Consider the following 144,179-nt stretch of genomic DNA (forward strand, 5'->3'; position numbering starts at 1 on the left):
CTCCCTTCCTCCGTTAACACACGAGAACACTTATCCGCTCCCTTCCTCCGTTAACACACGAGAACACTTATCTGCTCCCTTCCTCCGTTAACACACGAGAACACTTATCTGCTCCCTTCCTCCGTTAACACACGAGAACACTTATCTGCTCCCTTCCTCCGTTAACACACGAGAACACTTATCTGCTCCCTTCCTCCGTTAACACACGAGAACACTTATCCGCTCCCTTCCTCCGTTAACACACGAGAACACTTATCTGCTCCCTTCCTCCGTTAACACACGAGAACACTTATCTGCTCCCTTCCTCCGTTAACACACGAGAACACTTATCCGCTCCCGGTATCACAAGACTAGGTTTGGATCACACATCTATTTTAAGCATAACGCCCACAGCGCCCGATCCAAGACTTCATCTTAGACCAGACTGGATTTTATCCATACACCTGGTTCTCAGAGTGTGACATGCTCGTTGTACTCATATGTATGTGAGTATAATGTTTGAAGATTAAAAGAACGATCTACTTATTTGGTATTAGCAATACTACTCTATATTTTTCTTTTTACTGTTTTTTTTACAACTATCTACAAGAAAAAAAGAAGATGCTTTTCTATTGAAGGTTGAGTGGGAACGCTTTGTTTTATTACAGATATTTTATCACTTGTATGACTGATTGTCTGATATCTAGGTGTATTGTACGTTACTGTTTTAGTGTACTTCCATTATTAACCACTTGGGGTCACTTTAAACCTATTTTCTATTCTTCTTATATGATGTGTGATTGCTGTTACTTTGTACTGCTGTAAGCGCCAGTCCTGTTGCTTCTTTATGTGTTTCATTCTAGCCAAAGACTGAATCTTTCCAGCGGCCATTTTCATTGTGAGGAACCTGGCTTGGGCCCTGGGGCCACAGTAGCCTGACTGTATTTGTATTGCGCTTCTCAGTTGTAATCCTGACTTGCGTGGAAAGCCGATCGTAGCACCGAGATGGCGTTCCGGGTGCACGTACAGAAACGCACAGCTTGCTTGGTTGTGATGTAGGACCTATATCTGGATTGAATCCCACCAGCAGCTTCCTTCATTTTTTGTAACATCTTTACTGCAGACACTTCCTAACATGTGACTGTAGTAAAATGACACTTTGCTTCAAATGTTCATAGTTCTCTCTTTGTCGTCGCATTCTCCATATGGATTGGAGAAGGTGGGCTGCTTTATTCTTGTGATTTAGCTGACGAGTTTTCGTTCCTCTGTAGGCGGCCTGTATGGTGAGCGCTACAGAGCGTTTGCGCAGATACCTTTTTCTCTCCAACCTTGCTTGGACAAGAGCTTTGTGGTATTTCTGAATTACTCTACAGCTTTTCTCCCTTTTCAGCAAGCTTAGTTCTTGCTTCAATTTCTGGACCTTCTTGTGCTTCCTCTCATACTGAGTCACCTGGCCTCTAAGCTTGGCCTCCAGCGATACTCTGGTGATGCTCAGGGTAGCCTTCAGTTCATTATACTGCTCTGTAAGGACACACTGGATACTCAGACGTTCCCGCAGCACTTGTACTTCATTAGCAACCTGAAGATTTTCTTCCTGCAGAGATCGCTGCTTCCCTTCGGCATTCTGGAGGTGCGTACGCAGACCTTGCAGTTGGTTCTGCAGTAGGTGCTCTGCTTGTGTGCATTGCTCCAATGCTTCTAACTTTTCATGTTCAAATAGTTTCATCATCGGTCAAATCAGAATTTTATTATTTCAGCCTTGTATTTTCTCTTTTTACAGTCTCTGTAATATTGAGGGCCTCTTCATAGTCCTCCTTCCATTTACGCACTTCTATCTCTTGGTCGAAGGTGTGAAACTCCTTCTGAGAGACTTTAAAATCCATACTAAGACTGTAGACAGCTTTTTGAGAGATGTCCAGCTCCTTGGCGAGACTGTGAAATTCCTTTTTAGAGACTTCCCATTCTGTGCGGCAACTACTGATCTCTTGGTGTGAGGCATCCAGCTGTGTGCAGAGAGTATGAACCTGATTCTGTGATATGTCCACCTCTGTCCGGATACTATTGACCTCTATGTGAAGAGTATGGACCTCATTCTGAGAGACATCCAACTTTTTATGGCAATTGCGATCCTCTTGCTGAAAGTCTCTAATCTTTTTCAGATGCCTCCTCATTCTTTTGTTTCAGGTAGCAATCATTTTGTCAGATTTGCTCCGCTTTTTATCCATGACGGTAATAATAGTGTTTGCCAGTTGTCAGGTCTTCTAAGTCACTATGTAAGCAACGCACAGTGTTCATCAAAGTCCCACAGTCAAAGGAGAGTGTGAGCAGAACCCGCAGTAGCTTGGCATTAGCAAACATCTCCTGTTTCAATCGTTTAATACAGAGGAAATCACAGTCCTGCCTGGCAGTTTGTAGGGTTGGTCAAGAGATCATCACTCGTTGGTTCCAGCTCCGCTTCCCTGGTATAGTTTGAGGGTTTCTCACTGTCAGCACCAGACAGACACTTCTTTCAGGTACACGACTTCTGCCTTGGGCCCTCTGAATATTCTGTCATCCGCGGGAAGAATTCTCCATTTCCTCTAGGCTGCAGGGCATCTCGGCCCCCCCCTTCCTCCGTGGGATCTGCGGACATGTCTGATCCTTCCATGGTAAGTGGAGAACCTCTTTTCTTTTTCCGCCTTGTTGCTTTGGACAACTCCGTTCCATCAGGGATACTGGGGTCTCCTTCTTTGTTTGAAACTTCAGTAGTTTCACAGCATCCACCATGCTTTTCTTGCAGTTGCAGTAGCTGGCGGGAATATTCAGGGTCATTGAGACCTGTGTTTTCGGTGCGTACCTTGTTTAGGCACCTCGACCATCCTGGGGGTGTTTTGTGGGTGTGACTCATTTCAGGCCCCACATAAGAGATATCTTCATCCTCATCTGTAACTTCATCCGACCGAAAGGGACACTCTTTCGTGTGGCCGAGTTCAGAACAGGAACACCACATTTTGCCCTCCATTTTTGCAGTATCAGGTGTATTCTTCCCCCTTACCTCGGGAGGCGCTATTGCAGCGATTTTTCTCTGTATATGCTAGAACCCCAGCTGGTAGTCCTACAGGTGGGCAGACTTTACTTGCAGAGTTCGTAGCTCTCACAGCGGTATATACTGTATAAGCATTAACATACAACACACGCATGAATATTACACCCACACACACATACATATACTGTACTATACACACTAATAGGTATATACTGTATAAGCATTAACATATAACACCCCCACACACACATACATACCCTGTACTATACACACTAATAGGTATATACTGTATAAGCATTAACATACAACACACGCATGAATATTACACCCACACACACACATACATATACTGTACTATACACACTAATAGGTATATACTGTATAAGCATTAACATATAACACCCCCACACACACATACATACCCTGTACTATACACACTAATAGGTATATACTGTATAAGCATTAACATACAACACACGCATGAATATTACACCCACACACACATACATATACTGTACTATACACACTAATAGGCATATACTGTATAAGCATTAACATACAGCACACGCATGAATATTATACCCACACACACACATACATACATACACTGTACTATACACACTAATTGGTATATACTGTATAAGCATTAACATACAGCACACGCATGAATATTACACCCACACACACACACATACACTGTACTATACACACTAATAGGTATATACTGTATAAGCATTAACATACAGCACACGCATGAATATAACACCCCCACACACACATACATACACTGTACTATACACACTAATAGGTATATACTGTATAAGCATTAACATACAACACACGCATGAATATAACACCCCCACACACACATACATATACTGTACTATACACACTAATAGGTATATACTGTATAAGCATTAACATACAGCACACGCATGAATATAACACCCCCACACACACATACATACACTGTACTATACACACTAATAGGTATATACTGTATAAGCATTAACATACAACACACGCATGAATATAACACCCCCACACACACATACATATACTGTACTATACACACTAATAGGTATATACTGTATAAGCATTAACATACAGCACACGCATGAATATAACACCCCCACACACACATACATACACTGTACTATACACACTAATACTTATATACTGTATAAGCATTAACATACAGCACACGCATGAATATTACACCCACACACACATACATATACTGTACTATACACACTAATAGGTATATACTGTATAAGCATTAACATACAGCACACGCATGAATATAACACCCCCACACACACATACATACACTGTACTATACACACTAATAGGTATATACTGTATAAGCATTAACATACAACACACGCATGAATATAACACCCCCACACACATACATATACTGTACTATACACACTAATAGGTATATACTGTATAAGCATTAACATACAGCACACGCATGAATATAACACCCCCACACACACATACATACACTGTACTATACACACTAATACTTATATACTGTATAAGCATTAACATACAGCACACGCATGAATATTACACCCACACACACATACATATACTGTACTATACACACTAATAGGTATATACTGTATAAGCATTAACATACAACACACGCATGAATATAACACCCCCACACACATACATATACTGTACTATACACACTAATAGGTATATACTGTATAAGCATTAACATACAGCACACGCATGAATATAACACCCCCACACACATATATACACACTAATAGGTATATACTGTATAAGCATTAACATACAGCACACGCATGAATATAACACCCCCACACACATATATACACACTAATAGGTATATACTGTATAAGCATTAACATACAACACACGCATGAATATAACACCCCCACACACACATACATACACTGTACTATACACACTAATAGGTATATACTGTATAAGCATTAACATACAACACATGCATGAATATAACACCCCCACACACATACATATACTGTACTATACACACTAATAGGTATATACTGTATAAGCATTAACATACAGCACACGCATGAATATAACACCCCCACACACACATACATACACTGTACTATACACACTAATAGGTATATACTGTATAAGCATTAACATACAACACATGCATGAATATAACACCCCCACACACATACATACACTGTACTATATACACTAATAGGTATATACTGTATAAGCATTAACATACAGCACACGCATGAATATAACACCCCCACACACACATACATACACTGTACTATACACACTAATAGGTATATACTGTATAAGCATTAACATACAGCACACGCATGAATATAACACCCCCACACACACATACATATACTGTACTATACACACTAATAGGTATATACTGTATAAGCATTAACATACAGCACACGCATGAATATAACACCCCCACACACATACATACACTGTACTATACACACTAATAGGTATATACTGTATAAGCATTAACATACAGCAAAACATGTGGGGGAATAAAATGCCTCTCACAATAATAAGTCCCTTTATTTAGTTTTTTTCATTACGATACAGGAGAGAGGCCGCCCAGCAGCTGGGGAGACGTTCGGCCCGGTGGCCACAAGAAGCCCGACCACCGCTGGCCGGGCTCCCCCACAGCCACCGCCAGGATAGCGACGGGGAGAGGGAGCAGCTGGGGGTCGGCAACCTGCAGAGAGCTGCAAGTAGGAGCGTAAAGATCCGGAGCCGCAGTTTGCCTCGCCCTGCCTTAGTCGTACTCCTCAGCCTGGTTGCAGCTGCTCTTGGGGGCAGGTGCTGTTCTCTCCAGGGTCTCTCCAGCTCTGCCCGCTCCTCCTGCTCCTCTCTTTAGTTCCTGGATCACTCACCCCTGAGCTCTTTATTTGTCTCTGCCTCCATTTTGTCTCACACCATTAATTTTGACAGGTAATCCTTAACTGTGCCTAAAGTGAGTACTCCCAAAAGCTGCCCATGTGTCTTTTCTCAAGGGGTTATCTTTGGCCACTATAGGTACTTCCGACCATGTCTGATGTATCACCCCGTTCAGACTCCATGAGGCCACCATCTGCTCCTCTAGCACTTTGTCTTCTGAATGTGTTTGGAACTGCTGAGGCTTAGACAGTGAAATGCGTTTGTGTAATCTATGAATCCTAAAACAGAGAGTGTAACACTGTACTCATTACTTTGGGAAATCCCTTCTTGTGCGACTTAGATGTGGCCCATTGTGTTGTGTCCACTGCGAAATGCCGCTTGTTCTCTCAGCTGGGAGAGATATAGATAGATCAACCTATCTGAAAGAGCAGGAGACCGGTCAGATGGTGATGTCTACTTTGTCACATTTAAATATAGCAATTACATTTACCATTAGGGTTGCCAGGTGTCCGATATTGAACTGGACTGTCCTGTATTTGGAGACACTGTCCAGTAAAAAATGAGAGGTGCTGTAATACTGGATATGTATGTGTCCGGTATTTTCCTCCCTGGACATAGTGATCTGACGCACCTTTCACCATTGAGTCCAGTATTTTTTGGAGAAGCCGCCTGGCAACCCTATTTACCATATATAGGCAGTTAACAATGAAACAAACATTACATATATACAGGGTATGTAGACCCCTTTTGGGCGGCTACTGGGTCCCATAAGGGTGTAACTACCTTAAAGGGGTAACTGGGTGAGCTCACTAAGGTTTTGCCCCTTCCCTTTCTACTTCAGGATGATGTGATGTATGATGTCAATGTGTTAGGTTCTAAATAACCCCACCCTATGTTCTAGAATCAGTTTCTTCAGCTTTTCATCTGGGGTCCTCACTGTAAATCCTGTATATAAGTTTCTATGTGTTAGTGGTGTGTATTTAGCTAGTTATGTCTCCGTCACTGTTTATTGTTTTCCAGTTAGTAACGTGCCCCGATTATTAAACAGCACCTGTTATAGGATCCGGAAGCCTGGGTTTGCAGGAGAAGGATGTGGCCCGTGTTCGTACTGAATCTCCCCAACTGGAAGGTTCTTAGATGCACTGTCCTGTTCTCATAGGGTTGCCTACACTGCAGCCTGTACTCCCACTGGATTGGCCCAATTAGCCAGTTTATTTCTTGCATCACGGACTGCATTCAAGCCATTCTACTATGTACTTTTGCGTAATTAAGCCTCCGCACCTTTTCTGGATCGAAGTGGAACCTACCGGAGGATGATTTTGCACAAGTTTTTATATCTTGCAACGTGTAATGGATCATGAACGTATATGTGAACTGTATTTGGACGGTTGTTCAATAGACGCCTTTTCTTTAATAAAAGTTCCTGGCGTCCATCCCTATACTGCACTTTCATCCACGCCCAGACAGCACTTACCCACGCACCATCTACATGGCTGAGAGACTGAGCAATTACTTTAGTGACTAATCTGATGGGACACCATTCATAGCTGGGGAATGGGGGTTACAGCTATATACATTCATGTTACATATACATATTACATTTGTAACCTCTCTACTTTTAGCTCTCAGACTCTCGCTGAAGCTGGGGCCTGAGTCCCATGTTACTTACTGGGCCACACGTGGCCTATGGTCAGACGGTAGGAATAATACAAACAGTGTGGGTAATTCACTTAGTTTACTGTACACTTATTAAACTCAGGCAGCTTGTGATCCTCAGCAGAGGGTCACCACACACTGTCCTCATGTACCACACAATCCCCAATAGCGCTGCGCAGGTGTCAGTAAGTGCCAGTGGTGTAGTAGCCACCCAATCCTGGGTATGTTGGCGTGTGACGGTGCCGAGACACCGTGGGAGCTCGTGTTGTACAGAACCTGTTGCAGGCCTGTTCTTCGGTACTGCTGTGTCTTTATAGCTGTTGAAGGTCCCCTCTAGCGGCGCGTGACCTCTGTTCCACTCTGGAAGTGTAGCTCTTAGCTCCTATCACCATGTGCACACTTCCCCTGTCTCTGCAGACCCCGCACGCACCTGATGTGCGCAGGTACACACAAATCTAATCTAATGGCTGCCTTTCCTTTTCTTAAAGGCTTCTCTCCCACATAGTCCCTCCTCTTCCACAGCCGTCATCATTGGCTGCTTCTCATGTCCATCACAGTCACGTTGGAGAGGAACCTGCCAGGGGGCAGTGTGACAGTGTGTGATCTCACACCCGGGGGGCAGTGTGACAGTGTGTGATCTCACACCCGGGGGGCAGTGTGACAGTGTGTGAGCTCACACACGGGGGGCAGTGTGACAGTGTTTGAGCTCACACACGGGGGGCAGTGTGACAGTGTGTGAGCTCACACACGGGGGGCAGTGTGACAGTGTGTGAGCTCACACACGGGGGGCAGTGTGACAGTGTGTGAGCTCACACACGGGGGGCAGTGTGACAGTGTGTGAGCTCACACACGGGGGGCAGTGTGACAGTGTGTGAGCTCACACACGGGGGGCAGTGTGACAGTGTGTGAGCTCACACACGGGGGGCAGTGTGACAGTGTGTGAGCTCACACACGGGGGGCAGTGTGACAGTGTGTGAGCTCACACACGGGGGGCAGTGTGACAGTGTGTGAGCTCACACACGGGGGGCAGTGTGACAGTGTGTGAGCTCACACACTGGGGGCAGTGTGACAGTGTGTGAGCTCACACACGGAGGGCAGTGTGACAGTGTGTGAGCTCACACACGGGGGGCAGTGTGACAGTGTGTGAGCTCACACACAGGGGGCAGTGTGACAGTGTGTGAGCTCACACACGGGGGGCAGTGTGACAGTGTGTGAGCTCACACACGGGGGGCAGTGTGACAGTGTGTGAGCTCACACACGGGGGGCAGTGTGACAGTGTGTGAGCTCACACACGGGGGGCAGTGTGACAGTGTGTGAGCTCACACACGGGGGGCAGTGTGACAGTGTGTGAGCTCACACACGGGGGGCAGTGTGACAGTGTGTGAGCTCACACACAGGGGATTACACATATATAAAGGATATACACATTCTTATCTTATTACATATGTACAGGGTTAACAATGAAACAAATATTACATATATAATACAAGGACTCCCGATCCGCACAAGAGAACAAATTCTGGACCTGATACCAGCTAACCCAAAACCTGGCACATTCTACATGCTCCCTAAAATTCACAAAGAGGGCAACCCTGGGCGCCCTATTATCTCTGGATCTGGCACACTTACTGAGAATATTTCTGGCTGGGTGGAGGGCATTCTAAAACCACTTGTCAGGAACGCACCCAGCTATATCCAGGATACCACCGACCTGCTAAACAAACTGAATGCAATTGGCCCCCTCCCAACAGGAACACTGCTAGCAACCATGGATGTAGAGTCACCTTATACCAACATCCCCCACGAGGATGGGATTTCAGCCTGCAGATACTTTCTGGGACCGCAGGAGCCACTCACAGAGACAGTGACTAAATGCATCGAATTTATTCTGACCCATAACTACTTCACATTTGGAAATGACACATACCTTCAGACAACCGGGACCGCTATGGGTACTCGGATGGCGCCACAGTATGCCAATCTGTTCTGCGCAAAACTGGAAAGTGACTTTCTGTCCACCTGTCACTTGAAACCCCTTACATACCTTCGCTACATCGATGACATCCTCCTGATTTGGACCTCTGGCGAACAGGACCTCCTACAGTTCTATGACAACTTCAATACTTTCCACCCGACCATCAACCTCAAACTCACCCATTCCCCGGATGAAGAACATTTCCTAGACACCACCATTACTATAAAGAACAACCAACTACAGACCTCTGTATACCGCAAACCTACAGACGGAGCCAGCTATTTGAGGGACAACAGCTTCCACCGGACACACACCAAACATGCAACCATCTACAGTCAAGCCATACGATACAACCGGATATGCTCCGACACAGCAGACAGAGACCAGCGGATTAAAGCCTTGAGATTAGACTTTATAAACCGTGGATATAACCACAGAATTGTAGACCAGCAAATTCACAAAGCCACCAGAATACCAAGAAGTGATCTCCTTGAATACAAACAGAAGGAGACAAGCGACAGGGTACCTTTGGTGGTCACATATAACCCACACCTAGGAGCCCTACGCAAGATCGCCAGGAAACTACAACCCATCCTCCAGGAAGATACAAGACTGCAACAGGTCTTCCCTGAAGCACCCTTATTATCATACAGACAACCCCATAATCTCAAGAATATTATGGTGAGGAGTAAAGTATTCAGCAGTACAACTGAATGCGGGACAAAACCATGCCAGGACCCAAGATGCAAAACCTGCGCAATGCTCTACACAGCGGACACAATACAAATACCACACAGGAATCGGGAATACAAAATCAGAGGAAGGTTCACCTGTTCCTCCAGCAATGTCGTGTACCTCATCATGTGCATGAAATGCCCAGGGGGCTGCTACTACATAGGTGAGACAGGGCAGGTGCTCACCAAGAGAATGAACCTGCATCGCCACAGCATCACACGCGGTACAAGAGACAGTCCTGTTGGCGACCATTTCTCTGACTCTGGCCATAAGATGAACGATCTGAGGGTTGCCATACTCAAAGGTAATCTTAAAACACTGAAAGAGAGACGGTTGCATGAATACAAATTTATGCAACTGTTCGGGACACTTAGCAGTGGCCTAAACAGAGATCGAAATTTTATGAGTCATTACTGACACTAGTGAACTCTTGTCCCATGAGCGCTAAAGGCCATGTCTGTACATATTGTGCTATATGTATGCACACACAGCTGTCTCTCACACATACTAATACTCCTTATTTTTCCATCCCTATTCACCAATAAGGACCACATAGTATCCACACACACTTTTAGTTGTGCTACAAACTTTCACATTTCCACACCCACCCACACCATTTATATCCACTCCCACTCCACACACACCTTGTGTAAAGCACTGTATATACTGTGGGCTCCCCATTAATTTTTATTCACACTGATACACATACACACTCTTTCATCACTTGCTTTCATTAACCTTTTGACACCTCTAGCCATAAAACACATCCACACCGGGGGAAGGAACAGCACAGATATCATTCCAAGAGACACTGTTTTTAAGTAATCCTTTTGCTTCATTCATTGTAACATCGCCGGAAGAAGAGATCAGTGTATCTCGAAAGCTCGCACAAATAAAAGCATTTCGTTAGCCACAGAACGGTATCATCTATTTATTTTTTGATTATATATATATATGTATATATATATCTATTTATTTTTTGATTATATATAAAGGCGGGGTTGCAGACCTGCCTAAGACATGCAGATGAGCATACAGCTATATTTGCATATATATATATATATATATATATATATATATATATATATATATATATATACATACACACACACACACCTTGTATTATATATATGTCACATTTTTTTACTCACCATAACTTAACTCAGTATGGTAAACCCCATCCTTTAGCTTCTTTGCATACCCAGTTTACCAACCCCACACTGATGAGACCCATAAAGGTCGAAACAGCTGTCTGTGGGTGGGTTTTCTGGGTATGCACCTTAACCCTGGCTGTGCTCAAAGCTGTGACCATGCAGCAAGCTTAAGCCTATAGGGAACCAAAACTTCAGCTGCATGGGGATTTCAGGGTTAAACGATCAGAGACCAGCAGAAGCCAAGGAGGTAGTTTGTCAAAAGAAGTGTCTCAGGTTACATGATGTTTAATGGCTGCCAGCAGCAGGAGCAGCAGCAGCAGGAGCAGCAGAGCTTCTTGTGTTAATGGACATGCTTCCTGTATCACAAAAAAAACCCCTTGTGCGTTAACCATCTAACTTTAGCCTGAAATTCCATTTTGAGGAAGACCTTTTTTCTTTTCTTTCACGGCGAGGCAGAAATGCCCTGAAACCCAGAAAGGAAGCGCCAGAGAAGTTGTGTTTTTAGAGTTTGCACGCTCTTAGCATGCAATCCGAGAGGAAACCCTAGCACTTCCTACACCTTTCTCCTTTCCGCTGTGATCTTCAAGCGAGCGCGGAAATATGCTGGAGAAGTCGGTAAGATCTGGGGCCTGTACAGCGATTTTCAAATGTACTCTGAGACAATAAGTGATTGCTGTGTAAGTAGTGGGCGTAGCACCCATATAGGGGGGGGGGGGGGTGCAGAGTTTGTGTTATATACAGTAGGAGTATATAAGCGTGTGTGTCTGTGTATCTTCGTACATGTGCACATCTGTTTATATCCATCCGTGTGTCGCCTGTTTCTATGACTTTGTGTGTTGCTGTGTGTCGCCTGTTTCTATGACTTTGTGTGTGTTGCTGTGTGTGTATCAGAATATCATTACATGTATCCATGTGTTGCGGGACCCCAGACACACTGTGTTTATAACCTACTTTTCCTGCCTCTTTCGACATTGTTTTGCTTCTGTGATACCTTGTGTACATCTTCATGCCCAGCATACGTGCTGCATGCCTGCAGCTTGGCTGTCTTAAAGCATGTCTTTAAAAAGCCTTTTCTTTGTGTGGTGTGTTACAGCAATGCCTTGGCTGCTTCATACAGTGATTCTGTACTTTCTTTATCACTTATATCACTGGGCTGCAGATTCCTGTTGAGAGATGTTTATTTCTTGGCCATTGTATGATGACAGGTTTCTCTCATTCAAAGTAATATTTTTGTTTTGGTAATTTTATTTTATTTATAAAATGTTTTACCAGGAAGTAATACATTGAGAGTTACCTCTCGTTTTCAAGTATGTCCTGGGCACAGAGTTAATATGAGAAATAATACATGGTTACAAATAGTTACATAAATGAGCAGGGTATTTATTATATACAAGACATTGCATGCACAGTTAGAGAAGATGTATATTATGGGCGTATGAAACAGTTACAGACCAGATTAAAATGTGAGACAGCCTTAGTTATGAAAGAACTTAGACTGGTGGTGGCTGTGAGAGCCTGTTCCAGTTTTGGGGTGCATAGTAAGAGAAGGAGGAACGGCCGGATACTTATGCAAGTATAAGAAAAAAATTATATACACAAACACACTAATTATGCCAGCATATTATTGATCAAATACAAAACAATCCCGCTTTAATTACATGAAGAACATTCCCTGCTATACATGCCAGCAGGGGGGAATTGCAGCCTTGTTTGGTATAGCAACGCATTACCCCGCAGTGTGGCTGAGCATTACCCCGCAGTGTGGCTGAGCATTACCCCGCAGTGTGGCTGAGCATTACCCCGCAGTGTGGCTGAGCATTACCCCGCAGTGTGGCTGAGCATTACCCAGCAGTGTGGCTGAGCATTACCCCGCAGTGTGGCTGAGCATTACCCCGCAGTGTGGCTGAGCATTACCCCGCAGTGTGGCTGAGCATTACCCCGCAGTGTGGCTGAGCATTACCCCGCAGTGTGGCTGAGCATTACCCCGCAGTGTGGCTGAGCATTACCCCGCAGTGTGGCTGAGCATTACCCCGCAGTGTGGCTGAGCATTACCCCGCAGTGTGGCTGAGCATTACCCCGCAGTGTGGCTGAGCATTACCCCGCAGTGTGGCTGAGCATTACCCCGCAGTGTGGCTGAGCATTACCCCGCAGTGTGGCTGAGCATTACCCCGCAGTGTGGCTGAGCATTACCCCGCAGTGTGGCTGAGCATTACCCCGCAGTGTGGCTGAGCATTACCCCGCAGTGTGGCTGAGCATTACCCCGCAGTGTGGCTGAGCATTACCCCGCAGTGTGGCTGAGCATTACCCCGCAGTGTGGCTGAGCATTACCCCGCAGTGTGGCTGAGCATTACCCCGCAGTGTGGCTGAGCATTACCCCGCAGTGTGGCTGAGCATTACCCCGCAGTGTGGCTGAGCATTACCCCGCAGTGTGGCTGAGCATTACCCCGCAGTGTGGCTGAGCATTACCCCGCAGTGTGGCTGAGCATTACCCCGCAGTGTGGCTGAGCATTACCCCGCAGTGTGGCTGAGCATTACCCCGCAGTGTGGCTGAGCATTACCCCGCAGTGTGGCTGAGCATTACCCCGCAGTGTGGCTGAGCATTACCCCGCAGTGTGGCTGAGCATTACCCCGCAGTGTGGCTGAGCATTACCCCGCAGTGTGGCTGAGCATTACCCCGCAGTGTGGCTGAGCATTACCCCGCAGTGTGGCTGAGCATTACCCCGCAGTGTGGCTGAGCATTACCCCGCAGTGTGGCTGAGCATTACCCCGCAGTGTGGCTGAGCATTACCCCGCAGTGTGGCTGAGCATTACCCCGCAGTGTGGCTGAGCATTACCCCGCAGTGTGGCTGAGCATTACCCCGCAGTGTGGCTGAGCATTACCCCGCAGTGTGGCTGAGCATTACCCCGCAGTGTGGCTGAGCATTACCCCGCAGTGTGGCTGAGCATTACCCCGCAGTGTGGCTGAGCATTACCCCGCAGTGTGGCTGAGCATTACCCCGCAGTGTGGCTGAGCATTACCCCGCAGTGTGGCTGAGCATTACCCCGCAGTGTGGCTGAGCATTACCCCGCAGTGTGGCTGAGCATTACCCCGCAGTGTGGCTGAGCATTACCCCGCAGTGTGGCTGAGCATTACCCCGCAGTGTGGCTGAGCATTACCCTGCAGTGTGGCTGAGCATTACCCCGCTGTGTGGCTGTGCATTGCCCCGCAGTGTGGCTGAGCATTACCCCGCAGTGTGGCTGAGCATTACCCCGCAGTGTGGCTGAGCATTGCCCCGCAGTGTGGCTGAGCATTGCCCCGCAGTGTGGCTGAGCATTACCCTGCAGTGTGGCTGAGCATTACCCCGCAGTGTGGCTGAGCATTACCCTGCAGTGTGGCTGAGCATTACCCTGCAGTGTGGCTGAGCATTGCCCCGCAGTGTGGCTGAGCATTACCCTGCAGTGTGGCTGAGCATTACCCCGCAGTGTGGCTGAGCATTACCCTGCAGTGTGGCTGAGCATTACCCCGTAGTGTGGCTGAGCATTACCCCGCAGTGTGGCTGAGCATTACCCCGCAGTGTGGCTGAGCATTACTCCGCAGTGTGGCTGAGCATTACCCCGCAGTGTGGCTGAGCATTACCCCGTAGTGTGGTTGAGCATTACCCCGCAGTGTGGCTGAGCATTACTCCGCAGTGTGGCTGAGCATTACTCCGCAGTGTGGCTGAGCATTACCCTGCAGTGTGGCTGAGCATTACCCTGCAGTGTGGCTGAGCATTACCCTGCAGTGTGGCTGAGCATTACCCTGCAGTGTGGCTGAGCATTACCCCGCAGTGTGGCTGAGCATTACCCCGCAGTGTGGCTGAGCATTACCCTGCAGTGTGGCTGAGCATTACCCTGCAGTGTGGCTGAGCATTGCCCTGCAGTGTGGCTGAGCATTACCCCGCAGTGTGGCTGAGCATTACCCCGCAGTGTGGCTGAGCATTACCCCGCAGTGTGGCTGAGCATTACCCCGCAGTGTGGCTGAACATTACCCTGCAGTGTGGCTGAGCATTACCCTGCAGTGTGGCTGAGCATTACCCCGCAGTGTGGCTGAGCATTACCCCGCAGTGTGGCTGTGCATTACCCCGCAGTGTGGCTGAGCATTACCCCGCAGTGTGGCTGAGCATTACCCTGCAGTGTGGCTGAGCATTACCCTGCAGTGTGGCTGAACATTACCCTGCAGTGTGGCTGAGCATTACCCCGCAGTGTGGCTGAGCATTACCCTGCAGTGTGGCTGAGCATTACCCTGCAGTGTGGCTGAGCCCTTTGTTAAGTAATGTTCTCTGACCTGCTTTAATCCCTTCTACATTCACAACTTCTGCTGCTGTGAGGCCCAGCCTGAGACATCCATCTTCTCTGCAGTTCAAGGTTTTCTAACCCTTTCATTGTCAGAATGACCAGTACATACCATAAAGAAACATCAACAGGGCTAAAGTTGCCCGTCCTGTTAACTCATCGAAAAATAATTTTCAGTATAAAGATCACTTTTTTTTTTTTCATCCTGATCAGACATTTCAAAGTTTAAAAAATACTATACATGCCTTTCTGGCAGAGATAAAATGGTCACCGTTTGGGATTTTCAATTAACTGCTTTATTCCTCTTTTGTTAAAGGTGCCGTTCCACAAAGAAAACAAAAATTGAAGTCTAAATCTAACCAGTGTAATAGCAAAGCATTGACTGCTTTCATTTGGGGGGCGGGGGGGAGTTACAAGGTGAATTAATTAGGGTCCTCTTTCTTTACCTTCATCTCCACCCTGTCCTCATCACAGAGCCAATAAAGATAGGTGGGGGGGGGGGGGGGCTCTGGCTGTACAGGAACTTCCAGAATACGCAGTGACATCACACAAAGGGGAGCAGCCAGGGGAAATCACACCCCTCCCAAATTCAACTTGACATTTATTTATTTTTTTAGTGCTTACAGATATCAGATCTGGGTTTGAAGAAGAAAAAAAATAAGGCACCCATCACCCAGATCAAACCCCTTAAAGATGTCACTGGAATGAATTTGTTTTGGTCCTAGGAGAGGGGATGCCCCTTTATTCACTGCAGCATTATTTATAGATCACTGGTAAGACCTCACTTAGAGTAGTGTTCAGAACATTAATAAATTAGACATTGTGTATACAGTGCATGAGCCACACCATGAAACCGACCAGGCAAGACTAAAGGATCTCATTTATTCACAGCGTGGGGGGGCGGACATATTTCAGAGAAGGAGAAGTGTTGGAGCAAGAGGTCTGGCCCGGAATCTGTGTGTTCTCCTGTCCTTGGGAGGCTCACGGGAAGGGTAAGGGAGTCTTGGTGATAGAGTGGTGGATTCACGGCTTCGCCTCCCAGCATGGGTGGTAGGGGCTAATACAGGAAGTAAATGAGTAGTTATCAGCAGTCACATTCTGTGTTTCTATGTTATTTGATCAGTTGAAAGAGCAAATACTTTTTATTTTATTTGTTTCTTTTAAACCCCGTTAGGTGGTCTGCAGGTCTGCTTAATGGTTGTTTTTGTTTAAAGCAGCAGTCCCCAAAACAAACGCCTGTTTTTTATTGTGAAACGGTGGAATCTGGGAGCTCCTCGCACCTGAACAGCGCTATATCGCCGGTTCCGCGATACTTACTGTATAAATTAAAAAAAAGTTATCGGCATTACTTCCTGGTTCTTAAAGGGGATTTAACTGGCTGTCCAATGAGAAGGCTGAATGAATGATGTGGCTTCCTATTGGCCTGAGATTTGGCAGCCATTTTGTTTTCCCAAAGGGGACATTTTAATTCTGTAAGTATCTCAGAAACCAGGGGGGAGGGAACGGCGACGTGGTTCAGCTCTGGCGGGGGGACATCCCATTCCAAATGCTGGGGGAGTGGGGGGGGAGTCGGTAATTAATTGTTAAATTATTTACAAAATTGTGCTTTTGCTCAGCTATTCAGGATTGTACCTTCAGTAGTGCTTTGTTTCTGTATAGGAGTCTGCTCAGGTGGTTCTCCTAAGAGAATACCGTAATAATGAGTGTTCATCCTGCTGAGGTTCTCAGCCCCTCGCCTCCTCACCTCTCTCATACACGGCACTGTTCACATCTCCTCGCCTCTCTCATACACGGCACTGTTCACACCTCCTCGCCTCTCTCATACACGGCACTGTTCACACCTCCTCGCCTCTCTCATACACGGCACTGTTTACATCTCCTCGCCTCTCTCATACACGGGACTGTTCACACCTCCTCCACTTTCCCATGATAATCCTCTCACTGCTGTTCTTGAAGACTTCAAGCGATGTTGTCCTACCCTCGCCCCTCCTTGCTGTATCTCTACCGGTTCTCTGATAAGGACAAGGGGCGGGATAAGGGGAAAGAAAACACTTGATTGACAACCACTTCCCCATTCAGAGGCCCCTAAGGAAGTCACCTTGTAACTTATTTATTTAAATGCAACCAGCCAACTCTTTGCTATTAGCATGGTTAGATTTGTATAGGGAAGCCAACTAGACTAACTTATTTTTTACAAAAGTATGTTTTCTGGCTGGGTATGTGGCACTGCACTTTTAAGAGACTTTTTTTATTTTATGGAATCGGTATGCATGAATGTATAATCTTTTTTTTATTTTATTTAACAGCCTAGTAAAAACGTAGGAAGTTGCCTGCGGGTGTGCGTGCCGGTTTGCGTGTCGGTTTGCGTGCCGCTGTGCGTGTCGGTTTGCGTGTCGGTTTGCGTGCCGCTGTGCGTGGCGGTTTGCGTGTCAATTTGCATGCCGCTGTGCGTGTCGGTTTGCGTGCCGCTGTGCGTGCCGCTGTGCGTGTCGGTGTGCGTGTCGGTTTGCGTGTCGGTTTGCGTGTCGGTTTGCGTGTCGGTTTGCGTGCCGGTTTGCGTGCCGGTGTGCGTGCCGGTTTGCGTGTCGCTGTGCGTGCCGGTGTGCGTGTCGGTGTGCGTGTCGGTGTGCGTGTCGGTTTGCGTGCCGCTGTGCGTGCCGCTGTGCGTGCCGGTTTGCGTGTCGGTGTGCGTGTCGCTGTGCGTGCCGCTGTGCGTGCCGGTTTGCGTGTCGGTGTGCGTGTCGCTGTGCGTGCCGGTTTGCGTGTCGGTGTGCGTGTCGGTGTGCGTGTCGGTGTGCGTGTCGGTTTGCGTGCCGCTGTGCGTGCCGGTTTGCGTGTCGGTGTGCGTGTCGCTGTGCGTGCCGGTTTGCGTGTCGCTGTGCGTGCCGGTTTGCGTGCCGGTGTGCGTGTCGGTGTGCGTGTCGGTGTGCGTGTCGGTGTGCGTGTCGGTTTGCGTGCTGGTTTGCGTGCCGGTGTGCGTGCCGGTTTGCGTGCCGGTGTGCGTGCCGGTTTGCGTGTCGGTTTGCGTGTCGGTTTGCGTGTCGGTTTGCGTGTCGGTTTGCGTGCCGGTGTGCGTGTCGGTTTGCGTGCCGGTTTGCGTGCCGGTTTGCGTGCCGGTTTGCGTGTCGGTGCGCGTGTCGGTGCGCGTGTCGGTGCGCGTGTCGGTGCGCGTGTCGGTGCGCGTGTCGGTGCGCGTGTCGGTGCGCGTGTCGCTTTTTGACTTTCCTGTTGACAGACCCATCACAATGTCAGTGTGAATCAGTGTCCCGCCACCTCTAGTCCCAGTCTGATAATACTTTCTGAGCAGGGCGACTCATTGGCCGTTATTCAATATGCTTTGATGTCTTGAACTTCCTGGGGAAAATGGGAACTCTATTTTAATGGGACTCAAATCTCCCCTAGCAAGGAGAAGAGAGCTGCCACACTGACGAGGGGCGTGCATTTTATGTGAGGTTTTTACATGAAGATCTGACGACAAAGGCGAATCAGTTGCATTTTTGTTGTTTCTTTATAATTGCTCAAAACTTACCAGATCCTCATACCCCCTCAGCATTTTGTCCAAAATCAGACTCTGTTGGATTGCCTGTGTTTTTTTGTTTTGGGTTTATTTATTTATTTTTTTTGCACAAAATTGCATTTTGTGCAATTTTGCAGATCTCTGCTCTGTCATAATTTGCTAAATCAGTTATTATTGTGACCACTAGGTGGCAATGTGAAACGAAATAGCGTAAAATTAGTTGAAAGGAAACAGTGCCAGAGACTTTCACAGAAAGACATTGTGGTGAACCCAGCTAACCTGGACCGGTTCATCCACCCAACATCCTTTGCTAAAAGACTTTGCCAAGGGATTTCTACGCCAGTGGTATCACCTCGTTATGTGGACATGAACTTTGCACTGTTATGTTATGTTATATTGCACATATGTTCCACATATATCTAGAATATAGTGGTATCTCCAGATACCAGACGGGGAGTGTCATGGAACAAGAACTACATTTCTGTTTCACCCCCCCTTTTTCTTGCAGTTCTGCCCGTCAGTTTCTCATTTCCAGCTGCATGTGTTTTGCTCTGTGCACACACACAGTGCCCGTGTGATAGACACAGTGTTATTTCCCCTGTCCCAGCAGCTTGCTGTATCAGAAATGCAACATTATTGCTACATGTTGTGGTTTCCTTAGACATTTCAGTGAGTTGCTATAGCAACCCCAGCCCTTCTCCCAAATGGGCTAGTCTGCTTTCTCCCCCTCTGCTCTGCCCACAGATGGTCTGTCCCCAGGCTATCTTGCTACCCAGCATACATTGGGACTTCCTTTTCCACCTTCACCACTGGCTGAGTGAGTACCTGCTGTAACTGCTCTAGTAGCAGGATTAACCTTTTCACCTGTCCTTTACTACAAAGCACCCACAGAGAGACATTATCTAAACACCAACATCTCTTCACAAGTGCCTGTCTTTTATGCTGCTTTCCCCAAATAAAGTGAAGAAAAGATACAGAACTTGTTGTGCTTTGAAAAGAGGGCCGAGTTGAACCTATCTGGGCTAATCATCCTACACATGACCCTGGCCTCCAGAATACGCAGTAAGAGAGAGGCTGAATCAGTCACTCTACCTGCGCGCCTCTAACAAGCGATTACCGGGGCTTGATTTGATTTTATCTTATCATTACAGTATTGTAACAGGGGGTCTCCAGAGCTGAACGCATTGATTTCAGGTCTGGGGACCCCCTACTTCAAGTTACAGGACCCGTTATGGGGTGCCGGTATACCCGTCATGTTTAAATTCTCCCGCTTCACCGCCCGCGTGATCGGGGGATTTAAACAAAGCAGAGGGATACCAGCACCCCATAACGGGGCCTGTAACTCGGGAAGTAGGGGGTCCGAGGCTGAAATCAACTTTGTTCAGCTCAGAAGACCCCCTGCTCACGCACACTAGTATCAACCCCACCCCCAAAAAAATCCGTACCTTGGCGGTTAGCTGCTAAGGTAACGAGGCTGCTTACATTGAATAAAAATAAAATGTAAGCAGCTTCACTACCTTAGCAGCTACCCGCCAAGGTAATTATTTTTTGTTTGGGGGGAGGGGGGTTGATACTAGTGTGCGGGAGCAGGGGGTCTTCTGAGCTGAACAAAGTTGATTTCAGCCTCGGGGCACCCTACGTCAATCCAGATTTACCCCCTGGATCAACATCTTTCCCATGTTTACCCATAATGATTTTTTTCTTCCTTTTGAAGATTATCGAAAGAAAAGTTCAATTAAAAAAACTGCATTTCCACTTTCAATCACTAAAAAAAAAAAAAAATGGACCCCTTTTCCCTCTCTTTCTTTGGGGGTTTGTTAATATAATTGAGGTTCTTCAGGCTCCACCATTCTATAAATTATATATACAGTATTTTATCTAGCTTTAGTTATTACATTTCGACTGCAGTTGCGGGACCTTTCGTTTCTGTCCTATGCATATTCATTTATGCATATGTATACAGTATATACTCTTAAAATATACTGTGAGATGTTTTAATACACATTATATAGAAATAAGTTTGCATCCCATTAACAAATGGTTTTATTTTCTAATCGTCCTACTGTTTTGGCGGAAAATGGAAGTAAGATATTTACACGATTTAAAAAAAATATTTATTTTGTGAATTTGAAAAATGCTTTAACATAGGATTGAACCAAGGGGTCTCTGGGGCTGAACCCCATTAATTCCAGCTCTGGGGACACCCTTGGCTTCCTGAGATTCTTACCTCCTGTAGGGGCTGCCAGTAGCCGCTCCGCTTGGCTAGCAGGGTTCACGTAATGGCGGAGTTTCAAAGCTCCCGCTCCCTGCCGGCCAATAGGAAGCCGTGATGTCATGAGGTTCGGCTTCCCATTGGCCCGCGTGACACCGGATCTTTAATTTTTGCCCTAGATACTGGCACCCCCCTCGGAGGGCTGTATCTCAGGAAGCGGGGGCAAAATTAATGGGGTTCAGATCCGGAGACCCCTAGTTTCAAACCTATGTTAAATATCGTAATAATAATTTTAAAAGCGCGTGAATTGCTCCTTTTTAAGATTATTTTTTTCCTGGCACTTAACTCTTTCTTAGCTGCAGGGCTGTTGCCATGCGTGCAGGCGCTTCTGGTAGTAAAATAAGTTTGTATCGCATATACTGTGGTATTTTGTGGTTGATCTGTTAAAGGTCCGCAGGGAGGTTGTAGAGGCCCATTATAGGGCTATGATTTACATTTTATTAGGGTTTCTGGCGCCCATGACCACATTCCCGGCACCAGGTATGCAACCGCGTGAGCATACGTACGTACACGCATACACTCATATATGTCTGCACTCATAAATCATAAATATTCTCATACACACGCACAGCTGACTCTCCCTACAGTCACACTCAGACGGTCATGGACGATTGAGCCAATCTGGATCTTAATGGTCCACCTGGTATTGGGGCTCACTGGGTCCCCCCGGATGTCCAGAAGGCTAGTCCAAGCCTGTGATCATTTTACAATCTAGGACAGTGGTTTCCAACTTTTTTTTTGGTTAAGGAATCCTAAGTGAAATTCTGAGGAACCCCCAACCCTCTCTAATAGCGCGTCTGAGATCAGATACATTGTAAGGAACTTCAACCCTCTCTAATAGCGCGTCTGAGATCAGATGCATTGTAAGGAACCCCGACCCTCTCTAATAGCGTGTCTGAGATCAGAAGCATTGTAAGGAACCCCGACCCTCTCTAATAGCGCGTCTGAGATCAGATGCATTGTAAGGAACCCCAACCCTCTCTAATAGCGCGTCTGAGATCAGATGCATTGTAAGGAACCCCAACCCTCTCTAATAGCGCGTCTGAGATCAGATGCATTGTAAGGAACCCCAACCCTCTCTAATAGCGCGTCTGAGATCAGATGCATTGCAAACTCTTCTGTATTTGATACAATTTTTAAATGACCAGAAAATTGTAGGGAACTCTTTAGAGATGCCCGGGGAACCCATGGGTTGAAAAATACTGATCTAAGGGCCTATGTTTGAACTTTTCTCAACGGTAGAAGTGGAGCAAGATTTATTTAGTCTAAGTTAAAAAAAAAATTATTTAGTTAAGTTTAAAAAAAACACACAAAAAAGTTTCTTCTAATGAGATCCTGAAAATACATTTTTTTTTTGCTTCAATCTTACGTTAATGCTGCACGTAGATCCCTAATAAGAAAAACTTTACACACACTGGCCCAGATTTATAAAAGGAGCTAAGACTTAGCACCGGTGTGCTCAACTCCTGACCTCAACCTCCCCCTCCCTCCCCCAACAGGACAGGTTTTCAGGATATCCCAGCTTCATCACAGGTGGCTCAATCGGTCCCTGCTTCAGCACCGGAGGCTCAGTCTTCAAATGAGCCTCAGAGGAACCTGTGGTGAAGCTAGGATATCCTGAAAAAGTAGCGGAGGATTGGATGAACAACGAACCCAAGGAAAAAGCACTCAGCAACTCACCGGGTAACTACAAAAATATATACTTTAAATTAATCTACATGATAAAAAAACAAAAGACATACTGGGGACAAAACAGGGGGATTCTCCTCCCACGCGTTTCACGCTAACAGCGCTTTCTCAAGGAGTATTGACTGATGAATATACCCAGACAATATAAATATATACTACATCAACATACTATTGGACTGTTGAAAGTTCAAGTACTTTTGAGCTATGAATGGCTGTTTTTTGTTCATCTATCCTGAAAACCTGACCTGTTGGTGGGGTCTTGAGTACTGGCGTTGAGCACCCGTGCCTTAGCACTCCTCCACTCTCTTTCATATGAATGGAGGTGGAGGCGTGCTAAAGCTTAGCACCCTTCTTTCTGTTGGTCTGGGCCATTCGGTGCCGCTGTCATTGATGGTAAATCCCACGAAAGAATTCACAATTGCAACCTCTGTATTCACCTCTTTGCTTTCAACAAATGCTTTACCAGCCGACACGTAACTGACTTTAATACACAATAATTGCACGTGATTGTGATTTGTTTTTAGCCAATTTACAGCTTTAAAAAATATATATTTCTGTATATATGTCCCAAGACCTACAGTCCGTATTTACTGGGCTTGGTGCTAATTTTATTAGACCTTACGGGCCATTCACATGAACGGACTGTAAACCGTGTCTTCCAGTGCTGGAGGGAGTTCTCTGGAATAGCATTGTTTAGTAAACAGGGCCCTTAATCTGTTAACTAGTCCACTACTAATTTGGTCATAGCCCATTCCATGCCAGCCATACATTGGACTAAAATCCGGACCCCTCTGTCATTGCCATATTTGCCGTCCCGTTCTTTTTCTTCTACAAATGCAATTTGCGGGGAAAGAAAAAAGTATTGCTTTTCCTAGGCAGGAAATTACAGTCCCAGCATTCGATGCCTCCAGAACGCGAGAGTAGATAAGTTACTTAACAAGGTCATCCAAGGTGACATTTACAAACACAAGGGTGTTTTGTGTAGTTTTTTTTCTCTCGGGACTGAGCAGTGGGTATCGCACCTCCTAAAACAAACAGTCCTAAAATTCTCAGGCGGCATTCGGGAAGGTGAGGGAAAGAATGGTGTGTAGTTAACCTTGTCTTTGAAACCCCTCCCTATTGAGCAAGTCATCAAGAGGGAGCTCAAGTGGGCAGGATTAGAACTCGTGTCTGTCACTGACAAATGTTTCTTTCATATTACTTTCTAGCCACAAAAGAGAAGCTGAATGAAAAGAAGAACCGAGGATCCATTCTGCGCATATATATATATTTTTTGACTGCGACACGAATAGGATTTTCCAATGTCCTCGTCGCCAAAGTCAGAGAAGAGAGACTGGAACTTTGGGCTCCTGACGACCAAGAAGAATCTTCACAACAAACAGTCGCCTCTAGAGATGAATGAAAGCACGGCTAACACGCACTACGAACCTATCGCGTTACCGCAGGAGCGAAACAGCAATGGGCAGCAAACTACGGAGCGTGACGCCAGTGCTTTTGAACTGAAACGCGACGTGCTGGTGAACACCGAATGTCCGCGGCCGGCTGTAAATCTGGATCCCAGAGTTTCCATCTACAGTGCGAGACGGCCTCTGCTCACCAGAACGCACCTGCAAGGCAGAGTTTACAACTTTTTGGAGAGACCGACGGGATGGAAGTGTTTTGTGTATCACTTTACAGTGTGAGTAGCTTTTGCGGTACATTTCGTATAGTCTAGCGATGATGATGTTTTCTTGTACAGCGATGACAATGCTGCGCTGTCTGTAGCATTTTGCCAGAAGCCGGCATTTAAATCCCTTCTCAGACCAAAGTGAACTAATGGCAGTGGCATTTAATAGGTTAAACAGAGACAGCTGTATTTTTTTTTACACTCCTTAGTAAATGCCTTTTGGTTATAAGATTGTCAATCCTCTGAGTCTAATCTACAGGTAAATAGTTTTTCCTTTTTTTGTTTGAGATTTTTGCGAAGTTATTCTGAAGCCATAATAAGCTGATATGCATAAATTCAGCAGACAGGAATGTCTTTTTCACAGGATACAACAAGTAAAATTGTTGCTGTAAAAGTGATTGCATTTATTCCGCTAAGATATTCAGTTACACTGACAAGTTTTTGAGAACATTTTTATTGAACAGCTACATAGGGTGGTGCCCCTTTAGAAGTAGACACTAATGAACTTATTCTATCATTTGAGTCGGAACGCAGCCCTTTACTGTACAATAGGACCTTTGCTATATTCCAGGCAGCCCGGACACCTGCAGAGTTTGAAGTTCTCAGTTGATTTGTCTTTGCCCCCGAGAGCTTAATATCCATTTTTATTTTTGTACTTTATTAAAATGCACATTTGGAAAGTGTAATTTCTAGATGCAGCATTAAAATACACCCTACAAAACACAGCACCCTAGAAATGTTAGTCCTTGGAGACCCTTGTGCTTTTGCCTGTGTGTAGAGGGAACAAAAAGAAAAGTTATTTAGCGCATAATACTCAGGCGGAAATGTTTTGCAGTTCAGAACAGTCCTGCTTATTGACTGACGGTTTATAAATGTGCATTATCTGCATGAAACCAGGGTCTGCTCCTGAGGTATGACTTTATACAGTAGTATGATGGTAACAGGGTGTTACTCACAGATGCTAGTAGTCCTATTCCTGGGTCCTTGGAATTCGTAACACAAGCACATTAGCAGCGTGCCGTGTTGCTATTGAAGAGCCAATACAACATAACACTACAGGACATGTTCTGGGAATGAGCGTGTTTTCATGCTTAAACGTGTCTGCTTTGGTTACTTTGAAAATGAAGCAAGTTCCCTTTCTATGAGCAGCTGTATGGTGTAAGGAATGCATGTCAAACAAGTGTGTCCTGTACTGTTAACTCACCCTCTCCCGGTCAGACAGGCGCAGAGGGGGAGCGCACACTGATTTGGCCCACAAATGAATAGTTAGAGGGCAGCGGTTCCCTCCCGTGTTTCAGCTCGTAATGTTTCCAAGCTTACTTACAAAAGTACAGGCAGTCCTCGCTTTACAACGCACGGCTTATCCAACGCTGTGCAATGCATACCTATGTTCATTTTACGACGCTTTGCAAAGTTGTTTATGTGTAACTAATATATATATTATACTATATAATATATTATTATATTATACAATATTATGTTATATTTTATATATAATACAGTATATACACTATATAATTTGTGTGTGCTGCGTATCTTATTGTCTGCGTAAAATATTTTGTGTATTTTAGCATTAAAAATGCCTTCAGGAACGAACCTTTCATTTAAACAGTGTTCCTATGGGAAAACGTGTTTCGCTTTACAACGTTTCGCTATCCAACGCCATTTTGAGTAACGCATTGTGTCGGAAAACCGAGGACTGCCTGTATCTATTTTATAACCAATATTGCGGTCTGATCTTTCTGTGAGGACCTCTTCTCTGTGCTGGGGAGGATTTTAGCCCCACTAAGAGAGCTGAACTCTTCAGCATATTGAATATTGGTCTGAGCAGGGTAATTCTGTATATAGCCAAGCGGACCCTTTTTGGGGGGGGGGGGGGTGGCAGATGATTCCCAAAGACTTTAATGGATAATTTTTGGGCTGAGAACAGCCCGAACGGCCGCGCCTCGGCATATCAAGATTAAGGCCCCAGGACTGGGATTCACTAAGCTCCCGCACCAGATATGGCAGCCAGTGAGATCTTGCGTTACCTGCTATTGGCTTTAACCCTTTGAGTGCCTGTGGGGGCCACGTAACTGGAGCGCCACGACTCTTCCTGCACACATGATCGCTCCATCACTGATGACAGAACGGGTGCGCAGAACACGATCCCCCCCCCCCTCCAAAAACCCGCAGTTAGATAATGACACATCCCCTGGAGTGCCAGACCCCCTGACGTAGGAGCCATGTCCTCGGGCACCCAAGGGGTTAAATCCCCCCCTTACACTGCACCTTGCAGAGAGCGTGTCCACTAACTGGCTGACATGACCTCCTACGTCCCTATTCTGCGGAGAAATGCATCGGATTCTGTTACTTTGGGGTCTCAGCTAATTAAAGCAGCAGTTCTCCTCACCTCCCCCCTTATTTATTACCAGTACGGGATGCAGGGGGTCCGCTTCCTTGTCAGCCCCAGCGTGTGGTGGGTTACTGCTGCTTTAGCATTATTCTGCTGATGTGAGTGCTGGGAAGTTTGACACTACATACAGCAGCAGGCGAAACCTCAGTAAGTGACCCGGCGAGCTGGGAATTACTGATACTTTGTGGCAGTGCTGTTAATGTTTTTTGTTTTTTTTTAAGTAGTAATGGAAGAACATTTGTGTTGGTTTTACTAATATGTATCATAACAAACGCTATATATATTTAATTTTTTTGCAGTGGCCTTTTAGTATTGTGATACGTTTTGAAACTTTTCTGTGTTTTAGAGCAGGGGAGCGCAAAGTTTTCCAGCTGCGCCCCCCCTGTCTTCCCTGCCTCGGTTATGGCGCCTCCCCTCCCTACCTTGGTGCTGGGTCAAATGACACTCGGGGTCACGTCACGTGACTCGCGGCGTCATTTGACGCTGCGTTGCCATGGCGACGCGTCACAGAGCTTCTGAATCCCGGTAAGTATAGCGTTGCCGAGGCCTCACGCGTTCCCCCGGCATTAAATTAAATGAAAAGGAAAAGCCCTCCAACGCACAGCCAGAAATAGAGTGGGTCCCAGGCAAGGATACTGGTAAAAGGTAATCTTTATTGGTCCGTGTTTAAAAAAACAGAGGTAAGTACCCTCCTACGCGTTTCGTACCTGGTGGTACTTTATCAATTAAATACCTGGGGGAAAAGCGCAGGGCCTCTGCAATGCCCCCCCCCCCCCCAGCAAAATCTCCCGCCCCCCAGTTTGCGCAGCGCTGTTTTAGTGTATGTATATATGTCTTGAAGAAAAGACCAGAATGGTATAATTATCTGCAAATTAGACAAAATGAATGCAAAAGAGAGGGTGTTTAGTGACCCATAACACACCGGAGTCTGGCATTTCGGTCCTCAAAGAAACCTTCACCTTCAGGGACCCGAAACGTCGGCTCCTGTGTGTTACTGGTCACTAAACACCCTCTCTTTTGCATTCATTTTGTCTGGTGCAGATAATTAGACCGTTCTGGTGTTTTCTTCAGGTTGGATACTTTTTTCTATCCAGCAAAGACACGCTCTGTAGGATACTTAATACTGTACTGAGTGTGCTGTAATTTCCTAAATGCACTGTGTGTATCTATCTATACACACACACACACACACACACACACGTACGCCTCGGTCTGCAATGGAGGTGGAGGGTTGTCTTTCCCCATTATCTCTTAGCATGCAGTGCTTCCACTGCAACCATGGATTCTGGGTAATGACATGCAAATGAGCACTCGCAGTGCGTCACTCTTCTTATCCAATATATATATATAATCAAAAAATAAATAGACGATACCGTTCTGTGGCTAACGAAATGCTTTTATTTGTGCGAGCTTTCGAGATACACTGATCTGTTCTTCCGGCGATGTTACAATGAATGAAGCAAGCAAAAGTTATACTTAAAAACAGTGTCTCTTGGAATGTTATCTGTGCTGGTCCTTCCCCCGGTGTGGATGTGTTTTATGGCTAGAGGTGTCAAAAGGTTCCTGAAAGCAAACGATGTAAGAGTGTGTGTGTATATCTGTGTGAATATAAATGAATGGAGAGCCCACAGTATATACAGTGCTTTACAAAAGGGGTGTGTGGAGTGGGAGTTAATATAAATGGTGTGGGTAGGTGTGGAAATGTAAGAGATTGAAGCACAACTGAAAGTGTGTGTGGATACTATGTGGTCCCTATTGGTGTATAGGGATGGAAAAACAAGGAGTATTAGTATGTGTAAGAGACATCTGTGTGTGCATACATATAGCACAGTATGTACAGACATGGCCTTTAGCGCTCATGGGAAGAGAGTTCACTTGTGTCAGTAATGACTCATAAAATTTCGATGTCTGTTTAGGCCACCGCTAAGTGTGTGTATGTATATATATATATATATATATATATATATATATATATATATATATATATATATATATATATATATATATATATATATATATATATATATATATATATATTGTGTATATGTGCTACATGACTAATGTTTGTCACTAGAGGAGTTCTATTAAATGTGCTGTATAAATATTGCAAATCTTTACCTGATTTGCGACTCTTCTTTAGTGAACAGGTCCAAAATGGGTAAGAATTGTGCGAGCGAATACAGAATGTCCTGGTATTCTCCCTGTGCACTTTGCAAAGACCTTTAGAGATTCCTACCCTGCATTTACTTCTTGGGAGCAGAGAGGCTGGTTCCCGATGTCTGAAGAGGCGGCTGTGTTACCTGCTTACAGTTTTCTGCTATATGTATTCGGCAGTGATAACAAACTATAAACCAATGAGATCACCAGTTGCAAACTCGTAGAGGTGTGCTGCATCTTCTAGATGCCTCTTAAGGCTTTCCTTACCCTATGAAAGTGCTCACCTCCAAATCCCTGCAGTCCCTTCCAGCCCAGAGATTGCTAAACTGGAGACTGTCACTTTGAAAACTCCCACTGCCTGGGATAGAACAACATGGCAGAATAGAATCAGATGGGTGCTACAACTTTAACCCTTTGGATGCCCAATAGCATAGCCAGGACGTCATGGGGTCTCACGCTACAGGGGTCCCCGTGACATAGTGACTACATAATGGGGACTGACACTCCAGGGGCCCCATGATATAGTGTCCAATGGACACTGACACTCCCAGGGGACCCATGATATAGTGACCAATGGACACTGACACTCCCAGGGGCCCCATGACAGTGACTACATAATGCGGTTTGACACTCCAGGGGCCTCGTGACATAGTGACTTTGTCATGGGCTCTCTGCTCATTTTCCAGGCATTCCCTCCTGTGGAGCACGGCTTGCGATTGTAGCCGGCAGAGGAACAGAATGTAAGAGGAGGACAACTCCTTTTCCGAGAACCTCATCCAAGGAACGTGGCGTGCCGGAGGGGCTGTGTCACTTCCTCTCCGGCACTCCGAGGGTAAATGCCAACCTGCTCTCTGACAGCCCGGAGGTCAACTTCTTCTTTTCTTTTTATAGTTTTACGAGACATTTAAGACGTTGTATTGATTCCCACTTTGCTATCTTTGTTACTTTTCTGACGTGTGCGAGAAGCTGAGTATTATGGAGGCATTTTTACTGACATCATTGTTTGCATTTAATACCCCAACTGCAATGTGTGGTAGATGCGAAAGAGACAGCGTTCGTAGGAAGCGAGTAGCAGTCACGTTGATTGCATTGAAAACTGTTTGATGCTATTTAGTCCCGGCATTATTATTTAATAGCTTGGTGAGTCTTCACTGTTATCTTAGTGCATTGTTTTGGAAATCAGTTTTTGTGTGTCTTCAGGTTGATTAGGAAATACTTGGCCCGGCAGTTTGCTGTACTTGCTGTTACACCATAGAAACCCTTTATCTCCGTCGGTATTTCCTCTTTTCTAAATTTATATGTTTGGCGTCCACATTTTCTGCTGCTCCGCCTGCTCCTCCGCCTCCAGTGAGAGGCAGATGCTACCCTTCCAGTGAAGATACACTTTATCACACTTCCTCCAAAGTCTCGCAGCTTTCACATTTCAGGACGTCACGTCTTGTTTTGGAACATTATCCGGAAAATCCTTCCATCCTTTACGATTGTAGTCCTTGATGTTTTAAAGGGCTCTCACAGACCCTACTCTCCCTACTTCCAGTGTGTAAACAATGGAGCCTTGAACTCTCTCTTGATGGAGCCAACCATGCAGGGTTGTAGTGCAGCTTAGCTTCTCTGGGGATGGCTAACGCCAGTACACTTGGACAACTGATTATCTTCACTATAACCGTCTACTTCTGGTACACTGATCCAACCTCGGAATTATGGAAGAGGCTGTTGGTAAAGAACACTTCCAAAACGTCTGGGGGAACAAAGAGTTCAAAATGTGATGTTTCGGTTTCTGAAAGCAGCTTCACGACTTTTTAATTTAAATTTTTTTTTAAGTTTGATCATATTTTGTAAGCCCAAGAAATGATTAGAACGTGCAATACTCATTGAATTTTAGCGTTAAGTGAAATTGTTGCAAAGTTTTCCATCGATGTGAACCTTTTCACGGAGACACAAATGCGCGAAGTCCACACCTCGTTAGTGAAGATAACGCATGATTACAATTCAGACTGTTACCAGCCCAGTAAGGCCATGTCCCCAATGGCCTGTGTGGTTTGTGCTGTGGCGCCCGCGCCATATACCACAGCACAGCTCTCTATGGGGCAGGCACAGGTGGCTGTATGTGTGTGGCGCGCAAAGCGCTGTGATGCGTACGCTGGCAGGGAAGACAAGAATTTTGTCGTGCCGTGACGCAGTCACATGCTCGGCGGGCAGCCAATGGAAGGGCAGATATGCCCTGCCATGGCTGTGCCATCCACCATGGCTCCCATTGTTCATCTACAGACTGCAGATCACGGCTGTAATCAGTGCCCGCGCTGCCAGGCGCGCGTGCAGCAGAGAGCACTGGGGCCGTTGCCCAAGGCCCGTAATATAGTGTGTGCGGCCGTGCGCGCGAATGCCTGTGCGAACACGCGTGCACGTGCCGCACACTTTTTGTGTGTAGTGAGCGACACATTGAGGTACTGTGTTTGTGTGCGTGCGTGTGCATGTATGTGTGTGTTTGTGTGTTTGCGTGTGTTAAATATGTTTATAATAAATACGTTGGTAAATAAATTATTAATATTGTACACATACACACACACACACACATATATACATACACATACACATACACACACACACATTTCAGTGGCGGTAACGGCGCGAAATCTTTCTTTTCCCCGTCTTCCCCCGTCGGCCGGCTCCACGCTCACTGCCATTCGCGCACGCGCGGTCCTAACCACAGCCAACTATAACTGCCGCGCGCAAGGCGCAGCAAGCGCGTCCTCTATAGAACCGCCCTGACATAGGATACTAGGAATGCACTGCGCTGCTCACTGCAGCACTTAAACATGAAAGCTGCTGTTTGTATAATGCTTTTCCTGCTGGTTGTTAGGAGCCCAGCGAGCGGTGATCATCAACACCTCCTTAATAATTGCAGGATTTCCTTTGCCAATCAAGCTTCAAGCAGCATGGGACAGAAACTCTTTCTTGTGGTTCTATGCCCAGTCTGATGGATATGTAACTACCCTGGCTCGTTATATTCCGTCTGCGAGCTGCCTTTGATAGCAATGTTCACAGCATTCTTCGGAAGTGTCTGTCTGTTTAGCTAATGCGCTTAATTACTTGTAACTGGGGTTTGTAGTAGTATTGTGGTCACACACTGGTTAAGTTGCCCATTTTCAAAGATATTCTATTGGTAAAACATTTGTACAAAGATGCTTGTTTCTTGCCAGTGACGGTCAGTAAGAGTGGCGTCATCTGAACTCGACTGTGCTTGGAACATATGCTTTCCATTGAAATAGCTCAATTACATTTTCCGCGCATTATGGGGAACCTCTGGGACTTAAACTTTGCTGTTTAAAGTGTTTTTTTTTTAAATCAGTTCTGTACTGTGAGAAAATACTTGTAACACTTTTTTTTAAACGACTCTGAATGACATTTCTAATGTATTATAATGTAACAAGCATTTTTTGTTTCAATAGCAACCATTTACAAAGTCGCATCCCCTTCCACTTCTGAAACTGGCTCTGGCACACCACTTTTTTTTAGCCCTGCCCTCTCTCTTTAGCCATGCATAATTGTATCTAGTGACTGCCTAGTCACATGATCTTCCCCACAGAACTTTGCATCTTTGGTCCTCTTCTGCTGCACTGACAGCCATTTAGTGAACCCCCGAGCCTAATCTTCACCGATCGATCACAGGAGAACGGATCGATGGGCAACTTAGCTAATTACTTATCATTGTGTGGATTGTGTTGATGTACATATTAAAGGGGGGGCGGGGGAGAAACGGCAGCTCGGACTACTGCTTTGACCCCTATTGCTGCCTGCTATGCAGCTAAGTATGTGTGGCAGTAACAGGACATTAGGCAGTGGTGGACGCGGTAGGATGGGTTGGTTGAATAAGTCATGTTGAAACCCGGTGAGGATCCATCTGATGCTCCGTCGCAAATAGAAAGTCACAACACGCTCTCTCGGTGATTCTGCACCTTTCTATTGGCTCCCGGAGCAAGACTGACCCAGACACCCACATTGTGTTTCCCAAAAAAGTCTTTTTTTTTTTTTACGGGGAGAAAAAAAGTCTAATTTCTCTCCTAACGGGGTGTTCCTGCAGCTCGTTGAACAGTGGTTCAGGTTTGGAGGTTCCCCTGGATCAAATGATACAAATATATATCACAATCGTACATTTGAGCAGCACTGCTTTAGTTTGTTGTTAGATTTTTATTGTATAGAGAGTTAAAAAAAAAAAAGTGCAGCATATTATCACTATATTAAAGAGCGTTTATGGAGCCGATCCAGAGCCGTTTTGAACTTGAGCCAGTCCTGCGCTCTCATATCAAGGTTATCGCTGATGCAAATACATTATGTAATTAAGCCACTGCTTGAATGGAACCTGGGAAATTAGTCAAGGAGATTTAATGTAACCCCATTTTTCTGCCGGAGAATTGAAAGTGGCACAGCCCTTTACTAAAAACAAATGCTCGTGATGGTATTTCTTTGAAATGCGTTGTGTGATGGTAAGGTATTGAAGGAGTAGCTTGAGGGTAAGAACACGAGCCTTTGAAACCAGTGAATCCCCGTGTTCTCTGCTCGTTATCTTCCATCCCATTTCTTCTCCCTGTGCCTCAGGAACAAAAACTAGGTTATAATCGCGTTGTGCCTAAAAACTTCTGTGCGTACAGGATAGCGTGATTGTGACATGAACACAATGATTTGAGCAGAAGAATGGGTTCCCTTCTCTTCTGTTCAAATCGCGTTGGTCACGCCATGGGGATAGTGAATGTGATCCTTTTTGGAACGTTGGCTAGTGTCATGATGTTCAGAGAACATCATAAGAGCATCTGCAGGTCCAACATTTTGTTGGTGATGTAGCTTTTTAACGTGACCTATTCTTGCTTACTACCGTGATTCTTTCCTTTCCCTAGGGCTACGGCCCCAGTGGTCACGGCTGGGGGGGTCGGAGGGGGGGGGGGGCTGTGCGGCCATGATGTCACACGGCTGGTTCGCCCTCATTGGCTGAACCGCCGCCAGGACATGGCAAGCACTCCGAAAATCCTTGTCTTTGCTGAATGTGGTCGTGCATCGCGCCGTGTGGTGCAGGCAGCTACTGGGGCAGGCCCCATAGAGGGCCGTACCTTGTGCGCGCCACACTCGCTGTCTCCGTCGCAGCCGCGGCCACTGGGGACCTAGGCTATTGATGTAGCACTGCAGATAAAAGGTGCAGCGTCGCTGTTCTCTGTGGTGATACTGCACCAACACTGCCTTAGAATCTTACGGAAACTCGGTGATATTCTGCGTTCTGTCGCAATGTTTTTCTGTTATCTGGTGGAACAATGTCACATACCGTGTGTGCGCCTATGCGTGTGCATGTTATAACATGGTATTAGAGATAGGCGGAACTGTAAAAATCCATTTCCCAAGCTTTCCATTCAAAATCCGTTCCGCCGTGTAAAATCTGTCGATGGATTGTTCCAGTTCCAATCCGTGCAGATTAATCAAAAGCCGCCATTGGGTACAATCCGTGGGAGGATTTTTTTAATTTTTTATAACTTTGGTTTTATTGGGTTTTACATTGCATACATGGTAACACATTCTATAGGCCAATACATATACACCCCGAAATATGTAGCGCGGACAAACAAGGACAGACAAACAGGACAACTGACATGAATGATACCAGATCACGATTTACAGGACCGACGAGACAGACAGGACCAACACGAATGGGGGAACGGGACGGGATGGAACCAGAAAGAGAGGGGGGGGGGGGAGTGGTGGCTGGGCAGATGGCTGATCTTCGCCTCTCATATTGACCTCATACTTGACTTTGGATGCCTGTTGTGCGCATACCAGCACACCTTCTAACCTTGTCTTTACACGGATACCGTCTCCCTACCTGTAACGTTGCTATGTGGTCGTGGACCCTGCCTGGTTACTGGAGAACGCATTTCCTTCTATCGCTGCAGAATTGGGGTCCGTTGGAGGATTTGTAAGAAACATACTGTGGAATCCGCGGATTGGATTTTCAATTATATATTTTTTTTTTAATTAACTCCTGAATCGCCCTTTTTGAGACTGATTCGTGGAAATCTGCGGACCAAAGGAGCTGGCTGATCCTAGGCGGATCCAAATATCCCCCCTCCCTCCCAAGAAAATCGCCCATCTCTACATGGTATGGTGCATACATTTCATTTGTGTCACCCTGTTCTAAGTGATGGTGTTTATGTGCATAAGCTATTGACAGAGGCACCGCAACGCTTCCAGTTCCAATAATACAGAGCGGAAACGGAGCGTCGCAGTGTTCCGAGCGTCACTGCAGGCCGGCTGCTGGTATCAGCGATGGAATGTCTCTGGCTCACGTTGCCCTTGGGTTTTTCTTTTGGTGTCTTTCCCAGATGATTTCCCTGTCAACAGTCTGGGCCCTGGACAAATAGCAAGCGAGAGTACACGGGTACTTATCAGCTCCGGTCCCACTGCGCTCATGAAAAACAATGTCATTAAGACCTTCTTTGATTGGCTATTACAGCTGACATGTGTGCCAGAGGAATTCGGCCGCCTTATCGCACCAAACTGCTATATGTCAGCTACCGTTTAAAGCCCCAGTCCCACTTCGCAATGGATTTGCAATAAAGTGACAGCGTTTAGGCGCACAACACCTTGTCTACCAGTATTCATGTTTATTTCACAGTTTAAGATAAGTTCAATAGGTTTTGAAATGTTGTCCCATACACCTACCTGCAGTGCTAACAAATGCAACAGAATACTCATTACATCATATTATGCCTTTTAGGTGTCTGGTAACTCAGGCGTGCGCAAACTTTTTCCCCCTGCATCCCGCTGCATACTGTCCCCCCCCCCCTCCTGCTCGCAGCCCCAGCCCCCCCTTGCCTTGACTCAGGCGTCAAATGATGTCGCAGGGTTATGTGACGTCACATCGCCATGGTAATGTGGCATCACGTGACCGTGACGTCATTAGAAACCATGTTGCCATGACGACGCATCGCTAGAAGCCACGGTAAGGGAATTTCTCCCCCGGCATTTAATTTAAAAGCCTTGGGGAAGAGCATGGGGCCTCTGCCACCGCCGCGCCCCTCAGTTTGCGCACCCCTGGTTTACGATATGTTCAAAGGGTTTTGAAATGTTGTGCCACACACCCTCCTGCAGTGCTAACAAATGCCACAGAATACTCATTACATCATATTACGCCTTATTACATCATATTACGCCTTTTTGGAGTCTGGTCTCTAATTCCTAACTCTTTATGTAACCTCACCCGCCAGGTGAAAAATAGTCATCTCCTGTATTGATGTTTTGAGGGACAGGGGGAAAATGCCTTCTAAGCCTCGAGTTTTCAGCAAAAATGCCATTTGGGTCCATGAGTAACTAGCCCCGACTGCCTTTTTTATAACGATCTACAAAGGATTCCTGAAACCTGTTTGTGATATTATTTTATAATATGTGCTAGTGTTGAAAGGGGTAAATAATAGGATTATATATATATTTTTTATCCCCACCCATTTGCGGTGAGCATCTTGAATGCTCTTTTAGCAATGTTTTGTTGAACCAATGGCCTTCTTAAATTAAAAGTAAAAAAAAATTAAAAAAAACCATTAAATTCATTTATATATATACCTTTTGGGACTTTTTATTTAATTTCCTATACTTTAAATGAACACTGCATATGTATCGCTGCCTTTGCAAAATCTGAATACAGTAATGTGTTTGAAGCCCTGCTTCAAAAGTAAAATAAATAAAATTGTTTAATTTATGCTTTGTCCATTTAAAGATAATTAAGTTCCTATCATTTCGAAGTCTATACATGTTTTTACATCGAAATCTATCTATAGATATATATTGAAAAGCTGTCTGTCCGTTCGCTATGCATTTGGACACCTCTTAAGGTATCGTAACCAAATTTTGTATGATGGTTCCTCAGATCATGGAGCAGGTTTTTGTCTGAATACAATTGGACGCCATTTTTAATCAAGAGGGCGGACAGAACCTTTCAAAACTGCACTGATTTTAACCAAATTCGCAGGATTTCGTGTATCTGTATGTTTGTATTTCGTTTTGTTTTTTCATGGTCTTGGAGCTATAGCTTTGACAGAGACACACTGGCTCTTTTATTACCATACATATATACATTTATACACGGACACACCATACACACAGATAGGTACACATCCATCCATAAATATTCAATTAAAAAAAACCTTAAAGTGTAGTTAAGGTTTATAAACAAACCCTTCAAAAGTCTTGACATTTCGAAGTTAAGGTGACACACAACCTTAACTCTCCCCACCCCCCCCCCCCCATGCTTTAATGATGTCATCATATATGACGTCACATATGACAACTGATGACATCACAAATGATCTGATCCCATCACATCAGAGAATGGAATCTCATCTACCTTGACTTGCCCCCACACCTCATGGAGATCAGAGCAATCGACTTTGCAATGCAATGATGAGACGGAAACCCCAAAAATATAGTTTACCCAACAGCATAGAATAAAAATACTTTAGTAAGAAACGACAAAATTACATTTTTCCATTTATAAATCGCGGTATGCTTTGGTTTCTTACAATTCCCGAGCTTCTTGGAGCAGAGACCCCCCCCCCCCCCCCCCCCCCCGACCTATTTGTGGAGAAGTTAATGTTAATCTGTTAGTTATGCTTGGTATGGTCTTTCACCCATTGTACTGCTCTACAGAATATGTTGCCGCATTATAAATAAATGATGGTAATAGTAATATAATATACATCATCAATATGAATTGATACATGCCTTTGTTTACACTACATTTGCATTTCACAATTGTGTTGCGAGACTGATTTGGGAAGTGGGTTAGCCAATGTGCCTCTGAACACTTGGGACATTCTAGAGTGCAACGTTACTGTGATGGCTTGCTCAGAATAGCTTCCTGCTTCTCCACCATTACAGTCTGCATTGCCAAGCAGGTTACAGAGGTTGTCTGTCTGTCGGGAGCAGACAGACGATGATTTGTTGGAGGACATATGAGCCAAGGGGCGGGACACGTGGAATGTTAGAGGGTCTCTAGACAGCCGAGTGGGGTGGGAGCGAATAATTAAACCTCCGTTAAATAAGAAATAATAGTACGTTTGCGTTGGTGAGTAGGAGTATTAATTTTAGTTACAGGGTCAGAAATTCTTAGGATGGGCGTTAACTAAGGATAGTGACAGGTTTATATTTATTTTTTTATTACGTTTAAAAACCTTTAACATTTCCACGATGGAAAAACAAGCTTGAGGGGTTTTTAAAACGTCCTCTAATGTCTCTTGGTTAGAAAACAGTGTGCCTGTCCTCAGTGCCACAGGTGAATGAATTGTTCTCTGTTCTTTGTTTGTATAGTAATTATAAAGTCCTCGTTAGTGGAACAGATACAAATATAAGTAGCTGAGCTGAACCGCCTAATTGTGAGCTCTGGGTAGGGTTGCCAGGTGGCTTGTCCAAAAATACTGGACACAATACTGGACCCACACGCCCCCCGAATACATAAAAAAAATACCCCCCACGCCCCCCCGAATACATATAAAAAATACCCCCACGCTCCCCGAATACATTTTTTTTAAAAACACGCCCCCCCAAATACATTTTAAAAATACCCCCACCTCCCCAATAAATTTAAAATATACCCTCACCTCCACAATACATATAAAATATACCCCCACCTCCCTATACATTTTAAAAATACCCCCATTATCTTATCTCACCTGGCCCCCCGTCATCATGATCTCATCTCCCCAGGCTGGCCACCATCACCATCTTACCCCCCCTCCCCCATTATCATCTTATTTCCCCTTCCATCCTCTCACCCTGCCCCCCCCCCTCATTATCCCTCCCCCCCCCATCATCTCACCCTGAGCTGAAAATAAAATGTTTCATCTCCGGCGGAAACACCAATTCCGATCCTATCATGGGGGATAATAAAAATGAAGGGGGGATGGCTGCTTTAAGAAAGTCAATTGCAGTAAGTTGTTCAATGTTTTTGGGTGGCCCACTATATTGGACTGTCCCTTTTTAATCCAACGTTTTTTACACACTGTATCCAGAACATGCATGTATATTTCCATGTATATGGTACTAGCCATGCAAACCACTCCTTTAATGAAATGGAAGCCTAGAAACACTGCCTCTCTCTCCAATGCCTTTGCTGGGAGCTTGTTCCATTCATCCACTACTCCATACAGTCGTGCTGTTCATATTTCTCTTGTGTCCGTCATCCATCCGGTGGAGTACATTTTTGTCCTCTTCACAATGTTCTTTTCTCTGAAGAAACGATCCCATTCTTACAATAGGTAATTGAAAGCCTCTGACTGGATGTAACCCCTATTCCCTGGCTATGATTAGTCCATAAAACCCCCTTGCTCAGTCTCTCAGCCACATCGATGGTGCGTGAGTAAGTGCTGGCCGGGCGTGGATGAGAAGTGTGTGATAGAAATGGGTGCCAGGAATTTTTATAAAAGATAAAGGTGTTTATTGCACCGTACAAGTTCACATTGATAGTCACAGTACAACACATGTGGCAAATAATACTTCCAGGGACCAATCCTCTGGTAGGTTCCGGTTCTATCCAGAGGAGGTACATAGGTGTAATTACCTGTTGCATAAGGACATAGTGTAATAGCTTGTAGGGGGACAATGATGTGCGAGAATGAACCAGCTGGTTGGCCGCAGCAATAGAACCAGGGGTTGTTTGTGTGAGAACAACATGGGACAGAACCACAATATATCCCTTCTCCTAGAAGCCAATGATAGTGGCATGTTACTGAATCTGGAAAACATTAAACAGTGACATGGACATACTGTACCAGCTGCAGACTAGATACCCAAATCCACTCCAGTATATGGGTGTGTGTGTGTGTATGTGTATGTGTATGTGTGTGTATATATCCAGTGACCAATTATTTAGTACATTAATATGTATTTGATCTATATTCATATTTCATACGTATGGGTCATTTAGTTCAATACTTTGGCCAACATATTTTAAGCCTACAACCCTGTCACTTAACCCCATTTCAGCAGGTCCTACATTACCAATATGCTACTCTATTATGTGTTTCTTCCACTAGAGAGACGGATGAGAAACAAAAATGCTGCAGCCAAACGCATGGGGGGGGGGGGGGGGGGGTGTGACCTATGTATGCCGTGCCTGAGGGGTTATATTTTAAGACGCACTAAATGTGCGATATATGAACCAGTGCAGTTAAAACTGGTTGAGAACACTTCAGATCCTGCTTCCAGATACAGAGGTGGGGCTCTTTACTGTATGTGCCGTCTGTGCTTCCAATCAGGACATCACTGGGCACGGGGTAGAAAGGGGGAGGGGTGAATCAACTCAGTTATTCCCTTATAGAAACAGTAACCATCCAAGAGTGGACTATATGATATATATATATATATATATAATCAGTGTATATATAATGGAAATATTACTGTATGCTCATTCGCATGTCTTAGACAGGTCTGCAGCCTCGCCTTTCACCATTATCACCCAGCACTTCCACTGCAGCAAGGGATTCTGGGAAATGACAAGCAAATGAGCACACAGTGCCACCTTTTGCTTCAAAACCAGGCTGTATCCGAGCTACGTTTGCCAGTAAATATCTCGAGAACAGGTGGGTTTCTTTGAACTAAAAATAACACGGTTAAGCTCGATGGTCCCCTGGTGGGTTCCTGCACTGGGGGGAGGGGTGGAGGTTAGGGGAAGGATACCGCCTTTAAAGTAGCATTACTGTCTCCTCCCTACTCGTCACACCGCATCCTTCTACAACACAGCCGGCTCTTCCCACTAACTTGCCAAATAAATCTAAGTAGGTTTTGGATAAACTGCAAATACAGGTAGTCCTCGCTTTTCCGACACAATGCGTCCCGCAAACCCACGTCAGATGCAGGACATTCAGAAACAGAGACCCATGTTAACCGGCGGCGGTTTCCAGCGGATGTGTGAGAACCACGGTGGGTAAGAAGGTGTTTTTTGTTTTTTTTACTGCATTATGCGCCATTGGAAAATGCATCCGACGGAAAGCGAAACGTTGGAAAAGGGAGGACTACCTGTAATTATAATTAACTGTAATTAAAGCTGTGGCACATACAATTAGTAACATGTGGTTTTTAACTGTGAGGTTGTTGGGTTTGAAATGCCTCTAATAGCAACACCTTGACTAGGAAATATTGCTGGTCGAACTTGACGTATTATATTGTTACTCTGTTGGTGTAAATCCCCCCCCCCCCCCCCCCCAATAGGTCAGGTTTTAATGATATCCCAGCTTCAGCACAGGTGGCACAATCAGTGGCTCAGTCAAGGACGGCTCTAAGGGGTTGCGCAATTCCTTTTTAGCAAAATTGGTGCACATGACATCATTGTGTTCTTGCGCCTCTGTATCGTGCGATTTGGGGAGAGTCAGAGGGATGAGTTTGGGACTCGCAGATTGTGAAAGAATTAATCACATTGTGTATCTCTGTGTGTCACTCTTTTCTCCCCTCAATGTGTTAAACCTTCCGGGTTCTAACAAACTCCGCTCAACTTAGGGAGTTATTTCTTACGTTCTGGGCATTACCACTGGGCTCCGAAAACCGTGCAACGGGACAAAGACACGTTACGTGCTTTATACTTCCTGTAATACAGAGCGGCCTAAGTATATATGCAGTTTGTTGGATCTTTAAGTATGTTTGTGATTGTGTTTAATGTACCGTTCTTAAGAATTAAAGATGGTGCTATTAAAACAAAGGTCAGTCAGAATGTGTTTATTTTGCAGAGTTGCTTTACAGTTAGGGTGACCAGATTTTGAAAATGAAAAACCGGGACACAATTAAAAATTATTTATAAAACAAATGACATCACGTGACGCACCCCGTTGCCATGACAACGAGACACTGACGTCAGGCGGTGACATGTTGCCATGACAATGTGGCATCACGTGATGCCTTGGCACCATAATGCGTCCCGTTGGTGGGGGCTGCAGTGTGTGTCTGTGTGTATAGGAGTTGGGCCCTGCAGTGTGTGTTTGTGTGTATATAAATAATGAAGACATTAATTAAAATTAAAATAATTAACAAATTAAAATTAAATAATTGACAAATTCAAATTAAATAAAAAAATGTAGGCATTAATTAAAATTAAGACTTTTAAAAATTTGACCTTCCTGACCTTACACTTTGCAAAATAGGGTCTCTTGCTCTCCTTGTGGCAGTCAGTGACATCACTGCCATGCAGGGCCGCAGACAGCTTTCCTGGGGCCCAGGAAGAACGTTTTCACCGGGGGCCCTCTACCCACATTTCGGCGGCCTTGCGAGAACCCCCCCTTATCACACACCTCCTCACTCTCACCCCACCTCACACTCCCCAGTCACCCATTCCTTCCCCCCCTCTCACCCATTCCTTCCTCCCCTCTCTCTTACACCTCCACCTCACATATTTCTCTCCCCTCCCCACACTCAACCTCCCTCCCCAATATATGTGCACACACAGTGACACACACACACACACACAGTGACAAACACACACAGCCCCCCTCCTCATACTTCCCCCTCATACTTCCCCCTCTTCTCCTCCCCTCAAACCTCCTCATATACCTCCTCTCCCTCCCCATCCTTTCCTCATACCTACCCTCTCCCCCTCAGCTCCTCATACCTTCCCCTCCCCTCCTCATACCTTCCCCTCAGCTCCTCATACCTTCCCCTCCTCATACCTTTCCCTCAGCTCCTCATACCTTCCCCTCAGCTCTTCATATCTCCCCTCCTCATACCTTCCCCTCAGCTCCTCATATCTCCCCCTCCTCATACCTTCCCCTCAGCTCCTCATATCTCCCCCTCCTCATACCTTCCCCTCAGCTCCTCATATCTCCCCCTCCTCATACCTTCCCCCAGCTCCTCATATCTCCCCCTCCTCATACCTTCCCATCAGCTCCTCATACTTTCCCCTCAGATCCTCATACCTTCCCCTCAGCTCTTCATATCTCCCCCTCCTCATACCTTCCCCTCAGCTCCTCATATCTCCCCCTCCTCATACCTTCCCCTCAGCTCCTCATATCTCCCCCTCCTCATACCTTCCCCTCAGCTCCTCATATCTCCCCGTCCTCATACCTTCCCCTCCCCTCCTCATACCTTCCCCGTCCCGCCTCATACCTTCCCCATCCCTCCTCATACCTTTCCCATCCCTCCTCATACCTTTCCCATCCCTCCTCATACCTTCCCCGTCCCTCCTCATACCTTCCCCATCCCTCCTCATACTTTTCCCATCCCTCCTCATACCCTCCCCTCCCCTCCTCATACCTTCCCCTCCCCTCCTCATACCTTCCCCTCAGCTCCTCATACCTTCCCCTCAGCTCCTCATACCTTCCCCTCCCCTCCCCTCCTCATACCTTCCCCTCCCCTCCTCATACCTTCCCCTCCCCTCCTCATACCTTCCCCTCAGCTCCTCATACCTTCCCCTCAGCTCCTCATACCTTCCCCTCAGCTCCTCATACCTTCCCCTCAGCTCCTTATATCTCCCCCTCCTCATACCTTCCCCTCAGCTCCTCATACCTTCCCCTCCCCTCCTCATACCTTCCCCTCAGCTCCTCATACCTTCCCCTCCCCTCCTCATACCTTCCCCTCCCCTCCTCATACCTTCCCCTCAGCTCCTCATACCTTCCCCTCAGCTCCTCATACCTTCCCCTCAGCTCCTTATATCTCCCCCTCCTCATACCTTCCCCTCAGCTCCTCATATCTCCCCCTCCTCATACCTCCCCCTCAGCTCATATCTCCCCCTCATACCTTCCCCTCAGCTGCTCCTATCTCCCCATCATCATACCTTCCCCTCAGCTCCTCATATTTCCCCCTCCTCATACCTTCCCCCCAGCTCCTCAGATCTCCCCCTCCTCATACCTTCCCCCCAGCTCCTCATATGTCCCCCTCCTCATACCTTCCTCCCAGCTCCTCATATCTCCCCCTCTTCATACCTCCCCCTCAGCTCATATCCCCCCCTCCTCATACCTTTCCCTCAGCTCCTCATATCTCCCCCTCCTCATACCTTCCCCCCAGCTCCTCATATCTCCCCCTCCTCATACCTCCCCCTCCTCATACCTCCCCCTCATCATAACTTCTCCTCAGCTCCTCCTATGACACACACAAAGACAGACAAGAGACACACACAAACACACCCCTTTCTCTCTCACTGAGTAGCAGCTCACTCCATCCGCCCCGGTACTAAGCCCCGCCACCGAGATCCTCTGACCTCCAACCAATCCCCTGCTTCTACTCTCTAAGCCCAGCCCCCTCCCCCCCCCCCCCCCGGCATTCTAACATGAAAAAAATACTACCCGGCTGCCGGCATCCTCCTCGGTGCCGCCGCTCGCCCCCCCGTGCATTCCCCCCCCCACGTGCATCCCCCCCCGCACACCATCGCCAACTCCCCCGCGCACCAGGGAGAAAAAACGGAACATTCCCGGGACGGACGGGCAACCAGGACAGCCTAGCAAAAACCAGGACTGTCCCGGCAAAAACGGGACGAATGGTCACCCTATTTACAGTGAGTGTGCAGCCAGCCTCCTTCTAAGTGATAGGATTTCTTGATGTTCTCCTTTTGTAAATCCATGCCTTTTTCTCAATAAAGTGAAGAAAGACAAAGAACTTGTTGTGCTTGTAAAAGGAACGAGTTGAACCTATCTGGGCTAATCATCCTACACATGACCCTGGCCTCCAGAACATGTTCATTTATTAGCAATGCTGTCTGGCTGCGTGTTGGCTGAACATGGTCCCTTATGCTACAGTATTCCTTTAGGTGCTGTATTTTTGGCAGTGTTTTGTTTAATGTGTTTTCTGGGAGCCGGCAGAGATCACAGTGACTGGGCCGGTGACTGGGTGGGTGGCTGAGTGACTGGATGGGTGACTGGGTGACTGATTGCCAGGGTGGGCGAGCTGGGTGGGTGACTGACCTTGACCAGGTGGGTGCTGCTTCCTTGCATGCCAGATGCTTCCTCCCCTGCCCCTGATGTCCCCGCGGCTGCTGCCCGGGTGGGATGTAGGCTCGGGGGTTGCGGGAGTGGGGGTGGCTGGGAGGTGGGCAGTTGGGGGGGGGCGAGACTGGTGGACTAATTTCACGACGGGAGGTGGGCGCGGTGGAAAGTGGGTTGACGGGGACACGGGGAAGGTCAATTTGTGCGCTCGCGGGCTCGCAACAGTGCTTCCCCTCCGTCCCACATTTTGAATTGAAGGGAGAGCGGGGGGGGAAGCAGGCCACAGGCAGCAGGCCGGAAACTCTGCTTGCCCCGCTCATGCGTGCCGGAACCTGCGCAAGGGGAATCGCCGCCATTTTTTTTTTTTTACATTTTTTTTTTACATTTTTTTTTTAATATAACATCCGTGCAGGGGGCCCGGGACGCCAACCCCGGCAGACCCCCCCTGTTGGCGGCCCTGTCAGCCATTATTATTGACCCATAACCTGGGAAGGATTTGACATGTGGGAACACTGTATCATTTATATAATGTAAAAAAAAAAAAATAATGGTAAAAATGATCAATTACAGGAGTTGGGGAATAGTCCCCCACCCACCACAGGAAATTCTAGTGTAAGAAAACCTATGTAAATATGTACATTACTTTTTCTAAGCCTTGAATGAGATGGATATGTTGAGTGGGTTGGCGAGAGGTGTAACATGTGAAAGAAATGAGTCCCCACTTTGAAAATTAGCCTTAAACAAACGTCATTTCAGATTTCAGATTACAGTTTGCAAACAGTGCACACGAGATTAATACATTTTTTTCATTAGATGTGACCTTGGTAATACAAGAAGAGAAGAGAAAATATGTAGCCGGCTTTAACCTTTTGCCTGCCGGATTAGAACTTGTTTTAATGTTTTAAAATGTTTCATCCATGCTTTGAAGCAGAGGTGCACAAACGTTTCAGTCTGCGCGCCCCACTCCTTACCTTGTCTTCAGCATCAAATGACGCTTTGCGGTCACGTGACCCCACAGAATCATTTGACGCAACGTTGCCGAAGACAAGAGAAGTTGCACAGGTCTCTTCTGCCAGCAGTGACGTCACTACCGGGGCTGCACTGCCGTCACCATGAAGGTGATTTACTCCAAGGCAACATTTTGATTTGGTAGGTATGCCAGCATAGAAGGGTCACTTCCAAAAGTGTTTATTGAACAGCCATCCAAATGCAGTTCACATATACGTTCACAATACACGTGGCAAATAATACCTCCAGGGAACAAACCTCCGGTATGTTCCGGTACTATCCAGAGGAGGTACATAGATGTAATTACCTGTTCTACAAGGACACAGTGTAATAGCTTGTAGGGAGACAATGATGTGCGAGAATGAACCTGCTGGTTGGGCAGTTTCAATAGAGCAAGATATATTTTGAAACCTTATAGCTAAGCCAGCCATCAGTAGAACTAGAGGTAGCTGTGGGACAACCCAATGAGACAGGACAGCAATGTATCCCTTCCCCTACAAGCTCAGTCTTCCTGGTCCTTTAACAGGCGCTGGCTAATGATCAGGGCATGTTTCTAAAGCTGGAAAACAATAAACCGTGACATGAACATAGGTAGAAACTTTATATACAGGACTTAACATTGAGGAACCCAGTCAGAACTCTGAAGTACCTGCTAAGGGTTCCTCATGTTTATATATCTATATATATATATATATATGTAACGGGTATTCCCCCCCCCCCCCCAATCGCAGATCTGATGTGGGTGCAAGGAACATACGGTGTTACCATAGGTGTGGTGCATTACCTGTTGGCTCGCAGGAGGGCTGAGCTTCCGCCACGGGGAACCTGGGGCAATTATACTAGGGGTAACCACTTACTCAATTCAGCGCCTCCACCTGCGATGGCTCCCACCAGAGGGGGAGTGGTTCCTCGCAGGACAATACAATAATCACATACACGGGAATATATATATTAACGAGTGACTTTACTAACAAGCAATATAACATATCACGCAATACCTTTATATAACCTGTGTCCCTCTCTAGAGGAGACACCTACGGCGTCGCGCAGGACGCTTCCCCAACACCAGGTGATCCCACCCAGTGTCCCGAGAATCCCACCCAATGTCCCGCACTCTTGGAGAGAACGTGGGTGACTGCGCAGTCACAGTTACACTAAGGGGCCCGTTGGTGCACTTATGACTGTATGGTACCTGCCGAGCACTCCGGTACTCGGATCAGCAACGGGCTTCGCAAAGGGTCAGACGTGTGATGAATCCGTCTGATCCTCCAACCGAACTCCTTTGTACGCAGACCGCCAGGGCGGTCTCCCTCTGGAATAGTCTCTGCGGACCCCAACGTGGGTCCGAACCGCTTTACAGGAACCGCAGCGTCCGCTGAGTCCCTAACTAACACTTGGTACTAACGTGACAGGAACCCTAACCTAGGGCCTGTCCCTGTGGTACCGCAACCTAAAGTGGCTTTGGGGAAAACTCCTAGAGGCCTACCGGGGTTAATAACCTGCCCCACTCCCCTAACTCTTCCCAGCCTTGACTGTACTTACTAAGACCTAACGAGTCCCAGCGCCTACAGCAGCAAGCTGTAGCTCACTGGATGCTGCAGCCAACGTGCTGCGCAACAAGGTGCCTGCCTGTCAGACCTCACAGCACTAACAGCCGTGACTCTGACAAGGCAGCACTACACTAAGGGCAGCGTCCCTATCTGGGGCCTCCCTAAGCACTTACCCACTAAGCTAGTGGGGAGTTGGGGCCTACCTGGGGTGTGGGTACCTATGTGGGGCAGGAGCTGCACTCGCTCCCCGCACCCTTCCTTCCCTCACAGCTCCCTGACTCCAACTCTCTTTAACCTTCCTTTCCCAGCTCCCACTAATGTAAGTGGCAGGGTCCCTAACCTGAGGGCTGCCCCTGGCAACACTCACCTTACTGGGGAGCTGAGCTTTCTCGGGCCCTGGGGTTGCTGGCCTAGTACTCCTGTACCCTACCGTGTGCTCCAACTGACAAAAACCCTGTCTGCACACAACATTGTTGCAACTCTGCAGCATGAGAATCTGCCAGCTCTATTGGCTTCAATGCTGCCTGTGACAAAGGTGAAAGTGCAGTCCCCTGAGGCTGCTGGGAATTGTAGTCCTTGGCAAAGCTCTTTTCTATGGGGATCGTGTGTGCGATCTTTACTGCGCATTGGCGAAGCTCGCGCCAAAACCAAGGGGGCGGTGCCCGCCGGGAGAAGTCGCCGTCCCCTTCCCCCACTGCCACAGGGGTAAGGCAGGGGGCAAAGGAAAATCAGGGGAACCGGGGGTGACCCCCTTACATATATATATATATATATATATATATATATATATATATATATATATATATATATATATATATATATATATATATCTCTAAAGAACAATAAGCGCAATCAAAATTGAATTATCAAACACAGTTATATTGGTGAACAGTGACACAATGTAAAATACTGGAGGAGGTGCTACCAGTGACTACCTTTCCCTGTTTACAATACAGGCATACCCCGCATTAACGTACGCAATGGGACCGGAGCATGTATGTAAAGCGAAAATGTACTTAAAGTGAAGCACTACCTTTTTCCCACTTATCGATGCATGTACTGTACTGCAATCATCATATACGTGCATAACTGATGTAAATAACGCATCTATAACAGGCTCTATAGTCTCCCCGCTTGCGCACAGCTTCGGTACAGTTAGGGAGACGGTATTGCTGTTCAGGACGTGCTGACAGGCGCATGCGTGAGCTGCCGTTTACATATTGGGCGCTATGTACTTACTCGCGAGTGTACTTAAAGTGAGTGTCCTTAAACCGGGGTATGCCTGTACTCCCATTTACGTCCACTACCCCATCACAGGCGAGATGGAGAGAATGGCGTAGATAACCTAGGCGCAAAGGAAAAACAAACGGGAAAGGGGAGGGAGGGAAAAGGGGGGAAAGGGAAAAAAAGGAAAAAATAAAAAATTGGTGTATTCCACACCGTAACGATACAGAGGGGAGAGGCACTTGCAGCTGGTGAGGATCTCCAGACAAATTGACTTGAATTGTTACTGCATTCACATCTGGATGTATATAAAAGTGACACCGCGTCCGTAAGGGCTATTGTACAGCACACTGGCATGTATTGATGAATATCAGGAATTGATAATATTGTGATTATCAGTGCAGTGCTGAGATAGATAGTATTCTTCTTGAATTATTTATTAAAAAACTTGTATACAACAAGCAATACGCAATAATAAAAATGTCTGAGATCAGATGCATTGTAAGAAATCCCAACCCTCCCTAATAGTGCGCCTGAGATCAGATGCATTGTAAGGAACCCTCTCTAATAGCGCGTCTGACATCAGATGCATTGTAAGGAACCCCAACCCACTCTAATAGCGCGTCTGAGATCAGATGCATTGTAAGGAACCCCAACCCTCTCTAATAGCGCGTCTGAGATCAGATGCCTTGTAAGGAACCCCAACCCTCTCTAATAGCGCGTCTGAGATCAGATGCATTGTAAGGAACCCCAACCCTCTTTAATAGCGCGTTTGAGATCAGATGCATTGTAAGGAACCCCAACCCTCTCTAATAGCGCGTCTGAGATCAGATGCATTGTAAGGAACCCCAACCCACTCTAATAGCGCGTCTGAGATCAGATGCATTGTAAGGAACCCCAACCCTCTCTAATAGCGTGTCTGAGATCAGATGCATTGTAAGGAACCCCAACCCTCTCTATAGCATGTCTGAGATCAGATGCATTGTAAGGAACCCCAACCCTCTCTAATAGCGCTTCTGAGATCAGATGCATTGTAAGGAACCCCAACCCTCTCTAATAGCGCGTCTGAGATCAGATGCATTGTAAGGAACCCCAACCCTCTCTAATAGCGCGTCTGAGATCAGATGCATTGTAAGGAACCCCGACCCTCTCTAATAGCGCGTCTGAGATCAGATGCATTGTAAGGAACCCCGACCCTCTCTAATAGCGCGTCTGAGATCAGATGCATTGTAAGGAACCCCAACCCTCTCTAATAGCGCGTCTAAGATCAGATACATTGTAAGGAACCCCAACCCTCTCTAATAGCGCGTCTGAGATCAGATGCATTGTAAGGAACCCCAACCCTCTCTAATAGTGCGTCTGAGATCAGATGCATTGTAAGGAACCCCAACCCTCTCTAATAGCGCGTCTGAGATCAGATACATTGTAAGGAACCCCAACCCTCTCTAATAGCGCGTCTGAGATCAGATGCATAGTAAGGAACCCCAACCCTCTCTAATAGTGCGTCTGAGATCAGATGCATTGTAAGGAACCCCAACCCTCTCTAATAGTGCGTCTGAGATCAGATGCATGGTAAGGAACCCCAACCCTCTCTAATAGCGTGTACATGCTCCTGTATTGGGTACAATTTTCAAATTAACTATAAAATTGCAGGGAAACCCTTTAAGGATGCCCATGAAACCCCACTGCTATAGACTATAAAATACATATTGCTTCTAATACGAGATTAGAAAGGATCCGTACATAACCGCGAGGAATGTTTTTATTTATTTATTTTTAATATAGTTTGCTGTGTTTTAAAAAAAATAGTAGTTGAAATGTTTTAAAACTCCTAGAAAAAATGTCTCCATCACCTTTCCTCCTAATTAGCACACCAATGAGTCTCTTCGTTTAATAGTGTATATGCAAAGAAAAGCGGAAAAAGAGAGCAGTTTCTATGCAAACATAGAACCGTGTCTTATAAAAGAATTGGAAAGTTTTATAGAGACAGGGCAGTGACACTCATGTGACAATATTAACAAATATTTCCAGAGGACTAATTATTATTATTTTTTTTAATATGCATACATCACTTTAAAGCATCAATCAAAAATGTTTAGCCTATTAAACATACAGTATTAAGTAAAAGTACTGCATAAAGTGTGGCAGGGCTCACTGGCTGTGAGTAAGTTACAAGATTAGTACAGGCATACCCCGCATTAACGTACGCAATGGGACCGGAGCATGTATGTAAAGCGAAAATGTACTTAAAGTGAAGCACTTCCTTTTCCCACTTATCGATGCATGTACTGTACTGCAATCATCATAACTGATGTAAATAAGGCATTTGTAACAGGCTCTATAGTCTCCCCGCTTGTGCGCAGCTTCAGTACAGGTAGGGAGCCGGTATTGCTGTTCAGGACGTGATGACAGGCGCATGCGTGAGCTGCCGTTTGCCTATTGGGCGATATGTACTTACTCGCGAGTGTACTTAAAGTGAGTATACTTAAAGCGGGGTATGCCTGTACTTTTTTAAAACATGATATTTTGAAATGTTTCTCTCTATGCAAAAGTATATAAAAAGTGTGTATATATATATATATATATATATATATATATATATATATATATATATATATATATATATATATATATATATATATATATATATATATATATATATGTGTAGAGGTATCAGTACCGTGTTAGCCGAGCTTCAATAATCAAAAAAAAATAATCAAAAACGAAATGCTTTTATTTGTGCGAGCTTTCGAGATACAATGATCTCTTCTTCCGGCGATGTTACAATGTCCTTGCTTCATTCATTGTAACATCGCCGGAAGAAGAGATCAGTGTATCTCGAAAGCTCGCAAAAATAAAAGCATTTCGTTAGCCACAGAACGGTATCATCTATTTATTTTTTGATTATATATATATATATATATATATATATATATGTATGTATATGTAACCTAATGGAGTTTAGAAAATGTTAACTTCGTTTTTGTTGTTGTTTTTTTTACATTACAATGCCAACAATAGAACAAGGTATTTCAAAATAGTTCTTCTGAATAATGTATGGGTGTAATTATATAGCCAGCTGCTGGTGTTTGTAGGCAAACTATAAATCTTTCAGGGATTTTTAAATCGAGTAATTGCATGTAATTACCAAAGTGTCATTCAGGTCCATCCAAGTGCACACATGCGACTTTGTCCATTGTTCTAAGTAATGGAAGGCCGTATGTTGCAGATAAGAGCCCTACAATAAACAAAAGTCGCAAAGCAGATCCGACAAATTCTTTAGTACATTACTATATATTTGTTCTATAATAATAATAATAGCATGTTCTTGTATAGTGCTGCTAGTTATACGTAGCGCTTTACAGAGACGTTTTGCAGGCACAGGTCCCTGCCCCGTGGAGCTTACAATCTATGTTTTTTGGTGCCTGAGGCACAGGGAGATAAAGTGACTTGCCCAAGGTCACAAGGAGCCGACACCAGGAATTGAACCAGGCTCCCCTGCTTCAAACTCTCAGTGCCAGTCAGTGTCTTTACTCACTGAGCCACTCCCTCTCCCTATAGGAGTCATTTAGTTCAATCCTTTGGCCAAAACATTTCAAGCCTGCAACCTCTCCCCGGTAAACCCATTTCAGCACTGCCTATTTTATACCGTCTTTCGTATTTCTGCCGCTGGAAAGCGAAAAGAGGAAGCAAAAATAGTAATATAGCCGGTATCATGGGAATGGGTGACATGCACGCAGTCGGATGACGCGTGACCCGCAGCGTCATTTGTCGCCTGTGACGTAACGTCACATAACCCCGCGGAGTCATTTGACGCCGTGTTGTCATGGAGACGCGTCACAACGTCTGAATCCCGGTAAGTTATATTGTTGCAGAGGCCTCACGCGATCCCCCGGCATTTAGTTTAAATGTCTTGAGTGAAGAGCACGGGACTTCTGCAACTGCCTGCACCCCTCCCCCCCGCCAAGACAAAATTCCCGCCCCCCCTGGGTGGTGCGCTCCCCAGTTTGCGCACCCCTGGTCTAAGGGGTAACATTGAGGAGCACTAGATGAGCTGCAGTGCAGTTAAAACTGGTAAAAAAACAGGAGTGCCCTAGTGACTAAAGTGAGACTTTGTATTTTTAAAATGTGCAACAAAAATCAGACTTCCCACGCTTATTGCTGCAGCAAAGGTCATTGGGGGGGAACGTTCTCCGCAGACTACCAGGACCTGCTGACATACGTTTACCGTGACGATAAAGTATAGAAAAATCATATAGTGATGTGCTAACTAATTTGTCATGTTGGATGTGCATTAGGGATTTTTGTGTTTATTGTATTATATCGGGTTGTTGCTTTTCCCTGTGTCACTCCAATTAACACACAGAAATATACAGTAGCGGGATTCTGGCTTTTGGGCTTGCAAATAAGAGCCCGCCACAAACGAAGCTGCGTTTTACTTCAACACGAACGTCTCTTCTGTAGAACCTCTTGGGTTTCTTGTTTAGGCGAAGGAGCGTGCAGGCATACCCCGGTTTAAGGACACTCACTTTAAGTACACTCGCAAGTAAGTACATGTCGCCCAGTAGGCAAACGGCAGCTCACGCATGCGCCAGTCAGCACGTCCTGAACAGCAATACCGGCTCCCTACCTGTACCGAAGCTGTGCGCAAGCGGGGAGACTATAGAGCCTGTTACACATGTGTTATTTACATCAGTTATGCACGTATATGACGATTGCAGGACAGTACATGCATCAATAAGTGGGGAAAAGGCAGTGCTTTAAGTACATTTTCGCTTTACATACATGCTCCGGTCCCATTGTGTACGTTAATGTGGGGTATGCCTGTGTTACATACACGCTCCGGTCCCATTGCGTACGTTAATGTGGGGTATGCCTGTATATTACACGCTCCGGTCCCATTGCGTACGTTAATGCGGGGTATGCCTGTGTTACATACACGCTCCGGTCCCATTATGTACGTTAATGTGGGGTATGCCTGTGTTACATACATGCTCTGGTCCCATTGTGTACGTTAATGTGGGGTATGCCTGTGTTACATACATGCTCCGGTCCCATTGTGTACGTTAATGTGGGGTATGCCTGTGTTACATACACGCTCCGGTCCCATTGCGTACGTTAATGTGGGGTATGCCTGTATATTACACGCTCCGGTCCCATTGCGTACGTTAATGCGGGGTATGCCTGTGTTACATACACGCTCCGGTCCCATTGTGTACGTTAATATGGGGTATGCCTGTGTTACATACATGCTCTGGTCCCATTGTGTACGTTAATGTGGGGTATGCCTGTGTTACATACACGCTCCGGTCCCATTGTGTACGTTAATGTGGGGTATGCCTGTGTTACATACACGCTCCGGTCCCATTGTGTACGTTAATGTGGGGTATGCCTGTGTTACATACACGCTCCGGTCCCATTGTGTACGTTAATGTGGGGTATGCCTGTGTTACATACATGCTCTGGTCCCATTGTGTACGTTAATGCGGGGTATGCCTGTGTTACATACATGCTCCGGTCCCATTGTGTACGTTAATGTGGGGTATGCCTGTGTTACATACATGCTCCGGTCCCATTGTGTACGTTAATGTGGGGTATGCCTGTATATTACACGCTCCGCTCCCATTGTGTACGTTAATGTGGGGTATGCCTGTGTTACATACATGCTCCGGTCCCATTGTGTACGTTAATGTGGGGGTATGCCTGTGTTACATACATGCTCCGGTCCCATTGTGTACGTTAATGTGGGGTATGCCTGTACATGCTTACACCCCAGGCTCCATAAACAGAACCGTGCGTGCAAAACGCTTTCAAAGAAAATGCAGCGGTCGCGATTCAGGGAAATGGTTTGCTGCTCGCAGCGCGTGAAACATAAGAAACTTGTCAATGAGGTTTCTCCAGGAAGGTTTGTGCCGTCTGGGATCCGGCAGCATTTTGGAAAACGAAATGGAGAATGGCACCAAACCAATAAGACGATGATGTAATAAATCCTATTAAAAGAAGTGTATGATGGAATTTATTCAGCAAAAGCAGGGTCACGTAAACTGTTTCTCTGATAGAGGGGTCCGCAACGCACTGTGTTGCTCTCCTCGGGACACCCCAAACAGACCACATTTTAGGGATAGCCACTTAATCACACATTCACCTATAACTTTAGGGGTTTTAGTGGTTAGGGTGCGGGGCTAACTTTAGGGGTTACAGGAGGGGGCTAACTTTAGGGGTTACAGGAGGAAGCTAACTTTAGGGGTTACAGGAGGGGGCTAACTTTAGGGGTTACAGGAGGAGGCTAACTTTAGGGGCTACAGTGGGGGCTAACTTTAGGGGTTACAGGAGGAGGCTAACTTTAGGGGTTACAGGAGGAGGCTAACTTTAGTGGGGGCTAACTTTAGGGGTTACAGGAGGGGGTTAATTTTAGGGGTTTTAGTGGATAACTTTAGGGTTTTAGCAGTTAGGATAAAGGCTAGCGTAAGGGGTAAAGGTTAAAATGTGAGGGTTTTAGGGTAAGGGTTAAGGTTAGGAATTTATCTTGATGGCAAAGCGGCCAGCGGCCAAGTGTCGAGGTGACTTGCAGCTAAATGCCGGTGGTCACTTGGTCATGGCAAAACGCACACGACCAAATGTCCTAAAGCGCACGTGTGCTGTGTAACATCGTTTTGTTCCTAAAATGGGATCTAGAACTTGCACCAAAGTGAATATCAAACGCATGAAAAAGCCTTCCCCCCTGGATAAATAACAGGAATCCAGGCCTGATCTTGGGGCATGCTAATAACTGCTTTGGAATTGCACTTTCCATTAAGACCGCCTGCTTCACATAACCGGCAGTTTGCTCCTTTACTTATTGAATATGTGCGATTTCTGCTCTCAGGACACTGAGCAGAGAAGCGCAGGCTTTCCACGAGTCATTTAATTGATGTTACAAACACCTTCTAAATATGTTTGATCAAGTGGCTTCTTAATCTCGGGGGATTTGAACAGTTCATGAAGAGTCAACATTTTCTAATTCCTGACGTGTTATCTCCACGTTCTGGCACGCTCTTTTACTTGGCCAAGTGAGATAAATTGAGAATATTGTATAGTTATGTGAAGAATGCGAATGAAGGTAAAGAACTGATAAGGTTTTAGATACGTTGATGGAATGTCTACAACATAATGATGATACAAATTGTGTTCACTTCACATCTGTAATTAGTTTGTAAATGAGTGTTTTTTTTTTTTATTTTACGTATCTGAGTGACTTATATGTTTGAGTTGTCAAGTTGGATTCATTATGTTGCCAATGGCCCTGTTGTTGGAGTAATCTCCCGTCGCACTAATTGATCGCATCTGGATCAGTGGTTTGCACTAGGAATCTGACTTGATTAATGATTTTAATGACCAGGAAATGTTTAGTAGGTAATAGAGTGAAATACAAATATGTGCACATGGTTTCACATGGGTGCACAGCCGTAAACAATTCACTTATTTGTTATCACGATGACAGATGTAACTAATGGAAACTGAATCTTCGGATGGTTATAATAAAAGTGGGTGATTGGGGCACGTGATGTTTAGTATCTACGAAGAAATAAAAGTAGCCATATATCTAGTGATGGGCAAATGTTCTGCCTGTAAACCCCTGGACAAACTTTGTTCTATTTCTTTGGGAAGGTTTTTTTTTTTAAAAAAAACATACAAACGCTCCCAATTCCGCCTAAGTCTCTATTTCGCTAAATATAGACTATTTTTTTAGAACTCGGCAAGGTTCGAGAGAAATCAAACTTGTGAAGAAACGCTCTTTGCAGCAGTTTCGAACTTCGACGACACGTTCAGCCATCTCTCCATATGTTAAGTAGTAGACTAGTCTATTTGTTTGCCGTTGCTATCCTTTTGCATTCAAAACAGGAAGCTAAATTACCCAATGTGTGTGTTTATCGCACTGCAATAATTAGCCATAATTCCTTTTGTTTCTTAATATGATCTAGGCCGTGAGGATTTGGCTTCAAAACTGAACCCACCGGTTTAGAAGCCGGAACATTTTAATTTCATTAAATGTTTCTGTAGCAACATTAATTTGCTACAAAACCATTTAAAACATTTATTGACAAAACATTTTAACATTCGTCATTAAATGTTTTTGTAGCAACTTAATGTCGCTTTGGGCATAAGATGAGCTGCGGAGATAACTGCTCACATTGAAGTCAAGGACAGGCAATCTTAGCCGTAGAAATCAGGCGTATTTTACAGGTGAAATCATTCATTATGATGCGCAAAGAATGTGTCCTTCACCCCACCACTGCCTGATTGCAAAAGGGTGCTTGTTAATCAAGTTAAAACATCCAACAACCATCCATCTTGGAAATAGCCATTGAAAAGTGTCAACAACTACTTTTAATATCACACCCTTGTTTGAATTGGACCAATGCCTCCTCGATGATTACACCCATGTGTATATGTTTTCAGACAATGTCCCTTTCCTCCATTCCTTACAGAGTTACATTAGTGTTGGCGCTAAACAAACAAGACGTGTGTCCTTCAGGTTTAACCCTAGCGCAGCCATTGTAAACTGATCCTGTTACATAGTGTTATCTGAATTTCAGTTTTTTGTTGGACCCAAATCATACTCTTTTTTTGTTTAATTAAAAGGAAGACATATTATGGTTACTGTTCTACCTTGGATATTCATTAATATGTTGGGGTTTTTTAATGCATAGGTCCTGTATTAGGCTTTGACACTTGTCTGGCCCATATAATTGATTATTTTGCTGTTGTGCTAGTTTCACTACTCCAATTAATGTCAGGGCAATTTACCTCCCCATGCTTCAGATGACGTTTCCTGACATGCATTTCATACTGTATGTCCCTGTTCCCATCGTGTTTACCTAAACCGGTAATAAATGAAGAGTGTAGAAATGAGAATAGCCCTGTGAGTGCTGTGGCATGTACATAAACAGAGCAGGGATTAAGAAGAAACTCAATACATATGAAACGTGTTTGTGTGAAAGAGAGATGATTCAGAGAGAACATTTCAGCTGTAAGAGGAAAAGTGACAGGAGACATCTCTTAAGGTTGTCCGTATGAATAATAATGGTATTATTTTAGTCTGTGTGCTTTAAAATTAGGCTTCTAAAATCACCTTCTACCCTACAATTAGTCTGTAAAGAATTAAAAAAAAAGTCTGTGTGTGCCGAGCATACGCATTTTAAGTTAAACTTCTTTGTCTTTTATCCCATGTGCCGCCCCAGCGAGGATAATATAGACGGCACGTTCAAATAATATACGTTTTATTACATAAAAAAGTAAACATAGACTCATATAACAGATAAAACACTTCCGCTCCTAGCAGCGGTCTGGGTCTGGTCTGACGTGGTGTTCTCCTGCGTCCAGTAGCCGGGCCGCGACAGGCAGACACGCGACAGCTACGGTGGCTTTTAGTGTATAAACCCCCTGCACACAGCCGATCAGGAGTAACGCGTTTCGGAAATGATTCCTTCTTCAGACTCCTGGTCGGCTGTGTGCGCTCACCACCTCCTCCATTCTACCAACATTTGAGGATCAAGGGATGATCCTCTCCAGGTTGAGCTGCAAAATTCACGTAGGGCCAGTATCACTACTTTCATTTATTTTTATTGTTTTGCTTGTGTAATTCTGTGATTGTACTAAATAGTCAGGACAGGGTAGTTACCCTCATAATTTGTGAAGGGAGCGCTGAAGTATTCTCCATCTTCAGGGATTTGATTCGGCCCAACAGAAAATGGAAAAAAAAATGCTGCTGGTGAAAAGATTGGCCGTACATATTTGAAAAAACAGAAAGTGAATCCCTGTGCCGGGATTCTCCCTTAGGGTGGGGAACACGGCTTACACATGCAAGTATCTTCACTGGTATATACCAGTTTCTAACTGCACATACATAAGCTTATGCTTAGTTTATTAACCCCTTCAGAGTATATTTCACAGAACATTTGTATGCATTAAGCATAGGGACCTGCTACTGAGACTTACCGGGACGTTGGTTAGCAGGCTTGTAATTGTTTAATCAAAGGATGTAACCAAAAGTCTCCTTTGTATTACAGACTTAGTTTTCACTATGTATATTAATTTCCCCATTTATTTTTAGCCCAATGGGAGAAGTGCGGGGATATATATATATATATATATATCCTCTTAGTAAATAATTTAAAAAAAGCCCCATGGTCCTTTGCAGAAGAGACCTAGTCACGTGGAGCAGTCAAACTTAATAACCCAATGTTCAATTCGTGAAGTTGGCTCCATGTGACCTTGGGCAAGTCACTTTATCTCCTTGTGCCTCAGGCACCAAAAACATAGATTGTAAGCTCACCTGGGCAGAGACTGTTAGTAAAAATTCTTGTGCTGTGTACCGGGCGCCGTACTGTAATTGCGAAGAGATGAGTCCATTGGGATAAAAGCGCTATATGAAATAGTTCTTCTTCTTCACCCTTAGAAGATTTGCAAAATTTTGCAGGGGATCAAATTTGGGGGGGAAAATGCCTTACATTTTGCAAGTGCGTTGTGCACAGTTTTGCGCATGTCCACCTGGGAGATTATAGAACTTAAAGATGGGGAAGGGAATGGTGGTCATTACTGATGAAAGAACAGACTGAGGGTAGTGGCAGGATGGTATTTAAAGCAATTGTAATACAGGGACCTCTGGCCACCCTCACTGTAACAGACAGGCTACGGCGCTAGTCATGGAGTGTGCGCGCTCGTCGGAGCGCCTGGCGGTGCATGCACCTGTTTCAGCCGCGATCTGTGGTCTAGGGGTCGCGATGGGACGCGTGTCTTGGCAAGTCAAGAAAAGAGCAGGGGGAGCAAAGACAAGGAATAGGCTACGGCCCCTGAGGAGGCGTGGTGGGGGTGTGGCCATGACATCACGTGGCTAGTTCGCCCTCATAGGCTGAACCACAGCCATGACATAGCCATCGCTCAGCCACTGCGCCAAAAGACAAAAATCTTGTCTCTTGAGAAAGGCGGTCGCGCATCGCGCTTTCTGCAGGCGCGCGCAGGTAGTGACTGGGGCCGGCCCCATAGAGGGTCGTGTCTTGTTCGCAACGCGCGCGCCGTAGCGGGACGAGGCCTTAAGCCTTACAATTGTCAGTGTCCTGTGGAAGACAATGAGATTACCCAGTGGCTGAGAAGAAAGGGAGTGTGTTGTGAAACACCAAGAGACAGATCCAAATTGAATTGATTGACTGGTTATTTTATGAGTAGATTATTTTTTAATTAAGGGACATCCTTTTTATTTTCTATAACAACGATGGTTGTGCGCAGAAATGATATGCACAGCCAAGAGAAAGCAGTGCTAAGCCAAGTGAGACAAACCCCAGCCAAAATAAACCAACCTATTATAGCTTTAACTACTTTAAGAGTGCAAGTGTAACCCTGGCATTCACCAAAACACTGTATTAAATAGCATAGCACAATTACTATCTCCTAAAACTAATAGATATGAGATGAGGTGCTATTTTTAAATGTTAACATTAATCCTAATTGAGTGGTCACTTAGATGTATTTATTGTCACTTGTAGCTTTCCATTCTTTTAAGGTCCGTGACTTTGTTGAGTGAGTGTAACACATTTGTAATAGCTCGTCTCGTATAATAATATGTGAGGTAAAGGAGGGGTCCAATGTCCATGATTCGGGGACAGGGTTATAGGACTTGTTTTCTCTGCAGCCTCCACAATTAAAACCACAATCGTGTGTTTTCTGCTGCTGTTTTTTTCATAATTAGAACCGAGATCTGTGCAGTGTATAAACTCATCACACTGGTCAATATAGCCCCCAGTTCCAAAGATATTAATGTTTAATGGATATTGTGACCGGGTGAAGTTACTGACGACTATGGCTTAGATAAAACCAGCTCATAGTTGCGATGTGGCCAAGTGACACGTGCACTGCAGGCAGGAGGAGACAGGGAGGTGTGGCCATGAGCGGTTCACCCTCATTGGCTGAACCGCTCACGTGACGCAGCCGTCGCCTGAAGAAAACGAATTCCCAGGTCTGTTCTTGTAATGATGCGCTCCCCCACAAACAAGGCGTGACCGCGAGGCCGAGGTGGGGATTTGATAAACGCCAACCCGCAGCCGCAAGGGCGCATCTGGAGTATAGATAGGTTGAGGTAGCCGGGTCAGGATAGGAGAGGTCTGGATAGTCAGTGATGCTTGCCCAGGTCTGGATTGGAGAGGTACGGATCAGCGTGGGTAAGCCGGGGTCAGGAGGGGAGAGGTGCGGATCGTCGTGGGTAAGCCGGGGTCAGGAGCGGAGAGGTGCGGATCAGCGTGGGTAAGCTGGGACAGGAGCGGAGAGGTACGGATCAGCGTGGGTAAGCTAGGACAGGAGAGGAGAGGTGCGGATCAGCGTGGGTAAGCCGGGTCAGTAGGGGAGAGGTGCGGATCAGCGTGTGTAAGCCGGGGTCAGGAGCGGAGAGGTGCGGATCAGCGTGTGTAAGCCGGGGTCAGGAGCGGAGAGGTGCGGATCATCGTGGGTAAGCCAGGGTCAGGAGCGGAGAGGTGCGGATCAGCGTGTGTAAGCCGGGGTCAGGAGCGGAGAGGTGCGGATCAGCGTGGGTAAGCTGGGACAGGAGCGGAGAGGTACGGATCAGCGTGGGTAAGCTGGGTCAGGAGCGGAGAGGTGCGGATCGTCGTGGGTAAGCCGGGTCAGGAGAGGAGAGATACGGATCATCGTGGGTAAGCCGGGGCCAGGAGCGGAGAGGTGCGGATCGTCGTGGGTAAGCCGGGGTCAGGAGCGGAGAGGTGCGGATCAGCGTGGGTAAGCCGGGGTCAGGAGCGGAGAGGTGCGGATCGTCGTGGGTAAGCCGGGCCAGGAGCGGAGAGGTGCGGATCGTCGTGGGTAAGCCGGGGTCAGGAGCGGAGAGGTGCGGATCAGCGTGGGTAAGCCGGGGCCAGGAGTGGAGAGGTGCGGATCAGCGTGGGTAAGCCGGGGCCAGGAGCGGAGAGGTGCAGATCAGCGTGGGTAAGCCGGGTCAGGAGCGGAGAGGTGCGGAGCGTCGTGGGTAAGCCGGGGTCAGGAGCGGAGAGGTACGGATCGTCGTGGGTATGCCGGGGTCAGGAGAGGAGAGGTGCGGATCATCGTGGGTAAGCCAGGTCAGGAGCGGAGAGGTGCGGATCAGCGTGGGTAAGCCGGGTCAGGAGCGGAGAGGTGCGGATCAGCGTGGGTAAGCCGGGTCAGGAGCGGAGAGGTGCGGATCAGCGTGGGTAAGCCGGGGTCAGGAGCGGAGAGGTGCGGATCAGCGTGGGTAAGCCGGGTCAGGAGCGGAGAGGTGCGGATCATCGTGGGTAAGCCAGGTCAGGAGCGGAGAGGTGCGGATCAGCGTGGGTAAGCCAGGTCAGGAGCGGAGAGGTGCGGATCAGCGTGGGTAAGCCGGGGCAGGAGCGGAGAGGTACGGATCGTCGTGGGTAAGCCGGGGTCAGGAGGGGAGATGTGCGGATCAGCGTGGGTAAGCCTGGTCAGGAGCGGAGAGGTGCGGATCAGCGTGGGTAAGCCGGGGCCAGGAGCGGAGAGGTGCGGATCATCGTGGGTAAGCCGGGTCAGGAGCGGAGAGGTACGGATTATCGTGGATAAGCCGGGGTCAGGAGCGGAGAGGTACGGATCAGCGTGGGTAAGCCGGGGCCAGGAGCGGAGAGGTGCGGATCATCGTGGGTAAGCCGGGTCAGGAGCGGAGAGGTACGGATTATCGTGGATAAGCCGGGGTCAGGAGCGGAGAGGTACGGATCAGCGTGGGTAAGCCGGGGCCAGGAGCGGAGAGGTGCGGATCAGCGTGGGTAAGCCGGGGTCAGGAGCGGAGAGGTGCGGATCATCGTGGGTAAGCCGGGTCAGGAGCGGAGAGATACGGATCGTCGTGGGTAAGCCGGGGTCAGGAGCGGAGAGATACGGATCGTTGTGGGTAAGCCGGGGTCAGGAGCGGAGAGGTACGGATCGTTGTGGGTAAGCCGGGGTCAGGAGCGGAGAGGTACGGATCGTCGTTGGTAAGCCGGGATCAGGAGTGGAGAGGTGCGGAATCCAAAAGCAAACAAGGTCAGGCAATACAGGACAAGACAGGCAAGGCTCAGAACGGAGGCAGGACTGCAGTGAACACAGTGCACATAAACAAGGTTATGCTCAGCCAATGTGCCAGAGGGCAGGCTGGTCATATATAGGGAGAACAGTCCAATGAGGAGGGAGCATACTCCCTAGTAAGCTTGGCTGTGGTTGGCTGCTGGAAAACACAGTGCAGCGGAACGAGATTGATTTTGCCCGGGTGTCGCGCATAGAGGGGGCACGCTGCGCGACTGTGACGTCACCCCGTGAGCGAAGCCTAGAGGCGGGGCCAGCGTTGGTGGCTATAGAAGCCGAGTGAGATCCGCGCGCGCCCCTAGAAGTTATTCTTGCAATGGTTGATCTGTGAGATGTGCTGCAGGAGGCAGCAGATGCAGGGCACCCGATCGTGGGTGTAGGTGAGTAGAGAGCGCGCTGAGAGCGGTGCGGATGGTGGATCCTTACAGTTCTCTTGCCTGTAGCCTTGTAGTTCTGGTCTGCACGCGCGTCACGCTAGATATGTACCCTTTAATTGTACTGCTGCAATTTGATTTTGAGCCTTGCAGCGCCGCCGGCCGCTTTGGGTATAATCACAGCATCATGCCTGGGAAACATACCTCTGAAGTTAAAACCAGCAGTCAGAAGGTTAACCCAGGCAGAATTACCTGGTCAATCAGGGTGTAAGTGGATACAGCTGGCAGGCACTGCTTGTAGTAGGTGGCCGTCTCATACTGCAGAGCTGTCCTGTTTAGGTTGCTGTATCCAAAGGGATTTCCGGGACTCTCTTGGGGACCGAATTCCCCCAACAATCACAAAAGGACATTAATATTATTCCCTAATATGGTGCGATATGTTTGGAGCTGGTAACTGGTAAAAGCCAGCCATGTAGAGAGGGCCTGGAATGTTTAGTACGGCTGGGATTATGGTCCCTGCACGGCCGCGTGCAAAAGAGCGTGCCGCCGTGCGCACTCCTGCAGTCCAAGCCATTTGTGAACTTGGCTGCCGTAGATTGTAGACGCAATGCGGGGGGCGTGGCGGACGCGTCACGAAGCTGGTTCGCCCTCATTGGCTGAACCAGCTCACGTGCACTGACGTCACACGTCAGCTGCCTGAAAATACAAACTTTGTTGTATTTTCAAAATTCAGCTGCATCAATGCGCCTCTTCGCCGGAAGGCGCGCTGGCACTGGGTTAATTTGCGTAGCCCACTACAGAAAGAGTGCTTGTCACGCACGCGCACGCAGCGACGCCGGCACCATAATCTCAGCCAAAGTCTCTCACGGTGGGGCTTTCTTTTTATGGTTTGTGTTTGCCTTAAAAGGACAGTGTGCCTAATGTTTGTTTGATTGTGGAAAATACAGTAAACCACTGAAGGTAAAAGCCTTACCCACTGTTTGGGACTCTTACTGACCCCGCGACAGTTATCCTCCTATATAGAAACAAATGTCTACAGTCATTTTAAGGGAACGTCATTAAACGTTAGGAACATATCTGTGTTTCTCTGGAGCATTACAATGACAATGGCTTTAAGGATCGGCTAATCTGTGACAACCCGTGGCCTGTTTTTCAAGCTTAGCAGGAAGGTATCAATTCCTTAACGTATTCAGAACCAAGACTGATGTGGGAGGACCAGTGCCGTTAACGATGAGTAGAACATGCAGATCTAAAACTGATTTCAGCACTATAGATTTAGCTTTAACTACTTCACTGCCACATGACCAACAACACATCGGTGTCTACAGTTTGTACCAATGCAAACGTTATGCAAACATCATGCAAATCAGAACAATTGCACTGGATGTATCAAAGAAGAAATCCTACTGACGTCAATATCATTCTTTTTTCTTTTGATATACATGCTGCCATTTTTTTGCCCCAGAAGGGGACCACTTTTGCCTTGCCACTGTGTTGAAAACCATACCCAGCTCTTCTGGCATTACAATGGTTAAGAGCACATGGGCTACTGGTTGCAGCATACTATTGCTTGAGGGGGAAGGAAGATCCTGAAAGGACTGCCAGGCAAATGAATTCTCTTTTATACGGCTCCTGGCAAAGTCTTACCATGGAGATCTTTGTCTTGTAGACCTCATTTATCTTCTCAACCTCATTTGGAAATACAGCACCACTTCTTGCTGTCATGTTCCTGTAGCCCCTGTGTGCATTGTGGCAGTGATTGCTGAGGCATTTAATCGTCTTGCAGCTGCTTTTTAACGCAAATATGTCCTGTTGAATGAATGTCCTATGTCCTGTCCTGTTAATGTGAATATGTCCTGTTGAATGAATGTCCTATGTCCTGTCCTGTTAATGCGAATATGTCCTGTTGAATGAATGTCCTATGTCCTGTCCTGTTAATGTGAATATGTCCATCACTACATTTTCTACTGTTTTTGTGTATATATTTTTATTTTTTTTGCATTCTAAGATTAGGCTGAAAAGCTGAAAGGGCTTTTTGAGGCAGTCTACACCTTATTAACCCTGTGAGTACCAGAGGGGCCACAAGCGCCATGTGATAGCTCTGTCACTGATGACGGAATCTCCTCCACTCCTTTTTCTGTCGGATAGTGTTCCACGCAGAACACGATCTCCCCCACAAAAACAAGCCACTAGATTATGATGTAGCTGCTACTTCTTGGGGCCCCTGAAGTGCCAGACCCCAAAACGTAATAACTACATCAAACGGCTCCCAAAGAGTTAAAGTACAGGCTCGGTGTTAAAAAAAATGTAGTCCTCTGCTACTGAAGTTCTATGGGCAAGATACACTAAGCTACATTAAATCACGGGGAATTACGTATTGTTACCTACATTAGTAACGGATGTCATTTCCACTGTTTAACGCATAACCACAAATGTCATTATCTGCTGTCTAACTTATTAGCATAGACTTACCGTCAGGTTAACTTAGCACTGCCTTGAGTTCACTTGAAAAAAGATGGTTCGCAGAAAGCCGGTCTCCGGTCTTACGTAATGGGGGCGTTACTCACATCCAGATCCCTGAAATATAGGTTTTGCTGTTGAAGAGACGGGGTCCTATTTTACTAATACACAGTGAAATACATATATATATTCTCTTGAATAAGGGTCATTTAGTTAAACCCTTTGACCAAAGCATTATAAGCCTGCAAGCCCCATAAAGCCCCATGCACAGGAACATGAAAAAAAACTTGCTACTTAAAAAGTGGGATTGTAAACATCAAGAAGTGTAAGAAGATTGAGTGAACTTGTCTAAACATTTGGATTCTAGGGATATTAGGTTCCCCAAAGTCTCACCTGTTTTTTGAACGGACGCTGGGACTGTTTTTACACCTGAGCTTTGTAAAGAGTTTGTTCTGCCCTTTCTTCCTATCGCCGTGTAATAAAACACCCCCATTGTCCAAAATACAAGGAAGACCCTATCAAAAACATGCGGAAGAAAAGGTTTTACCTGCCCTGTTCGATGATCAATCCGAAAAGTAACATAAACATTAACTCCTTTGTTGCCCGGTGAACCTGCAAAACATTGCAAGGCAAAATCCGGCGGGTGCAGCATGATTAATCCCTCACGTTGGGAACCAGATCCCCACTAATGGTTGTAAGAGTTGTTTTTCAGACTGGATCAAGGTGTGGACGTCGGTGGGGGAACAATTATCAAAGCGCCCCTTTTTTATTTCCAATTTTTTTGTAATATTTTTATTGAAATTGTTGCCAGAAAAGAGCTGTTTGGCCCACTGCCTCTGCCTCCCTGTTTTCTACCCCTAAAACATTTACTTCGTTTCGTTCGTGCCCATCACTTGTACGTTTGAATGAAAGGCACGGCCCTTCCATCACTTCTAGGCTATTCCGTGCATCTTCTACTTTTATTTAGTTAAAAGTATTTTCTCCCAGTTCCCCGGAGTCTACCAGCTTCAAAGTATCACTGTCCCAACCTTTTTTTGTAGATGCTACCTTCCCGTGTCTTATTTACACCTCACAGATAGACTTTGATATATCATAACCCCCTTCCTCGCTCACAAGTAATACATACTGTACTAAGGTCTTCTCTTTACGAGGTCCTTATTGATTTGTTCTTTCTCTGTTATTAAATCTGATGCTGTTTTCTTGCATGGCAGCAGGGAAACCTTGATAAATAAACCCCCAGTCTTATGACTGATACGTTGGGTCCTCTATCATTCTCTATGATTCATGTTGGAGCTCATTTAATGACATTGAGTGCCCATTATGTTCACAGAAATAGATGAGGTGTCACTTCAACACCAGCTCATAGCACAAGACTCGTATGCAAAGCTCCCTGGTCCAATCTCTGTTTATCTTCTCATCACTCAGTACCCCCAATGTGTTCATGTGTGTTAAAGATACCTCAATGGCAGATAATGTTATAATTAGAACAGCAACTTGATCAACATCTTTGAAAGTAAAAAAAAAAAGTGAAATAATAATGATAGCGGCAGATCATTATATGACAGTGTTATACCTCCCCCCACCCTACTGCTTTCTATGTCCCTGTAAAAATCTATGATATATGGTGATAGAACAACATTGCAGAATACGATGAAACTTTCATTCCAGTTCATGATGTCACAGACATCACTTGGGAGCCAATAAACTCTGGGACAGGCAGGGGATTCTGGGAGTGGAAATAGCAACCACAGAGATTCCACGACACAGTAACTATCCTTAAAACTAAAACAGGTTTACCACTTTCTCTGGCAGTGAGTGTTAACAATTGGTATACTCTGACATTTCCTTTGGAAATAATTTAGGGTCGTGCTTTTAACTTTCACATGATGTGTATATAGCTCGAAGCTGACATTGAGTGGGACTGCAACTGTAATAACACAAAACAGATGTAGAGTCCATCTATATGTTCAATTCGTATGGAAATTAAGTTTATTATTTGTTTTTGTTTTTTTTTCTTTTTTCAGATTTCTTATAGTGCTGATATGCCTCATATTCAGTGTACTTTCTACAATAAATCAGTATTCTGACCTGGCCACAGAAACCTTATTTTGGATGGTATGTAAATCTCAACTGCAATATTATATTCAAATGTGATACTTTATTGTATTCATTATTTGCATTAACCTCGAGCAGTGCTGTCATTTTGCCTCACGCCGCCTATGTGCATGAAAAGTTTAAAGCCAAAGTACTGTACAGCCGCGGACACAAAAAGTTATTTGATTTTAGAATGTGCTAATCACATACTTCTTGATCGTCCAATGTTGCTGTAAAATGATGGTTACTGGACCTCTTAACTTTGACGTGACTTTATGGTGGTTAAGGAACCGTGCGAGCGCCTGCGCTATTCCAATATAAACAGCATGACCTTCTCTGAAACGGAAACTGTATAAACGTTATTTCTGCCCATTTTCCTCTCTATCTTGATCGCATGGATCTCTGTTTCTAACACTTCGCTTCCTCTGAAATCTGCTTCCCTGCTGCACCTTGTTGAAACCCTTTCTATATTTGAAAGTTGCCATCAGATCCCCCCTCTTCCTTCTCTCCTCCAAGCTATAAATATCGGGGTATTATAATCTTTCCTGTCATTTTATGATGTAGTCCAGGGCTGCCAACTCCACTCCTCAAGGACCACCTTCTGAAGCAGGGAGATCCTTAAAACCTGACCTTTTGGTGGCCCTTGCGGACTGGAGTTGACCACTCCTCATGTAGACCGTGCGCCTTTTTTAGTTGCCCCCCCTTTGTACAATCTCCAATGTATGCTTTGTCCTTCTGGAGATAAGTTCTCCAGTACAGAACGCCGCGCTCCAGGTGAGCTCTTACCAAGGATTCAGGATTTCAATGTTAACCGTAGAAACACCACCTGATTGGATCGTTTTGCACTTCAGGTTAAAACAGATAAAACCGTAAATTAAATATAATCTCCTATCGAATTACAATGTAACATAAGGAGTAGGGGAAGTCAAAGTAAATACACCGATAAACACCACATTTTTCCTTGTGCGTGCTAATAAATACAATTTAAATAAATAAAATGAAAAAAAAGAAGCGCTGATTTTACAAAAACAATAAACATCTAGAACCATAATCACTACCAATGATCTATGAAGTGGCAGGAGGACCTCCCCATTTCTTCTGCTAACCTCTCTCCCGACAGAACCTACTTTAAAGTCACCTGAAAAAATGTCTTGCAGGCCCCTTTGCTCTGTAACGGCTATTTTGCGTCTTATATTTGTTGTGCATATTTTTGTGGCCCGAGTGCATGTTTTAGCATAAGGTTGTAGTTGCCACACTCTTAATTATTCCTCTAATCTACCTAAATCATTAATCATTCCGTTTACCTCCCCCGGACTGTCAACCCTGTTGTACAGTATATCTTTCCTGGTAATGGCAGCTTGTTAATCAGTTTTCTATGTGGGACAGTGTCAAAGGCTTTACTAAAATCTATTTGAGCAACACATACTGCTCCACCCTGATCCGATACATGAGTAACCCAGTAATAAAAATAATACAAATGTGTTTACACAATCTCACCCTGTAAATCCATGCTGCCTAGGATGTTTTGGTTGCTGGATTTTAGATATTCAACAATCATTTCACCAGTTTCCACTAACTTGCTCGCTACTGGTGTCAGGCTCACTGGCCTGTAGTTATCTGCCTTTTCCTTACTTGCACTTTTGGAAAGTGGAACTAATTTTGTTCGTCTCCAGGCATCTGGAACTACACCTGTTTTTAGTGACTTTTTTTTAGTGAATGGTTTTGTTAACCGCACCTCCCCCCGACCTCAAGCTCTCTTAGTATCCTCGGATGTATCCCATCTGCCCCTATTGACTTGTCAACTTTCAGTTTGTAAAGTTCTACCAGGAGTTCCTGCTTTGTAAATGGACTTGTCCATCTCCTTTCTGTTTATATCACTGTTTCCTTTCTCCTTCACCTTCTGCTGTGAGTGAAAATACACCATTAAGGTTGTCTGTGATACCTTCTTCAAGCTCCATATGACCCTTCCCTTCTGTCTGTAGTCTTACTATTCCTCCTTTCCTTTTTCTCCTTGTATACCTAAAATAATTACACCCCCTTTGTGTGACTGGGCTATTTTTTCTTCTACTTAGGCCTTTGCACATCAGACTATGTGCTGAGCCTCCTTCTGCCTAACCTATAGTTCTATATCATCCTCCTTATTTTTGCTGCTATATTTTTGCCTTTAAAATTCTTGCCACCTCCTTTGAGCATCATATTGGCTTTCTTCTCCTTGCTAACCTGCCTAACACAAAGGTCTTTTACTCCCAGTATTGCTTCCCTTAGGTTTTTTTTCCCGCTGCTCCTGCACGCAATATAAACACTGTACCTCCACCCTGCCAAAAAAACTCTGCCCAGGGCTTTTTATTTGGGCCCATTGGAAATACCATTCCAATTAGTGCCTGAAGTTACAGGATGAAGTCAGGTTCTGCCTTATTACATCATTTCCTGTCACAGGAGCCTGACTAGTACACAAGAAGAGACCAGTCAGGTCTTTAAAGTCCATACACACTATTACATTTAGGAACTGTGTTACCGGTCATTAACATCTACACCTTTCCAGAAATAATATGGCTACTAATCATTGCCAAATAAAGTATTAAAACGCTACAGGCACAGACCGTTCTGAACACTAAAACGGTTTATAAATCAATAGCGTTTCAGCTTTAAAAAAAAGAAGGGTTTTATTAGTGTATTATTTGTAATTGGTCACTCGTATTTGTAACCAGCCTTGCTCAAAATTGGTTTTGGCTAAGAAGTAGACAACATGCTGCTGTTTCCTCTCCTGGGATGCAAGTGTTTGCTGTCTGTTAATTAAATGCGTGTTATAGGATACATATGACAGTGTTAAAACAAAAAATGTAAATTAAAAAACACAGCGAAATAATTTTTTTTAGGTATTTTCTTTCCGTGTGCTCTGCTCAGAATCCCTTCCAGCGTTCAACATTTAGGCCCATATATACTAAGGAGTGCTATTCCAAAAGTCACCTTCCAGCCTATTCACGTCAATGGACTCAAGTGTATTTCTACGGTCTTCCGGGAAAGTGTTTCTATGGCTTAGCACTGCTTAGTGAATAGGAGCTTTCACCCCTACTGGAGCTTAGAAAGGGCATTGCTCAATAATGCACATTTCTCCTTTCTCATTCTTCCCTCTGTGATCTTGGACAGCGTGTGCTTCTTACTGTGTGAGACTTTCGGGAGAAGCAATATTACGTTACAGCTACCGGAAACCAAGGGAAAGTACATTGCGTGTTTGCAATTGCAAGTGTTCCAATGGCTCTTTCTTGTTCTGCTTCCCACTTTCACACACCAGGATTCCATATTTACATACGCAGAAATTACCCTTCCATTTGTCTTTTAAAGGGGCAGTACCACCACCAAAACTACCCAAGCTTCTTTTTTTTCTTCGTTTTTTCCCCCACCAATGTATTGTATTATGGCCAACTATGTAAACAAGGTAGTAATGAGAAACCCGGATTATGAAAAAGTATAAAGTTCTTTAATGGGACATATACAAAATAGTAATGGTCCAAGCAAAAACTCCCACGCATTTCACACCCAAGGGGCGCTTTCTCAAGGAGTACTGAAAATGAGTGAGGGCATTTTATATACCCCACACATATGATGTATATCCGTTATTCTCATTGATTACAACTCATTATTATGACGATGCTCTGTGAAGTTAGAGATATTTATGTACGGTTCCGTTGCAGACTATTTTCAGTGTATTTTTACCGAGTGGGATCACTGTTTTTAAGTTTGCTTGGATTCAGCTTTTTCAATTATGATGTCATAAGTGATTAAGTGTATCTGGTATCCGGTGTGCTGTTGCTCCGCAGTTTCTTTCTCTTCAGGTAATGTGACCCTACAAACATAGCCCTAAAGGGTTACACAGGACAGGAGGAGGGGGGCGGCACAGTCAACCAGAAACTTTTTCAATAGATTCAAAGATAAACCAGGTCATAGTCACCAGTCTAATTGGGATGATGGAACTTCTCCTGTTTTAAAGAGACTGTAGTCCCTCAGTGACACGATATCTCCATCATGCTGCAACATCTTGCTGTAGAGTGAATGTGGTTAAGCCGTATATGCACGTCGGGAATTCCAAGCAACGCTAACCATGAGTGTAGAGCACTGCTTCTCAACCAGGATACCGTGTCACCTTGATAAAGCGTAGGGGCGCGAAACGCGTGGGTGCTGTTTTTTTTTACCTCGAAGCTGTCCATGTGAGCTTAATAAATTCTATTTTTGATGGGAGTTAGAATGTTGACCTCCGAAAAGGTAAGGTGAAGCGGAGCACAGCCGTGCCACTGAGGGATATTACAGGATAACAGCCAGTAGGATAAAAACTTCTTTATTAGGTCAACATGGTGCAGACAGAAAAAGCTCTTACGCGTTTCACGCCGTGATTGGCGCTTCGTCAGAGAGTGCAGAGTGTCGACTAGGTACCTCTTCTTATACCCATTGACTGCTTACCGGAAGTGACGCGGTAACGCATCATCCGCCCACCGGAAGTGATGCAACTAAGTGTCTCAAAAGACTGATACGCTAAAGTCTGTATACCGGAAGTTGCGCTTAGTTGCGTCACTTCCGGTGGGCGGATGATGCGTTACCGTGTTACTTCCGGTAAGCAGTCAATGGGTATAAGAAGAGACACCTAGTCGACACTCTGCACTTTCTGACGAAGCGCCAATCGTGGCGTGAAACGCGTAAGAGCTTTTTCTGTCTGCACCATGTTGACCTAATAAAGAAGTTTTTATCCAACTGGCTGTTATCCTGTAATATCCCTCAGTGGCACAGCTGTGCTCCGCTTCACCTTACCTTTTCGGTGGTCAACACTCTACTGATTCCAGGGGATGCACGCCCACAGAAGAACACCAGGATTACGCAGTGGGTTACCTTTGCATTGGTTACTGGGATGTATACACATGGTGGATGTCAGCGCTTGAGATGCAGTCCCATTTGGAAGTGATTTAGTGGAGCCATTAAATCTTCATCTACAGCACTTACCAGGACATGATAGACATGTGTCTCATCACTTAGCGCTTACCTGTGTACCCCAGCACTCACTTTATCTGCACTTTCCTGTTTAATGAAGCTCTTCAATCAAGATTATGCATATCATTTGTCTTTAATAGACTAGTTACCACAGTCATTAGAGCACTATTCACCAGAACTTTGTTCTATTACCCTTTGATGGGAGTTACCCTGGATGATCCTTCGTTTTTTGTCCTGCTGCAAGTGTGCTTCGTTTCATACAGATCTTATCTCGATACCATGTCACCCACATACAGATCTTATCTGGATACCATGTCACCCACATACAGATCTTATCTGGATACCATGTCACCCACATACAGATCTTATCTGGATACCATGTCACCCACATACAAATCTTATCTCGATACCATGTCACCCACATACAGATCTTATCTGGATACCATGTCACCCACATACAGATCTTATCTGGATACCATGTCACCCACATACAGATCTTATCTGGATACCATGTCACCCAGGGCTGCCTCACACTCACCCTAAGGGCACTCTGTGGAAAAATTCAAATGTGTGCTCATGCTGCAATGTTTGATTAATGTATTGCTAATGAAAGATTTTGCATCACAATTAAAATAACAGAACAACTAAATTTCACAATTACATTTACAAACAGTTAATTATAATAACACCAACATAGTAAGTGAAAAATGATATTGTCATTAGACACTTATGGGAATGAAGGTGTAACTCCGCTATTGGATCAGGACAATAGGGAGTACCGTGTGTGGGAGGGGGGGGGGGGCTAGAGGAAGAGAGAGACCCAAGACTCTTTTAGTTTTGAGATACCACGTCACAGTCCCACAATCTTTGGGAAGTGCAATGTGGAGTATGGTTTCCGTTTTGGTAAAAAGTCCCCACAGAAAAAGGGGGAGAAGCAGCATTGTAGATTTTGTGTGAGCCGGCTGGTGTCGTGTACCCCCCGATAACTCATTTTGGAGCTGCTCTCTCTGATTTAAGGTGTTTATAAAAGCTTTTGACACTGCCTCCCAAACACCCTCTCGGTTGTCGTGCTCGAACATCTCACCAATCTCAGCCTGCCGTTGCTTCGAGTATCTGACTTTGACCCCTTGTAAGTTGAGCATCGGGTATTGGTAGAGTAGTGAGATCATTCCATTACTCAAGGGGAAGAAAGGGCACAGTAGGTTTCTGAAGAGTGGGGGGGAGTTGGCACATAGGACGCAACATAATGGTTAAACTGATTTTTTTTCACTATATTTTACACCAGGAGCTCAACTCCAATCCTCAAGGACCCCACCGGGTCAGGTTTTCAGGATATCCCAGCTTCAGCACAGGGAGCTCAATCAGTCCCTGCTTCAGCACATGTGGCTCAATCAGCGGCTTAGTTATAGACTGAGCACATTAGATATCTGAGAACATGAGATGGTAGTTCATAGCCTACTTCAATAGCGGCTCTGTGCTGCTGGATGCGGTGGATCAACTTTGAATAGACAGCAGGAGTTATCATGTGAACACTGGCTTTATATAAAGAAAATAATAACAAATTAAAACAAAAGCTGGGGGAAAAAAGAGACACTTTCAAATGGTTGGAGGGCACTGTACCTCACAGGTTAACAGAAACCAGACTTTTCTGTGTTAGCTGGAAATATAGAATGACGTTCTGTCTACTGACAACCTGACAATGACCTGATTGATGATGCAAATGTCCTTATTTCAGAGACTTAGTAGAACGATGCCAGGCCATATGCAGTAAACAAATTGAAGCTAAAAAACAAGGTACAGAATATGCACCCACAGACACGTATGCGTTCTCCTCCACGTGTTACCGGGCGCCACAACCCTGTCGCACCCCCACACAGCACTAGTATACTCGGTATGAGCTGCATCTCCCTGAGACCCCACTTATGCCTTCCCTACGCGTTTCGTGAGACGTGCCTCTCTTCATTAGGGAGTGGTGCCAATGGGCCTCTACTGTCCTTGTATGTGTGCCCAATTATCCTAAATGAAATAATCAAAATAATTAAACTAAATTACTTCAATAATCAAAATATTGGGCCGCTACATAAACAGACATGTGAAGCATAGAGAGAAAATTATACCCATTATCATTAACAAAACAAACCAAATATATCAAATGGACATAGAAAAAAATTACATTATCCAGACGTTAACGGTTAAATATACTATCAACTATAACAAATATTATACATATACATAAATCAAAACTAAATCAATGGAGAACATGTGCATAAGTAAAAAAAAATGTAAACCTATTATGCCAAATTCATTTATAATTTTATTGTACTTGATAAAATTAATTCTACAAAAAAAACACGCATTCAATATGTCTTATGTATAGGATACAGTAAAATCAGTCATATCAATTACCCTTTTAAAAATTTTACATAATTTAAATGCAGATTGAAAAAGATTTAAAAAAAAATATGGTTAAAATGTTTAACATATGAGTTTAAAACTGTCTTCATTCGACCCATTTGGTGGCAGGGTATTTCATTTGAAAACCCAGTAACTTTCACGGTTATCTTAAGATTTCAATTGATCTCCTCCTCTCGTCAGCTCGCACAATGATATCCCTTTTACATTTTAATACACGTGGAATATTATGTGCTACAGAAAAGTAGCACTATAGGGTTAGCCTTTTATATGCTCATTTGCAGCTCTATTCTAACACATACAGTATATGTACTTTTGCAATGTATACATTGTTTAATAACAAAGTTGTCTTCAGTTCACTTAGCCATACAGTATAAGGCCGTGTCCATAGATGGACAGGCCGTGCTGAGGCGTGCGGACGCTCCGCGCTGAGCCCCTGCATCCTCAATGAGGATGCCTTGAGAGGGGGCTCACGCGAGCGTCCGAAGGCGTGCGGAGGAGTTGGAGGTTTCAGCCGAGCGCCAAGCTGTTTTTCAGCGCGCTGTCGGCTGAAAACCTCCAATGAGAGTGGGGCTGCGTCAACGTCACGGCGCCGTGACGTCAACGTCAGTGCGTCGCGGGCGATTGGCCCAGCGACGTCACTGCCCCGCCTCCCTAAGTCTCCCCCCACCTCCGATCGCGGACTCTGGCTCGCCTGTATGGGCGTGGAATCGCCCAGCTTCTGCAGGCGAGCCTCAGCGTCCGCGCGCCTCAGCACGGCTCCCCCCTCTATGGCCCGGGCCTAATGACTCGCCTTGCAGTTCCCCACATTTATAGCATCTGTTTCTAGCGAGTGGGGGTTACACTTCTCCTAGGTTACTAGGAGACCCGATTCATTAAGTTTGTCCCTTTTCTGAACCCTGTATGAGGATATTTTGACGGCAAAACTGTCACTCTGAAAATCTAGTGGTTAATTCTTATTTGCAAAGTAATTACTTTGTCATCATTAGTTACATGGATACACATAAATAGCGGATGTGCTTGAATTTATTATCCCAGAGAAAAGCAAAACATATTCATTTTGCAAATGATACAAATAAATAAGACCTGTTACTTTAAGGGCAATTTAATCTTTTAAGAAGCAGATTACACTGAAAATATGTTTGTAACATTTTTTTTAAATCCTCTGTCTGTATATCTTTATATAGCGTCCATAGCACATGGAATTATAATAAAATAAACAAGATCAGACAATAAGAAATAAATAAGTGCAGTAGATTGCAGTGCCACAGTGGGAGAGTTACAGAGACAGCAGGTGAGGGAATAAGTGCAGTAGATGGCAGTGCCACAGTGGGAGAGTTACAGAGACAGCTGGTGAGGGAATAAGTGTAGTAGATGGCAGTGCTTGGGCACAGTGGGAGAGTTACAGAGACAGCAGGTGAGGGAATAAGTACAGTAGATGGCAGTGCCACAGTGGGAGAGTTACAGAGACAGCAGGTGAGGGAATAAGTGCAGTAGATGGCAGTGCCACAGTGGGAGAGTTACAGAGACAGCTGGTGAGGGAATAAGTGTAGTAGATGGCAGTGCTTGGGCACAGTGGGAGAGTTACAGAGACAGCAGGTGAGGGAATAAGTACAGTAGATGGCAGTGCCACAGTGGGAGAGTTACAGAGACAGCAGGTGAGGGAATAAGTGCAGTAGATGGCAGTGCCACAGTGGGAGAGTTACAGAGACAGCTGGTGAGGGAATAAGTGTAGTAGATGGCAGTGCTTGGGCACAGTGGGAGAGTTACAGAGACAGCAGGCGAGGGAATAAGTGCGGTAGATGGCAGTGCCACAGTGGGAGAGTTACAGAGACAGCAGGTGAGGGAATAAGTGCAGTAGATGGCAGTGCCACAGTGGGAGAGTTACAGAGACAGCAGGTGAGGGAATAAGTGCAGTACATGGCAGTGCTTGGCCACAGTGGGAGAGTTACAGAGACAGCAGGTGAGGGAATAAGTGCAGTAGATGGCAGTGCCACAGTGGGAGAGTTACAGAGACAGCAGGTGAGGGAATAAGTGCAGTAGATGGCAGTGCCACAGTGGGAGAGTTACAGAGACAGCAGGTGAGGGAATAAGTGCAGTAGATGGCAGTGCCACAGTGGGAGAGTTAAAGAGACAGCAGGGGAGGGAGTAAGTGCAGTAGATGGCAGTGCCTGGGCACAGTGGGAGAGTTACGGAGACAGCAGGTGAGGGAATAAGTGCAGTAGATGGCAGTGCTTGGTCACAGTGGGAGAGTTACAGAGACAGCAGGTGATGGAATAAGTGCTGTAGGTGGCAGTGCCACAGTGGGAGAGTTACAGAGACAGCAGGTGAGGGAATAAGTGCTGTAGGTGGCAGTGCTTGGGCACAGTGAGAGAGTTACAGAGACAGCAGGTGAGGGAATAAGTGCAGTAGATGGCAGTGCTTGGGCACAGTGGGAGAGTTACAGAGACAGCAGGTGAGGGAATAAGTGCAGTAGATGGCAGTGCCACAGTGGGAGAGTTACAGAGACAGCAGGTGAGGGAATAAGTGCTGTAGATGGCAGTGCTTGGGCACAGTGGGAGAGTTACAGAGACAGCAGGTGAGGGAATAAGTGCAGTAGATGGCAGTGCCACAGTGGGAGTGTTACAGAGACAGCAGGTGAGGGAATAAGTGCAGTAGATGGCAGTGCTTGGGCACAGTGGGAGAGTTACCGAGACAGCAGGTGAGGGAATAAGTGCAGTAGATGGCAGTGCCACAGTGGGAGAGTTACAGAGACAGCAGGTGAGGGAATAAATGCAGTAGATGGCAGGGCTTGGCCACAGTGGGAGAGTTACAGAGACAGCAGGTGAGGGAATAAGTGCAGTAGATGGCAGTGCCACAGTGGGAGAGTTACAGAGACAGCAGGTGAGGGAATAAGTGCAGTAGATGGCAGTGCTTGGGCACAGTGGGAGAGTTACAGAGACAGCAGGTGAGGGAATAAGTGCAGTAGATGGCAGTGCCACAGTGGGAGAGTTACAGAGACAGCAGGTGAGGGAATAAGTGCAGTAGATGGCAGTGCTTGGGCACAGTGGGAGAGTTACAGAGACAGCAGGTGAGGGAGTAAGTGCAGTAGATGGCAGTGCCACAGTGGGAGAGTTACAGAAACAGCAGGTGAGGGAATAAATGCAGTAGGTGGCAGTGCTTGGGCACAGTGGTCGTGAGGAGTGACTGTGGGGATGGGATTGTAGCCGTGAGTCCAGGCTATTGAAACACTTGATTTAAGAGGTAAGTTTTAAGGTGTCCTCTCTGTGGAATTAACCCTATAAGAAGCCTCCTGTTTACTTTCCCCGCAGGAAATTGTCCTTGTGGTGTTTTTCGGAGCCGAGTACGTGGTCCGTTTGTGGTCTGCTGGATGTCGGAGCAAATATGTTGGGGTTTGGGGGAGATTTCGCTTTGCCAGGAAGCCCATTTCAGTGATAGGTGAATACAAGTCAAACATTTCTAAATGGAATACGAATGTCAGGCACAAGCATGGAAAGTATACCGGACACCGCCGGGTAACCGGCTATTACTGCCAAGCATGGAAAGTATACCAGGCACTGCCGGGTAACCGGCTATTACTGCACAATTGGCAACTCCTTTTCCTGTTCCTTTTGTTCCTAATTGATATATATTTTTGTTACAGATTTAATAGTAGTTGTTGCATCAATCATCGTGCTGTGTGTTGGTTCCAATGGACAAGTTTTTGCAACATCAGCCATAAGGTAATGCTATTTATCTTTGAATTGATTCCTATTGTGCCTGTATTTTATATACATGCAATCCCCCCTCCCCCCCAATGTTTTTTGTTATTGTACCTGTACTGGAGGGTCCTGCATGGATTGCTCCATGGACCTTTGAGCTTTGGAAACCCCTAGGTTGTTGAGAAATGGTTTGTTCCAGCATATGAGACTCACATCTACACACATGGCCACGGGGTCTCCATTAGGGAGTCACGACGTGATCTCCCAAAGACGTTGCAGCTCTCTTTTGGCCGCCGGAGTGAGGTAGACTCCAGTGATCATGTTGTACCCACCAGTTGAGTATTACTTTTCTGTGGCCAAGTATCTCGGGATTTAGACGGCCTGCAGATGTCGGCGTACTGTGGATCAGCTCTTCATTTAAATCACACTATTTAACTCTTCTCTAGGGGAATCCGGTTTTTGCAGATTTTACGGATGTTGCATGTTGACCGACAAGGTGGCACATGGAGGCTTCTCGGATCGGTGGTTTTTATTCACAGACAAGTATGTTAAGCAGTTTGGCTCTAACTGCCTCCTCCAGTACTTGACTCATGTTTAACACCAGCTAATGGAATCCTCACTGAGCTCAGAGCAGCCTCTCCCTCACGTCGCCCAGCAAAACTCGCCCTGAACTTAACTCATGTTGGATGAGCAAATCATAAATGCTTATTGTTCTAGATTGGGCCGTTTCCGGAACGAAATTCCCCATTGAAGTAAATGTGGAATTTTGGCCACGGATGGCCCGTTCGGCTGCTTCAGCTGATCTGGCATAAGCCCCATAGTTGGTTATTCATTAACCCTTTGGCTGCCCCAGAACGTAGCCACTACATCGTAGGGGTGTGGCATTCAGTCCAGCGGCCCCGTGATGTAATGGCTACACCACAACCATTTTCTGTGCTCCTTTTCCAGGGCAGGCCGCGTCCTCTTCTGTTTCCGAATTAAGCAATGCCACGATTACGTGGTCACCCTAAAAAGTGGTCACGTGATCGTTATTATCTGGAGGGGGCGCTGTGGCACTCCGGTGCTCCCCCTGGCAACCAAAGGGTTAAACTGCAATGCAGCTGATCGGGCTACTACGGCGGGAAACTCTCATTGACTTCCATGGGAGTTTCCATCTCACTTTAAGGAATAACCCCTTAACATATACAGCAAAAAGTTTTACAGTATAACAGTATATGGGTGTGTTTGTATATGTGTATATGTGTGTATATGTATATATATATTAAACAAAAGGTTAACTAAACTGCTTACAAGATATCTCATATGTTTCCCGTTGACTATTGTGCAGTTTTAAGAACTTGCTCCCAGGTTCCTCAAGCTCCGTTACAGGTTCACGCACCCACACAGGCATTGACTTGAATAGGAGTTGGTGCGCGTGTGGCTGCGTTTAACCCTTTAAGGACCTTGATGAATAACGAGAGATATGTGATGCAATTTTCTTTTGTGGCATTTTTAAGAAAATATCCCTTTGCATTAATTTGTAGCAGATGTCTTAAAACTTGTTGAGTGAGACTCTTACATCTGAAGCTCTTGAGGATAGAAATTAATGCCTTCAGAACGTGTGGATTAGGTTGGTACAAAGAGCGCACAGTTGTGGATACAAACATTGATGCATCCCATTCTAATACCGCACCAAGCCACCCCTCCTATAACTGCTTTGAAAACTAATCTCTAAATTGCTTACTAATGCAAGCAGAGCAAAGTTTGGCCAATATTTACGAAGAAGTGTTATGCCATAAGACATCTTCAGACACTGGAAGACACTGTCATGATAGGGGGGGGGAGGGGTTAGACCAGAATTCACAGAATCGCAGAACAAGCGCTAAATAAGCAAAGGTTTATTCTGGCCGGAGCCAGCAGGGAGAAACTCAGTACCTTGCAATAACCCACCAGAACACGGGGTACAGAGGTACTTGGCACACTGGGTGCAGGATGCTGCCTGCATCAGAGGCCAACCATCAGAAGACACAGAGACCAACCAAGAACAACTCTGGAGCCCCGATTGGCATCGGTTTCTATAGTTTCCCGGCCTCCATCTAAAAACATACAGAAACATGCCGTCTAATCAGAGGAGATCTTTCATCCGTTGAGCCAATCAGGAGCCCAGGGCTTGATCAGAATAGACCAATCAAGACTGTGAGCGGTGTCAGTGCCTATGGACGACAGCCCCTAGGGCTGGAGCTTTGGGAGCATGGGAAATTGGAACTGACCAATGGGAACCGAGCCGAAGAGGCTTGGACCAAAGCATCGGTTTTCGATTTCAGCTCCATACCTCTCGCTGAGATAGAGGCCTCGCCGCCGGGAAAGAACAATGTCTCCACTTTGGAAGTGTGTGCTTCCCCAGCAGGCGGGCTCACCCTTCTCCACCTCACTATTGTTCCTAAGCACCGCACCTGGCCCCAGACATAGCCCTCTGACTCACTGTATGCTAACCACTTGACCATTGTTACTGGCCCAAGCATACAATGAGTCAGATAGTTTGAAAACACACAAATACTGCATATCATCCTAACACAGATGGCTAACTTCAGTATGTATTAACAGGACTGCAAGCCATTTTCCAGCCCTGAAATGGCCAGTTAAAGCTGGATGCTGGCTCCCTATCTTGACTGGTAGGGGCAACAAGTGCTCTTAACCTTTATTATATCGTGCCATTCTGCCCCTACCATCACATACACCTTATGGCCTATTCAAATTAATGGTCTCTTAGGAGTCTTCTGGCATCAAAAGGTGTCTTATAGAATAGCATCACTTAGTAAATATGGCTTTTTCTATATTGGCACAAATGGATGCAACAGGAAATTAATGACAAATTAACATCACATCCATTAGAAATTTTTGATGATCTTGATTTGGTTATATATTTTACAGCATGCTGTACATTTTTCGGGGGGTGTTTGATATTTGACTAATCAGTGTTTAAGGATATTCCAATATTTTTCTTCTGTCTTCTAGGAACTGATAACAACACTATACATCGGTTTTCTGGGTCTGATATTTTCATCCTATTTTGTGTATCTTGCCGAAAAAGATGCTCTTGACGGTTCGGGGCAACACCAGTTTGGCAGCTATGCAGACGCCCTTTGGTGGGGAGTAGTAAGTAACCTTAGCTACAAATTGGTTGATATACACAGTATGAATCCTGAAGAAGGATGCAAGAAAGGGGAAATCTGTACACAGTTCTGTTCTTAGGCTAAGGCCCCGCTCCCAGAGTCAGCGCGCCCGCACTGCATACAGGTGGGGCGCTGACACTACACAGACCGCGATATGCGGTCTGTAGGGAGCGGGAGCCGGAGCGGGAGGTGGGCGGGAGTGGGAGGCTTGACAGGGAGGGGGGCGTGGCTTGAGCGGAGGGACCCGCTACTCTTCCCCCCCTCCCTCCATGGGCTGCAGGTAAGTGAAACACACACACACGCAGGCACTCATATACACACACACACACACACACACACAGAGGCAGGCACTCACGCACTCATACACACACACACACACACAGACAGACAGAGGCAATCACTCGCACTCAGGCACACACATACACACAGACAGGCACGCACGCACTCAGACACACACACAGACACGCACTCACCTGCTTTCACTCCACTCCTCCCCGCTCCCCGAAGCCTCTCCTCCTCCCGAAGCCTCCCCTCCCCATTGGCTCACAGCCACACCACGTGACGCGTCAACGCTAGGAAACACCATTCTCTTGTCTCCTAGCGGCTGACGCGCCACAGCGTGTAGTGCTCTGTGCCGCCAGGGGGGACCGGGACCGGCTCGCAAGGATTCCCCTGCTGGTGGGGAACTCGCGTGTGGCCGCCCGCGCCAACGAGCGCAGCGGGTCCCAGGCCTAACCATAAAATATAGTCTATAAGTAGCCGATTGAAATTCAAGATCAAATGTTGTATTGCCTCTTGCTTTGTTGTCCTCAAACAAAGCTGAACCTGGGAGGGGAGGGAGGTGTAACCCTGCTTCCTGTAAACAGTCCTCATTGAAGAGGAGACTGTCGTGTCTTCAGTGTGCTTGTATTTTTTGGGTCATACTGTGGGTAGCTCAGATTTGTAAATCCAAGATCACCATAACCTCAATGTTTCACCTTGTCCCATCTGTTGTTCTTATAACACTTCTTTCTTCAGGTAACCGTTACAACCATTGGTTATGGAGACAAAGTCCCACAGACGTGGATAGGAAAAACCATCGCCTCCTGCTTTTCAGTGTTCGCAATCTCATTTTTCGCTTTACCTGCGGTATGTTTTTTTTGTTGTCAAATATGGTGTTTAAAATCCTAAGAGCTTGTATAAATCCTGTGTAAGTATGGATTAGTTTGAGATTGTAATGCACTTTTTAAAAAATATTATATTTGGAAAACTGACATCCATATACATTTTCCTGCATTCCCATTGCATGGATACATCTTATTCTGTACATACTGTATGTACAGCTATGAAAATTCAAACATTTTTGTTTCCATATTTAGGCAAGTTTCCCATTTTCTTATATTTTCAAGTATTGCTCCTGAGGTTATTCACACTTCCAAATATATTGTTGCTGTAAAATAAACTTAAATGAGCTACATGAAATGTAATGTATCTATTTGATACTTTGCCAACTCTACCAGTCATTTGAACTCCTGTTTCAACCTTTTTTGTTAAATAATTTATTTGTGTTTGTTTACCCCATTTGATGCCTTGTGTGGTCCTAGCATCTCTGTTTATATACCCTCTGTTAAATGGATTGTCCTATACCATTCATAGCCCGGCTATGCAACCTTCTTGATTGTTTTTTTGTCCTTACTGTATCTGCCATAGTGTCCAGATATGAGCTGTAGGGCCCACCTTCAAGGACCGAATGTATCCGTCTGTTTCACAGTTGTCTTTGTGAGTCGTATTAATGCATTTATTTATAAAATGTGTTACCAGGAAGTAATACATTGAGCATTATCGCTCGTTTTCAAGTATGTCCTTGGCACAGAGTTATGATGACAGATACATGGTTACAATACATAGTTACATTAAGTGAACAGGGCTATACATTATATATAAAGACATTGCATGAACAGTTAAAGATAATACATGTTATAGGTGTATGAAATGGTTACAGACCAGATTACAATGTGAGACAGCATTAGTTTTGAGAGTGTCTCGGGTAGTAGGTTGTTCCAGTTTCTGACAGGAGAGATGAACTTTGCGCCTACACTCAAGTGATGAACAATCTAGTTCTTTGAGCATTTCGCAGTGATGTAATTTGTAGTTATATTGGAGGAAAATATTGAGCTGTACAGGGTGTCTAGTTTGCCAAGGTGAGTTTGGGGTGCTGTACCATATACTATGTTCCCATAGTCTGTAATTGGCATTAGCATCTGCCGTGCGATGTCCTAGCTGATTTAGGGAGGCTTTCTTCGATAGGTTTTGGATGTCAGGATATCATTGTCCAATCCAAATGTTAAATGGGAGTCAAACTATATGCCCAGATATTTAAAACTAGTGACAGGGGCTAGGATGGTATTAGAGTTGGTTCCGATCTGTAGCTCCATCATTGGTAGATTTAGAAATTGACGGGTCTCTACCAAGCACTCATGCTGCAAACCATGTAGTGTATTGGCAGTTATGTTGGATTCGCTGTTTGAGTTCCTGAGATAATGTGTTGATCAAGGTCTCACAGACTTTAATAAAGAATTTACCTACTTTTTTTTCTCCTTGTCAGTGGTTGCTTGTACCTTGTCTAGTGGAGAACAGACCAAACATTTTTTTCTCTTCCTGTGTCTATTGAGGGAGGAGTATGTATCCATTGCTGGATTGGTAGGGTTTTTCTACAAGCCATGGAGGTGATCTGCCTAAATGTATTGTTTTTGTTTGATTCTATCTCCTTGCCCTCCCTTTAAGTTACCTGATCAATAAAGTTAAAGAGCAATGTAGGCAATATACGCAGAGGTAAGTCCAGGAGACGTGGAGTTCGTGAAACAAGTAAAGGCTTTTATTCAGCCAAATAGGGCACCAGCAGCATTCATCTTTCCAAAAGACAGTCCAGCACAAGGAAGTCTATTTAAATTGATACGAAGTGGGTGTCCCTTTTCCTGGTCAGGGACCCACACCTGAGACCTGCACTCTGCCTCAGCAGCACAGCTTCCTCCTCCCAGCAGCAGACTGTGTACCTGGCTGTCTTGGCTTTTTAAAGGCCTTTCTGACCAGCTTCAGCTGTGATCGTTAATCGTCTGCCTTACCAGCCAGGTGTTAAACCCTCGCTGACCGACGTCCAACAGCCCTGGCTGATAGTAGGCTACTGCAATCGCATATTCTGAAATTAGATGGATGGTTATATTTAGTCTCATACAGAAGTTCTTTATTTGTGCCCAAAAGTGATGAATCACAGGGCAAATCCAAAGACAATGCATCAGATCTGTCTCGGGCTCCACATGTGTGCAGTTGCTGTCAAGAGCAATGTTTGATTTCAATCTAAATTTAGGAGTGGTGTATGTTCCGTGTAGGATGCTATAGTGCATTTCCTGATATAATGATGGAGACTGTTATAGCCCTGGTAGGTTTGGGCTATTATTCTGTCCTTTTTCTGTGCAATAATCCCTGGTAAGGGCAGGTTTGCCAGGAGTTAAGATGGGTTCTCCCGACTCACTGCAGATCAGTGAGGCAGAGAAAGCAGTGCAGTCAGGCCTGTGTCCAATAAGGGACAGGGGCGGGCTCTTGTTGTATCTGTCTTAATGATCTGCATTTCCTGTATTGAGTCAGTTGCTCCTACCCTGAGAGGAGCTGAGTCTTACCTAACCGAGCTGTCAGGGACCTGGCAGGCTTGAGTTCCTCCCCCTGGGAGAGGCTGGTAGACTGTTCCCACTACTCTGATAGGGGGTAGTGGAAGAGCTAGGCCTGCTTCCAGGGCCCTGACTGGGAGTGAAAGGCCAGGGTTATCCTGAGAAGTACTGCTGTGACTGTGTATGCTGTACAGTGTGCTGCAGAGGAAATAAAGTGTTCCTGATTTATAAAGAAGCGATTGTGATACTGGAATCTCTCATCCCTGAGTGGGACGTTCGATTCCAGGGATTCCACCCCATATCCTGGGGCCTGCCATAGATGGAGGCACTGTCACCATGAGTACGTACTGGGTATGTCCCCAGAAGCCTGTCCTGACCTTCCCCATAATACCATCAAGCAGGAGACTCAGGAGTCCTGTAAGCCAGAAGGTGCATCACACTATTATGCCTTGTAACCAGAGTAGCATTTCCCCTAGGAGACCCTATTTGCGATTGGGTGGGGGAATACCCGTTACACTGTCATAATATGTCTTCTATACTCATATCTGGGCAGTCTATTAGCCAGGACCCTATTCTTGCTGTCATATTGATGGGGTTTCCCTCAGACAGTTTTACATTTTAGATATAGTTTCCCAAAACTCGCCATCTGAAGGAGCGCATCCAAAGGATTATCCTTATCCTCTGCTGATTAAACTATTAGATCTCTCCATTATGTAAAGTCTGGCTTGAAGATACGCAAAAGAAATGCGAGTTGGGTATTGCACATTTTCCCTTTTAGTCCCTGAATTGTGTAGATGGAGAAGTCTAGTTTCCTTTCTTGAAATTGTAGATATTTTAATAAATGGCAGGTTTAATGATCTGTCCCTACGTACTGTATGCGTAGTTCTGTGCAGGATCTAGACCACACCTTGTATTAGGTAAAGGGTAGCTCTCGTTTATATTTGTCAGGACATTGATAAGTGACATGTGTAGTAAACATACGCAGGTTATGTCAGGGCTCAGTTGCTGGTCTGTTGCTTTGATTGGGAACTGGTTGGTGTGGTTAATCCACAAATGCATACTTTAGGAGTGCCACGGCGTTATAACATTGAAGTGTAGGGAGGTTTACTCCTCCGTTACTTTTAGGTTCATGTCATTTTGACCTACTTATTCCGGGCTTCTTGTTTTTCTGTACAGTATGAAGGTTTTTAGGCTTTTTTCAAGTTCTTCTCATCTTTATCTATAATTATTATTATATGCAGCATTTGTATAATATAAAGAATTTTAGGGGACATTATCATCTTAATCTGCCTATAAAATAAATATTCAGATTGTGCCACCTTTGCAGTGTTTGTATAATAATTTCTACCAGATGCTTTACATTAATCAAATACATTTGAGGGATGTTGCTAGGAATAAGTATGCCTAGAAATATGATGGATGTTTTTGCCCATTTGAAGCGTATTTTCCACCCCAGTTACTTCTTATCTGTGAGTGCCAATGATTCCGATTTTTCAAAGTTTATGGTCGGGCCTGAGAATTTGCTAAAAACCTGAATTTTTTTATAATGGCTTGGATAGCTTCCTTTTGGATTTAAAATGAAAAGAAGAATATCGTCGCCAAAGCTGCTATTTTTATTTCTTGATTTCCGATGTGTATGCCTTTAAATTTGTCCATCTGCTTCAACTGTCGGAGCAGGGGATCCAGCACCAGACAAATAATATTGGGGATAATGGGCACCCTTGCCTTGTACCACTTTGCCGCACAAAGGAGCCTGAGTTTAATGCTTTGGCCGTTACAAAAGCTTTAGGCGTGTTGTATGTGATGCACTTTAATGGGCCAATAATAAAAAAAAATCATAGACAATATTATATAATTTTGCCTTTTTAACCTTTCTTATAACATATGTTTTTACAGTACAGTGAAACATAAATACTTTGTTCTGTGTTATGATATCAATGGTGCATTCTACATTTTAAACCGATTATTTTTATTGACATTTTCCATATAAATGAAAAGAAATCTGAAATAAACAATATTTAAAAGCAGCATGATATTAAAAAAATGAAAGACATACCAGAAAAATCAGAGAAGTAAATTGACAAATATGTAAATTAACATAAAAAGAGGACTTAGAAAGAGATTGCACACTACATATATAATATACGTATAACCAGATAATATATGGCTACAAGAGGGGTTACAATTTCTTCCATAGCGCCAATGGATAAGTGGCGCATTCTACTTTAATTAGGAACGTAACTAGTGGTAATGGGCAATATATATATATTTCTTGTATAGCGCTTACAGTGTGTGCAGAGTTGCACAGATCGTTTTCCAGGCACAACGAGCCTCTGTCCCATAGAGCTTACAATCTAATGGTGCAGGAGGAAAAGTGAGATTGAGTGACCACTTGCCCTTGGTCACAAAGAGATGACACTGGGATTCGAATCGGGTTCACTGCAGAGATATTACCCGTGAGCTTCTTTCGTTGCCCCTGAAAAACAAATGTTATGGACTGTGCTCAATTTTGATCTCAGACTTTATTAATCGGTGGACAAATGTATTGGAATGCAAATAAAACGTAATCGTTTTCAGCATGTACTTCCTTCCTAACGATGGGCTCATTAAAACAATCAATATATGCTATGCATGCAGCGAGAGGTTTGTTAGTGCCTTCACAATGAAAACTGTGTTTATCCCACTGCTTTCGGTATGCCGCAAAGAACGGATTAAATAAACTTTGCCGCATCTCTTCGTCAGTGGGGAAACCCGAGGCAGGTTTAAAAGGTACTGTGTCTGAGTCCGATCCATTGTGGGATTTCCTAATATGTTCCCATATCGAACAGCGGTCCAGACATTCATTCTGCCATTCTCCTCCTTCTCAGGGAATCCTTGGCTCTGGTTTTGCCCTTAAAGTACAACAGAAGCAGAGGCAGAAACACTTCAATCGGCAGATCCCGGCCGCTGCTTCTCTTATTCAGGTAGTAAAATCCTATGTTTTCTCATGTTTTCTCCTGCCCGTCACGAAATAAACTAACTGCAATTGGAGCCAGGGATTTTTTCTTGGTAGAGATGTGTGAAGATCTTCGAAATGCGCTGTGACAAATTTAGCCTAATCGGATTGTTTTTATGACATTCTGCAAACGAACACGGGGCTGAAAGTTTGCGGCAGATGTTTGCCAATATGGCAGTTTATAAATGGGTAACGTGACTTTGATATAGGGTCATGTGACCTGCAAATCAACGTTTCTAATGGTTGGCAAGTATGCGTTTGTGAACTTTAACATTTTCGCAAAATTGTTCGTACACAAAAAAAAAATGGCAAATTTCACCTGGTTCGCTAATTTCAGCAAAAATGTAGCACAATCCTATTTCTTAGCAAATGCATTGAATAGTAGAAGTGTATGTACCGGGGGTTAATATTATATTGTGATAATTAAAGATGGGCAGAACAGTCCGAATCTATTTCGTGGATTGTTTTGATAAAATTCATCCCGCTCGTCAAAATCCATCTGCGGATTAGATCCTAAAAACAAGCTTGAGTGTATTCATTCAAATCCGTCATTCAATACAATCCGGGCGGGTTTTTAAGAATCCGAACTCTGATTTCATATTGAATCAATAATCCGATAGAGACTTTCACATTTAGCAGTGTCTCCAGTTGTGTATATATATTCTCTCAAATGTCCCTCCAAATAAATGAGGGAGACAATGCCTGAAAAAGGAGTGTACCTGACTGGGAGATGTGCTAATGGCTAGGCAAAGTATATTTACATGAGGCCCGTCCCACACTTCCTAAAGGATTTCCATACCAACTATATAGAGTTCATAATAAGCCTAAGGCACTAACCGAATGACTGAAATGGTGTCAGATCCAACTGGACTAGAACCTAAAACCACTGCTTTTCTTGGCTGCAGCTCTAGCAGTGTGAGCTAGATCAGATGATGAGCTGCCGTGCACACTATCTACTAAAAGCATACCTCCCAGGGATATCTCTTTTGTTAATTGTAACCTTGAAAGGATTTCAAGCACAAACTAATATGTACTAAGGGCTATGAGTTACCGAGACCAGGTGAGAGTAAATAAAACACAGGTTTTCTGACCCACACAAGTAAAAACAAGGTGATGCATGAGACGGGACTCCTTTAAATACACGTTGCATAGCAATCTGCATATCTCCCAGCCAGGTACTTCAGGTGTGCTCCCTTTTCAGCACAGGGATGTCACCCTAATTTATTTAGAGGGACACAACCGGAGACACTAATGAATTTAAAAGTCTTCTTACTCTCTCTCTCACCCCCTCAACCCGCCCCCTCCCCCCCCCCCCCGCCACCCAACCCCTCTCCCTTCTCCCTCTTTCCCCCTTCGCTGTTTTTTTTAACAATCCGGCAGCGGATTTCAGATTGCGGTCTGTCTCTGAATACACAAAAGTCAGCCAGATTGTGTGTGCCCATCTCTAGATATAATGTTAGCGCGTTACGTGTTTCAGACCGCCTGGAGGTGCTACGCAGCTGAAAACCCAGATTCGGCAACATGGAAAATATACGTAAGAAAGTCATCACGAAATCAGCAACTGGTCACGCCCAGCCCCAGACTCAAGAAACCAACACTGGTATTTATTATGGCTTGTAATCGGGAAATATTGTTTTATACTCCAGGCATCACCAAGTTGTGCATCGTTCACACAAAGAGCCCCCCTACGTTCCTGTATGGCCGGATAGTAATATTGTAAAAAGTACGAACAAGGAATATTTATAAACGTTTGTCCTGGCTGAGAGGGTTTAAAACCCCGGTATTAGATCAAGTGAAAGGGATTTATTCGCCGACTTCCCAGCGCAGGCGAAGATTTTCCTTTCATTCAGTTGAATGGAGCAGGTCTGTTTTACAGCATTGGGAAGAGTATTCACAACACAATACATAGGGGACAGAGGCTTCTCCGAGGCCCCTTCTCTGTAACGCCTGGAAAGATCTTTGCTGCAGAGGAATCCCAAATAAAAGCGCAGCAAAGCTCAAAAAAACAAACACAATGTAAACATGGGAATTGTAAAAAATGCATTGTTTTCAGTTTCCTATATTCCAGGATTCCACATTCCCTCTACTCACCTGCTTCTCCCTCACATGCTCCCCTCCACACCTGCTTCTCCCTCACATGCTCCCCTCCACACCTGCTTCTCCCTCACATGCTCCCCTCCACACCTGCTTCTCCCTCACATGCTCCCCTCCACACCTGCTTCTCCCTCACATGCTCCCCTCCACACCTGCTTCTCCCTCACATGCTCCCCTCCACACCTGCTTCTCCCTCACATGCTCCCCTCCACACCAGCTTCTCCCTCACATGCTTCCCTCCTCACCTGCTTCTCCCTCACATGCTCCCCTCCACACCAGCTTCTCCCTCACATGCTTCCCTCCTCACCTGCTTCTCCCTCACATGCTTCCCTCCTCACCTGCTTCTCCCTCACATGCTTCCCTCCACACCTGCTTCTCCCTCACATGCTCGGCTCCTCACCAGCTTCTCCCTCACATGCTCCCCTCCACACCTGCTTCTCCCTCACATGCTTCCCTCCTCACCTGCTTCTCCCTCACATGCTTCCCTCCTCACCTGCTTCTCCCTCACATGCTTCCCTCCACACCTGCTTCTCCCTCACATGCTCCCCTCAACACCTGCTTCTCCCTCACATGCTCCCCTCCACACCCGCTTCTCCCTTACATGCTCCCCTCCTCACCAGCTTCTCCCTCACATGCTCCCCTCCACACCTGCTTCTCCCTCACATGCTCCCCTCCACACCTGCTTCTCCCTCACATGCTCCCCTCCACACCTGCTTCTCCCTCACATGCTTCCCTCCACACCTGCTTCTCCCTCACATGCTCCCCTCCACACCTGTTTCTTCCTTACATGCTCCCCTCCACACCTGCTTCTCCCTCACATGCTCCCCTCCACACCAGCTTCTCCCTCACATGCTTCCCTCCTCGCCTGCTTCTCCCTCACATGCTCCCCTCCACACCAGCTTCTCCCTCACATGCTTCCCTCCTCACCTGCTTCTCCCTCACATGCTTCCCTCCTCACCTGCTTCTCCCTCACATGCTTCCCTCCACACCTGCTTCTCCCTCACATGCTCCCCTCCTCACCAGCTTCTCCCTCACATGCTCCCCTCCACACCTGCTTCTCCCTCACATGCTCCCCTCCTCATCAGCTTCTCCCTCACATGCTCCCCTCCACACCTGCTTCTCCCTCACATGCTCCCCTCCACACCTGCTTCTCCCTCACATGCTCCCCTCCACACCTGCTTCTCCCTCACATGCTTCCCTCCACACCTGCTTCTCCCTCACATGCTCCCCTCCACACCTGCTTCTCCCTCACATGCTCCCCTCCACACCTGCTTCTCCCTCACATGCTCCCCTCCACATCAGCTTCTCCCTCACATGCTTCCCTCCTCACCTGCTTCTCCCTCACATGCTCCCCTCCACACCAGCTTCTCCCTCACATGCTTCCCTCCTCACCTGCTTCTCCCTCACATGCTTCCCTCCTCACCTGCTTCTCCCTCACATGCTTCCCTCCTCACCTGCTTCTCCCTCACATGCTTCCCTCCACACCTGCTTCTCCCTCACATGCTCCCCTCCTCACCAGCTTCTCCCTCACATGCTCCCCTCCACACCTGCTTCTCCCTCACATGCTTCCCTCCTCACCTGCTTCTCCCTCACATGCTTCCCTCCTCACCTGCTTCTCCCTCACATGCTTCCCTCCACACCTGCTTCTCCCTCACATGCTCCCCTCAACACCTGCTTCTCCCTCACATGCTCCCCTCCACACCCGCTTCTCCCTTACATGCTCCCCTCCACACCTGCTTCTCCCTCACATGCTCCCCTCCACACCTGTTTCTCCCTTACATGCTCCCCTCCACACCCGCTTCTCCCTTACATGCTCCCCTCCACACCTGCTTCTCCCTCACATGCTCCCCTCCACACCCGTTTCTCCCTTACATGCTCCCCTCCACACCTGTTTCTTCCTTACATGCTCCCCTCCACACCTGTTTCTCCCTTACATGCTCCCCTCCACACCTGCTTCTCCCTCACATGCTCCCCTCCACACCTGCTTCTCCCTCACATGCTCCCCTCCACACCTGCTTCTCCCTTACATGCTCCCCTCCACACCTGCTTCTCCCTCACATGCTCCCCTCCACACCTGCTTCTCCCTTACATGCTCCCCTCCACACCTGCTTCTCCCTCACATGCTCCCCTCCACACCTGCTTCTCCCTCACATGCTCCCCTCCACACCTGCTTCTCCCTCACATGCTCCCCTCCACACCTGCTTCTCCCTCACATGCTCCCCTCCACACCTGCTTCTCCCTCACATGCTCCCCTCCACACCTGCTTCTCCCTCACATGCTCCCCTCCACACCTGCTTCTCCCTCACATGCTCCCCTCCACACCAGCTTCTCCCTCACATGCTTCCCTCCTCACCTGCTTCTCCCTCACATGCTCCCCTCCACACCAGCTTCTCCCTCACATGCTTCCCTCCTCACCTGCTTCTCCCTCACATGCTTCCCTCCTCACCTGCTTCTCCCTCACATGCTTCCCTCCACACCTGCTTCTCCCTCACATGCTCGGCTCCTCACCAGCTTCTCCCTCACATGCTCCCCTCCACACCTGCTTCTCCCTCACATGCTTCCCTCCTCACCTGCTTCTCCCTCACATGCTTCCCTCCTCACCTGCTTCTCCCTCACATGCTTCCCTCCACACCTGCTTCTCCCTCACATGCTCCCCTCAACACCTGCTTCTCCCTCACATGCTCCCCTCCACACCCGCTTCTCCCTTACATGCTCCCCTCCTCACCAGCTTCTCCCTCACATGCTCCCCTCCACACCTGCTTCTCCCTCACATGCTCCCCTCCACACCTGCTTCTCCCTCACATGCTCCCCTCCACACCTGCTTCTCCCTCACATGCTTCCCTCCACACCTGCTTCTCCCTCACATGCTCCCCTCCACACCTGTTTCTTCCTTACATGCTCCCCTCCACACCTGCTTCTCCCTCACATGCTCCCCTCCACACCAGCTTCTCCCTCACATGCTTCCCTCCTCGCCTGCTTCTCCCTCACATGCTCCCCTCCACACCAGCTTCTCCCTCACATGCTTCCCTCCTCACCTGCTTCTCCCTCACATGCTTCCCTCCTCACCTGCTTCTCCCTCACATGCTTCCCTCCACACCTGCTTCTCCCTCACATGCTCCCCTCCTCACCAGCTTCTCCCTCACATGCTCCCCTCCACACCTGCTTCTCCCTCACATGCTCCCCTCCTCATCAGCTTCTCCCTCACATGCTCCCCTCCACACCTGCTTCTCCCTCACATGCTCCCCTCCACACCTGCTTCTCCCTCACATGCTCCCCTCCACACCTGCTTCTCCCTCACATGCTTCCCTCCACACCTGCTTCTCCCTCACATGCTCCCCTCCACACCTGCTTCTCCCTCACATGCTCCCCTCTACACCTGCTTCTCCCTCACATGCTCCCCTCCACACCAGCTTCTCCCTCACATGCTTCCCTCCTCACCTGCTTCTCCCTCACATGCTCCCCTCCACACCAGCTTCTCCCTCACATGCTTCCCTCCTCACCTGCTTCTCCCTCACATGCTTCCCTCCTCACCTGCTTCTCCCTCACATGCTTCCCTCCACACCTGCTTCTCCCTCACATGCTCCCCTCCTCACCAGCTTCTCCCTCACATGCTCCCCTCCACACCTGCTTCTCCCTCACATGCTTCCCTCCTCACCTGCTTCTCCCTCACATGCTTCCCTCCTCACCTGCTTCTCCCTCACATGCTTCCCTCCACACCTGCTTCTCCCTCACATGCTCCCCTCAACACCTGCTTCTCCCTCACATGCTCCCCTCCACACCCGCTTCTCCCTTACATGCTCCCCTCCACACCTGCTTCTCCCTCACATGCTCCCCTCCACACCTGTTTCTCCCTTACATGCTCCCCTCCACACCCGCTTCTCCCTTACATGCTCCCCTCCACACCTGCTTCTCCCTCACATGCTCCCCTCCACACCCGTTTCTCCCTTACATGCTCCCCTCCACACCTGTTTCTTCCTTACATGCTCCCCTCCACACCTGTTTCTCCCTTACATGCTCCCCTCCACACCTGCTTCTCCCTCACATGCTCCCCTCCACACCTGCTTCTCCCTCACATGCTCCCCTCCACACCTGCTTCTCCCTTACATGCTCCCCTCCACACCTGCTTCTCCCTCACATGCTCCCCTCCACACCTGCTTCTCCCTTACATGCTCCCCTCCACACCTGCTTCTCCCTCACATGCTCCCTTCCACACCTGCTTCTCCCTTACATGCTCCCCTCCACACCTGCTTTTCCCTCACATGCTCCCCTCCACACCTGCTTCTCCCTCACATGCTCCCCTCCACACCTGCTTCTCCCTCACATGCTCCCCTCCACACCTGTTTCTCCCTTACATGCTCCCCTCCACACCTGCTTCTCCCTCACATGCTCCCCTCCACACCTGCTTCTCCCTCACATGCTCCCCTCCACACCTGCTTCTCCCTCACATGCTCCCCTCCACACCAGCTTCTCCCTCACATGCTCCCCTCCACACCAGCTTCTCCCTCACATGCTCCCCTCCACACCAGCTTCTCCCTCACATGCTCCCCTCCTCACCAGCTTCTCCCTCACATGCTCCCCTCCACACCTGCTTCTCCCTTACATGCTCCCCTCCACACCTGCTTCTTCTCCACCTGCTCCCCTCCTCCCCTGCTTCTCCCTCACATGATCCCCATTTTCGCCTGCTTCTCCCCCACATGCTCCCCTCCACACCCGCTTCTCCCCCACATGCTCCCCTCTTCACCTGCTTCTCCACCCACATGCTCCTCCACCCACATGCTCCCCCCCACACCAGATTCTCCCCCACATGCTCCCCTCCACACCTGCTTCTCCCCCAAATGCCTCTCCTCCCCTACTTCTTTCTCACATGCTCTACCTCTCCGCACACATGCCTCTCCTCACCTGCTTCTCTCACATGTTCCCCTCCTCACTTGCTTCTCCCCCACATGTTCGTCCACTCACCTGCTTTCCACACCCCGCATGAAAAAACTTTCTCCTCATCTGCTTCTCCACTGCATGCTCACCCTCCTTACCTGCTTCTCCCCACCCTGCATGCTCCTCTCCTCACCTGCTTCTCACCTGCAAGCTCCCCCCTTAAGCAGCCCCACATGCTCCTCTACTCACCTGCTTTCCCCACCCCTCGCATGCTCCACTCTTCACCAGCTTCTCCCCTGCATGCTCTGCCTCCTTCTCCCTCCTTACCAGCTTCTCCCCCCCCCACACAAGCTCTCTCCCACATGCATTCCCTCCTCACCTGCTTCTCCGCTGAATGCTCCCTTCCTCACCTGCTTCTCACCTTCATGCTCCACTCCTCACCAGCTTCTCTCCTCACCCTCTCCCGTGCATGCTCTTCTTCCTCCTCGCCTGCTTCTCCCCTGCATGCTCTGCCTCCTTCTCCATCCTCATGCGCCCCTCCTCACACCTACATGTTCCCCATATCACCAGCTTCTCCCTCACATGCTCTGTTCCTCCCCAGCTTCTCCCGAACAAGCTTCCCTGCTTCTCCCTCACATACTCCCCCTCCTCACCAGTCCCTGCATGCTGCCCCCCAACAGCTTTTCCCCCTCCTCATCTGCTTCTCCCCCACATTCTTTCCTCCTCACCAGCTTCTCCACCGCATGTTCCCTTCCTCACCAGCTTCTCCCCCTCATTCTCCCTTCCTCACCAGCTTCTCCCCCTCATGCTCCCCATCCTCACCTGCTTCTCCCCGGCATGCTCCCCATCTTCCCCTGCTACTCCCTCCCATGCTCCCGCTGCTCACATACTTCTCCCCCTCCTCCCCCACATTCTCCCCCTCCTCCCTCACATTCTCCCCCTCCTCCCCCGCATTCTCCCCTCCTCACCTTCTTCCCCGCATTCACCTTCTTATCTGCTACTCCCCTGCATTATCCCATCCACACCAGCTTTTCCCCTGCTTTCTACTCTGCTCACCAGCTTTTCCCCCACACGCTCCCACTGCTTCTCCCTCCTCACCTGCTTCTCCCCCCTCACCTGCTTCTCCCTCGCATGTTCCCCCTCTCTCCCTTTTGGGCTCGTCTTCCACTGGGGCCTAACTTGTGGGTTCAGAGTGCCGGGGGGGGGGGCCCTCCACCACTCGGTATGTCACTGACAAGCTCCACGGGTCTGCACCCAGATTCACCAGATAGGGGAATGAGGCAGAATAGCTGCAGAGCAGTGCGGCACAGAGTTCTGGCATGTTCCTGCTCCACTCGAGTAAATAACAGCAGATCTTAGCAATAGGGCATAGCAGCAGGTACTGCAGACCTTGCAACATTTTGCACATAAAATTAGGTACCATTGTAGTTCCTCTACTGGTTCTGGATGAAGGTTATTCCAAGAAATTCCTATTGAAGCCCCCTAACCTACGCTGGTTACCACACAAAACACCTTTTTTTGAATAGGTCCCACTGGTCTCACAGCACCCACAAACATGTAGCGTAAATGCTAAACCAGTGGACTATCTGTGGGACCACAGACCTCTGGTTCCAAAAATATTTGTCATTTGGCCACCAATAGAAAGCCACTATGTCATCAGGAGTTACCGGCTTTCTGTTGGCTGTAAGTGAGTCTTACCCCTACCGCCATCTTGTTTTCCCCGCAACCCCCCCACCCCCCACCCCCATCGTCAAATATAGAGTTATAAAAAAGTATAATCTATTTCATGTAAAAGTCACTGCTAGACTGCTTACCGTTTATTACATAACGGTGCAAACATTTTTAATATGTCTTATCCATTTCTAATTGTATAATGTGTTTTAGGTTAAAAAGAAGAAACTGAAGTCGGAGAGAGAGGAAGGTTCTCTGGACAAGATGTTAGCCATTCCACACATCACTTATGACCATGTTGCGGAGGACAAAAAAAATGACAATTACTCTGTGGAAGGGTATGAGAATACAGGCAAGTGATGTCGAACTGAACTGATTAAACGCCAGTGATGTGGTTATTGCTGTGTATCAAACCAAAGACATTTAACTGTATTCACCAAACGCTTATTCCCATTAACAATGAAATAAGGATTTCTTAGGCTGCGCTTATAGTGCTGGCGACGCGACGTTGCTCGAAAACAAATGCATTATCGCCGTCGCAATTTGATTTTTCAGAGGCTGCCGCCACATGTGACAGCCTCTGAACCAATCAAAGACCTGGTTGCCCGCGACGTCGCCGGAAAGCGAATTACAACTTTCGCTAGCGGCGACGGGTGACGTCACCAGCACTATAAGTTCCGCCTTATTTTTAACTTACTCCTTGGTTTTTTTCAGATGTACTATGTTAATATGTATGTTTTGCAAACAGAATCATTTACATAGTATTTATTAAGCTTGCCCCAGATAGCTGATAGGCTGAAGCAGAAAAAAGAAAGCTGTACCTGTTGAATGCTCTCAGTATAGTGGTATGTGAACTATTTAACATTTAAAACCATTGTATTGGAACTTATATAAAAATAATGATAGATTGGCATGGTAAATCTATGGCCAATCTGTTACACAAACATGTATAAAAAGTGGGAATATAAATGCAAAGATGCTGGCTGCAATATTCTATTACCAGTGCGTCCACCTGACATTTATCCAACAGTAAACAGGTGGTAATGTAGTTAAACAGCACTAAAACTTATTTTCATAAACTCCAGATTCACTCATTGAATCTGAAGCTCAAAGAGTATCCCCTTTTGAAGGCCAAGTGAGAGGACAAATAGGGGAGCAGTCACATAGATTGCAATGAAAGAACTGGGGAGCATGCGCACATAGAGAGTTAAAAACAAAAAACCTATGCGTGATCATGATGCGCAGGTAGATGGGTTCCGCAGGGTTAAACTTTTGTATCTAGTGAGGATGGTAATATAGGACAGTAGATTGTTTAGTAATTAATATCATAACAATAATTAGCTTGTTCTAAATAGAACTGTATGTACAAATAGGACATTGTAATGACATCAGCCAGACTCCTACTTCTGTACACACCTAAAGCTGCTGATATTCTCCTGTGTGAAATCACTCACTAGTGCCTGCCTTAAACCAACACACATGTTGCCTGCTCTTGGAAAGAGAGCTGGTTCCCTTTCAAGACTCTATAGATTGTAACCATGTATTATTTGTCTTAACTCTGTGCCCAGGACATACTTGAAAACGAGAGGTAAATCTCACTGTATTACTTCCTGGTAAAATATTTTATAAATAAAGAAATAGATCTCAATCCTAATGAGTTGTTATACACAGCTATATACAAATAACAAGTTTCGACCATAGTTGGAGGCGGCACAGATAATGTGTCTTTAGCCTGGAGACATGGCTCTTCGTCCGTATCAAATTCTAGCCTCCGTCTGGACTCACTATGTCAATTGTATCGGTGGTAATTTTGTAATAGATTAGTAGCAGTAGATCAGACAGCAGTATATTCAAACTGCCGCCTCCCCCAGGATGTGAGCGTCATGACGTCAGCGCGCACCACCTGACGTACGTTTCGCGTCACGCGCTCTCAGAGGTGGCGGTTACGTGACGCGAAACGTACGTCAGGTGGTGCGCGATTATTACATTATTATAGGCATCATTTCTATCATTTGTCATTTTAATTCTATCCTATTCAACTCGCCTTCTTAAATATCTGACTTTATAAAAAAAAAAAGAATAACGTTTGTTCATATCTTCATTCTGTCATTTTGTTTGCCAATGCGGTATTCTTCACATAACTAAAGTGTGCGCCATGTTTACTAAATGGTGCCATGCCATAATGGCGCCTTACAGCTTAGCGCCACTTTGTAAATATGCCTGTTTGTCCCCACAGTAAGAAAAAACTTTGGCCTCTTAGATATCAGCTCTGCTCCTTTTATCAGAACAAACAGCTTTGCAGAGGATCTCGACATGGAAGGCGAGACATTACTCACCCCAATAACTCACATCTCACAGTAAGTCTAAGGGGCAAATGCACTAAAGGTTCATAAAAAAATCGCCGGGCCATTTAAATCACCCTTTTTGTGAGCGTTGCTATCACGGTATTCAGAAAGCCTTGATTACCTTTGATAGCAAAATTCACAAAACAGGCGAGTAGCCGGCGACATGAAGATCGACCCTCTGAAAAGGCCTTAGGCTTTGCCTATAGTGCCGCCGAAGGCGACACGATGGGTGACGTCACCCGTCGCCACCGGAGAAAGTTATATTTCGCCGGTCAGCGGCATCGATTCCCGCAATTTGATTTGTTAAAAGGCCGTCACGTGACGCGACGGCTCACGAAAAATCAAATTGTGCCGGCGGCGGGTTTTGGCGACGGCACTCTGTCGCTTGTCGCCGTCACGCGGCGGCGGCAATGCTTTTGTTTTTCGGCCATGTCGCCGGCACTATAAGGCCGGCCTTACCCGGCGAGTTCTCTCTGCTGCAGAGCGCGAGCCACCTCTCCCTGCGCAAATCTCGCCATAAATGTAAAAAACAATAATTACATTTTTATTACTAGTGCAGATGAGCTGGGGGTCTCCGGAGCAGAACCACGTTGATTTCAGATCCGGGGACCCCTGCTTCCCGAGATACTGGCCCTGTTATGGGCTGCCGGTATCTCCTATGTATGTAGTTTTATTTCTTTAATTAATTTGGCTAGTTGTTTCATTTAGGTAATTGATTGGATGGCTAGTGCTTTAATTTTTTTATTTTGGGTATTTGGGTGCTTGTTTTCTATGTTGGATTATTGTGTATTTTGGACATTCATGTTTTTATATTAGGGTGACCATTGACTGCTATAGTTTCTTATCATGCCCACATTGTATGGTTATGATGTACTACTATGCCAATCAATGGGTACAGGGTGGGTATAGTGGGTCCGGGGTGGGGCTTACGCCTCCTGGGTGGGTAGTGGGGGAGGGTGGGTTAACCCCTTAATTACTATAGCGGTTATTAACCACTAAAGTGATTAAGGGGTTAGGGGCCATTATATTGTATTTTTTATGTATTCTTTCTGGCAACGGAGGACATTACCCTGCAGTATGCTGACGAGGATGCCCTTCATAATGGCAGGGGTAAGTAGACCGGTTTTATTTATGTTGGCTTGCTAATGTTTTGTTTAATAATGGTCAAATCAACTATTATCCATACCTGGATAATAGTTATTTTGAACATTATTGTACTGTATGTGTTTGGGGGGGTGGGGGAGGGGGGAAAGAGGTGTATTTATTGAAATTTAGGCCATCTTTATTTATTATACCACATGGTTGGTACTGCAGGCCAGTGGGGACCACGCAGGGACCCACGGGAACCACACAGGGACCACTTTGGGGCCCCCAGACACCTTTGGGAACCACCCGAGGGCCCCCAGACACCCGTGGGTATGACCTGGGGACCCCCAAACACCAGCAGGAATCCCTTGTGGGGCCTCCGTACAACCGCGGGGACCACCTGGAGGCCCACGGACACTCACGGGGGCCACTTGAGGGCTCACAAACAGCCGTGGGGACCACCTGGGGACACCCGCCAGCCTCTGGGATCAATCCTGTGTTAAAATAAAAAAAATAATGGTTTTATGTGGGGTACAAGGGGGCGTGTGGGTTGTGTATTGTCGGTTATTACATTTTGTAATGTTTATTGTGGGTAGCGGGGTGGGTGAAGGGAGTATTAGGCCCTTGGTGGGTAGCGGGAGGCTTTAACCCCTTCTTTGAGATTCATGCCGGGGGTCTCCGTTGCTGATATTAATGGGTATCCGCTCCAGAGACTCCCGGCATCAATCCGATGCAAAAAAAAAAAAGCATTTTTTTCCCCAAGTCCTTTCTCGCCGCTTCTACGCAGGTTTCCAACACCTTCATGCCAAATTTTCCTGGTGTGATGATTTTGACAGAAATTCACCATTCTAGAGATTACCTAATCTTTGCTACTAGAATTGCACAAGTTTATGAACCTGCCGAAAAGCAGCGATAAGTGGCTTATCGCCGCTCACTCTGCAAAAAAAATTTTAACCACATTTTGTGGGCGATTCAGTCTTTTATCGCCCACTTATCACCGCTTACAGAATTGGAGTAGGCATTTTGGGCGATAAGTGCTCGATAAGTGGCTTATGAACGCTTAGTGCATAGGCCCCTAAATGTCATTGTATCGTGCTAACCGCTTAGCTGCCAAAGGAACCCGAAAACCCTGCAGATAAATATTTTCCAATGTGCGTTAGCAGGATCTGGAACCTAGCTTTAAAATCTCAAGTCAATATCCAAATATGTTAGTGGGACATCCAATAAGCCACTATGTTTAGAATACCAGCTTGTGTTTGGCAGGTTTGCAGAGATACATAATAACTGTTTCTTGTTTTGTGCTTTCTTACAGGCTTCGAGAACATCACCGGGCAGCCATCAAAGTCATTCGCCGAATGCAATATTTTGTGGCGAAGAAGAAATTCCAGGTGTGTTTTGGCTTGTGGAATGTTCCCAGGCTTTTGGCTAGTGAATATGGCGTTTACGCGCAGGCGTGATACTGTAACTGGGCACATTCGCTTTTTTTTTTTTTTTAAAGAAAAATAAATACTTTGCGCGTGCGAGAAGTATTCAGGCATTGCGCTCCCCGTGAATGGTGCGAACGTGTGCATTGGTGGACATTCGCAATCGAATGAAACATTTTACGCAGACGCTCCTGTGTGATGATGTAATGGCATAAAGTGACGAGACCTCAACGTGTTATATTATAATAATAATAATAATATACATCTAAAGGAGAACATAAATCCCCATTAGGACCAAATTAACGAATATATATATTATAAATGTGGAAACTTAAAGTGAAACAATTCAACTCATGTGTCCTAAATATGAACTATTAGTAGTAAATCATGTGAATGCAGTGTGAAGATGATAGGACATCAAGTCATCTCAACTGAAATGCATTATATATAATAACAAACAAGGGCAACGTCTAGATTAGCAAGACATAAACAAATACTGTACAAGGAAACTAATGGGGAACATGATCTCCTTAAATGAGTCAAAACAACATTAACTGATGTAAAAATAGAGGGATGGAAAACGAAAGAAAAAAGAACATTAGCACTAGAAAACACAATGCATATATAGATGTAGAGGGATCTGTACCATGTTAGCCGAGCTTAATAATCAAAACCGAATAGACGATCCAGTTCTGTCGCTCACGAAATGCTTTTATTTGTGCGAGTTTTCAAGATACACTGATCTCTTCTTCCGGCTGTGTTACAATGCATAAAACAAGAGAGGTTTTTACTTAAAAACAGTGCATCCTGGAATGTATCTGACTGAAGCCTATTCCTCCCCCTGTGCAGTATCTGATTTATGACTTAAGGTGTTAAATGGTGCCTCAATATTAGTGATGTGTGTGTGTGTGTGTGTGTGTGTGTGTGTGTGTGTGTGTGTGTGTGTGTGTGTGTGTGTGTGTGTGTGTGTGTGTGTGTGTGTGTGTGTGTGTGTGTAAATATAAATGTATACAGCGTTTTACAAAAGGTGTGTGTGGAGTGGGAGTGTATACCAATGGTGTGGGTAGGCATAGAAATGTTAGAGGGTGTTGCATTACTATTAGTTTATGTAGATACTATGTGGTCCCTATTGGTATATAGGGATACAATTACATTGTACATGTGTATGTGTAAGAGACAGCTGTGTGTGCATTCATATAGCGCAGTATGTATAGACATGGCCTTTAGCACTCATGGGAAGAGAGTTCTCTTGTGTCAGAGTAGTGACTCATGAAACTGCGATCTCGGTTTAGGCCACCGCTAAGTGCCCCTTACATACCTTCGGTACATCGATGACATCCTCCTGATTTGAACCTCTGGTGAATAGGACCTCATACAGTTACATGAGAACTTCAATACGTTTTACCCGACCATCAACCTCAAACTCACCCATTCCCCGGACGAAGTATATTTCCTAGACACCACCATTACTATAAAGAACAACCAACTACATACTTCTGTATACCGCAAACCTACAGACAGAGCTAGCTATTTGGGGGACATGCCCATTATAGCAGGGGTGCACAGTGTGGGGGGCGTGGGTGGTAGCAGAGGCCTGCGCTCTTCCTTGAGGCATTTAAATGAAATGCTGGGGGATCCTTATGAGACCTCTGCAACTCACTTACCAGGGTTGACGCGTTGCCATGGTGACGTAACATGTCTGTCTCCATTGGCAACGGGGTCACATCACGTGACCCCGCGGCATCAGTTGACGCTGACAAACCAGGTAGGGGGGCGCAGCCATGGTATTGTGCCTGTGCTCATGTATGGATATGAAACCTGAGCACTAAATGCAACGATAATTCAGAAACTTCAGACGCCTCAAGGAAGTATGGAGAGATGCACGCATTAACCAATGGAACTGAAAAGAGTGAAAGGGTTAAGAAGCAAACAATAAGTCAGTGACATCACCAGGGTGAATAAATTATAATGGCAGCGGGCCGGACATATCGTAAGAAGAAATGACCATCGTTGGACAGTGAAGCTTGCAACCGCAGTACCGGGAAGATCATAAGGGAGATCATCACCCAGCAATGCATCAACTAGGGCTGATGGTGATGGTTATGAAATGTAGTTTATTTTGGTGATAATACGCAAAACTCCCCAACTATCGCAAAAAGATCCTTTCAATTTTTTGTGAACGTTCGGCTCATTGTTCTTCTGTCAGTGAGGAGATATTTTTAGTGCGTGACATAGTCTTTGCATGCTGTGAATGTCCAGAGTTTTCCGCCAATGTTCTGCGCCTCTCTAATCACTGTGCGCGTCTTTTATACTTGCAGCAAGCAAGAAAGCCTTATGATGTACGTGATGTTATTGAGCAGTATTCACAGGGTCACCTTAACCTGATGGTGAGAATCAAAGAGCTGCAGAGAAGGTACTGTACCACATGCTAAGTACCAATTCAATTGATTGGTCAGTGGTTGTAATTTGCAAGGTACTGTATTGAATGAGGCATTCCCACATAGCAGGTCAAAAAGAATGATCAGTGTAATTGGCTTCCTTCAAAAAATTCAATGACCCTTTTGTTTTCGTTGGAAGTAGGAGGTCTCCAGAGCTGAGCCGCATTGATTTGAGCTCCAGAGACCCCCTTCTTCCCGAGATTCAAACCTTAGAAGGTGATGCTGGTAGCACCCCCTGGGCACAGAAAATGTCTATTTAAAGGCCCTGCGTCGTCATGCCTTGTCCTATCGGTCCTATTGGCCAGTGTCAATGAAGGGCCTTTAAACAGATATGGGATACCAGCATCATCTTGCAGATGCGAGTATCTGGGGGAGAAAGGGGTCCCGAGCTGAAATGGGATATATATATATCTCAAAAAAGAATAGACAATACCGTTCTGTGGCTAATGAATTTCGTTAGCCACAGAACGGTATTGTCTATTCTTTTTTAATTATTAAAGCTCGGCTAACACGGTACTGATACCTCTGCGCATATATATATACACGGTACAGATACATACATATATATATATATATATATATATATATTCTATGGAGAAAAATGCACTCTAGAAACAACTATATGGAGGTGTGCGGTGCAGCTGGGACATTTAATAAATTAAGATAGAACCAGCACTGCTTCAACACAAAATAAATGATTTTGCATTGGAGCAGGGCTGGTTCTACCTTTATTAATATATATCATGGCCAACATAAAACCTTATTTTGCTACATAAATATATCTGGATACTTGCTCAGTGGTTCTGATTGAAAAGCTCTATTCTGCTCATTGAGGCAGCTGTACACGGTTTTGTCAATTTCAAGTACAGTCTTACATTGACTACATGCAAATGAATGTAATACACTGATTTGTATTGGTCCCCAGTTATTTACCAACATGCACGGGACACCTGATATCTAGAGGTCCTTGTCTATGGCTCCAGCGCCTGAAATAGTTATTGTTCTGGCCCAGGCTAACTGTAGGTAATGAGAATGATCAGGCAGTTTAAACTTGTCCCCTTTAAACGCACAAAGAGTCCTTCTATTTTCTTTAACTCTATTGGAGTGGGGTTAACAGAAGCATAAAGCAACTTACAGGTTGCATTTGTGAGAGGAAGGTAGATAATGATTGCCTTGTTCTGGGATAATGGTGAAAGGGATGCTACTCACAAGGTTGTTGATTCCAAAAGGAAGCATGATTGCCTGGACAAGCAGGAAATAAAGTCAGGCTGTGCCAACTAGCAGGGGAGGACGGGGCAGCCCAACTTACAGAGAAAAAGAGGCGTTGCCGAGGCAACAGGCTGGGCAGAGAAAGTTACATTAGTAACAAGTTAAGACTGGGGACTGGCAGCAGCCTTAGAACAGAAAATAATATGCAATCTGGTTCCAGGACAGTTCTAAATATAATAAGTATAAATGTGACCATTTAGTAAAGTGTGCTTTTTTTTGCAGATTAGACCAGTCGTTGGGAAAGCCTTCGCTCTTTCTTTCTATGTCAGGTAACTTTAGAAATAGTTATTCGACTTTCTCGATTATTATGTAATAAGTTTTAGTAGCTGTTTTGGTCCAGGAGAAATGTAGAGTTGTTCTTCATAGATGACATGAGTGCAAAGAGTCTTCCAAACCTCACATTTGAAGAAGGAACCCCTTTAAGGTTAGCAAAGCCTTCTCCAGTATACTTTAATCTATGAAAACCCTAATCGCCAGCTATAACAAATCATTGATTATTATATATAATAACGGCTTAAATAAATTGTCAGTGGTAAGCAAAGAGAAGGAAATGTAATGCTGCTGAACAGCAAACTTAGATGTAATAAATATTTTGTGTAATATTGCTATTTTTCTCACTATTACCTAATAGGAGAACTATCTTATTGGTTCATTTTAAATGTGCACTTCATTATCTAATAGGGTGCAGCCTAACACTAGCCTGTTGGAGTCGCTGAATATGCAAAGATTGCATCACTACACTAATAATGGTTGTCCTTTAACAGTTAATACACTTTACAAAACTTGAGCTCTTAATTCTTCGGTACAGATAAAATGAAAGACCGAGGAACGAATACCATTGGTTCCAGACTGAATCGTGTGGAAGACAAGGTAACATTCTTGTCACCAGAGCATGAAGTGACTTAAAAACAATTATTGGTACTGTGCCTGATTTAACCATCAATATTCATATTTATTAGACATTGGGGCAGAGGTCTTTCAACTTTATTTTACAAAGGATGGTCCTTGGACCTAGGTGGAACAGTTCTAACAAATCACTTTGGTCATGGCTGTTTTTGCCCTATCAAATCACATTGGTTCTAGGTGAGACTGTCCCATTAAATCACTTTGGTTCTAGATGGGAATGCTTATTAAATTACTTTGGTTCTAGATGGGAATGCTTATTAAATCACTTTGGTTCTAGATGGGAATGCTTATTAAATCACATTGGTTCTAGATGGGAATGCTTATTAAATGACTTTGGTTCTAGGTGAGACTGTCCCATTAAATCACTTTAGTTCCAGGTGGCGCCTCCCTATTTAGCCTTTAGACGTGCGTCATGAAGGGTGACATCATTGGGGTTTCCTTGGTGGCGCAAACTAGACTGGGGACGGGGGGGGCGGAGAGAGGGAGTGGGACCCTCCTGGACACTTCCCTTCAGTTAATGTCACCTGAAATAAATCATGTGATTGCTAGTGCCTGGAGGGTCTGTGGCCAAAGAGGTGGCAAGACAACCAGGGTGTTCAATCTATTTGGTTCTAGGTAGAATTGCTCCATAAACCCACATTGATTCTAGGTGGACCCCACCCCATTAAATCAGTTTGGTTGTAGGTTGCACAGCCCCGTTAGATGATTTGGTTGATGGTGGAACCGCCCCATTACATTATTTTGGTTGTAGATGGTAATGCCCCTTTAATATGTACATCCTACTTTTGTCTCTTCAGGTGACACAGATGGACCAGAAGTTGAATCTCATTACAGACATGCTTCACCACCTAGTTGCCAATCAGCAAGATGGTCAAACAAGCCGATCACCTCACAGAAACAACACTATGAACTCTGAAATCTTCCTTTCCAACAACGCCCTTCCTACATATGAACAGCTTACGGTGCCAAGAAGAAATCAAGACAACATATCTTGATGTATAACAAATGTGCTGCTACTAATAAGGATATATATGTTGGACTTTATTACCATAAACCTGGGTTACCTACTGTGCTCCCAAACAGGTATTCGTCGTTTAATAATTGCATTTTGGAATGGAAAGAAAAAAATACAAATTAATCAATTTCAGGTCATTTGTGAGATGTAATCAGATTTATTGTACAATACATTTAAGAGTGTAATCCCCTACTCCAAGGGACATCTCTCAACTTTTCCTGCAGGCCTGACCACACTTCTCTGAATGTTTCCTAGTGTAAGGAAGGTTCTTTGAAAATCCCGGCTGCCCGGGTACAGAGCAATATGGCGGATAGACTCAGCTGAAGCTTTAATTCCAGTCTGATGAAGTCACTGCCCTGACCTGGGAGGGAAAGCCATTAACCAGTACGGACGAGACAGCAAAGGATTCTGGGAGAGGAAACTGCCACCATATAGAATCCCTGATACGGCGGCAAATCTTCAAACCGACGTTGTTGTGTCAGTAAATTGCTTGGGATTTGAATTGGGGGATTAAGGTAACACTTGTAATTGGCCTCTCTTTCATATGATGGTCACAGTTGATTTTGGGCAGGACTGCACCATTAAGGAGGGGGGGGGGGGATGTATGTGTGGAGAGGAGCAATTTGCTCCAAAACCACACCGCAAAACCATTTTTTTTTTCTGTGCCAATTTGCGCCAGCGGAAAAGTATGAAGCTTGTTCTTTTTTTCATACATCTGTCGCATATCATTTATGAGCGGAGGTTAAACCAGGCGCATTTATATGACGCCAAGAGGAAAACTGAACCTGTTATAAATGCAACGTTTGATCCATTTAAATGCAATATTTCCCTTCTCTCCTCGCCTAACTCCTCCTAGTAACCACTCCCCAAAATTGCGTCACTGTATCAAGGTGCATTGGTGACGCCGAGTCAAAATGATTACACGTGCACCTGTTTCCGGAGAAATGCTTCAGGTCACGATAATATCCCCCTGAGTGTCAATGTTATAATGGGATGTATCCAAGTTAGCATCATTTCCTGCGAGTGTTCTGCAGCAAATATCAGGAATGTGATTACCAAGCTTCTTACATGTGATACAGCTGCAAACACCCAATATTAAGTGACATTTTCTGTGTGCAAAAAGAAGCTTTGATACGCAATCCCCTTGCTAAGGATATCAATACCAGTAAAATAGGCGTTGAGGAATCTCAAACAAAACTCGTGGATGTTAATGTTCCTTAACCACTTACCGCCTTGTGGGTTCCTAACAAAGAGGTTAAAAGCGACAATCCACCCCTCCCCCCCCAAAAAAAAAATATCGTAATACCCATGCTGGCCTCCGTCACTGACCAATAGGAAGCTGTGACGTTGCGGCCTCCTATTGGCCCTTGGTACCCCGGGACACTTGAAGGATAAGATTTCACCTATAACAGACCTCTGGCACCTTTGCAGATAATTACATCAGTACCTGAGGTGGTGTGGGGGTCCCCCGAGGTGGGGGGGGGGGAGTCCCCAGAGCTTAGAATAGCACTGTTCAGTTTAGCAGACACCCCTGGTTCTAAATCTGTCAACATTTCAATTTCCCCAAATCCCTGTCGCGATAAAATGCTCATTTTCCAGGGCAGCGCGCTCCAGCGCAGGGGTTGGCTTACTCGTAAACGGAAGTGACGCCCTCTCTACTTCCATTAACGTCAGCCGGGTGAGGGGTGGGAGCCACAACGGTCATGTGATTACGTGGCTGCAAATGGCGGCGGACCCGCTGGCAACGGAGAAGCCGACCACTTTTATTTAAAGTCCCCGATAACGCTAGAGACCGCTTCTTAAAGAAAACCAAGTCCTAGTTAGGCTCTGAAGGTGCGATCCAGGTGCATCTTTTGTTACATTACGGGGAAATATTCGAACTTTTGCTAGGACATGTGCAACAAATACTGGAGTAGCAATAAATGCAAAGGTCTCGTTGAATTATAAGCCGTCTTCAGTGGTTCTTTCATCATTGAAAGCAGAAATCATAGGTGAAAAATGACAAGATTGCTAATTGGGGAGGATTCAGCCGGGAGCTCAGCCATCCTATTGTTAAGGACAGGGACCCCAAGAAACTCACCGATGAAGTTATGGGTAAGTACCTTGGGGTTCCCCCCCACCCCCCACCCCCCCCGATTCAAATCAAGTGGGAGAAGACCAAAAATAGCATCTGGGTGTGCTGCTTGAATATAGGTCTATTTGCTTTGCAAATATAGGATCAAACTCTTCTGTGAAAAATCTCCATAAGCGATATCACGGAGTTAAAGTATTGACTTTTTTTTAGAAAAATCAAAATGGCAGCCATCTTTAAAAAAATCCCCAGACATAATGTTTCACGAATTAATCATTTCAAAATGACGCACAAGATGCAGGTGTAACACTGTCGTTATTAACCAGAGATATATATATATATATATATATATATATATATATATATATATTTTATGTCTGCAGAGCTCTGATCCTACGGACGACAGATTTAAAACGTTATCACTGGCTACTGGTAAATTGCACAAAATAAATGCACTTACATTCACACGCGTTTTATTTTTTTTATTGCATTATATTAAAAAAATTATTATGGTAGAAAAAAACGTATGCGCGGTAACACTGCACTTTGGTGCAACGCAGTATTTAGAAAGCTGCCTGGTATAACCTACTGTTTGCAGTATTCGAAGTTGGAACCGAGTGGTCCATTGAAAACTTCAAAGAAAACCTTAAGCTCTTTCGTTGCCAATGTGGATGGCATTGCTGTCCACTGTCCGCAAAGGAATCAAGGAAGCATGTACAACTTGATTTGATCGTGTATATCTTGATAATGTAGGAGTGTTAGGAATGATCCATTTTAATGTTTGGTGGTGGGTTGGGGAAAGCTTTTCTTATCACAAAGTCTGGGGAAACTGGAGAGATGGGTTAATGTCTGTATAACCTTTTGAAATTGGGCGTTCTTTTGTAACTTTGGTCTGGTTCAGCTTTTCAAACTACGCCAAAGGACTGTAAATGAGTTGTCTGCTTATGTACACTTCCCCCCCCCCCCCCCCATTATTTCTCTAGAAGTCTGAATGATTTGCACACTTCGGACTAACTGCAGAATATGTTTCCTGTTTACAATTTAACCACCTTGGGTGACAGAGGGTCCTGCAACCCATTTGGGGAGATCCGAGGGGTTAAACATTTCATTTTACACTGCAAAATCCCTGACTGTACAGTAAGGCCACGTGGAGTCACGTGGTGATATTTTAGAACAGGGGCGGCCAACTCCAGTCTTCAAGGGCCACCAACAGGTCAGGTTTACAGGATATCGCTGCTTCAGAACAGGTGGCTCAGTCAAAGCCTGAAACCCTGACCTGTTGGTGGCCATTGAGGGCTGGAGTTGGCCACCCCTGTGTTAGAATGATATCAATCACTTGATAGTGGGTAAAATCCACTGACAACCATGGCTGGGATGTTTAGCAAAGGATTATGGGCATTATGTTTTATGGAATCAATATCTGATATTTTTTTTTATTCACTGTATAATTCAACTTGGTGATCGTGAATGATTTTCCTAATAAAAAAAACACTAGTTCGTTATGCTTGGGCTTGTTTATTAATAATAATTAATATAATTAATTTAATAATATTAATATAATCAATTTAATAAAAAAAATTAAAACACGGAGAATGTGAACACTATTTATACTATTATTTATGGCTTTATTCCAGCAGGATCTTATGTCTAAAAGGTCAGTCATACCTGGGATGAAAACAAAGGACAGTAAAAAGGTTTAATAGGCTAAATGTAGCCGATTGACACTTTAAGGTATAATAACTTTTTTTTTTTTTTTACATCTCCTTGTTAAACAAATGATGTAGAGTTGGATTGAGAAGATTTATTAGGTTTAGATGGTGTGGAATTTGTAAACCTTCAACTAGTGTGAGGCTTCTGCCAAGTGTAAATGTGTTGTTTCTCATACTCCATTTTGTCACGCTCAAATTTGCTCTGTTTCTTAAGTAGAATGTCCTTCTCCATTTTGTCAATATTATCAGACAGGCATTCGTCCAGATCTTCAAACCCATCCATCCCAGAATATGGTTTTTAAATCGGATAATGTTTGTATCCCCAAAAAATTGAACCATTTCCACAAGTTTAAAAAAAAAAATGTGATTCCTTATCCAAATCTAGGCGTGCTGTCTATTAATTATATAAAACAAATTCCCGTTTCTGGAGGTTGTAAATGGATTGGATTTTTATAGTCTTGGCTTTATAGATCTTAAAGGTCAATGGAAAGTTACTGATCACATTTCCTGCGGTATTGCCCCAAAGTTGTTAATTAATTTATTTTTTTTGGAATGAGGTTAAAAAAGAAAACGCGTTTAGTACTAAAGGAGCAATCCAAGCCGTTTCTCATTTTCTTATTTTTTTTTTTAACATCGCATTGAGCAGGGTGTCCCCGGAGCTGAACCCCTTCATTTCAGCTCCGGGGACCCCCTGCCTCTCAAAATACAGGCCTCCAAAGGGGGCGCCGGTATCTCTGCAAAGTTTAAAGCTCCGTGTCACGCGGGCCAATAGGAACCTGAACCTGATGACGTCACGGCTTCCTATTGGCCCGCAGGGCGCGGGAGCTTTGGAACGCCACCATTACATGAACCCTGCTAGCCGAGTGGCTACTGGCGCACCTTACAGGTAAGTAAGTATCTCCGGAAGCAGGAGGTCCCCGGAGCTTAAATGAATGAGTTTCAGTTCTGGGGACCCCTTTGGTTCAATCCTATTTTCAATTATTATTATTATTTGTTTTTACATCGCTCGCTTGGATTGTATATTTAAATTGTGATTTTAACCAGATTCAACAGTATATGTATGTATGTATGTATGTATGTGTGTATATACTGTATATATATATATATATATATATATATATATATATATATATATATGTAAACACAAAAGAAAAAGAAACCTCTAAAGTAGCACTCAGACAAATATTTGCAAAAATAAGAAGGGTACTTTAATTAAATCCAAAAAATAACAGAAATACAAACAACTAACTTTTTTCTGTGTATATCTTCTTAGTTTAGCATTTCTTGACCTATGATGTCTTTCAGCCATTAACATTTCTGGTGACCGGCCGGTCTGCATTGCTTCATTGCGGGAAATAATTTTTTCCCTCAGTGAGCAAGGTTTCTTTAGGGCATCAATCTTTATTTTTCTGGGTTTATTATACTGTGTTTTTCATTAATATTCTATTTTTGTTTCTTGTGTCCACTAATTAATTTTTAGTCAGGCAGGCTCACCAGTTAGTTGTTTGTATTTCTGTTATTTTTTGGATTTAATTAAAGTACCCTTCTTATTTTTGCAAATATTTGTCTAAGTGCTACTTTAGAGGTTTCTTTTTCTTTTGTGTTTACATATCTATATTTTTCCTCTAGCACCACCTACAGCTTATACTTTATTTCTGTTACAACTATATCAGTTATATTTTTCTGATTTAGGTAGGTTTATTTGACATTGCATTATTTTTTGGAAGTGACGCGGTATTCATCCCTCTGTGTATGATATATATATATATATATATATATATATATATATATATATATATATATATATGATCCTGGGGTGTACCTGGATCGATGCTTGGTAGCGCCTCTACCTGTACGGGATTCTACTATGTGGAATACCCCCGTTACAGGACACATAAGAAATACACACCTGGAATAAGATAAACTGTTTACTATATACATAGAGTAATACCAACACTAAAGGACACTCAGGCCTCGCAGGGCCGTAACCCCTCACCGTGCCTCCCCAACACCGTGTCCACACCCCTTCCCGGAATCACAATCCCCAATGTCCTGAGGGGCACTTGGGCACCCAACCACCCTGGTGTCCACAAAGTCAGTCCACCCTAAAGTGTGAGACAGTGCTGCCACACTAAAGTGTACAGTTGGTGCACGTGAAGAGTTGAGGTACCTGCCGGGTGGTCCCACACCTGGGCACGCTGATGTCTCACTGATGTTATCCATGGATCCAGGGATGTATCCACGAAACCTCCGCCTCTGCGTTAAGTGGGCCCTGCGTGGAGTGTATCACCTTCAATAGTCTCTGCAGCAACAGCTGGATGATCTGGTCCCAGAGCACCTGAGGCCAGGATGCCGCTGTGTCCTGGCTGTGTCCCTCACTCTAATGCTACAGGGGCAGTGTCCCTATCTATGGGCCTCTCCCTGCAGCAACCACTAGCTGAGGGGAATTAGGGCCTAGCTGGGGCCTAACAGGGGGTAACTGGCCTAGTGCAGGTGCCACAGACACCAGTATACACAACCTACCCCTTTGACTGGTGTGGCTTCTCTAGCGCGCCAAATGTATCTTCTTCAGCAGGGGAATCGTTGCAGCCCTATTGGCTGTTATTTACATATAAAGGACACTAGATGGCGCTCAAACACTATACCTATGTGCAAATAACAGTGAAATAAACAATAAATTGAAATAAAATAAAACAAATTATATATAAACTTCACCGTGCAATAAATAAAGATAAAAACACTCAAACCCTTGTAGGACTGTTTCAGGGTCCACACTCAAAATACAATGGAACGGAACCAGGGGAGCGTCAATATCTGAAAAAATACATACAAACTACCATAGTGTATACTGTATATAAAGCAACATATAAACGGTAGGGCTCCAAGGAGCAACAGAGTGCTGAATTAAGGAATATAGTCCATAAGCAGCATATAATTAGGGAGAATAATATCCCAGAAGAGAGACAACAGAGCCAAGAATAAAAAAGCCAAATCAAATTTATCCGGAAATGGTAAAATTCAAGGCTTACAAGATACCAGATTCAAACAGGCGTGGGTAACAGGTTTAAAGATGGAACGCCGAGTCGCGACCTCGTGGACCTCCTGCACGTCTGACTTCTCCACCGGTATCTCCTGTACTGCAGACTGGATGCCGATACGTCACTTCCGGGTTTCACGGAACAGTTGGCGCCAACGGAACATCAGCTGGAGACTGTCTCCCTCAGGATGGCACGTTGAGGGTTACGCTCTACGCGTTTCGCCGTATAGGGTGGACGGCTTCGTCAGGAGTGACGTAGACCCATGGGAGGATACTATATATACCCTTCCCAATTAAAGTGACCTTTCTCCCCATAGGTCACCACGTATGATGGTCTAATTAGTTGGGTAAATCATTTACACTCACCGCTATAACAGATCTCATCAGAATTTTATACAGATATATTAAAATACAATTTATTCTTTAATACAATATATAACAATAAAAACCATATTTTTACTCAGAACTAAAAATATATAACAAATGGTAAAACACATCTAACTCAATAGAATTAATAAAATAATCTCCACACATTTCTCTAATTATGAAAACGTCGATTGATGTATCTCCAAGGGAAAGAAAAAAGAAGAAAGAAGAGGAAAGACACAATGAGTGTTACTTATAACAGTATATATAATCTATCAAATTCTTTACTCTTTAGTGTACATTTCATTAGTATGTTTTTGTATATACAAATTTATACTCATAATTAATGTACATCATTCATAGAAAAGCATTTAATTCGAAGTCTACATTAAGTCCCAGTGGAACAAGTGTTTTTAGGGTGAAAATCCAGAAACTCTCTCTCTTTTTCAGAGAGATGATTCTATTCCCACCTCTCCAGTGTGGTAACACTTGTTCTAATACAGTAAACTTAAGACCTGATGTGTCTCCGTTATGCTTTTGAATAAAATGATTAGACAGAAAGTGTGTTGTAATACCTCGTCTTATATTTCCAATATGTTCAAGTATACGTGTTTGTACTTTTCTTGAAGTTTGACCCACATATTGTAGCCCACATGGGCAAGAAACAAGGTATACTACATGATCCGTTTTACATGTTAAAAGTTGTTTTATACCAAACCGTTTTCCTGTTACGTGTGATATAAAACTAAATTTATCATCCGTCCTGTGTTTACAGGCCGTACATGTAGTGCAACCGTAAAAGCCTTTATTTTGTGTTAACCACCTGTTTGCAATAGGATTTAATTTTTGCAAAGCACTAGGTGCCAGTTTTTCTTTTAAGGCTTTAGCTCTTTTAAAAATAACATTTGGTTTATCTGGTACAATCTCTCCCAGTACAGAATCATTTTTAACAATATGCCAATACTTATGAATAATTTTTGAGATTTTTTCTGATTGACTATTATAGTTTGTAATAAATGAATATTCAAAGTTATTTTTTGAACTCAACTGTTTTTTACTTTTTTCACACAACAAATCTTTTCTGTCTAGATTTTCAGCTTTTATTAAAGCATTTCGTATATCTTTATCTTTATAGTTTTTTTCTTTAAATCTATTCTTTAAAAAAGCTGATTGGGTATGGAAACTGCGATCGTCAGAGCAGTTTCTCCTTATACGTCGTATTTGCCCATATGGGACATTTTGCAGCCATTTGGGATGATGACAACTATCCATAGATATATAGTTATTAATATCAACACCCTTGAAAAAGGTCTTGGTTTTGATCAGACCATCCTCAATGTAAATTTCTAAGTCAAGGAAGTTCACTTTTTCCTGACTGTAATCACATGTAAAATGTAGATTTAGCAAATTATCATTCAGATAATGGGTGAACTGGATAAGTCCCTTTTCGTCACCTTTCCACACAAAGATGATATCATCTATGTACCTTCGCCACAGGCACAAATTTTCACCCAGCTCCGCAACAGACCATATATGGTCTTCTTCCCATGCTCCCATCAGGAGATTTGCGTAGCTGGGTGCAAATTTCGTGCCCATGGCGGTACCACATTTCTGTAGATAATATGTACCCTCGAACAAGAAGTAGTTGTGCTCTAAGATGAATTTGATACCATCAAGAATAAAGTTAGCCTGTTCATTTGGCATCTCTAGATCTTTGGCTAATGCTCTGTCAACTGCCTCGTGTCCATCTCGGTGGTTTATACAGGTATATAGTGAGGTGACATCGCACGTCACTAGATACCATCCCTCTTCCCAGACTTGATTGTCCAAGATACGCAAGATGTCAGTAGTATCTTTAAGGTAGGAGGGAAGATTTTTTACATATTTTTGTAAGTAGACGTCTATGTAGGCGGATAGATGGGACGTTAGAGAGTCTATGCCTGCAATAATGGGCCTTCCTGGGGGGTTAGTGATACTTTTGTGTAGTTTTGGAAGGTAATAAAATATAGGTTTAACGGGGTTATCTCTATACAGGAAATTATATTCGTCATTGTTTATTACTTCTTCCATTTTTCCTTTATCTAGCAGAATTTTTAGATCTTTTAAGAAATCTGCCGTTGGATCTTTTTTTAAAGGTAAATAGGTATGGCTATCTCCCAGAATCCTATTGGACTCAGCAATATAGTCTTTTCTATTTAGGATAGCTATACCGCCCCCCTTATCAGCTTGTTTTATCACTACAGATGTATCTTCCTGTAAAGTTTTTAAAGCTGTTCTCTCAGAATTTGTTAGATTATTTTCAAACATTTTTCCTGATTCTACCAATTTTTCAAAATCTTTTTGTATCAGATTCGAGAATACCTCTAAGTTGTTACCCTTTGCAAATTTAGGGTAAAACACAGAAGGTAATTTCAAACCGGAATGGACTAAAGTAGGTGTTCCTATAGACATATTAGTTGAGCAATTCTCTGTAGAATCTTTTTTCAAATTATCAGATGTTCTCTGCTCTACTTCTTTTGTTCTAAAAAACCTTTTTATAGTGAGTTTTCTAAGGAACCTTTGTGCATCCACAAACAGACCAAAATTACTGGGACCTACAGTTGGGGCATATTTCAGTCCCTTTGCCATTAATGATTTTTCTGGTTCAGTAAGAACTTTTGAACTAAGGTTGAAGATGTTGTTTCCTATCTCTTGCTTTTTTTGAGATATTTCTTTTTTTCTTCTTCCCCGTTTTCTTCTACTCTTGTTCTCTTCCTTTCTGACGAGGGATCCCTCCTTGCCAGTGGAGCATATTTGTTTGCTCCCTGAAAAGAAGTGGACCCCCCCTCCCCTAAAAAATCCTTTTGATTTTCATTCTTAGGGCCAGTTTTGGTAAACAGTTTTTCTTTTTGGACTTCCCTTTGTTCTTTTCTGTTGTTAGTCACTATTTCTATTTCAGAATCAAAGTCTATACTTATAGTTCGTTTGGGAGTTTTTTTAACATTGATCTTTATGTTTGACTTATTAGGAGTATTCACTGGTTTCATAGGAGTTCTACTTTTTTTGTTTCTCCAATTCTCCTGTTTTGGACTTTGTCTATATTTAGTTTGTGCCTCTTTTGTATTTTTAAAAGGTTTTTTCTTTTCCCTTGATTTATCCCTCTTAGAGAATGATTTTTTATTTTGGGGTTTTTCATGGGTTTTTGTGGGGAACTTCGCTTCAATTATTAAAATCTCTTTGGCATTGTCCCTTTCGTCAAGATCAGGTTTTCTCGGAGGCCCATCTTTATAATCTTCTTCATCTCTAAGAAATTTTTTAACTTTCTTAGTGATGGTCTCCTTTCTGATCTTGTCTAATTTGTTCTGCAGATTGGTATCTTTTTCTCTGAACAGATTTGTTTGGCTCAGATTCCCAATCCTTGATTCAATTTCATTGATTTCAATATCGATCTGCAGAACATGATTTTTCTGCTGTTCAATTATGAGATTGATTAGATCTCTTGAACATCCTTCCAGCAGATTGTACCATTTATCAATAAACACCTCATCCTCCAAATCCATGGATGGGTGTTTCTTGATTCTTAAGCCTCTTGGGACTCTACCACTAGTACATAATAAGTGGTAGAGTCCCAAGAGGCTTAAGAATCAAGAAACACCCATCCATGGATTTGGAGGATGAGGTGTTTATTGATAAATGGTACAATCTGCTGGAAGGATGTTCAAGAGATCTAATCAATCTCATAATTGAACAGCAGAAAAATCATGTTCTGCAGATCGATATTGAAATCAATGAAATTGAATCAAGGATTGGGAATCTGAGCCAAACAAATCTGTTCAGAGAAAAAGATACCAATCTGCAGAACAAATTAGACAAGATCAGAAAGGAGACCATCACTAAGAAAGTTAAAAAATTTCTTAGAGATGAAGAAGATTATAAAGATGGGCCTCCGAGAAAACCTGATCTTGACGAAAGGGACAATGCCAAAGAGATTTTAATAATTGAAGCGAAGTTCCCCACAAAAACCCATGAAAAACCCCAAAATAAAAAATCATTCTCTAAGAGGGATAAATCAAGGGAAAAGAAAAAACCTTTTAAAAATACAAAAGAGGCACAAACTAAATATAGACAAAGTCCAAAACAGGAGAATTGGAGAAACAAAAAAAGTAGAACTCCTATGAAACCAGTGAATACTCCTAATAAGTCAAACATAAAGATCAATGTTAAAAAAACTCCCAAACGAACTATAAGTATAGACTTTGATTCTGAAATAGAAATAGTGACTAACAACAGAAAAGAACAAAGGGAAGTCCAAAAAGAAAAACTGTTTACCAAAACTGGCCCTAAGAATGAAAATCAAAAGGATTTTTTAGGGGAGGGGGGGTCCACTTCTTTTCAGGGAGCAAACAAATATGCTCCACTGGCAAGGAGGGATCCCTCGTCAGAAAGGAAGAGAACAAGAGTAGAAGAAAACGGGGAAGAAGAAAAAAAGAAATATCTCAAAAAAAGCAAGAGATAGGAAACAACATCTTCAACCTTAGTTCAAAAGTTCTTACTGAACCAGAAAAATCATTAATGGCAAAGGGACTGAAATATGCCCCAACTGTAGGTCCCAGTAATTTTGGTCTGTTTGTGGATGCACAAAGGTTCCTTAGAAAACTCACTATAAAAAGGTTTTTTAGAACAAAAGAAGTAGAGCAGAGAACATCTGATAATTTGAAAAAAGATTCTACAGAGAATTGCTCAACTAATATGTCTATAGGAACACCTACTTTAGTCCATTCCGGTTTGAAATTACCTTCTGTGTTTTACCCTAAATTTGCAAAGGGTAACAACTTAGAGGTATTCTCGAATCTGATACAAAAAGATTTTGAAAAATTGGTAGAATCAGGAAAAATGTTTGAAAATAATCTAACAAATTCTGAGAGAACAGCTTTAAAAACTTTACAGGAAGATACATCTGTAGTGATAAAACAAGCTGATAAGGGGGGCGGTATAGCTATCCTAAATAGAAAAGACTATATTGCTGAGTCCAATAGGATTCTGGGAGATAGCCATACCTATTTACCTTTAAAAAAAGATCCAACGGCAGATTTCTTAAAAGATCTAAAAATTCTGCTAGATAAAGGAAAAATGGAAGAAGTAATAAACAATGACGAATATAATTTCCTGTATAGAGATAACCCCGTTAAACCTATATTTTATTACCTTCCAAAACTACACAAAAGTATCACTAACCCCCCAGGAAGGCCCATTATTGCAGGCATAGACTCTCTAACGTCCCATCTATCCGCCTACATAGACGTCTACTTACAAAAATATGTAAAAAATCTTCCCTCCTACCTTAAAGATACTACTGACATCTTGCGTATCTTGGACAATCAAGTCTGGGAAGAGGGATGGTATCTAGTGACGTGCGATGTCACCTCACTATATACCTGTATAAACCACCGAGATGGACACGAGGCAGTTGACAGAGCATTAGCCAAAGATCTAGAGATGCCAAATGAACAGGCTAACTTTATTCTTGATGGTATCAAATTCATCTTAGAGCACAACTACTTCTTGTTCGAGGGTACATATTATCTACAGAAATGTGGTACCGCCATGGGCACGAAATTTGCACCCAGCTACGCAAATCTCCTGATGGGAGCATGGGAAGAAGACCATATATGGTCTGTTGCGGAGCTGGGTGAAAATTTGTGCCTGTGGCGAAGGTACATAGATGATATCATCTTTGTGTGGAAAGGTGACGAAAAGGGACTTATCCAGTTCACCCATTATCTGAATGATAATTTGCTAAATCTACATTTTACATGTGATTACAGTCAGGAAAAAGTGAACTTCCTTGACTTAGAAATTTACATTGAGGATGGTCTGATCAAAACCAAGACCTTTTTCAAGGGTGTTGATATTAATAACTATATATCTATGGATAGTTGTCATCATCCCAAATGGCTGCAAAATGTCCCATATGGGCAAATACGACGTATAAGGAGAAACTGCTCTGACGATCGCAGTTTCCATACCCAATCAGCTTTTTTAAAGAATAGATTTAAAGAAAAAAACTATAAAGATAAAGATATACGAAATGCTTTAATAAAAGCTGAAAATCTAGACAGAAAAGATTTGTTGTGTGAAAAAAGTAAAAAACAGTTGAGTTCAAAAAATAACTTTGAATATTCATTTATTACAAACTATAATAGTCAATCAGAAAAAATCTCAAAAATTATTCATAAGTATTGGCATATTGTTAAAAATGATTCTGTACTGGGAGAGATTGTACCAGATAAACCAAATGTTATTTTTAAAAGAGCTAAAGCCTTAAAAGAAAAACTGGCACCTAGTGCTTTGCAAAAATTAAATCCTATTGCAAACAGGTGGTTAACACAAAATAAAGGCTTTTACGGTTGCACTACATGTACGGCCTGTAAACACAGGACGGATGATAAATTTAGTTTTATATCACACGTAACAGGAAAACGGTTTGGTATAAAACAACTTTTAACATGTAAAACGGATCATGTAGTATACCTTGTTTCTTGCCCATGTGGGCTACAATATGTGGGTCAAACTTCAAGAAAAGTACAAACACGTATACTTGAACATATTGGAAATATAAGACGAGGTATTACAACACACTTTCTGTCTAATCATTTTATTCAAAAGCATAACGGAGACACATCAGGTCTTAAGTTTACTGTATTAGAACAAGTGTTACCACACTGGAGAGGTGGGAATAGAATCATCTCTCTGAAAAAGAGAGAGAGTTTCTGGATTTTCACCCTAAAAACACTTGTTCCACTGGGACTTAATGTAGACTTCGAATTAAATGCTTTTCTATGAATGATGTACATTAATTATGAGTATAAATTTGTATATACAAAAACATACTAATGAAATGTACACTAAAGAGTAAAGAATTTGATAGATTATATATACTGTTATAAGTAACACTCATTGTGTCTTTCCTCTTCTTTCTTCTTTTTTCTTTCCCTTGGAGATACATCAATCGACGTTTTCATAATTAGAGAAATGTGTGGAGATTATTTTATTAATTCTATTGAGTTAGATGTGTTTTACCATTTGTTATATATTTTTAGTTCTGAGTAAAAATATGGTTTTTATTGTTATATATTGTATTAAAGAATAAATTGTATTTTAATATATCTGTATAAAATTCTGATGAGATCTGTTATAGCGGTGAGTGTAAATGATTTACCCAACTAATTAGACCATCATACGTGGTGACCTATGGGGAGAAAGGTCACTTTAATTGGGAAGGGTATATATAGTATCCTCCCATGGGTCTACGTCACTCCTGACGAAGCCGTCCACCCTATACGGCGAAACGCGTAGAGCGTAACCCTCAACGTGCCATCCTGAGGGAGACAGTCTCCAGCTGATGTTCCGTTGGCGCCAACTGTTCCGTGAAACCCGGAAGTGACGTATCGGCATCCAGTCTGCAGTACAGGAGATACCGGTGGAGAAGTCAGACGTGCAGGAGGTCCACGAGGTCGCGACTCGGCGTTCCATCTTTAAACCTGTTACCCACGCCTGTTTGAATCTGGTATCTTGTAAGCCTTGAATTTTACCATTTCCGGATAAATTTGATTTGGCTTTTTTATTCTTGGCTCTGTTGTCTCTCTTCTGGGATATTATTCTCCCTAATTATATGCTGCTTATGGACTATTGGCTGTTATGCCTTACATGATCCTGCAGCCCCAGTGGCTGATAGGGGTTGTAGTCCCCCTTTAGAGCTCTCCCCTGCACTGGCTGCCGCTTGCGCTATCTTCGGTGCATGCGTACCATCTCGCGCATGCGCGAGAACCAACGAGATGGCCGCCGGACTGGGGAAATGATACTGCGCATGCGTGCGCAAATCCAATATGGCAGCGCCCTGCTCCGGGAGCCACCAACAACCTCCGCGGGGCTCTGGCGACCCGATCGCCACTCTAGCTTCACACACCCCCTCCCGCCTTCCACACCTGTCCCTGCCTCCGCTGCTGCTGGGGTGAGCGCACCGGGAGGTAAGGGGATCAAAGGGGCACAGGGGAACCCATGTCACATATATACAGGGGAACCCATGTCACATATATACAGGGGAACCCATGTCACATATATATTTATTTATAAAATATTTTACCAGGAAGTATTACATTGAGAGTTACCTCTCGTTCTCACGCATGTCCTGGGCACAGAGTTAAGACAAATAATACATGGTTACAAATACAGTTACATAAGTGCACAAGGTATACATTATATACAAGAATATATATTTATACTTTTTCATAATAGAATAGAAAATCTAAAGAGTCCAAATAGTTTTGATGACGAAGCAAGTCACAGGTCAAAACTAATGATCACAGAAATGTTGCATAAATACATATGCATATCGGATTTAATGTCAGAGGGTAAATTTGCGGAGTTTTTTTTGGAGTTAGCGGAGGCGTTTCCCAGAATTATCATTTAATATGGTATATCAAAGTTTCTCCCTGTAAACTGTCTTTCTATGCAGGGGGCGTTCCCAAGAGATTATCTTCAGCTGTATTCAGAAACCAAAGACAAAGACAAAGTTTTACCTGATTGACTCTGGCGGAAATGGTTGCAAAGGAAATCTTGCAGTGTCAGGAATAGGGGTGCCAGGTGTCCGGTATTGAAATGGACTGTCATGTATTGGGACACTCTGTCCAGTAAACAATGAGAGGTACTGTAATACTGGACATGTATGTGTCCGGTATTTTCCTCCCTGGACATAGTGACCTGACGCACCTTTCACCATTGAGTCCAGTTTTTTTGGAGATACCGCCTGGGAACCCTAGTCAGGAAGCAAATTGCATCATCTTGACTTGGTCACATATAATTGGATATAATTTTGCTAGCTGCAGCTGAACGGCTGTGTGATATATGAGAGTCTGGAGCAAGTTCAGCAATCCCTTGTGAGATATCTGGTTTATTAGTGATTTGCATTTTAGTACAAACCTTTTCATAGTCTAAATACTACTGACGTTGTTGCAGTGTGCATAACATATCTGTCATGTGTGGCATAATTACCAACATAACCAGGCAAATAAACACTAAACAAAGAACATACCAAGAGTGAAAAACCTGGAAACATTGTTGACAATTTATTTTCTACCTTCAAATACATGAAAGACTTTGGTCCAGATCCACGTAGCTGTGTCACATCAGGGCCCGTAACGGGACTTAAAACAAGGAGGGGCGTTATGTTCCCTGAGGTTAACAAGTATCCCCAATGCTAATTATGTGCAAAAACCACATGCAGACGACATCTCATTAACATAGGCGTAACGAGACCTTATAATGGTATAATGTTATCTTCCCATAACGTGACGTTAAGTATATCTTAGTGTCACTCCGATCCATACACTGAGAACTTTAACTCGTGTTAAGGAAGTGAGGAGAGGGAAATAATGTCGGAAATAACGCTGTGTTCGTTAGATCATGTCAAACCCAAACAGGCAGCGGCGGAATTTCACTTGCCTGTGCCCGCCGCCTGTGACTGCCACACTGCTTCTCCTTCCCAATCCAGCGTCAAATGACGCCGACGTCACCAATGTGACAGCGCTTGGTGTCGCGTTACCATGGTAACATGACGTCATTTGCCGTCGTTTGTGACGTCCGCGGCGTCATTTGACGCTGGATTTTGAAGCAGAAGCAGGGCGGCAGACCGGAGGCGGCCAGCACTGATAAGTAAGTCCTTCCCATTAGGTCCGCTTGGCCCGAGATCCAATTTTTCAAATGCTAATGTAATGGAGTCTGACATTTTTGCCGCCCCCATATTTTGCCGCCTTAGGCCCAAAGCCTGATGAGAAATATGACACTGCAAACCAGGCCCTGCTAAAGCCCTACGTCAGGGTCTGCATGCAACGCAAAGTTGAGGGGTATAACCTAACCAACGTAGCGTTCCGCCCCCACGTTACCTTAACACTCTTTTCTGAATATGCAATGTTGTGCTAACGCCTCATTTGCATGTAATTATCACTAACGAGCCAACCTCCCGTGCGCCCCCCTCCTGTGCATTCCCCGAGCCCACCTCCCGTGCCCTCCCCCCCAGTGCCCACCTCCCGCCCCGGGCAGCTGCCAAGGGGACATTGGGGGCAGGGGGGGAAGCAGCAAGGAAGCAGCACCCACCCGGTCAGGGTAAGTCACCCACTCAACCCATCCCACCCAGTAACTCAACCCAGTCACTGTCACCCACCACCCAGTCACTTTCACCCAGTCACTGTCACCCACCACCCAGTCACTGTCACCAAGTCACTGTCACCCACCACCCAGTCACTGTCACCCACCACCCAGTCACTGTCACCCACCCAGTCACTGTCACCCACCACCCAGACACTGTCACCCACCCCCCTGTCATTGTCACCCACCCCCTAGTCACTGTCACCCACCACCCAGTCACTGTCACCCACCACCAAGTCACAGTCACCCACTCACTCTCCCACCCACCCACTTTCCCACCCACTCTCCCATCCATTCATGCACTCTCCTACCCACACACGCACTCTCCCACCCACCCAAGCACTCACCCACCCAGTCACCCACCCAGTCACCCACCCAGTCACCCACCTACCCAGTCGCTCACCCAGTCACCCACCCACCCAGTCGCTCACCCAGTCACCCACCCAGTCACCCACCCAGTCACACACCCAGTCACACCCAGTCACCCACCTACCCAGTGACCCACCCACCCAGTCACCCACCCACTCACTCAGTCACCCACCCAGTCACCCACCCAGTCACCCACCCAGTCATCCACCCAGTCACCCACCCACCCAGTCACCCACCCAGTCACCCACCCACCCAGTCACCCACCCAGTCACTCACTCTCGCACCCAGACACTCTCGCACCCAGACACTCTCGCACCCAGACACTCTCGCACCCAGACACTCTCGCACCCAGACACTCTCGCACCCAGACACTCTCGCAGTCACCTGTCTTTTGTTGAAAATTTAAAAATAAACAGGTTGCATTGTAATGTTTTTTTCTGTATCACAATAAGAAAACAGTTAAGTAAAAGTTGCGCGCTAAAAGATATTTTTTGGTGGTAGGTGCGCTATGGGTTCGGGGGTGGGGGGGCACTATGGGTTTGGGGGGGCCCAGTTCCTTTCATTTGTCCCGGGCCCCATGGGTTCTGTTGGCGGCTCTGTCAGTTGGAATCCCTTTCTGAATGGTTAAAATTGTTAAATGAGTCCCACAGGATGTAAAAAGAAACGAGAAAAACAATAGAAAGAAATTCTATTTCTTGGGCCCCTTGGCTAGATCACTCGGACATCCCAGGGGTGAACGCCACCAATATTCTGCTGTGATAACAAGAAATGCGTTCTCCTCTGGGGGGGCGGCACGGACAGCGACAGAATAGAGCACCGGTAGGGCAGACGCAAGCGGACGGCGAGGGAGCTAGAGGTAGATCCCTCCAGAATAAGCACAACTTTGGCGGTCGCAGATCTCAGGCAGGCGACACTCCTCGCTTGGCCTCCTCAGACCCCCCCTCCTCCCCCCCCCTCCTCCCCTGGGTTTGTCTTGTTTGTCTCGTATGTCCTTCGTCTGTCTTTATTCTCTTTTCTTTTCCCTTACTGTATGTCAGTAGTTGTACCATTTGGTAATGAAAAAACAAAAACTTGGGCAAGGGATCACTCATGCATGATATTGGGTTGTTAGATAATATGTGAACTGTACCTTGTACCAATAAAAACTTTTTTGTTGAAAAAAAAATAAAAGACATATAGTCTTCCCCTTCCAAGTCTAATTTCTTATTTTCCTAGTATACCATCATTACATAACCTTAATTTTTTCCCAAAAAGTAAGATATTTATAATATTGCGTACGTTCTATATTATACACAAATATGTGTTAACTGCTGACATTTTTTCATATATGCTAATGTCAATTACTTTTATTAACTGTATGTATTTGTTAAGTTGTGTTTATAAAATATTAATTACAAAAGAAAGAGCATTATTATTTCTTTAGTTGCAACATATTTCTTTTAAAATGTTCACCTTGGACAGTAATTTTCAACAAGGGTGCTAGGAACCCCTGGGTTCCCCCCGGGTACCCTAAAGGGTTCCCTGCAATTTTCAAGTCATTCGAAAATTGTACCAAATATATAAGAATTGACTATGCATCTAATCTCAGGCGCGATATTAGAGAGGGTTGGGGTTCCTCAGAATTTGATAAGATATTTATAGAGTTCCTTAATCAAAAAAGGTTAAAAACCACTGATCTAGGAAATAGTAGCAGCTCAGTGAGTAAAGACACTGACCATGTAAACAATGAAACTGAGTGTGAAGCAGGGGAACCTAGTTCAATTCCCGGTGTCGGCTCCTTGTGTTCTTGGGCAAGTCACTTTATCTCCCTGTGCCTCAGGCATCAAAAACATAGATTGTAAGCTCCACGGGGCAGGGACTGTGTCTGCAAAATGTGTCTGTGCTGCGTACTGCGCGCTATGCTGTAATTGTGAAGAGTGTTGGGTCCCATTGGGAGAAAGGCGCTTTATGAAATAAAGTTGTTGTTGTTGTTGTTATTACTTTTTTACTATTGATGTTCATCCTAAAAATATGTTAGTATGAAATCCACGTAAATGGCATTTGATATGAATGATGAAACAAAAGCCAGCAACCTGCCGATCAGTTGTAGTTCTGAAGACTGTGGTAGACATGATGCATGACTCTGAGTTTATTGACTTGTTCTCCCTCCTGAAAGTGCCCTGGAGTCTGAGCGAGCAGATGGCGCCCGGGGCTCGGCCTTGTGAAGACATTTACAACATGCATTCCTTTACTCTGACATGTCAGATAAATGAGTTATATAGCAAAGGACCATCTGGTGTATGACACATCTGGTGTCGTCCATACAACTCCAATTTACCTCTGTTGAGGAAAATGGAGTTCCTATGGTTACAGCAGCTATAGGTCTTTTCCAGAAGCCGTCCCTCTCACTTGTCTGGCTTCTTTGTCTTGGTATTGTTATCTGCTTGGTGTTTAATGCTTGGTTACTCAGAGACTGGCAATACATGGAGTATCATGTCTGCAGGCTGGAAGCTATTGTCCGCTAAGTTTATTTAATTAATTAGATGTTGAATAGGCAGTGTTTGACTGGCACATGTGCGGCAGACAGATTAATGCCTTTCAAAGTGCAACTTCATCGCTACTTCAGAATGATCGGCCTTTGTGGCTTTGTGAGAGGCGGATTACAATAAGGAACAGTTAGCTATTTGCTCTTCCAGCTGAGAGCGAATCTCTGGGCTACGTGTATTTTGAAGAATATAAATGGGTTTTATGCAACAAAGGCCGAGGAGCCACAAATCTCAGTTAAAATCACTTAATGTGACGTTAACCTAATTTAATGTTAAGACTAACCGCGTGTCTTCAAAAGGACAGGAACTTAAGGTTTAGCATGTTTTCTCCTGTAAAGAGCATAGCGTTAATTCTAACGGTCGTTTGTGATAATTATATGCAAATGTAACGCCACGTTAGTTAGGTCATACCTTTAAACGCCATTACATCACGAGCCTGAAATAGGGCTTCCGCAGGGCCTAGGTATGATCTAACGAACGCAGCGTTATTTCCGACATTATTTCCCTCTCCTCACTTCCTTAACACGAGTTTAAGATCTCGGTGTATGGATCGGAGTGACACTAAGATATACTTAATGTCACAGGAAGATAACATTATACCACTATAAGGTGTCGTTACGCCTATACTAATGAGATATCGTCTGCATGTGGCTTTTGCTCTTTTTTTTTTTGTAGATGTATTGGAGTCATTTGTTATTGCATTGGGGTCTTTTTTTTAGATGCATTGTTTTTTTTAATATGTAATATATATGTAGCCCTGGCTGGTTTTGGGCTACAAGTTTGTCCTTCTCCTGGCAGTAATCCCTAATAAGGGTAGGTTGCCAGGAGTAATCATGGGTTTTCCCCACACCTTTGCAGCTCAGTGAGTCAGAGAAGGTAGTGCAATCAGGCCTGGTGTCCAATCAGGGACAAGGGGCTGGTTCTTACTGGAACTGACTTAAGGAGCTGCACTTCCTCAATTTAGCCAGTTGCCTCTACCCCTGAGAGAGGCTTTTCTATCCAACCCAGTAGTGCAGAGGTCTGCTTACTGAGTGCCCTCCCTGCGGGGAGAGGTGGAAGACTATTCCCCTTACCCTACCAGAGGGTAAGGGAAGAGCAAAGACTGCTCCTGGTGGCAAGTGACTGGGTGTGTATGTCCAGGGACATCTTGAGGGTGAAGACCTGTTGCTGAGAATTGACTTCGGTGTAAGCTGTACACTATCTTTGATTGCTGTGAGAGTAATAAGAATAGAGAACCTGTTTTCACAAACTTCTTGCCTGAGACTGAAATCAATCAGGAAGAAGAAGAGAAAAGTTCGTCTGCAGAGATTTCTCCCCACATCTCAGGGGGCTGCAAGAGATGGAGGCGCTGTCACCATGAGTATGATTTGGGTAATACCCCTGAAGTCTGTCCTGACCTCCCCTATAACACCATGCGAGAGACTCAGGGTCACTGTTTATCAGCAGGTATGCACCACAGTACGATGAGTAACCAGAGCAGTATTTCCCACACCAGACCCTATATGAGATTGGTGGGTGGAAACAGGGTTACATATATAAATATATATATATATATAATGTGTGTATGTATGGGGGGGGGGGGGTTATATGTATTGTTTTTTTATATGTATTGGGTAGATGGGTTTTTGTATGTATTTGGGGGGGTGGGGGAGGTTGTATGTATTTGTGGGGGTGGGGATTTTTTTGTATGTATTTGGGGGGGTGGGGGAGGTTGTATGTATTTGTGGGGGTGGGGATTTTTTTTGTATGTATTTGGGGGGTGGGGGAGGTTGTATGTATTTGTGGGGGTGGGGATTTATTTTGTATGTATTTGGGGGGGTGGGGAGGTTGTATGTATTTGGGGGGGTGGGGATTTATTTTGTATGTATTTGGGGGGGTGGGGGAGGTTGTATGTATTTGTGGAGGTGGGGATTTATTTTGTATGTATTTGGGGGGGTGGGGGAGGTTGTATGTATTTGGGGGGGTGGGGGAGGTTGTATGTATTTGGGGGGGTGGGGGATGTTGTATGTATTTGTGGGGGTGGGGATTTATTTTGTTTGTATTTGGAGGGGTGGGGGAGGTTGTATGTATTTGTGGGGGTGGGGATTTTTTTTGTATGTATTTGGGGGGGTGGGGGAGGTTGTATATATTTGTGGGGGTGGGGATTTTTTTGTATGTATTTGGTGGTTGGAGGTTTTTTGCATTGGGGGGTGGGAAGTTGTTTTTTTTGGGGGGGGCAGTCAGAACTTTAGTTCTGGGCCCCGGGAAATCTGTCTGCAGCCCTGATGGTGTTCAACAGGTTAATTAGTATTTAGACTATGAAAAGGTTTGTACTAAAATGCAAATCACTAATAAACTAGATATCTCACAAGGGGACGCAAACTTGCTTCAGACTCTCAAATATCACACAGCCGTTCAGATGCAGCCAGCAAAATTATATACAATTATATGTGACCAAGTCAAGATGATGCAATTTGCTTCCTGACACTGCAAGATTTCCTTTGCACCCATTTCCGACAGAGTCAAACAGGTAAAACTTGGTCTTTGGTTTCTGAATACACCTGGAGGTAATCTCCTGGGAACACCCCCTGCATAGAAAGACAGTTTACAGAGAGAAACTTTGATAAATCACATTAAAATGAGCTGGGAAAACGCCTCCACTAACCCCTAACTAAAAAACCCTCCCCAAATTACCCTCTCAGAATAAACCCGATATGAATAAGTATTTATAAAACATTTTTGAAAACTGATATTGTACAATTCCAAAGTGTGGAAAACAGTGTCAGGCGAGGAGATTCCGGCGTGTGTAGCCAGCACAACATAGACAAGCAATGTCTTCAAAGTACAGGTCAAGAAAATTGAGAGCAGGAGTCGCGATGGAGCGCTAGGCCATGCCCCCCGGCGGCTCAGCCAACGAGGGCGAACCTGCCGGGTGACATCACGGCCGCGCCCCCGTCACTCCCCCCGTCTTTCCCCCTGCAGCTCTCTGCAGACCGGGGGACTCGGCTGCACGCGCCGCCAGCCTCGCAGACGCGCGTGCAGCGCAGGCAGCAGGGCCGCAGCCTAAGACAGAGATACAAAGTAGATCTCTACTCACAAGTTCATAATGTAGTTCTCCATTTAACGTGAGCCAAGAACAGAGAAAAAAACAACGTTTCACCTGATGAAAGGTCCACGTGGGACCGGAAACGTGGTCTTTTCACTGTTCTTGGCAGTCACATTAAATGGAGAATTGTATTGTGAACTTGTGAGATGAGCGCTACTTTGTAGGCTTTGTTCAATCAATATCCTATATATGTATATTTTTTGAATTGCACCTGAAACATACTTTGTCTGCCTTGGCCAGCAAGTATCAATGGATGGGAACCTTTAGACGTAAACCAATAGGAGAATGAAAATGGGATCGAGCGCATTTGGAAGAAAATAGACAATATTGCAAGGAAACCTTCCACCGCGCCTTAAAAGGAAGGTGCTAGATCATTGTAACCTGTCTGTGTTTTTCGTATAGATGTGAAACTTGGACCCTAAATGTGAAAACAATTTAGAAGCTTCAAACCATGCAAAGAAGTATGAAGAGATGTATGATGGGTATTACTAGAAGAGACACAAAAAAGAAAGTATGGGTTCGAAAGCAAACCGAAGCTTGTGACATCATCACAGGGGTAAAGAGATTAACATGGTAATGGGCCAGACACGTCGCTAGAAGAAAGATGGTACTCAACTGGATTGTATTAGAGCCACATGGAAAAGCGAGACTTACAGCCAATTGGGGAGGCCTTCATCAAGCACTTACATAGTAGATGAGGTTGAAAAAAGACATGCGTCCATCAAGTTCAACCTATGTTACATTTAGACGACTGGTACTTGACCCTATATCCGTACTTAGGGTGTATTGATCCAGAGGAAGGCAAACAAAAAACCCCAGTGTCATTTCATCCAAATAAAAAATAAATTCCTTCCTGACACCAGTATTGGCAATCACATTACTCCCTGGATCAACATCCTTCCCATGTATACTTATTTGGTATATCCCTGTATACCTTTCCTATCTAAATCTATGTCCAACCTTTTTGAACAAATCTATTGTGCCTTCAATTGCATACATATCTGTCCTCGTATACATAGCTTCATATAGTATATGCATAGATGCATGCATACATACATACACATATACATAGCTTCATATAGTATATGCATAGATGCATGCATACATACATACACATATACATAGCTTCATATAGTATATGCATAGATGCATGCATACACACATACACATATACATAGCTTCATATAGTATATGCATAGATGCATGCATACATACATACACATACATAGCTTCATATAGTATATGCATAGATGCATGCATACATACATACACATATACAAGCAGAGAAGACACACAAACACACAAGAGACGCAGAGCAAACCGACGCTCCCTCCAGCCGCACCCTGACCGTAATGGGAGGGTTACACAGCACCCTGACCGTAATGGGAGGGTTACACAGCACCCTGACCGTAATGGGAGGGTTACACAGCACCCTGAGCTACCGAACATGTTAGTGATTTTACCGGTAATTCTGGGAGGCTTTTCCAATCTGGAGCTCGGTTAAACATCTGATAAAGGGACCAGCAGGGGAATTCCCGTTTTTTTTAATTTATTTTTTTAGGGATCAACAAGAAACTGTATATAATGAATATGGAGATATTAGGAAGGGGTCCGGGATATAAATACTAACTGGGAGGATATACATTATTTTGTAAACACATTTATTTATATGCAGATAGATTATTTACTGTATTATACATATAAATTATATTTTCTTTGCTTAGGTTTTGGGCACCTTTTCCCCTACACAAATAGCACATTGTAAAGTCCATACATAAATTCCCACGCACACAGACAATTGACTGCTTTGTAGAAGATAAAGAGACGTCAAAAAACATTTAATCAATGTCCTATCTTATCATTGCACTGCTGGCACTCACCACAAGAGGGAGACACAGAACTGTCCCGGCTGCATCTCTTTTCATACAGTACAGTATACAGTACAGTATATATACAGTAAATACACTAATAGGCAGCACTATAGAATGAGAAAAACCTCATAAAGCGCAGGGTGCACAGAACGCAGTGGGCCCAAACAACCCCACTAAAGATCATAGAAACCCAAAATAAGCTCCAGCACACACTGATTGATGGAGATAAAGCAAAGAGTGTTGGAATAAGCCGCACCAATTTAATGGCAATAAACTAAAACAGTAAGTATCATAAATGAGAATGCTTAATGACTCTGGTTACAGAATATATGGTTCTAACGAAGCACAAAGCACCCCCTACTTTTGAGCTTTGCTAGAACCATAAATTCTGTAAGCAGAGTCATTAAGCATTCTCAGTTATGATACTTACTGTTTTAGTTTATTGCCATTAAATTGGTGCGGCTTATTCCAACACTCTTTGCGTTATCTCCATCAATCAGTGTGTGCTGGAGCGTATTTTGGGTTTCTCGTATATATACAGTACATATACTTAAATACACACACATGTATAAACACGTGGTACATAAGCGTGTTAAAACAGCAAGCCCTTCCTTTCTTTTTTAAGATGACCTGAATCGTGTGCTCTTCTGGAGCAGACTTCTGGCCCTCAGACCTCCGGGAACTCTTTCCCCCCTTTACCCCCCACCCTGTTTTCGGTAAAAAGTAATTACATTTTGTTGTCGTTTTTTTAACAGCCGGGGTCACCAATATTGGACCGAGCCCTGACCCCATGACCATTTTCTGTTCAGCGGTCAAGTGACGTCACGTCCCCATGGTAACAGGCGTCATTTGACGCCGCAGTGTAATGGAGACGCGTGAACAAGAAGGGTGGTGAATTGATTTACAGAGGCCTCGCGCTCTTACCTCAGGGCCCCTGTAACTCTGTAACCGCCACCCCCCCCCCCCCAATAAAGTCTGTTTGTGCACCGCTGCTCTGTACCCTTCTCTAGTTCAGCTAAGACTGATTTGGACTAAAAGACCCACACGGGTATCCCGCTTTCTCTCCCATCAGGAATGAGCACGAGAAGTTGTGGTGCTGTTGTATGAGTGTAATCCCCCCCTTTATTTTCACTAAAAAGGTTAAGTGCCTTAAAGGGTTAACACTGATACAGGGTGACTAGGCAGACACCTAGCCACGCCCACCTTCTAGAAGGTGTCTAGCCTGTCACCTGGTATAAGATGCCTGGGTAATATCAAAACCACTCCCTCTGTAGGCATGGTGACTAGTAATATCACTGGTACGTATATACAGTGAAGCTAGAAGATTCTAGATCAAGGTCCTAGGAGGAGACACAGATGGGGGATCTCATTATACATAGTGTAAGTTATGTTTGTGTAGAGCTATATCTTTAATGTCTGATCACCTTTATTATTTTATAGTTGGGGAACATGCCCCTTCTAGTCATAGCCCATAGCAATGGTCTGCCCTGAAAAAGGAGGATGCTTGATAGTCCAGGGGAATCCATTTAAATAAAGGGTTCTGGAGCTCCGCGGAATTGGACCATACTTAGGGTTAGAACAAACAAGAAACAGAAACCTAGAATGGGCACTCATACATCCTACTAGTATATGCCATACTTAGGGTTGCCAGGTGGCATCTCCAAAAATACAATGGTGAAAGGTGCAATGTGCTTGAGACACACACACACACACACACACACACACACACACACACACACACTGTGCTTCTCACCGCTCCATGCTGTTTCCTCCTCTCCTTGGCCCCACCCCCAGGCTCTTGACATCTCATCCTGATTGGCTGCATTACCCAGCAGCAGCCAATCAGGATGGAAGAAGCTGCCCAGCCCCTAGCAACAAACAGCCCTGCTCTCTTCCCACTTAGGGAAATCCCACGGACCCCCAAGTCAGTCAGGTCACTATGTTCAGAGAGGTAATACCGTAACTGTTACATACGTCCATAATATATATATTATCTCTAGCTGTCCATGCAATGTCTTGTATATAATGTATAACCCTGTTCACTTAATGTAACTGTATTTGTAATCATGTATTTGTCATCATAACTATGCACAGAACATACTTGAAAACGAGCGGTAACTCAATGTTCCTGGTAAAACATTTTATAAATAAATAACTACTGAGGATTGCTGCAGAAATTACATGAATCTAATTGTTTCCATTTTCCTTTGATTCATTAACAAGCAATGTTTTCCAATTGCCTCTTGTTTATATATTGCAATTTGAGTTCCATTTTGTGTCATTCTATGTTCACCAGGAACCCGCCAGGTTCAAGAGATAGACGGATGGGAAATCCAAGGTGTAAAACAAAATGGACACCAAATTAGTGAGTGGAAGGCCACATTCCCTTCACCAATTTGCTCTCCAGCAGTGACACACCCGGCAGCCATTTTGATTCAATCAAATCATTGCATTGGCCAGTAGCCTTCGAAGTGCGATTCGCACTATGGCGGCCGAATCAGCGATATCTGCCATTGACTTTAATGGCACAAGGTATCAACGATTCACGATAGTGCGGAACGCGTGTTGATGACTCCTGGCCATTGTTTCATCGTCCTGCATCTTCCACAACACCTTTTATTTGTTAAGATCATTGCAAATTGCTTTTAGGAACATCCCAAAACTAAATCTTATGTTTCCATTTGTATTTCAAGCTTGGTGGAGCAGGGCCCTCCTCCCCTCCTCTCCTCCTCCCCTCCTCTCCTCCTGCACCAGCGTATGTTAATGTTGTAACTGTATTGCTTTTGTCATCACACTCCAATGCAATGTGTAAATAAATAATAATATTTTACCTTTGGCCTGAAAAATCCGCCATTGCACAGGATACAAGACTCCATCAGTTCTGCTCCGATGAACCCCTTAGGTTAAGTTAAGCTATAAAAAAATTCCCATGAGTTATGATATTAATGAATAATCAATATATTTGATTTTAAAGAGCAGTGCATATAATTTTCCAGGCATATTGTGCACCAGAGCTCTTACAAATGAATTAATAGTGCCAGAGGCATAAGGAGATGAAGAGACTCAAGGTCACAGAGAGAAGTGACACTGGGGTTAAAAGAGGGTTTCAACCACTTCAAAGGGCAGCTGCTCCTAAAACAAAAGTTAACTAAGGACAGTGGCACACTTAAAGAGGCAATCCAAGCTGGCGATTTAAAACTAAATAAATAAGTAACCCAGGATTCAAGCAGGGGGTCCCTGCATATGAACCCTGTTAATTTCAGCTCCGTGGACCCCTGCTTTTGGAGATACAGCCTATGCACAATCAGAGCTTGCCGGTCACGCGTGCATGGCCGACAAGCGCCGATCTCGCACGCGCACACGCGGCCGGCAAGCACTCATCGCACATGCACAGAAAAACTGGGGCAGAAGGCAGCAAAGTCGGGACCTGCGACAAACTGTCAAAAGCCGGGACTGTCCTGGTCACCTCAGCCATCAAGGCAAAACTTGTGCAGCTTCGGGGCTTTGCCATTGAATTAGCTCACACAGTAACCCTGCTGCAAATCTTTGACACCAGAATTGCACCAAGGAAAAATGGCTACATGATCCTATTATATTACTTAGCAGCAGCCGCAGGCGTGTGCATGTAACGCACCCTGCCCGGCGCCCTAGGGCGGCTACATTGGGGTGTGTTGTATGGCGCTCCGCGGTGCTGGAATTCAGCCAGCTGGGCGATGAGGTGGCAAGGTTGTATAATAATGAGCGCCAAGAACCTTTATAGCACAACTCTTATTTGTGTCCCCAAACACAGGGAGCCCTCATTCATTTATTGACAACGTTGCACTGTATTTTATATGAGACATGAATGCTGTTCTTCGATCAGTGCCCTTGCTTAACAGTTGGATGCAGGTACTTATCTTGTTTCGTTACGGTGATAAGACCAGAGTCCTCCTCCTGATCGTTGTGGAGCCTCTATCCTCATTATATCAGTAATACTAGGCCCGTTGGGTATTCTTAGCGGGTCCTGCATACTTAACCCAACACCTTTAGCCATTATGGTAACTGCCACTTCAGCCTGAGAAGAATGAATATGCAGATCCGCGGTTAGAGCCGATTCGCCGACATCTGGGACTCCTCGTTACTGAGGCCCCTCTGGTGCACGCCGTCTCATACTTAGCACGTATCTTGGACTCCCTTATTCTTCTCTAAGGATCCTAACTGACAAGGTTACTGTCCCTGTCTAGAACATAACAAAGTAGAGGGACCTGGTCTACACTATTACTTTATAAACATTACTTATCTAGTCTCCCTGAAGATCCTCTCCTCATGACCTCCTGGAACCTAACTTTCCAGAACCATCGCTCCTCCTTAAATACCCTTGGGTGATGTCTGGATCCCCATAGCAACCCAGTGCAGGCCTAGCCTACAATAACGCTGCTAGTAACCCTTTAGGGGGAGGGTTACATACATTATCATTGAGGTTGTGAGAGTATCTCGTTTGGAGTCAGTCTCACTGATTTTTAGCTTCAGGGTCTCAGACTTCAGTGGAGTCTCACAGATTTAAAAAAAAAAAAAGTACATTTCCACTAAAATACCATTTTTTTTGTTACAGAATCCCAGGTCTCACAGATTTTAGTCCTTACATTGATACTCAACCCAGCCATCGTTGGGGGAGCACCAGGCCCCCTTTCCCGGCCCGGTGGCAAAGTTAAGCCCAAACGGAAGTCAGACTTGTGGGATGTGCAAGACCCTTCCCTACCACACCCATAAAGCACAACAGAAATCCCCCCTCCGGTTAATGACCTGGGGGCAAGGTGTAGACTTCTCTCTTGGGCCGCAGCTGAATGCTAGAGGCAGCCTTGCAGACACCCCTGAGAAAGGCAGATTTAATACACAGGCGTCGCAGTGTGGTCTATTTAATGACTTCTCCCAGCTTCAAAACTGGGTCAAACCCAGTGCTAAACCAGCCCCAATTGTGATTGAAAACAATTGAAGTGTTTCCTTTGATAAAGCTGGAGCAATTCCTTTGCTTTGGTTGGAGACTTCAGTAAACAGACCACACTAAGGGCCCATGTACTAAGCGTCGCAAAAGGCAAACTACATTTCAGCTGCACTTCTGTGCTCCTAGGTACTACCCGCGCATTTCTCCATCTGCGCCCAACGCATTTCTTTCACTTGTTTTGGTGCGCTGACATGAACGCCGCGTGGAGAACCGATGCATGTATTAATATCTTTATTTATATAGCGCCAACCCGGCACACCGCGTGTCACAGCTGTAATACACGTGATGTAATAATATAACACATCATGGGAATAAGCGCTTTAGACATGAAAGTAACGATAGTAAAAGGAGTCACTGCCCCGAAGAGCTTACAATCTATGTTACGTAGTATGTACCAATAAAATCATATTTGTGTGGGCCACGAAATCAATTAAAAGTGTGTGAAAATTGTCCAAGTTCAACTTGGTATAAACCCAAAAAAGACTGTTAATAGTGTTAACGCAGAATGAAGTCGCTATGATCACCTCAAAAATGTATGTGACGCCGCGCGGATGTAACATTATATAGGAGAACGATATGTCTTATTTTCACAGTATGGCTATTCTCAGTGGTCGACAAATCACCAAAAAATCTACTCGCCACACAAAAACATCTACTCGCCACCTAGTACCAAACGTGTGCTGCTTGGGCCAATAGGAGCTCGCCACGATGTTAAATCCACTCGCCCGGGGCGAGCAAATGTATAGGTTTGTCTAGAATAGCCTATTCTATATAAATATCATTACATTCCTTGATATTTACTGACACTAGTTGCAAACTAAAAATACAAATAATTCTGTTTTCATTTACATTGTAGGAATCACGCGTTCAACATGACTCAATTCAAAGAACACGTCATATGTATGAAGTAGTGAGAAAAAGTGAAAGGCCGCGCACAGCCAGAAGGAGCCTGGGTCAGGGTCAGTGCAACAAATATTATTTATTGTGGTTCCACGGATAAAAGGAGGCACAGGCGCCTGGTAGTAAGAAGGAAAGCCACAACTGCAGTGATTTCAACCTCACTGACATGTGGCATGCAGTGTTTCTGTAAATGTGCTTGAACGCCCACATACAAATCTCACATATACTGCATGAAATCTTCCAACACCGCGCACACACCTTTTGAAGGTTTGCATTACTTTTAGCCCTGAAATGTTGGCCCGCCCAAACCTTTTAATTAAAATCTAGTACACAGGTCCCCAGACTTCTCCTGGCTGCGATATTTGGAAGGGGGGTGGCTGTGTGGAAAAAATAGCACCTGATTTTATAAAATGCAACTTTCTTGCTCTGCTTTTTGCGCCAGTTCTGTAGCCGGGACACTTCACTGTATAAACACCCTTCTGTTTCCTACACGTGCCTGCCATCGCCAGGGGTAAAGCAGCAATCCTGCGTTCCTTTTTTGAACATGTTTTTAACCTAATGGGATTGAAGCCGGCGGTCTCCGGAGCTGAACCTGTGTTCATTTCAGCTCCTGGGACATCCCTGCTTCCCGAGATACAGAGCTCCGTCAGGGGTCACCCTGGGTTATGCGGGGCTATCAAAATTAGCGGATTTAAGGCGTCGTCCATGCTGCCGAAGACCGCGCGGAGATCACATTGCCTTAAGGCAGCGCTGCGCAATCTTTCCTGCGTGCGCCCCCCTCCTGCTTCCCTCCACCCTCCCCCGCTCCCTCACCTCCTCTCCGGCGTCAAATGACGTTGCGGGGTCACGTGACATCACGTTGCCATGCCAACGTGACATGTCCACGCGGCGTCCTTTGATGCCATGTTGCCATGGCGACGTGTCGCCGAAGAAAAGATAAGTGAAGTTGCAGAGGACTCACGCCTTGGGGGAAGAGATCAGGGCCCCTGCAACCGTCCGCGCCCCCCCTGAATAATCTTTCGCCCCCCCGGTTTGCGCACCGCTGCCTTAAGGCATTGATCGCGCGGGCGCGACAGCTGGAGGGGGCGCATGTTGCGCAAGAAATCAGTCGATACTGATTTCTCGGCGCGATGGGCAGGTCACGGGAGCGGTTCGCCCAATTGTGAACCAGCTCCGTGATGTCACAGGCACGCCCCCCAACAGCGCAACTACCATGTCCAAAAAAACGCACTCGCACGCCTCCGTGCGGGCGAAAGCTGCACGGACGCAGCCTAAAGCTCCCGCGTCTCGCGGGCCAATTGGAAGCCGTGACGTCATCCTGTGCAGCTTCCCCGCGACCGGGAGCTTTAAACCTGCGAAGTTGCTACCGGCGGCCCCCTTACGGAGGTAAGTGTCTCGGGCAGCAGGGGGTCCCCGGAGCTGAAATCAATGCAAAAGACCCCGTTGCTTCCGACCTATTACAAAAAATAAATAAAAACCTGCGCTCCGCTGCTTTAAGCTTCTGATCGCGCACACTCCCTGCACGGCACGCTCTCCCAGCCCCCGGCTCTCCCAGCCCCCGGCTCTCCCAGCCCCTGTCTCTTTTTGCCTTGAGGAGCGGCTCAGTGAGTAAAGACACTGATTAGCACTGAGTTTGCAGCAAGGGAGCCTGGTTCAATTCCCAGTATCATTGCCTTATGACCTTGGGCAAGTCACTTTATCTCCCTGTGCCTCGGGCACCAGAAAACATAGAGTGTAAGCTCCACGGGGCAGGGACCTGCGCCTGCAAAATGTCTCTGTAAAGTGCTACATAAAACTAGCAGCGCTATACAAGAACAAATAATAATTATTATTATTAAGTTGTCATGTACCTGTTGCGCTTGTCCCCCACTCCCTGTCACTTATTCACCTTGCAATTGTCATTTTTACACAGCGCTACGCCCCTTGCCGGCGCTACCCAACCCCCCCCCCCCCCCCCGACCTGTACAAAGCGCCCTGACAGACAATGCAGCAAACAAAGGGCCTGGGTGTCTGCGCCTGCGCGTGCTCCGGCGCGTCACTGCCCTGGCAGGGACCCAAGCCCCAGAGGGGGGACGGACCGCGCGCGCTGGCCAATCCGGGGCACGGTGCAGCCCCCTGCCCGGGGCCGGTCACCCGGCGGGAGGCGGGGCCTAAATGTGTGTAAAAAAAATAACATTAGGGGGAAGCAGCGGAGTATCTGCGCCGGGCAGCAGCAGCAGCAGCAGCGCCGCGCGTAACTGGATGGCGCAGAGGGGGGCGCACGGGGACTGGCCGGGAGCCGCGCGCAACGCGCCCCGGGCTGGCTGCGCCCGGCACAGGCTGGGGGCCAGGCGGACCCTCCCCGCCCCCCGGCGCAGCGCGGCGTGCAGGAGCCTCTTCGGGCCGGTGGATCACGCAGACTTGGCGCAGGAGCTGCGCTGCCAGCTGCGGGAGATGCGGGAGGAGTGCAGCCGGCGCTGGGACTATGACTTCCAGAGGGACGCCCCGCTGCGCGCAGCCGGCAGGCGCTACACCTGGGAGGAGACCGGGGGGGACACGGTGCCGGCTTTCTACCGGGAGGCGGGCTCTCTGCGCTGCAGGCTGAGCCAGGGTAACCCTACCCAGGAGGTGGCTGACCCGGGGCACCCGCCTGGCCTGGGGAACTCGCGCTGTGGGGGGTCGCAGCAGGGGGACACGCTGAGGGCTGGGCTGCCAGCCCCCGGTGGGTGTGTGTCTGTGAGAAGATCCCTGGGTGACTGTCACAGAATAACAGGTAAGGGGCTTGCTGGCAGGTATACATGTAACCCCCCCCCCCCATGTATACAGGAGCAGAACCCCCCCCCCCCCCCAATGTATACAGGAGCAGAACCCCCCCCGCCCCATGTATACAGGAGCAGAACCCCCCCATGTATACAAGAGCAGAACCCCCCCCCATGTATACAAGAGCAGACCCCCCCCATGTATACAAGAGCAGACCCCCCCCCCATGTATACAAGAGCAGACCCCCCCCCCCCATGTATACAAGAGCAGAACCCCCCCCTCCATGTATACAAGAGCAGAACCCCCCCCCCATGTATACAAGAGCAGAACCCCCCCCCCATGTATACAAGAGCAGAACCCCCCCCCCCCCATGTATACAAGAGCAGACCCCCCCCATGTATACAAGAGCAGAACCCCCCCCATGTATACAAGAGCAGACCCCCCCCCATGTATACAAGAGCAGAACCCCCCCCCCATGTATACAAGAGCAGAACCCCCCCCCCATGTATACAAGAGCAGAACCCCCCCCCATGTATACAAGAGCAGAACCCCCCCCCCCATGTATACAAGAGCAGAACCCCCCCCCCCCCATGTATACAAGAGCAGAACACCCCCCCCCCATGTATACAAGAGCAGCCCCCCCTCCCGTGTGCAGCAGCTTTATGCAACAACCTATTGCTTTTAAAATCTTATTTTAAATATTTTTTTAAGTGATCTAAGTACCACTTGATATGAGGGGTATCAGGTCTTGTTAACCCCTTTCCTGCCAGCAATAACCATTTCCTTAGCCACAGAATGGTATCGTCTATTTATTTTTGATATACACACACACACACACACACACACACACACACACACACACACACACACACACACACACACACAACTGTAGACAAGTAAAATTAAAACAGTGTATTGTGTCTTGCTAAATGCCCTGCCAGAAAGGCTTGCAAAGGGTTTCGTAAGCAGATCTATCAGAAATATACACACACACACACCACACACACCACACACACCACACACACCACACACACCACACACACCACACACACCACACACACCACACACACCACACACACCACACACACCACACACACACACACACTTTTGTAGACGAAGAGTGATACAGGGAACCCCATCATACTTTAATCACTGTTATCTTATTGGATAGGGAGCTGTTTGTGCAGCAGAGACTGATTCTCTCCCCCCCCCCCCCATCCCATGCCCCCCCCCCCCCATCCCATGCCCCCCCCCCATCCCATGCCCCCCCCCCCCCCCCCCCCATCCCATGCCCCCCCCCCCCCTTAGAGGCAGGGAAGCCTCCTCCTTCTCTAGTACAAAAGAAATGCTGGCACAGCACATTCTCACAGAGGAGCTGCTGCTCTCAGCTGAGACTTGGTGTTAGGTTGCATTACAATGCTGAGCATAGTTTAGGATTTCCCAACCTCCCAGGGCTGGCCCTGGACACTTAAGGAGGGGGGGCTCTGAGTCACAGAAGGGGGATACACACTGGTAGATATGCCAAGGGTACATACATAGTGTTCCTCTTCTCTCTCACTGTGCCTGCCACATTCAATGTACAGCACTATATAAGAAGAACACATTGTTACTGATCTTTCCTGCATCAACAACACAATCACTGTATTTCCAATCTGGAGAATTCTTTTCCTACGTGGGACTTTTCAAAGACCCAGCACTGGTTGTTATTGTTATTTTGTATCAAATATAAAGGGGATGGGAGAGAAGGGTTAGGTTGAAAATCCAGGGAGTACGAAATGAGTCCAAATCAGGGGAAACAGACACAAATAAAAAATGTTGTGTGTGTTTTGTATCACAATCTCCCAACTGGTGCATAACAATGGCAAGAGATGCATCAAGAATAAAATAACATTGAGGACTATGTATCAAGGCAACAATGCAACACAGGGTGGGGGAGGGGGGAGGAGCACTAACACAAGATGTATCAAACAAAAAAATACTCTTGCTTTCCATTTGGATTCCTTTTCTGTGATAAATCTGGTTATTGGACTTTTTGCAGCTGGGAGACTTTAGTATAAAATCAGCCCCTCATTTATTAAAATCTTCCTGCTGCTATGGTGGCGAAAAGGGGACTTTACCAATAAAGAAATCTAATTGCTTCCAGTTGCATCATATTCGTTGACAAATGTCTCACACTGTTTATTTGGTGGGAGG

General features: G+C 45.2%; 1 protein-coding gene across 1 annotated transcript; it reads left to right on the plus strand.

Annotated features, from left to right (window-relative positions):
• Nucleotides 1-11,700: 11,700 nt before the first annotated feature.
• Nucleotides 11,701-111,726, plus strand: KCNQ1 (potassium voltage-gated channel subfamily Q member 1). The gene is made up of 17 exons (XM_075567652.1): nucleotides 11,701-12,052; nucleotides 24,435-24,904; nucleotides 68,084-68,174; nucleotides 78,854-78,980; nucleotides 79,186-79,264; nucleotides 79,690-79,786; nucleotides 82,238-82,378; nucleotides 83,413-83,523; nucleotides 88,904-88,999; nucleotides 90,509-90,631; nucleotides 97,882-98,020; nucleotides 99,905-100,025; nucleotides 102,412-102,487; nucleotides 104,842-104,936; nucleotides 106,453-106,499; nucleotides 107,039-107,100; nucleotides 107,934-111,726. The coding sequence occupies exons 2-17, from the start codon at nucleotides 24,528-24,530 to the stop codon at nucleotides 108,129-108,131; spliced, it is 1,980 nt and encodes a 659-aa protein (XP_075423767.1). The 5' UTR covers nucleotides 11,701-12,052; nucleotides 24,435-24,527; the 3' UTR covers nucleotides 108,132-111,726.
• Nucleotides 111,727-144,179: the final 32,453 nt, after the last annotated feature.

The sequence above is a fragment of the Ascaphus truei genome, chromosome 12, assembly GCF_040206685.1.
Source record: "Ascaphus truei isolate aAscTru1 chromosome 12, aAscTru1.hap1, whole genome shotgun sequence".
NCBI classification, from domain to species: Eukaryota; Metazoa; Chordata; class Amphibia; order Anura; family Ascaphidae; genus Ascaphus; species Ascaphus truei.

Excerpts from the sequence above, each read along its gene's own strand:
- KCNQ1 (XM_075567652.1), top strand. The coding sequence starts at position 24,528 with ATGTCCTCGTCGCCAAAGTCAGAGAAGAGAGACTGGAACTTTGGGCTC. Across the intron at positions 82,379-83,412 it reads ACGCCCTTTGGTGGGGAGTA|GTAACCGTTACAACCATTGG; the intron begins GTAAGTAACCTT and ends TTCTTTCTTCAG. Across the intron at positions 102,488-104,841 it reads TGGCGAAGAAGAAATTCCAG|CAAGCAAGAAAGCCTTATGA; the intron begins GTGTGTTTTGGC and ends TTATACTTGCAG.